Genomic DNA, 134025 nt, shown 5'->3' on the forward strand with positions numbered 1-134025 from the left:
GTTACAGTGTCACACCCTCCCTCACTTTCTTCCCTCATAGCTTCCAGAAAGCCTTGGGGCACAGTGTGAATCGCAGGTCAGCGTCAGGCCCTAGGAGAGGGGGCGTGAGCCAGGAGAGGTCGGTGGGCGTGGCCCGAGTTTCGCCCCGCCCCCTGCTGGAGAGCAGGGGCGGGGAAGCGGGTCCACCCACGCTCCTCCCAGTTGGCCAGATAGGCCCCGCCTCCCAATCTAAGTGGCAGGCGGAGGGGGCGGTGCTGGGCGGCAGGCAGAGGCGTACCGCCTACTGTCTCGCCCACCGCGTTCTTCCTAGCTAGAGGCGTGGCCTGTTGGGCCCAGAGGCAGGCTGAGGCGTGGCCTTCTGTGCCTGCCCCGCCCCGTCCCTCCCGCCGAAGAAGGACGGAGAGGGCAGCCCGGCAGCCAGTCGGTTCCCGCGTGTCGTGCAACTCCGTGGCCTCGCACCCCCACGACTCCGCAGAATGGCCGTCAAGAAGATTGCCATCTTCGGCGCCACGGGCAGGACCGGGCTCACCACCCTGGCGCAGGCGGTGCAAGCAGGCATGAGCTGGGGTGGGCGGGGGATGTCACGGGGTGCACATGCAGCGCATTAGGAAAGGGCCTCCTGGGACCCGGGGGAGGCTGGTTGGGCCATCAGTACTTTGGTTTGTGACCTAGGGGCAAAGCAGGTGGCGACTGGGACAGAAGTGGGGGACGCTGTGAGATCCAATTTTATGTGAGTCCAAGGACTAGGAATTGGTCCTGGGAGGCAAGGGGGACTCCAGTGACAGGTTTAAATACAGTGCTCTTATGAAACGTTGTTATTGTAGTTGTGGTGGTTGTTAGCGCACCCAGCGAGGGCTTACTCAACCAGGCAGCGGCTTGCCTCCCAGCACCTACTGCTCTTCATGTGCGGTGAGAACTAGTATTACCTCACTTGACAGAAAAGAAAACTGAGGCCCAGAGAGTGACTTGCCCGGTATCAGACAGCTGAAAGTGGTGGTGCTGGGATTTGAACCCAGCCTGTGCTCTTAACTGCCAAAAGTCCACCGGCTCCTGGCCTGGGAGGCAAGGCTGGAAGTCGAGAAGGCTGGGGGGCCTGTTGCTGTGAGCACCTAATGGAAAGAGGATAGCGGAGACATAGGTGAAGGCTTGGGCGCTGGTCGTGGGAAGGTGGGTGAGAGCTGGAAATTCGCAATTGCCTCAAGAAAGGGGATAAGCATCCCGCATCCTCCCTGCCTCCACCATCCAGACTTCACCAACCCCCAGCGGGGCCTGGGACTTCCAGATATAGGACCCCACCCTTGCTGGCCTCAGTGACTCTGACGATATTGACTATCTGGGTGCCCCATAGGGGTGGAGGCTGCTAGGATCCCACTCTCTGATATCTCGTAGCCCAGCACACCCTCCGCAGACTCTGCCTGACAGTTCCTCATCAGGCCCACTGCTCACCCCTTCTCCAAGAAGACCTAGTGAGGATCTTGATTTGTGGGGAGGGGGGAAAGAAATTTGCGGATAAGCATTTCTGGGGGAGGAAGTAAGAGGGAGAAGTTGAGAGGTGCTGAGTCACCATGAGGATCTGGATTCCCATGTGACTACCTTACCCTTAATCCTGAATTCCACTGAATTGGGCTTGTCCACCCTGCTGGTCACAGTTGGGACTGCACTCCAGGGAATTGAGAGCTGAGGCCTAGGGGAGGCTCTGCCTTCTCCAGAGCCACAGCGAGCCCCTAAGCCTCACTCTCCCCATCAGAAAAAGAAGAGCTTGATTGAGCTGGGATTTTATTTACCTCAGTGATTCTGTAGGCTGGTACTCTGACCCTTACCACCTACATGGTCAAATGCCTTGTCATCTGTGTGCCTAGATAGCTGCAAAGTGGGAATAAAACTAGTAGCGCTTGCTCTGGGCTGCTTGCAATGAATAAATGAGATAATATATGGAAAATGCGCAGAATTGTGTCCAGTATATAGTTGGTGCTCAATAGGCCTTCTTTAGGCTAAGCAAACTCAGCCGTGTGATCCTGGCTTAGTTGTCTAAAATTGCCTCAATTTCTCCGTCTTCAAAATGGGTAGGGTTGTTGCAATCTAGTGCTTTTCAAACCGTGGGTGATAGTGAGTTTTGAAATATACTTAATTGGTCATAAAGGTGTCAGGGTGTATCACATGTTGAATCTTGGTTTTATGAACCTTCTTTCAGTTACATATGCATGGATTTGTGTATACCGGGTTAGGCTTTGAAATCCATTTTGTACTGAGGGTTGAGATCAAAAAAGCTTAAAAAAAGGGCATGATCTCTGCAACTTACTCTCAAATAGGAAAAAAATTATATATGTATAAATGTATTTATATACACATATATAATTATGTATGTTATATGTTATATATACACACACAGAGAAAGATAAAGCAAAAGCAAGCATGAGAATTGCGGTCTTGCAACTTTCCTAGATGTCTCAATTTTTTTCAAAATAAAAAATTAAGAGACAAATATAAAGTAAGGAATTTGTAAAAAAAAAAAAAACAAAAAAACAAAAAACAGAAGAAGTTTGGAAGTACTTTCCAAATGCTCTTTTTTCCAAAGGTAAAAATCTGTGAATTCTAAAACACTACTGTTTGGTATGGTCGCCTACTAGTCACATGTGGCTATTGAAATTTACATTTAAATGCGGATTGTGTTAAAACAAAATTTTGGAAAAAAGTACCATTCGTCTGTAGAAAGAGCTTAGCACAGCACTTGGCCTATAAGAGGTTCTCAATAAATGTCACTAATCAGCAAAAATAGAACACTAATGGGCACCCTTGTAGTGAGCCTGTGTCGAAGCTCTCACTCTCCAGGAGGACATTTTTCTCCCCCAGAATACCCAGAATTTACTAGGGTCCGTTTTAACCATTGGTAGTTAACCAGTGCCCACATTGGCCCCCTGGAAGCTCCCGCTGCTCCCTGATGTGTGAGAGTACAACACAGGTTTTGTGTCATTCCCTTAAGAAAGGTGGTCACACAGGATGGGGACACCGGGATTTATCGTTTTCACGCTAGAGAGGAGACTGGGGTCCAATCAGGGAAGGTGTTTCCTGTGGTTCCTCAGCCAGTAAGTGGCACAGCTGGAACCCAGGTCCATGGAGCAGTAAAGTCTGTGCTTTTGTGTTTATAAAACACCAGGGAGATGGTAGCAAATATGACAATGTCCCCGGACCCGCAGGGCCACTGATATACTCCAGGGCAGCGTAAGTAGAACTGTGACAGAGGACACCCAAGTAGCTGGGGGCCCGGGGAAGGGATAAAAGGTGCTCCTGGCAGAGGGTGCAGCACGTACAAAGGCCAGGGGTCAGGAAACGACATGATGCATTTGAGGAACTGAAAGAGGTGCAGTGGGTGAAGAGGGTAGTGGTTCCAGCACAGTCTGGAGGTGGAGAGGCCAGACCCCAAGGGACTGGAAGGCTGTCATGAGGAGCATAGACTTTATCTCAGGGCACTGAGGGGAGGGATATGAGCAGGAGGGTACTCCACTATAACTGTGGAAAGCTCTGTCTGGCTGCCACGTGGAATATGGATGGGAGGGGCTGAGACAGGGGCCAGGAGCCCAGGGAGGCCTAGACCAGGACAGGAAATAAGTCTTTTTTTTTTTTTTTTTAAGATTTTATCTATTTCTTTGATAGAGAGGGAGAGAGAGAGTGCAAACAGAGGAGCAGCAGAGGGAGAGGGAGAAGCAGGCTCCCCATAGAGCAGGGAGCCCGATGTGGGGCTTGATGCCAGGACCCTGGGATCATGACCTGAGCTGAAGGTAGACTCTTTTTTTTTTTTTTTTAAAGATCTTATTTATTTATTTGACAGAGAGAGAGAGAGAGAGAGCGAGAGCAGGAACACAAGCAGCGGGAGTGGGAGAGGGAGAAGCAGGCTTCCCGCCGAGCAGGGAGCCCGATGCGGGGCTCGATCCCAGGACCCTGGGATCATGACCTGAGCCGAAGGCAGACGCTTAACGACTGAGCCCCCCAGGCGCCCCTTAATGGTGTCCTTGAAGCACAAAGGTTTTTAATTTTGATGATGTCAGTGTGTCTATGTTTTCTTTTGTTGCTTGTGTTTTTCATATCATAGCTAGGAAACTATTGCCTAATCCAAAGTCACAAAGATTTATACCTATGTTTTTTTCTACGCTGTTTTATGGTTTTAGCTCTTACATTTAGGTCTTTGATCGTTTTTGAGTTAATTTTCATATATGGTGTGAGGTAGGGATCCAACTTCATTCTTTTTACAGATGGATATCCAGTTGCCCCAGCACCATTTGTTGAAAAGACTATTCTTTCCCCCCATTGAATTGTCCTGGCACACTTGCCAAAAATCAACTGACCACATTAAACCTTTAGATACATTATTTAAATCTACATTTAAATCTATTCAAAATAACAAATGGCATCATTCGTTAAGCACGGCCTTAGCAGCTGACAGCACAAGATATTGCAGGCTCATCTTGTCCTTTCTCTGCCCCAGGCTGGCAATCAGCCCTTTCTCGAAGGAGCTCGGGTTCACTTATCACAAGAATGATATTTAGAGGCTGTCTCAGTCAGCTCGGGTTGCTATAACAAAATACCATAGACTGGTGGCTTAAACAATGGATGCTTGTTTCTCATAGATCTGGAGACTAAGAAGTCCAAGATAAGGTATCAATAGATTTGGCCTCTGGTGAGGACCCTCTTCCTGGATTGCAGACAGCTGTCTTCTTGCTGTGCCCTCACCTGGTGGAAAGAGAGCTCTGGTCTCTTTCTCTTCTTCTTCTTCTTCTTTTTTTAATTTAATTAATTTATTTATTTGAGATAGAGGGGGTCGAAGGGGAGGGGCAGAGGGAGAAGGAGAGAGAGAGTCTCAAGTCGACTCCTTGCTGAGCATGGAGCCCAACTTGGGGCTCGATCCCACGACCCTGAGATCATGACCTGAGCTGAAGTCAAGAGTCAGATGCTTAACTGACCAAGCCACCTAGGTGTCCCTCTTCCTCTTCTTGTAAGGACACTAACCCCATCATGGGGCCCCCACCTTCATGACTCATCAAAACCTAATTACCTCCCAAAGGCCCCATCTCCAAATACCATCACATTGGAGGTTAGGGCTTTAGCATATGAATTTGATGGGGGGTGGTGATAAACATTTAGTCCATAGCAGAGACCACAATTAATAATTTTTTTATATCATCATTTGCATACACCCAAACATTAACATCCTTTGCCAGTGTTTAGAACAAAGCAAGAAATGTGTTGGTTGTGAACTTTAAAATGGATGTGTATGTGTGGGGACACAGACTCATTCAAAATTCTTTGGGAGGGGACATACCAAGATGATGTTCAAAATCTTTAATGCCCACTTAGACCGGGCCCAGCCCTTCAGAAGTAAGCCTGGGGGACCAATCCCAGCACTGGGCAACCTTTGGGCAGCTCATGTTTTCCTCTGTACCTCAGTTTCCTCCAAGACCATAGATGGGGGGCATAGGCCAGTGTGATGCCAGGCTTTAACCCTTTAGTTGCTGGAGAGTGGAGAAGTCTGAGGAGTGCGGGGGGGCGGGCGTTGGAGGCAGGTTGTTTATAAACTGGAATGAAGGTATTGCCCCACCACAGGGGACCTGGGGGTGGATTTGGGGGTTCGTGGCACCCTCTAGGACCCAGCCCCTGGAGCCTGGGGGTGCCAGCCCACAAGTCCACTGACCTGCCTCTCTGCCCTTCTTTGCCCACAGGTTATGAGGTGACAGTGCTGGTGCGGGACGCCTCCAGGCTGCCCCCAGAAGTGCCCAAGCCGGCCCACGTGGTAGTGGGTGACGTTCTGCGTGCGGCCGATGTAGACAAGACCGTGGCTGGGCAGGATGCCATCATTGTGCTGCTGGGCACCCGCAATGACCTCAGTACTGAGCCCCCCCTCTGCCCACGGCCCACCCCTGGGCCTCGGCCCCCAGCGCCACCCCCACCCCCAGCCCCACCCCTGCCACCCCAGCCACCACCGCCGCCTGCTAGTGACAGCCACTCTCTGTCCCCTCTAAGGTCCTACCACAGTTATGTCCGAGGGCGCCCGGAACATTGTGGCGGCCATGAAGGCCCATGGCGTGGACAAGGTCGTGGCCTGCACCTCGGGTGGGTGGCGGGGTCATAGGGATGGGGCTGAAGGGTGGGGGGTAGGTACTGGACCGGCAGCCAAGGGGCTTCTGCAAGGTGGCATTGGAGCCATCCCAAGTTCCTGTGCATTTATTGAGCACTAACTGTGTGCATGAACCTTGCTGGGTGATGCTGGGGACACAGTGGTGACCAGTACAGCCCTGGGCCCTGTACTCATGGGTCTCGTACATGGGAGGGAAGTGGTGAATAGACCCATCATTGCACAGTGATAGGCCAGAGTGGTCGGGGCCAAGACGGAGGGACACAGAGGGATCAGGGCCAGAACAGGAGAAGCCCCGAGGTGGCACCTGACCCAGTCTGAGAGAGGGGCAGGGAGAGCTTCCTGCAGGAAAGGACAGAGCCAGGCATACACAGACTAGGTCTCTACCCTCACAGAGCTCCCCATTTTCGAGGAGAGCCACATTAAACAACTGGTTGCCTCGAATAATCCAAAACACAGGGTACAGGGTTCATAACCGGAACCGTTAATGGGAACAGCATTTACTGAGCACTTACTGTGTGTTAGGCACCATCTGAGTGCCTTAGGATGAATGCCACTTAATCCTCACCAAGTTCTGAGTATTTATGCTCATAGCACACAGTAGGTGCTCAGTTAATAGTAGCTGTTCTTATGGAAGGCAATGGAGGCACAGGGAGGCCCACCAGCTGACCTGAGTTCACATGGCTCATGGCTGGTTTCCACCGCCTCCATGCCTTGCCTCTGGGTTCCATCCTCGCCAGGAAGGGAAGCGACCTGAGGGAGGGCAGAGGGACCAGCAGTTGTGAAGGCTCTGAGGTGGGAGCGTGGCTGGAGCAGAGTGTGTGAAAGGGAGTGTTGGGCGCTGCGGTCAGGGGGCTGATGGCGCCAGATGCGGTGGGGCCTCGTGGGCTCTGATGGGGACTCTGCTTTCACCCCGAGTGATACGGAGCCGCAGATGAGCTCTGACCCTCTGGGTGTGCACAGGCCCCATCTGGCTGCGTGTGGGGACAGAGGTGGGCAGACCAGGGAGGAGGCTGCTCCCACGGGCCAGGTAGGAGGTAACTGGACAGGAGCAGGTGGGGAGCGAAGTGGTCAGCCCTTGTGTGGCCGTCAGAAAGACAGGAGGCTGGGACAATTGGAAGGCCATGGAGAGCCCCTGTAGGGTTTTGTCCTGGCATAAGGCCAGCGGGCTGTGTGGCCTGGCCAGTCTGTCCTCAAGCTTTGGCTCACTGTGTCCTATGTCCCCCCCCACAGCCTTCCTTCTGTGGGACCCGACCAAGGTGCCCCCACGACTGCAGGATGTGACCAATGACCACATCCGGATGCACAAGGTGCTGCAGGAATCGGGCCTGAAGTACGTGGCCGTGATGCCACCACATATAGGTGAGTGGGGCTGGGACCTGGCGGCAGGGTCGCCACCAGCCTGCGCCCTCCTATCCACTGGGGAGATCTGCCAGGCCTTCCCTGGACAGTGTAAAATTGCAGACCTTCCCCTTACACTTTCTGTTCTCTCTCTTGCTTGATTTTATCTCCTTTCTTTTTTTTTTTTAAAGATTTTTTTTTTTATTTATTTGAGAGAGAGACCATGAGAGGAGGGAGGGTCAGAGGGAGAAGCAGACTCCCCGCTGAGCAGGGAGCCCGATGCGGGACTCGATCCCGGGACTCCGGGATCATGACCTGAGCCGAAGGCAGACGCTTAACCGACTGAGCCACCCAGGCGCCCGATTTTATCTCCTTTCTAACACCCTTCCGGCTATCTCTGTTGAACCAACCACCCCAAATTTAGAAATGTAAAACAACCATTATTATTATTATTATTATTATTATTATTAGTGAGTTCCTGGGGCTAGCCCATATTCAAGAGAAGGGGACTTACCTTTCACCACACACAGCATATCATTCCTTTCTTTTTTTTTTTTAAGATTTTATTTATTTATTTGACACAGAGAGAGATACAGCAAGAGAGGGAACACAAGCAGGGGGAGTGGGAGAGGGAGAAGCAGGCTTCCTGCTGAGCAGGAAACCCAATGCAGTACTTGATCCCAGGACCCAGGGACCATGACCTGAGCCAAAGGCAGCCACTTAACCAACTGAGCCACCCAGGTGCCCCGATTCCTTTCTTTATTTAGTGTGGGTTTCTATCAACTAGAATGTCAACTCCTTGAAGGCATGGATTTTGTCGTGTTTTGATCACAGCTGTGTTCCCAGTGCCCAGAACATGGCTGAGCATATAGTAAATGCTCAGTAAATATGAGCTAATGTTGGATGAACTAATCCAGGGGAACCACACTTCCCAGTGGCGTTGTGGAGAGGATCAGTAAAGTACACCTACGTCCTCTTCCTCTTCCAGGTCTAGAACCCTCCTTGTGAGACACACAGAGACAGACACAGGGAGACATTCATTCATTCATTCAACAAACGTCTCGCATACGGAGTGTGTGCCCTTATAGGCCCTCTCATGAGGCTCACATGTCTGGCAGGGAGACAAGGAAGCTGGATGCTCTTCCTGTTAGGTATGCTGCAGGGAATGGAGAAACTGTAAAGCACAGAGAAGGGAGTAACAGGGAGCCATTCATGGAGCACAGGCTCCCTAAAGGGATGGCTTTGTGCAACGAGGAAAGGAGGCAGATGAATGTCCATGGAAGAGAGGACTGGGATGAGGGAACAGCGGTGCAGAAGCCCAAAGGCCCAAAGGCCAGACAGTTGTATCTCCTTCATGTTTGCCTGCTCACTGAAAGAGCAGTTTGGTTTTTTTTAAGATTTTATTTATTTATTTGAGAGGAGAGAGAGAGAGAAAGAACATGAGTGGGGGCGTCGGGGTGGGGAATAGAGAGAGAGGGAGAAGCAGACTCCCCACTGAGCAGGGCACCAGACACAGGGCTCGATCCCAGCTCATGACCTGAGCTGAAGGCAGGTACTTAACCCACTGAGCCACTCAGTCACCCCTGCTTTGAGCAGTTCTACTTTGCCCTCTGCCTCCTGGGGCCCCTGACAGGAGGAGGCCTGCACACTTTCTAGAGGGTCAAATAAGGTTCAGTGTTTGGGTTCAGTTTAGGGCCCTATTGGGACCAGAATCCTAAGCTTTGAATCGGTGGCAGTGAGGCTGCGGGGTGGAGCTGGGTGAAAATCCCAGCCCCGGCACCGTGTGGACCTCAGGCCCACGGCCTCTGAGCCTTGGTTTTGTCATCTCTGAACAGAGCACATATTACAGAACATCTGTACATATCTTGACCTCCCGGGTTTGAAGTGAAGCCCGGAGACATCATGCCTAAAAATTATTTAACACAAAGTATCTTTCTCAAAAAAAAGGCAGGGGGGCCTGGTGGCTCAGTCAGGTATCTGCCTTCAGCTCAGGTCATGATCCCAGGGTCCTAGGATCAAGCCCTGTGTCGGGCTCCCTGCTCAGCGGAGAGTCTGTTTCTCCCTCTCCCTGTGCCCCTCTCTCTGCTCATGCTCTCTCTCTCTTCAAATAAGTAAATAAGATCTAAAAAAAACCCAAACAAAACACAGAGTACCTTTCTTCAGTTTCTTTTTTTCTTTTTCTTTTTTTGGTAGTATGAGTGTAAAAATTTAGAACCTGGAGATGGGGTTATGGTGGGTCCAGTCCGAGATGGGGGCCTGGAAGAGGGGCAGGTTTGGGACGGGGAAGGGGAAAAATGACCCCTTCCTAAACACCGTAAGCACCCTAGTTTATGAATATCCATAAACCATCTAGATTCAATTAACATCTTGCCGTTTGCTTTCTCTTTTATGCATACCTCTGATGTGTATATATGAATACATGTGTGGTATATATCTTTTTATAGTGTGTGTGTGCATATATATATTTATTATTATTTTTTATGATGTTATGTTAGTCACCATACAGTACATCATTAGTTTTTGATGTAGTGTTCCATGATTCATTGTTTGCGTATAATACCCAGTGCTCCATGCAGTACGTGCCCTCTTTAATACCCATCACCAGGCTAACCCATCCCCCCACTCCCCTTCCTTCTCCCCTCTAAAACCCTCAGTTTGTTTCTTGGAGTTCATAGTCTTTCATGGTTCATCTCTCCCTCCATTTTCCCTCCCTTCATTTTTCCCTTCCTTCTCCTAATGTCCACCACGCTATTCCTTATGTTCCACAAATAAGTGAAACCATATAATTGACTTTCTCTGCTTGACTTATTTCACTTAGTGTGTGTGTGTGTGTGTGTATATTTAAAATATTTTTCTGGCTGAACCATTTGAGAGTAAGGTGCAGACATCATCACACTCCACTCCTAGAACCTTGATAGGCATCTCCCAAGAAAAAAAATCTTTGGGAATGGCCCAGTGTCCCATTAATGCGCCAAGGGAATGGATGTTAACTCGATCACATCATTTAGTGTCTATTCCATATTCAATATTCAAATTTCTTGAATTGTCAAGAAATATTGGGGTGCCTGCCAGGCTCAGTTGGAAGAGCTGCAACTCTTGATCTCAGGGTTGTGGGTTCAAGTCCCACATTGGGTTACTTAAAAATAAAATCCTTAAAATATATATATATATATATATTTTTTTTCAATGTCCCCTCCCTACAAAATCAGGATCTGACCAAGGATCATGGGTTGTGTTTAGTTGCCATGTCACCTTGAATCTGGAACAATCCTCCATCTCTCTTCTTTAAAACGTCTCATAAAATTAACCATACCAGGTGTCTTTCTGAATATTTCATGTTCTGGATTTCTCTGCTTGTTTTCTCTCAGGCTCAGATTAAACATTGTTGGCAGGAATGCCACTTGGGTGAGGGTGTATGTTTCTTACTGTACATTATTCCAGGTTGCACCCTGGTCGGCTACATTCGATCCCTCAGTTAAGTTGGTCACTGTCAGAGATTTTTAATTATCATAATGCAGCCAACAGGTGCCCTCCTATTGGCCAAGTTATGCCTCCAGATGGAAGGACCCAGAGCAAATCTAGCCTTTGCCACTGGGAAGTCACCCTTTGCAACCCTGGGAAGTGACTTTCTCTCTTGCAGATTCAGTTTGCCCATGGGTAACACTGAGTTATTAATCGTTCCTAGCCTAGTCCCTGCTTTATTTCTCTCCCTATAACATATTGTCTATTTTACTCTCTTATTTGTTCTCCCAGGGAACATCTGCATGCAAAGGGCAGGGGGTTCCTGGCTGTTTTGTCCCTTGCTGGGTGCCCAGCACCTGACACCTAATAGGCCATCAGTAAGGATTTGTCGAATGAATGAAGTAAGGGGTATAGATTGGCATCCTTTGCATTTGTAAGGGTTTCATACATCATTGATTCTTATACCCTCTGGGCTGGGCACACCGTAAGCACCCTGGAGTGGTCACATGCTGTGGGAGGGGGAAGGGACATGGGCTTCACCCATCCCCTGTGTCCTTACCTTGCAGGAGACCAGCCGCTGACAGGGGCCTACACAGTGACCCTGGATGGACGAGGGCCCTCCAGGGTCATCTCCAAACATGACCTGGGCCACTTTATGCTGAGCTGCCTCACCACCGATAAGTACGACGGGCACAATACCTACCCCTCCCACCAGTACGACTAGAGACTAGGGGTCTGACCCTGTCCGGGAGGACAGCATTCTGGGAAATGGAGAACAGAGGAAAGGAGGAAATAAATCTTGAGCCAAGAGCTTCAAATTATTCTAGAAGACCCAACTCTGTGACTTCCTCTGTGTGGCTTTGTCTGGGTGGTTCAGGGTCTCTCTCTGCCTCTGTGGAAGGTTTTCATTCATGTCCTTGTCTGGCCCTGTGCTAGAGACCACCGGTGAGGACTGTGAGGACTATGAGGGGTGACCTTGGCTTCATAGATCTCACAGTCCAATGAGGAAGACACCCCGGCCCGTGAGAGTGACAACCCAGAGTGACTGTAGCTCTGAAGGAGGAAGCCCAGAGGGCTGACAGAATGACCTGACCCAGCTTGGAGAGCAAACAAGTCGGAGAGGAGGAGTGATCAGCCCCAAGAGGCTGTTACATGGAAGCTAAACTCTGCAGAATCATTGTAAAAAGCTTGAGCTTTATTCTGAAGTTGTGTGCAAGGGGCGGAGCAGGAGAGAAGCGGGGAGGGGGCACAGTCAGGTTTGTGTTTTATAAAGCTGCCCTTGGCTGCTGGGTGAATGTGGATCAGAGGCCTGCAAAAGCAGGCTCTGGAGCCCCAGGGTACCAAGACAGAGGCCTTAAGTGGGGCAAGAGAGTGGGTGTGAGCAGAATGGACAGTCCATGATGGGGGTGCGGGGGTGCGCAGGGAGAGGCATCCAGGAAGAAGCATAGAGCTAGAACCTGGAGATGGGGTTATGGTGGGGCCAGTCCGAGATGGGGGCCCTGGAAGAGGGGCGGGTTTGGGACGGGGAAGGGGAAGAATGACCCCTTCCTAATCATGTCCCTCTTTGATAATCTACTGTCCGCTGCCCATGTTCCCCAGAGACACCTTTCCCAGGTCTGGGTGAGCCACTCCTCTCTTCCTACTTCCAGCTTCCCTGACCTACCCACCCAACACCTTTAACTTTCCCCTCCCCCATCCAAAAAAAATCCATTCCCTTCCTATATTGCTTCTGCAAGCAGCAGGATGACTGGTGGCAAGTTCCAACCAATGAGAACTGGTCTGAAGAACTTTAACCTCCCTTCCCAGGGGTTGCCTGCAGAAATCTGCCTCCCCACTCCTCTTGGTGAAACTTGTGGGGGTGGGGCACTACTGATTCAGGCTTTCAGGGCACTGGCACTGTTGTTTTTGTTTTCCTGCCCTCTTTCTCTTTCTGTCATATTGGTCATTTACAAAACTTTTCACTGGGTACCTTCTTTGTGTCCAGCCATGTGCTAGGTGATGCTACGGACCAAGCCCTGGGTGACCAAGATAGCCTTGGTTGGTACCTGCCCTCTGAGGGCCCACAATCCCGACCTCGAGTGCACAGGGCCAGGATTGGGAGGCAAGGGCAGAGGCGTCAGGGCCAGCACGGGGAGAAGCCCAGGACACCATGGAATGGAGCCTCACCCGCTCTCGAGCTTCAAGGGAGGGATTCTGAGAGGAGGAAACTTTTGAGATGAGTTCTGGCGAGAGGCAGCCTGGGAACTGAAGGTGTATTTTCAGGATGAGGAAACCAGTTTAAAGATCCAGAGGCCCTTTATTGTCATTTTTGAGTACTTGCTACGGTACCTAAAACACTAGGGATAAGGCAGGGAAAAAGACAAGACAAAAATCTCAGCGTTTATGGTGGCGCGGGCACGTGAAGTCATTTTGGAAAAACTGTAAGTCAACCAGTGGGGCCGGATCACAGGGAGCCAGGAGTGTGCATCAGGCCAGACCGTGAAGGGCTTTGTGGCAAAAGGGGAGGAGCTGGGACTTTGTCCCCAGGACCTTGGCGACCGAGGAACGAGTTCCCAGCAGTGGAGATGCCATCCTGCCTGAGAGGAAGGCTAGGGCGCCGGGGGGAGGCGGGGTGCAGGAGAGACCACCACAGGGCGTGCAGAGAAGTCTTTAGGATTAAGAAGGGGCCCGGGGCACAGTGTGTGGGGGCAGGAAGACAGAAACCCGGCTGCGATCGCCCAGGCAACGTAGACCGCGCCGAACCATTGGCTGGTCTTCAGCTGCGTCATCCTCCGCCCCGCAGCGTCCGCCCTCGGAACCCCGGGGGCGCGGCCTCCGCGAGGGGCTCAGCCCCACCCGCCCGGAAAGCGGGGTGGGGAGGGGCGTGTTAAGCCCCTCCCGCTACGGGGTCCTCACCTGGTATAAAGGGATCGCAGAGAGCAATGCTGACGATTTTGGAGCGAGGACAGTGGCTGAGTAGAAGGAAACGGTTCTGACGTCCTCGCCACCCTCCACCCTCGAGACGCGGCCCCGCCCCCGGACGAGTCGGAATCCTTTAAAAGGTCCGGGGTGTAAGGAAAGGGAGGGCGGGTCCGGCGTCTCCTGGCGACGGACCGGTGGCTCCACCCAGCCAATCCTCGCCCCGCAGCGGGCAGGACTCCAGCCAATCACGTCTCGCGCTTCGGCTCCGGGGCGGAGCTAGGTGGGCCGGAGGCCAAACCGAGAGGCCCTGGGGAGGTGAGCGAGGTTCCTACTCAGCGCTGGTGTGGGTCGTAAAGCTGCGGACGTTCCAGGACTTGGTCATTGCGAACCTGGCAGCGAAGGTGAGAGAGAGAGAGAGAGAGAGGCCACCCGGCTTGAGATTTGCCTTGGGTAAGGGGAGGTGGAGGCGCGCCCCCCGAGAGTTGTGGAGGCGGGGTCTGGGCGTGGGTAGAGGGTGCAAATAAGGGTGACTGATAGGATTGGTGGGCTTTGGGGACTGGAGACTGAATTCAAGATCCCGGACCGAAGGCGAAGTTGTTGGGGCAGGATCTCCAAGTGGACGGAGTTTGAAGCTGGGACATGGGGTGTTTGGAGAAGCGAGAGAACCAAGGAAGCAACTTCTGGGGCAGGAAATCTAAAGATTGGGACAATTCGCGTCTCCCGGGCGGGTTGAATTCGGGGCTCCAGTGTTCTGGAAAAGGTGTGAGGGCTTGGGGCTGGGATCCCGAGCATTTGGAAAAGCGAGAAAGCTACGTGCAAGGAATCTTGGTGAGGGAGACGCAGTGGAGGAGAGGAGGTGCTGGGGAGAGTCCCATGTTCAAGTCTTGGAGTCAGAGGGAGAGTTGGGAGGTGAAGTCGAAAGACGTTTGAAAGACGGGAGAATAGGGGAAAGTTGACGGGTGAGGGCTTCAAAATTAGTATCCCGAACAGAGTAGATCGGAGAGCATTTGTAGTTTTTGAGCCATGTGTTGGGGCCCGAGTCTCTGGACCCGACAGTAGTTTTGGGGAAGAATCTGGGGCCTTCTTGGTGTCCGAAGGACTGGGAGAAAGCAGTTTCAGGGCCGGAGTCTGGGGTGGGGGAGGGGCGTCCAGGCGTGGAGCTCAGACCCGCCGCCCTGGAGGCAGCGGAGGGCGGGGCTCGGCCCGCGCCGGGCAGCTGGAAGTCCGGGTTCCCTTCCCCCACCGGCCCCGGGCCCTGTGCGCATGCCCTGAGGGAGGGCGGGGGAGGTTGCGCCCTCTGGCGTGCGGAGCCCTCTGGGGATTGTAGTGCATGCTCAATTGGCCCACATTTCCCAGAAGCCCCTGGGCTAAGTTGTTGCCTGCCTGGATGCTGAATGGAGATCCATGGAGGGGGCGGAGCCTGGCAGGAGTTGAGTGTTCGCGAGTTTTCTTGTGAGGCACGCTTTGGGGAAAGCCGAAGGAGCGCCAGAGAGGAGGAGGGAGGCTCCTTCCCAGTTCTTGGGTGTGCTTCCAGTGCGTTAGGAAGAGGGCATGGAAAGAAATACACTCCCTGGGGCGCCTGGGAGGCTCAGTCGGTTAAGCGGCTGCCTTTGGCTCAGGTCATGATCCCGGGGTCCTGGGATGGAGCCCCACTTACAGCTCCGCACTCAGTGGGGAGCCTGCTTCTCCCACTCCCTCTGCTCCTCCCCTCCACTTGTGCTCTCTCTGAAATTTAAAAAAAATCTTAAAAAAAAAAGAAAAATAATCATCGCTGTGAAAGCAGAGTCTCTACAAATAGGTGTCCTAACAGGGCTCCAGGTGTCTCTAATATAATAGGCAGTCAATAGGTAAAAATATTGAATGAATAAATGACAATTAAATTCTTGTTCCTTAAGGTTAACTAGATGGGCCCCATGCGTATTTTACACGTGGGATCTTCTTGACAATATAGTAAGAAATTTTACAGTCCTCCCTTTACAGATGAGGAATCTGAGACCCAGAGAGGCAATGTCACATAACTTACAAAGATCAAACAGCTGAGCAGTGTCACAGCCAGAGTTCAAACCCAAGTTTCCCTGCCTCTAGCCCAGGTCCCCATACTCCACACCTGTCATATGTGACACTTTTGAAGAAATGAGTATTGTGTTTGAAGGAGGCAGATTCACTATTCAGGGCCACACAGGCAAGTAAGTGGGATGCGAACCCAGCTATGTTTCGGTCCAGATCTTGTTTTCCCCTCCTCAGCCCTGTGGGATTCATATTATGTCCTTTTTTTTTTTTTTTTAAAGTTTTTATTTATTTATTTGTCAGAGAGAGAGACAGAACACAAGCAGGGGGAGAGGCAGGCAGAGGGAGAAGCAGGCTCCCTGCTGAGCAAGGAGCCCGATGTGGGACTCGATCCCAGGACCCTGGGATCATGACCTGAGCCGAAGGCAGCCGCTTAACCAACTGAGCCACCCAGGCATCCCGCATATTATGTCCATTTTATAGATTTGGGATTTGAACTAGCCCCTCTGCGTCTGACTTGCCCCTCTTCTCTCTATAGGGCACCATGGTAGGAGGCTTGAAGAGGAAACACTCAGATTTGGAGGAGGAAGAGGAGGATGAGAAGTGGGACTGGGGTCCAGCAGGCCTGCGGAGCTACCAGCAAGCCCTGCTTCGAATCTCGTTAGACAAAGTCCAGCGAAGCCTGGGTCCCCGAGCACCGAGCCTACGCAGGCATGTCCTCATCCACAATACCCTCCAGCAGCTCCAGGCCGCCCTGTGCCTGACTCCAGCACCTGTCCTGCCCCCTGAGCCCCTCTTCCTGGGCGAGGAGGACTTCTCCCTGTCAGCCACCATCGGCTCTATTCTCAGGGAATTGGAGACGTCCATGGATGAGACAGAGCCCCCTCAGAATCCAGTGGCTCCCCCAGGACCCCAGAACGAAGGGCTGCCCCAGCCTGATCCAGTCTTCTTAGAAGCTCTGAGCTCCCGGTACCTGGGGGACTCGGGTCTGGATGACTTTTTTCTGGACATTGACACATCTGCAGTAGAGAAGGAGCCTGCACTTGCCCCACCGGAGCCCCCTCACAACCTCTTCTGTGCCCCAGGGTCCTGGGAGTGGAATGAACTCGATCACATTATGGAAATCATTTTGGGATCCTAAAACTTTGGGGGCTCTTTCCTCATCTCAGCCTCGGTGGGCTGGATCCCTGGATGCACCTGTTTGTGTGTGTGTGTGTGTGTGTATGTGTGTATGTGTGTTTTGGTGGGGTCTCTAAGCAATGACTGTGGCCTCCTTTCCTCCCATTTCAGGGTTCCACAACCGTCTTGCATGTGTGTGTGGTTACCACAGCCTTCTGTGAAGGTGGGTCTTCCTGAATTAATTTATCTGTTCCAAATGCCTTAACGTGACTCTGTTTCTGGGAGTCTGATTTCCCACTTCCCACATTTCTTCTGCCTTTCCCTCCAGTTCCTACTCCCCTTGTGACCACTGGGGCCTCAGGGAAGATAAAGCTGGGCCTGTCAGAGGATGACGGGGATGTGCTGCCTGGTTGCTATGGGAACTCAGACTTTGCCTCTTGCACCTCAAGGGAGCAGGAGGGGCTGGCCTCCTCCCCCAAGGTTGAACCCCACCTCTTTGGCAAGACCCCAGTCCCAGCAGTCTCCTGATTCATAACCAGGCCGGACCACGTGCAATAGGGTGGAAACCAAACTGCTCCATGCCGCATTATTTAAAAGAAAGGCGGGTTTTGTGGTGGGTCTTGTTCTTTGTTTTTTGCTTGTTTGTAATGACTTTTTTTTTTTTTTTTTTAATAAAAGTATTTTGGAAGGGATGGTGTTGCCTAAAGTTTCTAAATTTCAGTGGGTCACTGGGAGGGACCTGGTAAGTTCCCCACCTGTACCCCTTACCTGCCAAAGTGGGGGCAGGCGTATTATTAAACATAATAATTACTGAGTACTTGTTAAGAGTACTATTCTATCCACTTTGTTTGAATTAAGTCATTTAATCTTCATGATAATACAGAATTCTGTTAACAGGCTTTACATAGGAGGAACCTCAAGTTCAGAGGGGCCAAATCACTTGCTCCCCATCACACCGCAAGAAAAGCAAGGACCAGGGGACTCTTAAGTTGGCCTCCAGACACTAGTTCTTTTTTTTTTTTTAAGATTTTATTTGGCAGAGAGAGACAGCGAGAGAGGGAATACAAGCAGGGGGAGTGGGAGAGGGAGAAGCAGGCTTCCCGCTGAGCAGGGAGCCCGATGCAGGGCTGGATCCCACGCCCCTGGGATCATGACCTGAGCCGAAGGCAGACGCCTGCCCAATGACTGAGCCACCCAGGCGCCCCCAGACACTGGTTCTTAACTATTTGTGTTTTTGCTTCTTGGTAAACTTGGATCCCTAGCCACATGGGTGCACACAGGAGGGAGAAGCTGAGTCCCATGAATTACCAAAAGGATAGGTCACTCTTAGCACTTAAAATTGTATGCAAGGTATTGCTGAGGTCCAGAGGGGAAAGAAAATGCCCAAAGAGAGCATTAAGTGTAGATCTTTCTAGGGGCGCCTGGATGGCTCAGTCGGTTAAGCGTCTGCCCTCAGCTCAGGTCATGATCTTAGGGTCCTGGGATCGAACTGAGTAGGGCTCCCTGCTCAGCGGGGAGCCTACTTCTCCCTCTCCCTCTCCCACTCCCCGTTTGTGTGCTCTCTTGCTCTTTCTCTCAAAAAAAAAAAAACTATTTAAAAAAAGATCTTTCTAGAAAACTGTTGATCAGGCTTCAGTTACAGTGCTAAGGGTTTATTTAGGAGGTACAAGCCCAGGCTGGTGAGTGGAGAAAAGAGGGAGGCTGGGAAGGTGCAGTGTGACATGTTGCTGTACTGGCTAAGTCTGCAAAGACCTTTGAAGACTCAGCAGGTGAGTTTACACCGCATTAGGGACTTTTCTGGAAGGTCTGCAAAAAGGAACCACATCAGGGCGGAGTCCACAGGCCAGGAAAGGAGGGGGATTTTGCCTGTGCTTTCTGGCCCAAAGCCAAGATTCTTGCCCAGAGAGGGGCTTTGCATCTAAATCTGAAAGCAGTGGGGTAGCTGACCAATGGGTGCCAATCAGCATCGAGAAGAGATGGTCATGAGAACCTCGAGGCACATGTGTTTCACATCTCAATATAGATGCCCATTGGATCATATCTTACCCCTACTTAAAACTCTCAGTGACTTCTCATACCCAGAATAAAACCTGAACTTCACCAAGGCCTGTAAGACCTGGCAATCTTGCTCCTAACTTCACAACTGAATCTCCCACTCTTCCTCACCTCCAGTCACACTGGTCTCATTTCATCCCAAGCTCATTCACCCCAGGACCTTTGCACTTGTTAATGGCCCAGGGGACATTTCTCCTATAGCTTCACCAATGCAAATGTCCCCTTCTCAGAGTTGTCTTCCCTACCTTGCGTAGCTCAACACATCCAGGTGCACCATCCCCCCACCACACTCTATTTGATTTTCTTAGTAGCACCTATCCTATCTCAAGTTATTTATTACCTGTTTATGGTTAGCCTTCTGGTCTATTAGCAACTCTGAGAGGGAGGGGTTTTGCTGGTCTTAGCCCAGCTCTATGCCCCAGTGCATAGAACTATGCTCAGTACAGGTGTGTGCTCAAAAACAATGTGGTTGGGTTTTTTTCTATTGTTGCAAAAATGAACTCCCGACCTTGCAACGGTCAACCCTCCCTCTTACCTCTCTGAATTAATCTTCCTCACGCTGCCCGCTCCCTGCCACTCTTATGCTCCAGCTATACCATTCTCTACAGTTCTTCAAACACACCAGCATGTCCCAACCTCAGCCCTCCGGTAGTACCTACCTCACCGAGCGACTGTGTAAACCACGAAAAGGAGGACCCGATGTACCCTAGGGATTCCAATAATTGCTTACATTTATTGAGTGCCTACTGTGGGCCTGGTGCTCTTCCAGGCACGGGAATAAAATAGCTCCTGTTCTCACACAGCTTAGTTGGGGAAGGCTGAAATACATAGAAAAATGAGTGAAATATGCAGTCTGTTAGGAGGTGATAAATGCTGGAGAGAAAAAGAAAGCAAGAAAGTGGCTGGGGTATTGTTATTTCAATGGGATGGCCAGAGAAGGCCTCACTGACAAGGTGACATTTGAGTAAAAACCTGAAGGAGGTGAGAAGTGAGTCATGTCAGGCCCGGGGGGGGGGGGGGGGGGGACGACGATCCTGGCAGAGGTAACAGCTAGTGCAAAGGCCCTGAGGTCAGAGCATGAGTGGAGTGCATGAGTGGAGTGCGGGACCCTGAAGAGGTCAGTGTAGCTGCAGCAGAGTGTACAAGAAGAGAGCATCCTTGGACATGAAGTGAAAGACTGAGCTTTATCGAATGAGATGGAAGCCATGGAAGGCTGCTGAGCAGAGCAGGGATGAGACCTGACTCACCTTTTAAGAGGCCCTCTTTGCCTTACAGATAACTGAGTAAAAAGGAATCGTGTAGCTTGCTAGTACCACCGTGAGGGCAGTATGAGGAGCACCCCCACTTTCCGGATAAACAAACTGCGGCTCAGAGAGGCCCAGCTCCTGCCTGATTAAAGAACTGATGAGAGAAATACAAAGGCTCGCCCGCAGAGGGACCGGGTCTGAGGGCAGAGTCCACCTTCCCCAAACTGCCCTCCTCCGGCCCGCGGTGGGGGGATGGGGCGCGGCCGCCGCGGGGCGGGGCCGGCGGGGCAGGCCCCTCCCACCTGCCCACTCCCCCACCCCGAGTGGGCGGGGCGGCGGAATACCCCGGAGGCGGCGGCGGCTGGAGCCGGCCCGGCGCCTGCTCCCTCCCCAGAGGCCGGGTGGGGCGGCCGGCTGGGGGCGGGGCGCTCCCCTCCCTCTCCCCTCCCCCTCCCCCTCGGGCGGAGGCTCCTCCCCAGGCCTGCCCTACCCGGTGGCTTGTTTCTGGTTTCATTTCCCAAGGCCTGGTCTCTCTCCCTCTCCCTTCCCCCAGCCCTTTGAATTCCTGGCTCCTGCTCTTTCTGGTCTCAGCTCCAGGGTCACCTCCTCAAGGACGCTCTCCTGGACCACCCTGGCACAGGCCTCTCTATTATCCCGTCCTATTTTGTTTTCTTCAAGGCACTGAACAGAGGCCGAAATTATCTTCCTCGTTTATTCATCTTCCAGGGTCTCATCCCATTCGGAATAAAACATAGCGTTCCGTAGAGGGCTCTAAACGGCCTGAAAGCTTCTCCGACCCCCCCCCCCCCCCCCCCCAAGCTACACTGGCCTCGCTGCCTGGCAGACTCCTTCCTCAGGGCCTTTGCATTGGCCCTTCCCCTCTGGCTGGAGCATTCTTCTCCCAGAACCTTACTACCTCTCTCATTTCATCGGGTCTACTCGGAACTTCCTACCAGCTCCAGTACCCTATCTACACTGCAGGCCCTTTCATTCCTCTCCTCCTGCTCTGCTTTATTCTTTTCCTTTTCACTTGTCACCTTCTAAGACACTAAATTATTTCTTTATTATTTTAAGTGTATTGTCCACCGCCCTCACATCAGGGATTTTTGTCTATAGTTTTACTGCCTATCATCAATGCCTACAACAGTGCCTGGATGTTTTTATTGTCAGACTTCCATGGATGTTTTTATTGTCAGACTTCTTTTCTCTGTTTACCCCCTCCCCTGATCCATGAAAAGAGAGACCGTATGAGGGTATGAGGCTTATCCAGTGCTGTTCCCCTAGTGTCTACAACGGTGCCCATAATATAGTAGGTGCTCAATAAATACAGGTTGACCAAGCTCTTGAGATTCCTCTGAGCTCTCCAGCATGTGATCTGGAGCAAGCCACTTGGAGACTCAGAGCCTCCTTTTTTTCCCCCAGTCCATAAGGATAGGTTGTAGGGGAAATTATGTGAATTTGCCTGGCAGGGGCCGGTTCTAATTAGCATTTTACCCTCTTTTTATTATGGAAAAAAATTTAAGCATATAGAAAAGATGGGGGGAAAATGTATTTTGAGTGCCTGTATACCCTCCCACCTAGATTTAATTGTTAATATTTTGTTTCCTTTATCTACATATGTATATATGCATTTTTTTTTTTTTTGCTGAACCATTGGAAAGTAGATTATAGATATATATTTTTTAAGATTTTATTTATTTATTTGACAGAGAGACAGCGAGAGAGGGAACACAAGCAGGGGGATTGGGAGAGGGAGAAGCAGGCTTCTGGCTGAGCAGGGAGCCCGATGCGGGGCTTGATCCCAGGACCCTGGGACCATGACCTGAGCTGAAGGCAGACGCTTAACAACAGAGCCACCCAGGCGCCCCAGATTGTAGATATCTTAACATTCTATCCCTAATGGCTCAGCAGGCATTTCTTTTTTGTTTTTCAAGATTTTATTATTTATTTATTTGAGAGAGAGAGCATGAGCTGCGGGAGAGGCAGAGGCAGAAACAGGCTTCCCCACTGAGCAGGAAGCCCAGTGCGGGCTGGATCCCAGGACCCCGAGATCATGACCTGAGCTGAAGGCAGATGCTTAACTGACTGAGCCACGCAGGCGCGCCCCCCCCAGGATATCTTTTGTAGCTGTACCCCCCTCCCCAAATCAGGATTCAGTGAGGGTTCATATGCTTAATTGGTTGTAATAACGAAATTATATAGTAACTTTCATTCCAGAAAGTTCTCCACCATCAGCCCCACCAATCCCTTTTTCTGTTTTCTCAAAATTGAATTTTTTTTTTTAATTTATTTGAGCCAGAGAGAATGAGAGAGAGAGAGAGAGCACATGAGAGGGGGGAGGGTCAGAGGGAGAAGCAGGCTCCCTGCCGAGCAGGGAGCCTGATGCGGGACTCGATCCAGGGACTCCAGGATCACGACCTGAGCCAAAGGCAGTCGTTTAACCAACTGAGGACCCACACTTCCAAACCACTTAACCAACCAAATTCAAAATTGAATTTTTGGGACCCACACTTAACCAACCAAATTCAAAATTGAATTTTTGATGGAACAGTCCAGTTGTGCTTACAGATGTCCCACATTCTGTATTTGTCTGATTGTGTTCGTTTAATTTGTTCCTCTCTGTTTCCTGTAAGCTGAATGTTAGGTATAGAGGCTTCATGAGATTCCGTTTATGAAATTTAACAGGGAGGCTCCACAGGGAATGTTGTGTACTTCCTAATGCATCATATCGGGTGGCACCCAATGTCGGGGTGCCCCACGATTGTGGATGCAGAGTTTCTTTACATGGTTAAGGTGGTGAGCACCACATCTCCACACCATAAAAGGATATTTCCCCCTTGGCAGTTAGCAAGTAACCTGTGGGGGAATGTGCTGGAGCCTGCCAAGATCCTGTTAACCTTTCACCCTAAGGTTTGAACATCCATTGATAATTGCTGCCTGAATCAACTAGTATAGTTAGCATTTTCTGGAGCTTAATTTTTAGGCCAGAGCTTTGCTCATAATAGTTCTTCCCACAACTCCAGAAAAGCTAGCAAATGAGCTACTTGGAGAAGCTAAGCCCCATTGTCAGTTTCTCAGACAAGTGTTAAACTCTTGTCTACCTACACCCGACCCCATGTGTCCCGCCTTAAACTAAGCGCGTGTGCTGTAACCACACGGCTATTACCACCAACAAAAGAACATGTTGTGCACCATTCTGAGCATTTTGTGCAATTACTTTTTTTTCTTTTTTCTTTTAGATCTTATTTTTAAGTAATCTCTACACACAACGAGGGGCTTGAACTCACAACTCGGATATCAAGAGTCGCAGGCTCCTCCGACTGAGCCAGCCTGGCGGCACTGTGCGATTATCCTTTTTAATCCTCAAAATAATCTCATTTTAAAAAGGTGAGGAAACTGAGACCCTAGGGGATTAAAACACTGGCCCCAAATCGCACAGCTACTTAGGGAATGGAGACCAGGACGCGACGCCAATGGCTCCACTCCTACCCCGCCCGCTCCTCCTCCCCCTCCTGTAACCACCATTGAGTCCAACTGCCCCGCATTTGGTCAGTATGCTGTAGTGCTCTCACAGACGCCACCTTATTTTAATTTTCCTAACTCTCAAGAGGTAGGCAAGAAGATACCCATTTAAGAGACTTCGTGTGGCTCAGAAAAGTCCAAGCATTTTTCCCAGATCGCACATCGATCTTGGGAATGGTCAGAATTTGAACCCATGCCTATCTGGCTTCGAATGCAGACCCCTGTTAGGGTTGGGTCTGTAAGGAGCTTAACTGCTGGCTTTTGGCAAGTGTCTGGGCAGGTATGAGGGGCCCGCACCTTGAGAAGCAAGAAACCCCTCCCCGCCACTGTCCCGCAGCGAAAACAGCCAACCCACCTGTCCCCGTCCCCTCACGCAGTCGCCGGGCATGCGCCGTGAAGCCACCCTCCCCCGCTCCGAACATTCCCCTTACAGGCTCCGCCCATCACCGTCCAAGGCCAATCCCCGGGTGGAGGGCGGGGCCACTACGGGAGGGGGCGGTAGTTAAGGGGAGTCAGGAGCCTGGAGTCGTGCGCCGGAGTCAGAACTGCGTCTCCCGACCCAGGCGCCGGTCGTTGAAGGAGAGCGAGCGAGCGAGCGATGCTTCCGTCGCCGTTTCCTGATTGGCTGCGCGTGGATCCCTCTTCGTTCTGATTGGCAGCGGGTAAGCTAGGTATGTAAATGAAGTGAAGGGGCCTGAGGAGAGAAGGGAAACCCGCGGTGGGGTCGTTTGGCAGGTTCGATCCCCGGGTCCGACCGGTGAGCGCAGGGGCTGCCCGGGATCGAGATGCGCGGGCTCCTAAGTGCCGCCCGGCCGGGCTGGGTGAATCACGCCGCAGCCCGGGAAGGGGGCGGAGGCGCCGGCTCTCTGGCTCCGGCTGCGTGACTCACCCGCCCCCGCCGCCGCCGCTTCGGGAGGAGCCGCTTCCACTGCCTGCCGGAAGCGAGCACGGGCCGAGAGGGCAAAACAGCCCTCCGGGGATCCCGGCCCGCACGGCCCCGGGGGGCAGGCAGGAGCGACAGCCAGGGCATGGGGCAGTGTCGAGGGTCCCGGGGTCCGAGGAGCCGGATCCCCGGGGAAAGCCGTCCTGGTGCCGCTAGGGGGCGCCGGGACCGGGGGGCGGAGTTCGGGTGGGGGCTGAATTCCTGCGGTTCTGGACTCCCTGGTCTTCAGGGAAGGAGGCGAGGACCCTTTTGAGTAGTGTGAGGGGTCACTCTTAAGGTCCTGTTGGGCAAGGGCCCGGGGACTGGATCCTGCAAGCTTCCAGACTCAAAAAAGCAAGTTAGGCATGGAGTCCAGAACTCCAGGAGCTCCTACCCCGGGGGAAGTGTGGGTCCTCAAAGTTCTCTCAGTGACCCCCGGTGCCCGTCAGGATTTCCCGGCAAGCTCTATCTACTCTGCCTCCCAGATAAATCCTGAATCAACCAACTTCCTTCCAAGTCCACTGCCAACCACCTTCTACCCCAAGCCACCATCATCACCCTCCCCAGAGTGCAGTAGCCTCTGAATGGAGCTCAGGACCACGCTCTTCCTCGGTCTCCCTTCCTTACCCCCTCATCTTCCTCGAAGCAGCAGAGGGGGATCTTCTGGAAACCAAATCATTTCACAACGCCACTCTATTCCCTGCTCAGAATCCTTCAATGACACTCACAGTGCAATCCAAACTCCTTGCCCCTGCTTGCTCTCCAAATCCCATCCCCTCCCGCGTTGCTCTGTTGCGCCGACCACACTGGTGTTTGGGGTTTGTTTTTTCGTTTTTGGTTTTTTTTTTTTTTTTTTTTTCAGTTCAAGCTCATCTAGCCTCCAGGTCTTTCTTTGCCTTTGTTGTTCTTCTCTCTTCCCTGAATGCTTCCCTGGTTCTTCTGTGGCTGACTCCTTCTCCTGCTTGAGGGCTCAGCTCAAATGTCACCTCCTCACAGGAGCCTTCCCTGACCACTCCCCAGAACCTCTTAGTATCTTCCTAGCACCATCTGTACATTTCCTGTATTTATTTGTCTGATGGGTAGTAGACATTCAATAAATGTTAAACTATGTGAAACAGCTGCTTTCATGGGTTAAAAAAAAGGTTGAATATTGGGCATTTCACCTGGTTTGCTGAAGAAATACATAATAGCTATTAAGAGGACTTGTTAATCAGAAGAGTTACAGTGTTATAAGTGCTTTTTTGTACATTATCCCACTGATTCCATAAAACAACTCTATGAAGTAGATGACTATTATCATTCGTATCTTAAAGTTTCCCTAAGGGGGCGCCTGGGTGGCTCAGTCGTTAAGCGTCTGCCTTCGGCTCAGGTCATGATCCCAGAGTCCTGGGATCGAGTCCCACATCGGGCTCCCTGCTCCACGGGAAGTCTGCTTCTCCCTCTCCCATTCCCCCTGCTGTCTTCCCTCTCTCGCGTTCTCTCTGTCAAATAAATAAAATAAAATTAAAAAAAAAAGGGGGGGGCGCCTGGGTGGCTCAGTTGGTTAAGCGACTGCCTTCGGCTCAGGTCATGATCCTGGAGTCCCGGGATCAAGTCCCATGTCGGGCTCCCTGCTCAGCAGGGAGTCTGCCTCTCTCTCTGACCCTCCCCCTTCTCATGCTCTCTATCTCATTCTCTCTCTCAAATAAATAAATAAAACCTATAAAAAAAAAAAGTTTCCCTAAGAAAGCATAGGCTCAGGAAATTAAATGGTCTGCCCAAGATCCCACCAGACATCAGTTCTCAGAGCCAGGGTCTGAACTTCACGTTGACTTTCTATAACCGAATGACTCCTCCCTCCCTGCAGATGATGCTGAGCAAAGGTCTGAAGCGCAAGCGGGAGGAGGAGCAGGAGAAGGAAAGCCTGGCAGTGGATGCCTGGTGGCTGGATCCCAGCCTCCCAGCAGTGGCACAGGCCCCCCCGGCCGCGGCCTCCAGTTCCCTCTTTGACCTTTCGGTGCTCAAGCTCCACCACAGCCTGCGGCAGAGCGAGCCGGACCTGCGGCACCTGGTTCTGGTAGTGAACACGCTGCGGCGCATCCAGGCGTCCATGGCGCCCGAACCGACCCTGCCACCTGTGCCCAGCCCACCTGCGGCCCCTTGTGTGGCTGAGAGCCTGCTGGCCAGCTCCGACGCCGCCCTCTCGGCCTCCATGGCCAGCCTGCTGGAGGACCTCAGCCATATCGAGGGCCTGAGCCAGGCCCCCCAGCCCTTGGTGGATGAGGGGCCCCTAGGCCGCCCCACGGGGGGATCCCCCCCCAACCTGGGTGCCTTGGACCTGCTGGGCCCAGCCACTGGCTGTCTGCTGGACAATGAGCTTGAGGGCCTGTTTGAGGACATAGACACCTCTATGTATGACAGTGAACTTTGGGCACCAGCCTCCGAGGGCCTCAAACCTGGCCCTGAGGATGGGCCTGGCAAGGAGGAGGCTCTGGAGCTCGATGAGGCCGAACTGGACTACCTCCTGGACGTGTTGGTGGGCACACAGGCCCTGGAGCGGCCGCCGGGTCCGGGGCGCTGACCCCCACAGCGGGGATGATGGTCTGGTGTCCAAACTGAGCCTGGTGGCTGGACCAACTCTCCTTGGAAAGACACAGCTGGCTTCCCTAGAACAGAGAGAGGGGCTTTGGAGAGACAGAATCCAGTCCTGAGCCACTCCACCTCCGTCCTCTTGTCTAGGACTCATGAGGGGAATCTGGGATTGGCCCTGGGGATGGGAGGATAGGGCCTGGTGGCTGGAAGGTGATTAGGACCAGGCCCTGTGCTGGACTGAATCCCCAGGGGTTGGATCCTGGGAGACTCTTTCCCCTGATGTGGGAAGAGACCGCACCATTTTATGGAAATTAAAACCAGTCCTGGGAAATGTCAAGTCTGTGTGCTTTGTCTCTGGGCTAAGGCAAGGGTGACCTAATAACCTCCAACATTTAGTGAGCGGGGCCTGGGCACCTGGCACAGTGCTGAGCACTTAGGAAGTGTGTTAACTCTTCCCATCCCCCAAACAACATGGGTATGATTACTATCCCCACTTGACAGCCCAGAAACCTTGAGGAAGTGGGTTTCAGACTATGAACTTCACTGCTTTAAATTGGTCTGATAAGCAGACCAGTTAGCTCTGGTAACTGGCCCTCCAGAAAACCCCCAGAACGTACTCAGCCAGGTTGCCCTGGTGTGCCCAGTGTGTACATAATGGTGGTGGTGGTGGAGCCCCAGGTCGCTTGAAATCATGTCCTTGTGCCTGGAGTCTACCTGTGTATCTTGGGGCTGGGGATAGGGGGCAAAAGGGAGCTTTCAGAATGAGCCAGAAAGAAGAGCCCAAAGCTGGAGGCTGGATGGAGCCTCTCCAAAGAGCATGGAGAGCCAGCTCTCCAGGGGAAAGACAAGGAGACTCCAGCAAGTTAAAAAAAAAAAAAAAAAAAAATCCACTCGGTCTCAAATCTGTCTTCGGGCAGGGGATAGGGCAACTTGGAGGGGGACTCTGAAAGAAAGCCACCGGGTTTAGTGGCTTGACCGCAAGGCAGGCGGTCCTGCTTTCCTTCTAGAAGAAGCCCAGGACCCTGGCGAGCCGGCGAGCCGGGGTCACCTGCCCGACTGCCTGTGTGATCGCGCTGGCCCGAGCGCCGGGTGTCTGCGCCGCCCCCGCGGTCCAGCCGCATTCCTGGCCGGGCTGGGAGGGGCCGCACACTCAGAGGCCTGGCACGGGACCCAGGCGGCGTCCTTCCTGGCGGCCGTGGGGGCAGGGCAGCGCCCCGGGTGCGGGCGGGGGGAGGGGCACGGTGAAAGCTGCGGGGGGCGGGGGCGGAGGCGGCGGGGGGGGAGGGGACAGGGAGGAGCGGAGGGCCGGACGGTGAACTGCGGGGCCAGCTGGGCCTCGAAGGGGGAAGACGCCGGCGAGAGGACACCAAAATCGTTGGGCCCCGGGGCCTCCCCTCCGGCCGGAAGCTCTAGGGAGGCTGAAACTGGGGTGGAACTGGGGGAGGCGGGCAGCTTCGGCGGCCCCTTGGGCCGGGAAGGGGCGGGCAGAGTGGAGCTTCCTGGAGGAGGAGAGGAAGTCTTGCCCATTTCTGGAAGTGGATGAGGCGGCCCAGGGAGGGGGAGTGGAAATGGCCCAAAGCGAGCTGGTGCGGTGGCTGAGGGTCTTCCGGGTGCCCGACTCCAACACCTGGGGACTCCAGCTCCTGGGCACTGGGACTCAGACTCAGTTTTGACCCGAACCCAGACCTTGGGAGTTTGGGTGTTGGGCTCAGCAATGCCCCCTGGTGCTCAGTCTGGGGGTCTGAGATGCCACTGCCTTAGGTTCCCTTGAGGTCTGTCGTGTGGTCAAGAAGGCCCCCCAGTGTAAGGTCAGCAATGCCCTCTGTTTACAACACTCTAGGAGCCTGTTTCTGACGTCTCTGGGGCCAAATTGGGGGATAATCTGTGATACATGCTGGTGCAGACAGGCTACCCATCTGTCAACGATGCTCCCATCTGCCCTTGTTCCTGCTTGGCCAGCGATGCCCCCTCTCCCCAGAGCCTCTGCAGACAGTTGTACAGGTTGTGCACTGCACATAAACTCCATAATTAAGGGGCTACCATGCATGTTTCAGGCACCATTCATTTACATATTTACTACAACAGTTTCCCAGCAGATGGAGGTCAAGCGCCTTGGGCAAGGGGCAAGCCTTTTGCATAAAAGCACCATATGGGCTAGATCAGCGCTAGTCCCTTCCCTCTGGCACCCTCAGGTTTATGAGCAGCTCATGCCTGAGGACCCACCCCACCCTCCCCAAGTCTGAGCCCCAGATGATTGTGCAGGCTCCCTGGCTCTCGTGTGCCCCTCCGCCCTCAGGCTCAACCCCAAGAGGCCACACTACCTCAGCCAGCAGATTCCAGAGCCCACACCATTCCTAGCTGAGCCACCAGCCCTGGCACTGCTTTTTACAGAGCCTCTGTGTGCTCCCAGCAGGACACTCCCCAGGCGAGCTCCCCTCCAGGGGCATTCACGGGGACACCCCATGACTCACCCACCTCTCCCCCTGGACACCTGGGAGAGCTGTCCTTGCTGTCCTTCTCCTCCCTCCCTCCCTTCATTCAGCGAAGATTTATGAATAACTACTGCGTGCCTGGCCCGATGTAAAAGGCGAACCTGACCACGTCTCTCCTCGGCTCCAAGCCCTCAGAATCTATCTCAGTCCTCTGAGATCTGAACTCTGCCCCTTCCAAGGCTCGCCTTCCAACACTGTCCCATTCACGCATTGAATGAACATTTACGGAGCGCCTACAATCCCAGTGCGGAAATCATTTTGGCAATGATTATTGACCCAATGAGCCTTTGAGCAGAGGTGGTGCTTCACCCGCCTTTGAACCTCTGCTTTGCCATTCTGTGTGACCCTAGGCAAGGCACTTCACTTCTCTGGGCCTCGGGGAGCTCATCTGTAAACTGGAACAGCAACAGTGCCCACCTCCAAGGGCTGTGGTTCTGGGGGAAGGGGGGTGTTCTAAGCAGAGGGAAGAGCATAAGCAAGAGCTAGGACAAGAGGGACTTTACAACGTTTTCAGGGATCTGGAAGCTCTGGGTTTGGCTGGAAAGAGGGAGGAGCAGTGAGGCAAGTGATGAGGCTGGAAGGGTCTGCGGGGGGGCCAGCGCACAAGGGGCCCCGGGGGAGGGACTTTACTGCTAAGGCACGAGGGAGTCACGAAGTGCAGGGATCCCTCTGGCTGCCACGTGGATGAGGTGGGAGCCCTGAGGGGAGGCTGGGAAGGGACACCACGCCCGTGGCAGGGTGGTTGGGAGGACAGGGAGAGGCGCTTGGCAAGCCAAGAGGACAGGCTCTGGGATTGATGAGCCTCAATGGGGCAGGGGCCTAGGACGAGGCCCAGGGCTCTAACCTGGGGGAGGGGGGGAACAGCGGGGCTGCCCTGGGATGGTGACTAGGGGGACAAGCAGGCCTGGGGTTGGTGCTGAAGCCAGAGAGGAACACAGGGGGTGAGAGGGGCTCCAGGGGGACAACCAGGAGAAGGCATCCGGATTGCTGGGCCCGTGGGTCTGGAGCTTGGTAGGGAGGTTAGGAGGCAGGAGCAGGTAGAGAGGATGGGACGGAGGGAGGGAGATATTGGCTGCGCCGCTGGGGACCCGGCTGCCACTTGGCTCCAAGTGGGTGGGAGAGGGTGGTCCCTGAGGACAAGCTTCCACCTCTTTCCCCGGCCCCACAGGATGTCCTGTGTTTACTGAGGTGAACTTGGCCGGAACCAGAACACTGGTACCACCCCTAAACTCAACTGCCCATGGCCACACCCCCTCGGGAGAGGGAAAGCCGGAGACACAGAGAGAGCGACAGAGAAAGGGAGAGGCAGACACACGGAGAGAGAGACAGAGACAAGGAATGAGGACAGAGACAAGGAGAGGAACACGGGACACGGTAGAGAGACACAGACACACAGACAGACACACACCCTTCGTGACAAAACAGCAAACTAGGAAAAGAAGCTTCCTTCACCCGCTGAAGGGCAACCACAAAATGCAGCTGACATAGCAAAAGGCTGAATGCTTGTTCCCAATCTCTGGGGCCTGCGTTCAAGGGTATCTGCGCTCTGAGAGGCAGAGAGAGACCGAAGAGTGCATAACAGCCTCCCTTGTCTGGCTGACCCCGAGCAGAGAGGATTTTCTTCCTGACTCTAGCCTGGCCTGTAGTCAGACTTTCCACCCTCGACTCTTTTTTTTTTTTTTTAAATATTTTATTTATTTGACAGAGAGAGACACAGCGAGAGAGGGAACACAAGCAGGGGGAGTGGGATAGGGAGAAGCAGGCTTCCCGCGGAGCAGGGAGCCCGATGCGGGGCTCGATCCCAGGACCCTGGGATCATGACGTGAGCCGAAGGCAGATGCTTAACGACTGAGCCACCCAGGCGCCCCTCCACCCTCGACTCTTAAAACTCCACTGACTCTGGGGGCGCCTGGGTGGCTCAGTTGGTTAAGTGACTGCCTTCGGCTCAGGTCATGATCCCGGAGTCCCGGGATCGAGTCCCGCATCGGACTCCGTGCTGAGCAGGGAGTCTGCTTCTCCCTCTGATCCTCCCCCTTCTCATGCTCTCTCTCTCTGTCTCATTCTCTCTCAAAAAAAAAAAAAAAACCAAAAAACAAAAAAACCAAACTCCACTGACTCTGTCCCTCCTGAAGGCACAAGGCACACAAGGCCCTTAGGACAAAGTCTCAGCCCCTCTTCGCAGGCGCTGCTGACCACGGGCCTCCCCTCAGTTTCCCCTCACTCCTTCACGTTCACTGATTTCTCAAAGGGGTCACGGGCACAAACCATTCCCTGGCCTTGAAACCCACTCTCATTGATCCACCACCTGCCCTGCAGCCTTGCATGAATGCCTATGTATCCTTCAGGTGCCGGCTCAAATGTCACTTCCTCCAGGAAGCCCTCCCTGTCCTTTCTGATGGTCCCAGAGTGCCAGGCCCCTCTTGTAGACCTAGATCTGTCCCTCATACTGCTTAACTCACTGTGAATTATGCACTCCTTTCACTGAGCACTTCTTGAATGTCTGCCCCCATACCCCACCCCCCAACTGTGAGCCTTGTGAGGCCACGGTCATGGTCACTGCCGTGACACAGCACAGGGGTGGATACAGAAGAGGTGTCTGCGAATAGCTGCTGAATAAATGTATAAATGAGGAGGAGATATGAGGAAATGGCATGTTTAGCCCTGCGGACCCAGCCATGAGCACGGACTCAGTTCTCAACTTCTAGAAATTTCACATGTGCTGAGCTCCCTCTGGATTCAGGTCCTCTGCATGGGCTTTTCCCTCTGCCCATAAAACTGTTCTCCGTCCTCTCTTGCCTGGTTCCTGTGGGTCACTCAAGTCTCAGTTCACATGTCTCCTCCTCCAGCAAGCCTTCCCTGACCTCCCGTGCTAGGCTGGAGCAGGCACCTTTCCTGGGCTCCCCCATCAAGGCCCTGACTTTTCTGCCTGCGACTCTCTCATCACAATCCTGGCCGTTCTGGGTCTATCTCCCTGTTGGACTGTGAACTCTGTGAAAGCAGGCCCAGGCTATCTAAGTCACACTGTGTCCTCGGCACCATCCAGCATAGGGTTGGACACCAGACCAGATGCTCACGGACTGCTGACATTGGATAAAGACCGTTCCCTTTCTCCCCTCTGGTACTTTGCCTGCATTTGTCCTTTTCCCTGGAAACCCCTTCCTACACTTTTTTTTTTACCTGGCTCCCTCCTTCTCAACCAACCAGTTTGACTTCAGATGTCGGGTCTTCCAGAAATCTTTCCCTGAGCCTGCCCCTGCCCCCGGTAAATTTAGGTCTGTTGGTGTTGCCGATGCCCAGCAAAGAGGCTGCCGCCCAGGGCTTGTGTTTGTTGAGTGAATAAACGAACACACGAATGGTTGAATGAATCAATGAGACAGAGAGAGTGCGCTGGGGTGAGGGTCTCCTCAGGCCCATCAGCCGCCCTGATCACTCTGTTCCTTCTACCCTTCCCAGAAGAAGGATTCTGGTGGAGTCCTGGCCACACCCCAACCCTTGGCGGCTGCCAGGCCTGGAAAGCATTTCCCAGAGCTCAGCACATTCCTGCCTTCCCTGGCGGCTGAGAGTGGGCAGGGGGCATTTTGGAGAGAAGGGGGGAGGCCCCTAGCATTCTGGGATCCTGCCAACCTGCTCCTGGTCCCCTACGCCCTCGGGAGTAGGCCCCAAACTCTCGGTGTGGGGTGGGGTACAGGCCCACCGAGGGGCCAGGGGGCTGGTGTGAGGAGCGAGTTTGACAACTGAGGTGAAGGCCTGATGGCCGTGTCTAGCTGGACAATGGGAAAGAAGCTGCTGACGTGCGCTTTGGGGGTAATCCCGGGTTTCATCCCAGCCCTGGCCCCAGGCCGGGGCTCAGAGAGCCGGGAGCATCGGAACCAGCGGGCCGGGTGGGCGCCAGGGGCATGTGGGGGTACTTGTGCTCTCTGTGCCGCCCCCCGGGGTCTGGTGAGTCAGGGCAGGCTGGGGTTGGGGGCCAGGGGATCAGGGTGAGGCCTGGTGGTCTTGCTTTGGGAGTTGGGCAGGTCTGGGTTCAAAGCCTGTTGCTACCAATGACTTGCGGTGGGTGACCTTGGGTGTCACCATCTCTGAGCCTCCTTGTGTGTTATATGAAGAGGACAGAAGAGAGTTGCAGGGTCTCCAGGGCCCAGCAGAAGTGGGGTTGGACCCCAGCTCCACCACTTCCTGGTCGTGTAGCTAAATACCGGGTGTAATGTGCTCACCTTGCACCCTGGATTCTGGGAGCAGAGCTTAGGGTGCCCAGCACAGTACTTAGCACATGATAGGTGTCCCGCCAACAGGGAAACTCCATTAAACAGAGAAGTGGGGTTCCTCTGTGCCCAGTCTCACTCAGACCCAAAGCCCTCCTCCCCATGACCAGTGTAGCCAGCCCCCTAATTTCTGTGAATAATGCAAAACACTTATAAGTGGCACTCACTTGATGCCAGGCTTTTAGCCTCTTTTAACTCATCTCATCTTTCTGACAACCCCAGGAGGTGGGCACGTTTATTATCCCTGTTTTAGAGATGAAGAAAATGAGGCTCAGAAAGATGCTGTCATTCATCCAGCAGGTGACTGGGCTGGGATTTGAATCCAAAATGACCGAAAAGAGGCGGCGGAAGGAGTTTATTTTAGGGGCCCCAGGAGCCAGCGGGGCCCGTGCCTGGGTCTGGAAGCCAGGAAATAATGCTAGTCGGGTGCTTAGCCTCCAAGTGGTGGCAGCAATGTGCAGGTCCCTGGACCGAGGCTCCCGGTGGAGGTCTCAGCCCAGGCAAGGGCAGCGGCTGTCCCTTCCGTCTTACGGCTCCCCACCCCCTTTGCCGGTGGATGTAGCTGGGAGAGGGGGATGTTTGTTTCCCCACCACCCACTCCCTGGTGATGTCATGCCTCGGCAGCCAATGGCTGGGGGTCTCCCCCCCTCCTCCCCCTCCCCATTCCTTTTCCCCCCCAAGCCTGGGGCTGGGGCTGAGCAGATGACCGGGAGCTCTCGAGGTGTCTGGAGGCCTAGTGGTAAGAGATCAGCCGGTCTTACCCGATCCTTGGCCAGGCTGAGAAACCGTGGGAATGAGACCCAGGGTCCTGGGAGGCGCTGGGAGGTGCTGGGAGGATCCCTGGGGGCTCAGGAGGCAGTGTGGTATAGGAGTTAAAGGCACAGACTTCGGAGCCAGACCCTGGGTTCAAATCCCAAGGTTCCCCTCTTTCTGGTTATGCAGTCTTGGGCAGGATACTGCACCCTTTGTCCCTCTGCTTTCCCATCTGTGAAATGGGCTGATGGGGGCCACCTCACAGGGCTGGTACGAGAGTAGATGAGTTGCTGCTTCCGAAGAGCTGGGGCAGGATGCCTAGGCTGGGGCAAGCTTTTTGGTGCTTGGGATAGGGATCTGGGGAGGCAGGACTGAGCTTGGTGGTAGGAGGCCAGTGCCTGAGCTGGATTTTGTCCCTCACCCAGAGCTCCCCTTGGGTAAGAGAGAAAGTGGGGCCACCGGTGAGCAAAAGCTGGATATGAGACACTTTGAGATGTAGAGCCCCCCCTCCAATCGCTGTCACTTGAGACTATCATGCATTACTTGAGCGCTTACTATATACTGGGACTATTCTAAGCACCTGCTGTTATTTTGTGAATCCTCAAAGCCACTCATCGCTGGCTCCGATGTCCCTGAGAGGTGAAATACCTCGCCCAGGTGTTCAAACCTGAGAGGTGCTGGAGCAGGGACGGACTGAGGCCGCTGGGAGGCCACTGCCGGAGTGCCTCCCCCTAGACAGGTCTAGGTGCCCAGACGAGTTGGGTCCACTCCTCATTCCCACTGCTGAGAGCACCCGATCGCTGGCAGTTGGGGAAGCTGAAGCTCTAGACGGGGAGAGATCCTAAATGGGATTGGCACCAGCCATGGGGAGAAGAGGGTGCCAACTGGAGGATTCTTCCAGCAGGCCCAGCTCAGCTGAAGGGCCCAGGGCCCAAATGACAGGCCCTCACCCCAACCTGCTCTGAAGGGCATCAGTGGCATCTTAATGGGAATCTCAGGCGAACCTTCCTCAGGGAGGTATTGTGAGGATGTAATGAGACAAGGTAGGCCAGGATCTTTGCACATAGGAAGTGCTCAAGAAATGGGGACTCGGAAAATTCTGGAAGCTGAGGAATGTACCAGGGCAGTGCCACAAGAACCACTCAAGAATGGCTGTTGGCATCTGGAGGGTCCTGCCTGGCCTTCAGTCACCAGGGGAACCCCTTTAGAAGATCTTCCTCTAACACAGCCAGGGACCCCCAGGAACTTTCCCCCACTTCCCCCCTCCAACCCACCCCACCTAGTGGGATGGGCAGAGCTGGGAACAGAGAGTGCCCGGGCCGTAGGGGGGGGGCTTCCTTCCGAAGCCACCCCCACCCCACCCCAGGAGCTGGGTATGTGGTTCAGGAAGGGCACAGATGGGCTAAATATAACCTGGGCTGGGCGGCTGCCCTGGGCAGGGATGAGGGAGGAGGGCACTGTCTCTTGCTCCTGCCCTGGCTAAGCTTCCTGTGCCAGCCTCTGGGTGTGACCCTCACCGCCCTGGCCTGAAACAGGGAGCTGGCAGACTAGGAGAGCCTCCCCTCCATCTCCACTACCCCTGCAAGTACCAGGCTCTCCCACCTCCAGCTCAGGATGCTGCGTGGTGTCAGCGACTCAGTTTTTCGGATCTGGGTTCAAGTGCCGACTCTGTCACTGTGATAGCTTAACCCTCATTTATTCACCATAAAATGGGGTACTGAGGCCACATCTATAAAGTGCCTGTCCAGCCCAGGGATGCCTGTTTGGGGCATCCCCAATCCCCACCTCCCTTCCCAGCCCATCCCCTGCCCTGGTTGTTTTGCTGCTTGGGGATCCCGCAGAGCTCAGAGCCACGAATGCAAGTTCAGGTCCAGAGTTGGGGTCAAGGGCAGGGGCTTGGCTGGGTGACCCCAGACAGGTCACTTCCCCTCTCTGAGCCTCAGTTTCCAAACCTAAAACAGCCACCACATTCAGGGCGATTCAGAGACCCATGGGGGCCGGCACTGGGGCCAGTTTGGAGGAAATGCCACAGATGTGGGAGCCCACCTGACCTGGAGCAGCTGAGGGCTCAGAGGGGAGGCTGGCGAAAGCCACAGAAACCAGGACTCCTAGGAGGGCCAGAGAGGAGCCCCCTGCTACTGTGGGGTCCCTGGCAGTGGAGTGGGTACAGCTGGACCATTGAGGGTCCCTGTGTCCTCTATCCTGGCCAGTGGTGGGCTATGAAGGGCCATTGTGCGGCTGGGGGTGGGTGGGCAGGGGCGGAATGTGACTGGGCACAGCAGATGGGCCATTGTTTGAGGGAATGTGCCGCGTGAGGTCTGACCTTTCCCTGTAGAGTGGGGGTTGGCGGGTTGGCATGCCAGGTGGGGGCAGGGAGGACAAGGCCAGAGTCGGCTGGGGGTGGGGGGCTGGAGAGACGGTATCCATTCCCTTTTCCCCAGAAGGGCCTGTTGGGGAGGCTGCCTGGGAATCCCAGTTCTGCCTCCTTCTCACTGGGCTGTGTGACTTTATGCGAGGTTCTTGGCCTCTCTGAGGGGCTATGGGTTTTCTGCAGAGAGGAGGCGGAGCACAGGACTGACGAATAACCCCTCAGTAACCATTAGTTATCATCTTCCGTAGAAGAGTCTGGAACTCTCAGATGAGTTCAAGTCCTGGCTCAGCCCCTCGTGACCATTTGTGGCTGCTCTTCTCCCAGCCTCAGGTGTCTTCTCTATAATGGGCTCAGTAACTTCTCTATTATGGGCTCGATAACTGTATTGACCTCACAAGAGTGTTCTGAGGTTTATGGGCAATGAATGACCCCTGTGGGACATTTGTCACAAGATCAGGACCACAGGAAGTTCTTAGTAATAATAATAGGGCTTCTGAAGCCCCTCCATGTACCCAGCATTTTGTATTTACTCACTTATTTGACGCGGTAGGTGCTTTCCTTCTCCCCATTTAACAGATGAGGAAGCTGAGGCCGAGAGAGGTGAGGTGATTGGCCCACAGGGAGGACATGGGAGTGGTTAGGATTGTTTTATAGTGAATTTGGCTCTCTCCGTCGACCCAGGTGGTTGGCGCAGGGCCTCTGCTGTCAGGCAGTCCTAGGAGTCAGCTCTGGCTTTACTTTACTGTTTGTTGTCCAATAAAGGTCTTCTCGGCCTCAATTTGCCCCGCTGCACTATGGGGATAGGAAACTGACAGAGCGCAGGAAGGGTCAGGCCCTCAGGAAGCAGTGGATGGGGTTAGCTGATGGTAATGCTCACGTTCTTCTTAGAGCCCCGGACCCAGGAGGCCCAAGGAGCTGGAGGTGACCCTGAGGTGAGCATTGGCCGGGGCCACGTGCCCCTCCCCGCCCCTCCCGCCCCTCCCTGGCCTGCTTGGAACCTCATGCCCTGGTCTCTTCTTGGCAGGCAGCAAGACCCCAGAGGAAGGGCGTGAGCCCCGCAGACGGCTGTGCGGTACCCCAGGCTGGGCTCCTGTTAGGAGGGGGTGCCCGTGCCCAGGCAGCGGTGAGAGGACAGGGGTGGAGGGCCCTTCTCCCCTTCTGATACCCATCTTGGCCTCTCCCCTCCACGCCCGGCCTCCTCCTCGCATCCTCTCCTGGCCTCAAGCCTCCCTCCCGGTCCCCCACAGGCTCACAGACAGCGGCTCCATGCAGAACTGAAGCTGGTTCTGCAGCAGAAGGGAGAGAGGACGCAGGAGCCTGGGGCCCGGGTGACTCCCAGCAGCGCCATGGAGGCCAGGAGCCGGAGCGCTGAGGTGAGCAGCCCACATGCTCTGCAAGGGGAACTTGGGGAGGCCCGGGTGGGGGACACAGACTGAGGCAGCAAGAAGACACTTCCTGGTTTCTCCGTGCCTCAGTCTCCCCATCTGTGAAATGGAAATAGCAACAGCGCTTATTTCATAGGTCACCGGGAGGAAAAGAATTTTAACATAGGGAACGTGCTTAGCACAGTGCCTGGTACAGACTAAGAGTCAAAGCGGCAAATTCACTGGGGGCATAGTGGAGTTATATTAATAACAAGCTAAAGAAAATCAGGCAGAAACCTTTCATTGGAAGAGGTAGGATGGTATGGGGGTTAAATACCTGAGCTTTGAGCCCATGGGCTTAAATGCCAACCCTACCACTTCAACTGCACAGCTCCAAACAGGGGACCTGACCTCTCAAACCCTGTTTTCCCATTGGTGAAATGGGACAAGGGTCACTGGTACGGAGCTAGAGGACCCACACAGACTGCTTCCTACCGGATGCTAGGCACAGAGCGGGTCCACTTTTCCGGGAGCCGAGCGGAGGCTGAGGGGTGGCAGGCAGGGGGTAAAGTGCAAGGAGGTCACTGCTTCCAGGTAGGCCTATGGGCTCTGAGGTCACAGACTGGGGGTTTAGGCCCAGCTGCTTAACTCTGCTGTGTGGCGTTAGGCAAATCACTCTGCTTCTCTTTGCCTTTGCATCTTCCTTTGTGTCTGTCCAAGCTGTGGGGAGGATGAAATGAGATGCTGTACATAAAATCCTTAGCCCAGGGTCTCAGGGTGGTGGTGATGGTCCTGCTGTTTCCTGCTGCCCCTACCACAACTGTTCTCACCTCTTCTCACCATGCTCCTCCCAGCCCTCTAGTCCCAGGGCCACTGCGGGCCTAGACCTGCTTCCCTAACCCTCTCCAAGACCTGGCTCAACTCCAGTCTATGTCAGCCCTGATGCCCTGCCCATTACAGCATCCTCTCGGATCCCTGTTGCTTCAGGTCTCAGCTCACAGGCACTCCTTCCGGTACACCCATGTCCCCCAACTTTACAGTAGGGAAATGGGCCCAGAGAGGGCAAAGTTCTCCCCCCAGAGACACACAGCAGATTGCGTTCCTAGACGGTTGTGGAACTGAGGTCTCTCACGGCCTTTTCTAAGCCCCGGATGTGAATCCCGGAGGGCGCTGCTGGGCCAGGGCAGCACCATTTACAGTAAATACCAGGAATGCCACGTCTGCTGGTCCACCACTCGTTACCCACGCACCCCCTTCACTGGATTCCCTCTCCCAAAGGCGTTGTGCAGGTTTTGGGTTCCCAGAGTCCACAATAGGGCACAGTCTCACACACGTTCAAGCCTCCAAAGAGCCCCGTCTCACCCTCACCCCTCCATCCTGCACCACTTAAAGGTCCAGCCCCTTCCTCGGAATCCCATCCTCACTCCACCCCTTGTTCGGCTGTTTATTAAGGCCGTTTCCCATACCTCAAACCCACCCTTAGAATACGTGTCCCTGGCTTACCTCCACGTATTACTCTCTAGCCACACCCCTCTCAGATTTTTGGCCCCTCCTCCGTGGCCTGAGCTCTATACGCGAGAGCGGTCGGATCCCACGCCACACCCCTAGCCCCGCCCCTCACTCACGACTCCGGTTCCCTCTGGCCTCGCTACCCCGCCCCTCCTCTACAACCCCGCCCCTCGCCCCGCCCCTTCGACGGCGGCCCCGGGGCTCCTGCCGGCCCAAGAGTGGACGGAACCGTTGAGCCGGGCAGCGGGTGCGAGAGAGCAGGCGGCCCTCGCGCTTCTTTAAAGGGAAGATGCCGGAGTGGGTGGGCCCGCACGGCCGGCCTGAGCCGCGCTCGGGGGGGGGCGTGTAACTGGAGGACCCGTTTAAGAGCCGCTTTTAAGCGCGATGCCGGGCTCTGGGCGAGGTCCGGCCCTAGCGCCCCATGGCGGCCTCTCGCTGCCCTCCGCAGGAGCTGAGGCGGGCGGAGTTGGTGGAGATCATCGTGGAGACCGAGGCGCAGACCGGGGTCAGCGGCATCAACGTAGCAGGCGGCGGCAAGGAGGGAATCTTTGTCCGTGCGCTTCGAGAGGATTCGCCCGCGGCCAGGAGCCTCAGCCTGCAGGAAGGTGGGCGGGGCGGAAGCACGGGGCGGGGCCTTTCCGAGGCGGCAGGGTTAGGAACCGCCCCCGTCCCGGGCGTGGCCAGCCCCCAGGAGGCGGGGAGAATGGCTTGGGGCGGGGCTTTGTGTGTCGGCCTTGCAGTGGCTCAGTGCGGGCTCTGGAGGTTCATTGTGTCGGTTTGACTCCCAGATCTGCAGTTTACTAGCTTGTGATCTTCTGTGCCTTGGTTTATTCATCTCGAAAATGGGAATAATCTTAGTACGCACCTCGCAGGGTTATTACGTGGATTAAATGAGTCAGTATTTGAAAACACTTGGTGCATAGCTAAGTGACACGCAGTAAGCACTATTTAAGCACTAGTTATTATTTTTGTTGTTGGGGCTGGAGAAAAGAGGTGGAGTTAACTTGGAGGGGGTATGGAGGGGAGCTTTAGGAAGTAAGGGATATTTTAGGTGACATGGATGAGGCCGATGTGATTTATTCATGCAACAACTATTTACTAAGTGCCTTCTATTTTCAGATATTATTCTAGGTGTTTGGGCTACTGCAGTGAACAAAACAGACAACACTCTCTGCACTTATGGAGCTTACCTTCTAGTAGGAAGAGAGAGATTTGAGCAAAATATGTAAAATACATAGTAAATTAGAAGGCATTGTGTGCTATGCGTGCCTGTAGGACAGTTGTATTTTTAAATATGGTGAGCCAGGAAGGGAGGAAAGGCCTAGTGGAGGGCAGGGAGTGAGCTATAGGGCCATCTGGAAGAGCATTCCATGCAGAGAGAACAGCCAGTGCAAATGCCCCAAGGTTGGGGTGTGCCTAACTTGATGAAGAGCAAGGGAGCCAGTGTGGATGCAGTAGAGTTAGAGAGGAAGAGAGGAAGAGATGAGGCCCGAGGGGTAAGGAAAGGGCAGTTTTCAGAGGGCTTTATAGGCCATGGTGAGGATTTTGACTTTTAATCTGGGAGCGTTGTGAGTGAGTGGAGGGGGCACATGAATTGGCTGTGTTGGACAGCATGCTGTATTAGCAGTACACTGAACTGAAAGGGCCAGGGTGGGGAGCAGGGAGGCTACTCCGGGGGTCCCTGGCTGGCTCAGTCAGTAGAGCATGAGACTCTTGACCTCGGGGTCGTGAGTTTGAGCCCCATGTTCGGTGTAGAGATTGGGGTTTTATTATTATTATTATTATTTTAAAAATTTATTTGAGAGAGAGTGAGAACTAGCAGGGGTGGGGGGAGGAGGGGAGGAAGAGGGAGAAGCAGACACCCCACTGAGCAGGGAGCCCAACTCAGGGCTTGATGCCAGGACCCTGGGATCATGACCTGAGCCAAAGGCAGATGCTTAACCAACTGAGCCACCCAGGTGTCCCGAGATCACTTTAAATAAATAAATATATATATATTTTTTATATATATACACATTATATATAATGTGTATATATATATACACACACATAGAGGCTACTCTGATTATCCAGGTAAGAGGTGGTGATGCTCAGGACCAAAACAGTGTTAATGGACATGAAGAGAAAGGTTTGGATACTGGATATATTTTGAAGGAGGAGTCTTCAGGACTGGATATGGGGAGCGATGAAAAGAGAAGGGTCAAGGATGTGTCCAGGGATTCTTGACCTGAGGATGGAGTTGTTGGTTCCACAAATGGGCAACGCTGGGGCTGGAGCTTGTTTGGAGTAAGACCAGGAGTACAGTTTGGATCTGTCAAGTGAGGGGTATCTGTTGGAGGCCAAGGTGAAGGTGTGGAGGGCTAAATGGATATATGAGTCTAGAATGGCTGGGAGAGTGCTAGGCTGGAGAGATACACTTGGGAGTTGTCAGCCCATTTATGGTCTTTTTTTATTATTATTATTATGTTATGTTAGTCACCATACAATACATCATTAGTTTTTGATGTAGTGATCCACGATTCATTGTTTTTGTATGACACCCAGTGCTCCATGCAGTACGTGCCCTCCTTAATACCCATCACCGGGCTAACCCATCCCTCCACACACACCCCCAATTTATGGTCTTTAAACCGTAATCTGGATGAGCTTCCTTAGAGGGTGAGTGTAGCATGGAGATGAGAAGGGGTCCAAGGCCTGAACTCTGGGACAGTGTGTCATTAAGAGATCCAGGAGATGGGGAGGCTGAGAAGAAACCTCCAGGAGGTTCTAGAGGTTGTGTGGCATCCTGGAAGCCAAGCCAGACAAGTGGATGAAGGAGAGAGAGTGACGTTAGGTCAAAGGCTATGAGGTCCCCTCAGGTGAAGTCTGGGACTTGATCATTGGACTTAGCTACACAGAGGTATGGGACCTTGAGAGAAGCCATTCAAGGTTCTGGAAAGGGGTGTCAGAAGTGTGATTGGAGAAGTGGAGGTAAGGCAGCTAGACAACTCAATGCATTTGCCGTTAAGGTGAACAGAAAAATGGATCAGGAGCTCTAGGAGTGAGGTCAAGACAGCTTTTCCTATGGGACAAATAAGGGTACGTGTATGCTGATGGGAATAACATAGGAGAGGGACAAATTGGTGATGTGGGGAGAGAGGGGAGAACTGCTACAGGATGTCCCCTGAGAAGGCAGTGGAAAGGCTGACCTGAGGTAGAAGTGGGCACGGTTCATTCTTAGGAATAGGTGAAGAGTAGAGTAAATAGCCACAGGAGCAGGGGGGTGAGTAATGGCGTGGGAGTTTCTGGAAGTTCTGATTCTGTCCTCTCAGTAAAGGAAACAAAATCAGTGTCTAAAATGTGAGAATGGTGGGTGCCTGAGTGGCTCAGTCGGTAAGTGTCTGCCTTGGGCTCAGGTCATGATCCCAAGGTCTTGGGATTGAGCCTGAGTCGGGCTCCCTGCGAATAAAATCTTTAAAAATAAAATAAAATAAAATGTGAGAATGGGGAAGGGAAGTGGAAAGGCAATGGGCGTGGCTTGAATGGGTGTGGCTTTGCTCAGCCGGGGCGGGGCTAAGGCCATGGGGTGGGGCTTCACCCTAGGGTATCTGGACCTCAAACTGGGAGGAACTTTGCTTCTCAAGTCTGTGCTGGGGGTGGGGGCAGGGGAATAGGAGGGGCCTTAGTTTGGGGCGGGGCCTCTCTGAGCTCGCTCCAGGGAAGTGGGTGGAACCAGGCCTGGGTGGAGCCAGGAGATGCCCACGCCCTGCCCACCTCCGCCTTGCCTGCAGGAGACCAGCTGCTCAGCGCCCGTGTGTTCTTCGAGAACTTCAAGTACGAGGACGCGCTACGCCTGCTGCAATGTGCCGAGCCTTACAAGGTCTCCTTCTGCCTGAAGCGCACTGTGCCCACTGGGGACCTGGCGCTGCGGCCTGGCACCGTGGCTGGCTACGAGATCAAGGGCCCACGGGCCAAGGTGGCCAAGCTGGTACGCGTGCTTAGCCCGGCCCCGGCTCTGGACTGCCCCAGCGATCCAGTCTCTCCGCCGTGAGCCCTACTCCTCCACACCGTGGGCCAGCCTTGCCCTCTGTCTTGTCACTAACCCATCGCTAATCCCACCCTCTACCTCCTATTCTCCACCCCTAAACTCCTTCCTGGGGAGGGGGACCCACCCATCTCAGACCAGGGCCTTTACCCACTTTGGAGAGGCATCAGCTCTAGGCTTGCCAGTGGTCCTGAACCAGGGGACTCCAAACCAGGAAGGCCAGGTTCAAGCCTGAGTGCTGCTCACTTAACTGCTGAGCGACCCTGGGCAAGTTTCTTTCCCTTTCTGGGCCTCAGTTTCCCCATCTCTAGAATGAAGGTATTGGGGGAAATCCTGGATGAGGACCTAGAAGTCTTGGGTCCTAGTTCCTACACTCCTGTTGACTCATTATCAGATTCTAAATGAATGTCTTTGCCCTACAGGGGCAGTCATCTTGAAATGACAGGAAGGAAGTGGGGCTGGTGTTTCTGGGGACAAGATGCTTCATCCAACACATCCCCAGCCTGGCACAATGCCAGATGGGTTCCCCCTGTCTTCCCCGAGCCTCCCACTGTCCCACCGCCTCCCGCATCTCTCCTCTCTCCCCAGAACATCCAGAGTCTGTCCCCTGTGAAGAAGAAGAAGATGGTGGTGCCTGGGGCCCTGGGGGCCCCTGCAGACCTGGCCCCTGTTGACGTCGAATTCTCCTTTCCCAAGTTCTCCCGTCTGCGTCGGGGCCTCAAAGCCGAGGCTGCCAAGGGTCCCGTCCCAGCTGCCCCAACCCGCCGGCGCCTCCAGCTGCCTCGGCTGCGCGTCCGAGAAGTGGCGGAAGAGGCCCAGGCGGCCCGGCAGGCTGTTGCTGTTCCTTCCCCAAGGAAAGCCAAAGTGGAGGCCGAGGTGGCAGCAGGAGCCCGTTTCACAGCCCCCCAGGTGGAGCTGGTTGGGCCCCGGCTGCCAGGTGCCGAGGTGGGTGTCCCCCAGGTCTCCGCCCCCAAGGGGCTGGGAGAGGTGGCCCTCCACCTGCCAACCCGTGGACTAGGAGCCCCCGCTGCACCTGCTGTGGAGCCCGCGGCCCTAGGGATCCAGGTCCCCCAAGTGGAGCTGCCCACCTTGCCCTCGCTACCCACTCTGCCCACACTTCCCTGCCTGGAGACCCGGGAAGGGGCTGCGGCAGTGACGGTGCCCACCCTGGATGTGGTGGCACCTGTCGTAGGGGTGGACCTGGCCTTGCCGGGTGTGGGGGTGGAGGCCCGAGGAGAGGCACCTGAGGTGGCCCTGAAGATGCCCCGCCTCAGTTTCCCCCGCTTTGGGGCTCGAGCAAAGGAAGTCGCTGAGGCCAAGGTGGCCAAGGGCAGCCCTGAGGCCAGGGTGAAGGGGCCTAGACTTCGGATGCCCACCTTCGGGCTTTCGCTCCTGGAACCCCGGTCGGCTGTCGCCGAAGCTGCTGTTGAGAGCAAGCTAAAGCTGCCCACCATCAAGATGCCCTTTGGCCTTGGGGTCTCGGCCCCTGAGGTCAGGATGCCCAAGGGGCCTGAGGTGAAGCTCCCGAAGGCTCCTGAGGTGAAGCTCCCGAAGGCTCCTGAGGTGAAGCTCCCGAAGGCTCCTGAGGTGAAGCTCCCGAAGGTGCCGGAGGCAGCCCTTCCGGACGTGCAACTCCCAGAGGTGGGACTCCCCAAAGTGTCAGAGATGAAGCTCCCGAAGGTACCAGAGATGGCCGTGCCGGAGGTGCGGCTCCCCGAAGTGCAGCTGCCGAAAGTCCCCGAGATGAAGCTCCCAAAGGTGCCCGAGATGGCCGTGCCTGACGTGCAGCTCCCCGATGTGCAGCTCCCCAAAGTCCCCGAGATGAAGCTCCCCGAGGTGAAGCTCCCGAAAGTGCCCGAGATGGCCGTGCCCGACGTGCATCTCCCCGAAGTGCAGCTCCCCAAAGTCCCCGAGATGAAGCTCCCGAAGATGCCCGAGATGGCCGTGCCCGATGTGCGGCTCCCCGAGGTGCAGCTGCCGAAGGTCTCGGAGATGAAGCTCCCCAAGGTGCCCGAGATGGCCGTGCCCGACGTCCACCTCCCCGAGGTGCAGCTGCCGAAGGTCTCAGAGATGAAAGTCCCTGACATGAAGCTCCCCGAGATGAAACTGCCGGAGATAAAACTCCCCAAGGTGCCCGAGATGGCTGTGCCCGACGTCCACCTCCCAGAGGTGCAGCTGCCGAAGGTGTCGGAGATGCGGCTGCCGGAAATGCAGGTGCCCAAGGTCCCAGAGGTGCATCTTCCGAAGGCGCCCGAGGTGAAGCTGCCCAAGGCTCCAGAGGTGCAGCTAAAAGCAGAGCGGGCAGAGGGGATGGAATTTGGCTTCAAGATGCCCAAGATGACCATGCCTAAGCTAGGGAGGGCAGAGTCCCCATCGCGAGGCAAGCCAGGCGAGGCAGGGGCTGAGGTCTCCGGGAAGCTGGTGACACTTCCCTGTCTGCAGCCGGAGGTGGGTCCCGAGGCTCGTGTGGGTGTCCCCTCTCTCACACTGCCCTCCGTGGAGCTAGACCTGCCACGGGCCCTCAGCCTGGAGGGGCAGGTCCCAGCAGCCGAAGTGGGCAAGGTGGAGCGGGCAGAGGGCCGTGGGGCGGCCGCAGGGGTCGGGGAAGCGGCCTTCCGGATGCCCTCTGTTGAGATCGTCACTCCGCAGCTGCCCATGGTGGAAGTCGAGGAAGGGCGGCTAGAGGTGATGGAGATGAAAGTCAAGCCCTCCTCCAAGTTCTCCCTGCCCAAGTTTGGACTCTCGGGGCCCAAAGTGGCCAAGGCAGAGGCTGAGGGGGCCGGGCGAGTCACCAAGCTGAAGGTGTCCAAGTTCGCCATCTCACTGCCCAAGGCCCGAGCGGGGACTGAAGCTGAGTCCAAAGGGGCAGGGGAGGCAGGCCTGCTGCCCGCCCTCGATCTGTCCATCCCACAGCTCAGCCTGGATGCCCATCTGCCCACAGGCAAGGTGGAGGTGGCGGGGGCTGATGTCAAGGTCAAGGGGCCCAGGTTTGGCCTGCCCAAGTTTGGGGTCAGAGGCCGGGACGCTGAGGCGGGAGAACTAGCGCCAGGGGTGGCCGAGCTGGAGGGCAAGGGCTGGGGTTGGGATGGGAAGGTGAAGATCCCCAAGCTGAAGATGCCCTCCTTTGGGCTGGCTCGAGGGAAGGAAGCTGAAATCCAGGGTGGGCGTGTCAGCCCGGGAGAAAAGCCAGAGTCCGTGGCTGGGCAGCTTAAGATCCCTGAGGTGGAGCTGGTCACGCTGGGGGCCCAGGAGGAAGGGAGGGCTGAGGGGGCGGTGGCTGTCAGTGGGGTACAGCTATCAGGCCCGCAAGTGTCCGTGACCAGGCCGGCAGGCACTGAGGGCCAGGAGGGGGCGCTGAGGATGCCCCAGGGCATCTCCCTGCCCCAGGTAGAGCTGCCTGGCTTCGGGGAGGCCGGCCTGGGCACCACCGCTGGGCAGCAGGTCAAGGGTGCAGCCCCGTCAGCGGAGGGCACAGCAGGCTACAGGGTCCAGGTGCCTCAGGTGACCTTGTCTCTGCCTGGAGCCCAGGTGGCAGGTGGCGAGCTGTTGGTAGGTGAGGGCGTCTTCAAGATGCCCGCTGTGTCAGTGCCCCAGCTTGAGCTGGACGTGGGGCTGGGCCGAGAGGCGCAGGTGGGGGAGGCAGCCACAGGCGAGGGTGGCTTGCGGCTGAAGATGCCCACGCTGGGGGCCAGAGCTGAGGCCAGGGAAGGGGGGCCCGGAGACCAGTCCCCGGGGGCCGAGCGCACCTTCCACCTCTCACTGCCCGACGTGGAGCTCTCGCCACCCGCCGTGGGCAGCCATGCTGAGTACCAGGTGGCCGAGGGCGATGGGGAGGCCGGACACAAGCTCAAGATGCGGCTGCCCCGGTTTGGCCTGGTTCGGGCCAAGGAGGGCTTTGAGGAGGGTGAGAAGACCAAGAGCCCCAAACTCAGGCTGCCCCGAGTGGGCTTCAGCCAGAGCGAGGCGGTCACTGGGGAAGGCTCCCCCAGCCCTGAGGAGGAGGAGGGCGGCGGGGACGGGGCCTCTGGGCGCCGAGGCAGAGTCCGGGTCCACTTGCCCCGCGTAGGCCTGGCCACCCCTTCCAAGGCCTCTCGGGGCCAGGAGGGCGAGGCAGCCCCCAAGTCTCCTGGTGGGGAGAAGTCGCCCAAGTTCCGCTTCCCCCGGGTGTCCCTAAGCCCCAAGGCCCGGAGTGGGAGCGGGGACCAGGAAGAGGGTGGATTCCGGGTCCGGCTGCCCAGCGTGGGGTTTTCGGAGACAGGGGCTCCGGGCCCTGCCAGGATGGAGGGGGCTCAGGCTGCAGTTGTCTGAAGCCCCAGGGCAGAGGGAGAGTCCCCTCCCATCTTCCCATCCCCGCCTCCTCTTTGTTTTGTGTGTGAGATAACTAGCACTAACCCTCAGAGGGCCGGGAGGTGGGTGACAGACAGGGACGGGGCCAGGGAGGCCTCATGTCCGGCTCCCTGGCAGGAGTACCTGTATCTTGCCAAGCCATGTGAATAAAATAATCCAGAGGTAGCCTTGTGTTGGGTTTCGTTGGGGGGGGGGCGGTACAGGGGAGGGTGGAGAGGGTGCAGGGAAAGAAGTCCCCAAGGAGGGGGACTACTTACTTGAGCCTGAGGAGAGCCTGTGTTGAGGGGAGACACCAGGCCACCCCAGGTCTGAAGAGAGTCAGGGAAGATTCGCAGTGGGCCGGGGGGAACGGGGCCTGCCCTAGCCATTCAGAATTCCCCAGGGCCTCTGAGCGAGACCCCTGTGCTGAGACCTCTCTGCCTGTCCTGGGGGAACCCCTCCCACCAGGACCTCCCTGGGGGTCCCTGAGAGAGCAGAACAATTGCTACCCATCTGCCCTCTGCTGGCCATCTTCTCATCGACAAGAGCACCTCCACATCCTGGGGATCGCTTTCCTGTCTGGCTGGTTTGACTGCCCCGGCTGCCCCGGCCCCACCCAGGAAGGCCCCTGCTGGTCCGCTCTCCAGGCTCTAGGGTTCAGAGCCTCCACCCCAGGTCCCTGGCTGCCTCTTAGGACTAGGTCCCAGGGTCCTCAGCTCCTGTCAGGGCTGGGCCTCGGCTCCCAGGGCCCCAGCCCCACACAGGACCTAAGCCCCCACCAAGGAGCTCCAGACTCCCACACGTCTCTCTGCAGTGCCCCAGGCTGGGCCAAGAAGACATTCTGTCCAGTCCTGAGTGTCCCCCCAACGTCCCCATATCTGCCCATCCACTGTCCTCACATCCCACCATGCCCTGGAGTTGTCCCACACCCCTGACTTACTCCAGCACCTTCTCCGTTAAAGCTGGCCTCCCTCGGGTCACCTCCGGGGCGCATGGTTTCTCTTCATTTCCACCAAATATGGCAGGAATGATTTATACCTATGGCGCACACCCTTTGCCCAGCACCCCCCCCAACATTTGGGGTTTCCCTCCCACCACAGCTGACCTGTCAGTGTCCATAGTGATCTCTCTGTGGCCACGCTGAGCGCTTCCCCTGGCTCCCTTGTCCTGACTTCTCGGGGTCCCTTCCTCCTTCCTGAACTCTCTCTTCTCTCTCTTCCCCACTCCTTCTCTCTCTCCTCTTGCCCCTTGGGCCCTCAGGACTCCTCCCAGGCCTTCATCCTTCCCCACATCCCCCCCAGGCCAGGTCACCCTCCCTATGGTCCACATGGGAATCTAGTGTCCCCTGTGTGCCTCCCCTGGACGTGGCAGTGGTTCAGAGCTTGGGTCTAGAGCCAGAATGCTTGGGGTCAAAGCGTGTCGCTGGCACCCAGCTGGGTGCCCTTAGGCGTTTTTTTGTGTGTGTGTCTTGATTTTCTCTTCCATAAAATGGAGCTATTAAAATGTATGTGTAGGGATCGGATAAGTCTTCTAAAGCACTCAAGACGTGTCTAAAGGTTTCAGTGTTCAATCTCCTAATCTGACATCAGCATTTTCTCCCCTAAAGTGCTCCTTATCCACGTCCCTGTCCCAGGGACCATCCCTGAGCCCTGGTCCTTGTTCTGGATGGTTCCTTTCTTCCCCCCCCACAACCTGTCAGTCCCACAGCCTGGCCTCCTGGCCGCCTGTCTCATACACCAGCCTCCTCCCCTGCACACCAACCTCCCTCCCCTGGGCCCCGCTCCAGGTTCTGGGCCTCCACTCTTGTCCCCGCCACTCTTATTCACACGGTAGCTTTCTGACACTTAAATCTGACCCTGTCCTCCCTTGCTCAGAGCCCTTCTGTGGCTCCCCACTGCCCTCAGATAAATGGGTCCAGACTCCTTAGCCTGGCATTCAAGACCTTTTACCACCTGGTCCTGCTTCAGCGGCACCTCCCTCCCCCATGGCAGCCACAGGCAGGGGCGGGTGTTTGCTGAACACGGGGACACACACACACACAGACGCACGCACGCACACACGCATCTCCCAAGCTCTTCACCTCTGCTTAGGAATGTCCCAGTCCTCCATGCCAGAGGTCCAGGATTGGACTTCCTTCTCAGTTGACCCTTCACCTGGGTCCAGCCCCTCCGGGCTTCCGCCACTGGGGTGGGGGAGGGGGCTCGACCTGCCACCCCACCCCCCATTCCAGCCTGGGGCTCAGGTCTCCGACAACAGAACCAGAGCCACTCAGCAACGCTGGAACCCACTCGGGGGGGCCTGGGGCCCCTCGTCCCAAGCCAGGAGGGCTTTGGGGGAGGGGTGTGGCCCCTGGCAGACTGGCAGTGTGGCCCAGGGGGCTGGGGGGCGCCAGGGAGGTGGGGGCGAACCTCGAAGCGGGAGGCACGAGTGCGGTTCTCCTTCCCTCGCTGGGGGGGCCTTGGAGCCGGTGGCGGGCGGGAAGCCTTCGAAGGCAGAGCCTGCGGGGCGGGGGTGGTGGCAGGGCCGCGTCCAGTGGCAGGGGCACCATGGCCACCATCCAGTCGGAGACCGACTGCTATGACATCATCGAGGTGCTGGGCAAGGGCACCTTCGGGGAGGTGGCCAAGGGCTGGCGGCGAAGCACGGGCGAGATGGTGGCCATCAAGATCCTCAAGAACGACGCCTACCGCAACCGCATCATCAAGAACGAGCTGAAGCTACTGCGCTGCATGAGGGGTCTGGACCCAGAGGAGGCCCACGTCATCCGCTTCCTCGAGTTCTTCCACGACGCCCTCAAGTTCTACCTGGTCTTCGAGCTGCTGGAGCAAAACCTTTTCGAATTCCAGAAGGAGAACAACTTCGCACCCCTCCCTGCCCGCCACATCCGCACGGTCACCCTGCAGGTGCTCAGAGCCCTGGCCCGGCTCAAGGAGCTGGCCATCATCCATGCTGATCTCAAGCCCGAGAACATCATGCTGGTGGACCAGACCCGCTGCCCCTTCAGGGTCAAGGTGAGTGGGGCGGCCCTGGCGTGGCGGCATCCCTGGTTCTTGTCTTCTCCCAGCTTCCCCCAGCCCTGGACACTCTCCTGTCGCTAAGGTCTCCCTTGTTCCACCTCCCAGCCTTGAGGTCTCCCCTTCCCTGCCCATGATGCCTCTCCCCACATTCTGGCCCTAAAAGCCTGCCCATCTGCCTGTCCCGATTCTGACATTCTCTGTCCTGGACCTGAGACCTCCCCCTCCTTCTCCAATTCATAGTTCAGCTCCTCTGGCCCAGTTCTGTCTATGTGGGGCTGACATTCTAGTGGGGGAAACAGAGTCGCCAAGATAAATGAGTCAAATGTGGTATGTGAGTGAGAAGGAGAAAACATAAAGCAGGGAGGAGGAGCATGTGGGGTGTTGATTGGTGGTGGTAGTAGTGAGTGAAATTGTAGACACGTCGGTCAGGGAGACCTCACTGAGAAGGTGACATTTGAGGAAAGTCCCAAAGGAAGGAGGTTGCCATGTAGACATTGGGGGAAAAGCATCTGGGTAGAAGGAACTGTTAGTGCAAAGGCCCTGAGGTAGGAGTAATCTGAGTATATATGTTTGCGAAGCAGCCAGGAGGCCAGGGTGGCTGAAGCAGAGTGAGAAAAGGAAGGACATGGGATCAGGGAGGTGATGGGGCTGGGAGACACACAGGGCCTCATGGGCCACAATGAGGATGGGTTTTATTCTGTGTAAGATGGGGCCACAAGAGGCTTCTGAGCAAAGAGGGGTTGTGATCTGGCTCAGGTGTTCCCAGGGTCTCTCTGGCTGCATGAAGGCAATAGCCTGCTAGGGGCAGGATCAGGAGGGCAGTGAGGGGTGTCTGCTCTGCTCCAGGTGGGAGGCCTGGGTGTGGGGGTGGAGTCGGGTAGTGGGAGGAAGGGACATGGTGCGTTCTAGGTAGGTTTGGAGCTACTGACAACAGGATTTGCTGACTGATCTTATGTGAGGTGTAAGAAAGCACTTGATTGGAGATGAGAGCCTGATGGCCCGAGCGACTAGAAGGATGGAAGCGCCATTCTTCGTTACAGACAGTTTGTTCATTAACAAAGATTTACTGGGACGCTTGGGTGGCTCAGATGGTTAAGCGTCTGCCTTTGGCTCAGGTCATGATCTCCAAGTCCTGGGATCGAGCCCCATGTCGGGCTCCTGGCTCAGCGGGGAGTCTGCTTCTCCCTCTCCCTCTGCCTCTCCCCCTGCCTGTGCTCTCTCTCTCTCTCTCTCAAATGGATAAATAAAATCTTTAAACAAAAAACAAACACTTACTGAAGACCCACTCTGGACCTGACCCTGTGCTGGGCACACAGAAGCACCTCCCATACATGTCACAAGTCCCTGGGCCCCCTATCCCAGCCCTGGACCCCTGCCTGTGACCCCCAGTCCCAGACCTGGCCCTTTCACCCTGGACCCCTACCTCTGCCCCCAAATCCCAGACCTGGCCCCTCTGCTCTGGCCCCCTGCCTATGTCCCCCATCCCAGGCCTGGCCCCTTCACTCAGGACCCCTCCTCCCTCTGTCCCACAATCCCAGACCTGGCCCCTCTGTCCATTTCTGGGATTGTCACTGTCTGGTGAAGGGTCTGAACTAGGAGCAGGCAGGGCTATGAAGTCAAGGCCTGGTCAGTTTTGGTCACCACTGTGTCCTTGGCATCTCCCAGCACAGTGCTGAGGCGGGGTCAATGCTAAATGAATTCAGAGTCACAGGGAGATAGGCAGGCAGGAAAAGGCAGATCATTTTGCCCTAAGAGATGGAAGGACAGAGCACCAAGGAAGGAGAGACTCCCACAAACACAGCAGGGGACAGACAGGACAGATCCACAACATCTGGCCGGCGTTGGCCCGCTCCTGTGTCTGTGGAATGAATGAATGACTGGATCCCGTGAACACTGAGTGCCCCAGGTCTCTCACGCTCTGAGATTCAGGCCTCAGCCGTCCGCACTCAAGAGTGCAGGTTAATAACCCTTCCATCGTACCACCTTCTGCAAATAGAAGGTGAGGGATGGCTGAATGAAAAGCAGAGAAACTCAGAGGGGGAAACTGAGGCAGGGATCAAGATAGAGTCTTGGAGATTCAGAGTGAAAGTGGCACAGGGTGCCTCCCAGCTGCATTGGGAAAGATTTTCAACCGTCCCGGGCGCTAGAGCAGTGGGTATTCATCGAGCCCCATCCTGGTCCTGTTGGAGCAGGGCAGGGGGGTGCTGTGAGGGGTGTCCAAGGTACCTAATGATGAAGACAGAACAGGGCGGGCTTCAGGAAGGTGTCTTCCTAGCAGGTGACTCAGGGATGGAGACGGAGAGAGACACAGAGAGATGAGAGACACAACAAACAGCAAAGCAATGAAGAGGCAAAGAAAGAACGAGACAGATATGAAAAAAGAGGCAGAAGGAAGCAGAATGGCAGGGACATAAAAGCCCATTCATTCATTCATTCATTCACTCATTCCTGACTGAGCCCCTAACTGTGTGCCGGGCATTGTTCTAGGCGGCTAGGGATGAGCAGTGAACAGACAAAATCCCTACCCTGATGGGATTGCATCCTAGCTGGGTAGATAGATGATGAACTTGACTAAAAAGGTAAAATATATAGGATGTGAAATGGTGTTAAGAGTTCTGGAGAGGGGCGCCTGGGTGGCTCAGTCATTAAGTGTCTGCCTTCGGCTCAGGTCATGATCCCGGGGTCCTGGGATCGAGCCCCGCATCGGGCTCCCTGCTCGGCCGGGCGCCTGCTTCTCCCTCTCCCACTCCGCCTGCTTGTGTTCCCTCTCTAGCTCTCTCTCTCTCTCTCTGTCAAATAAATAAAATAAAAAAATCTTTAAAAAAAAAAAAAGAGTTCTGGAGAAAAGCAGGGAGCCAGGAAGGGGGATAGGAACGGTGGGGGAGGCTGTTTTTCATAGGATGGCCAGGGGAGGTCCCCTCCACTGAAAAGGTGACATTTGAGACCTGAGATGAGGGAGTTGTGTGGACATCTGGGGGAAGAGCATGCCAGGCAGAGGGAACGGCCAGTGCAAAGGCCCTGAGCTGGAAATGCGTCTGGCTTGTTCAAGGGACAGTGAGACACCTGTGAGAGGGAAAGCAGGAGGTGCTGAAGGCAGAGAGGTGATGGGGCAGATTACTCGAGCCTTGGGGGCCACAGTGAGGACGTTGGCTTTTATCACAAGATGCCTCGGGAGGTGTGCATGATGAGCAGACTGGGGTGCAGAGGGGAGGAGCAGGGAGACCAGCAAGGAGGCCCCTCCATCAGCCTCGGTGGAAGATGATGGAGGACGGGGCGGTGTGGGGGGAGCCGAGGCTGGGACGTAGAGGGGGCCGAGTCTGGATCTATTCAGAAGGTGGAGCCGACAACCTTTGCTGATGGGCGAGGTGTGGCATGAAAGACAAAGAGAGGGATCCTAACCCTCACAGGCATAAGTCCTAGTGGAACGAAACAGAGACAAACACACAAAACCAGAGACAAAGACGGGCGAAGACAGGCACATAAACAAGAGATAAAGACTCTCAGACACAGCGACAGTCAGATAGCAGGTGCAGAGAGACACAGGCGAGAGCCACAGGGGAGACCTAGATTGGTTGTCCCTGTCCCCTGCCCTGCCCACCTGCCTCCCCACCCCCCCACAGGTAATTGACTTTGGCTCAGCCAGCATTTTCAGCGAGGTGCGCTATGTCAAGGAGCCATACATTCAGTCGCGCTTCTACCGGGCCCCCGAGATTCTGCTGGGGCTGCCCTTCTGCGAGAAGGTGGACGTGTGGTCACTGGGCTGTGTCATGGCCGAGCTGCATCTGGGCTGGCCCCTCTACCCGGGCAACAACGAGTACGACCAGGTGCGCTACATCTGTGAGACCCAGGGCTTGCCCAAGCCCCACCTGCTGCACGCCGCCCGCAAGGCCCACCACTTCTTCAAGCGCAACCCCCACCCCGATGCTGGCAACCCCTGGCAGCTCAAGTCCTCGGCCGACTACCTGGCTGAGACCAAGGTAGGGGAGGGCAGGGGATGTGGGGGCTGCTACATCGACAAAACAATCTGGGCTAGACCTCAGAGAGGACGGGAAGTTTGAGGGTCAGCTCAAATCACAGCAAGTCACAGCAAGAGAGATGTGGGTGAGACCCCGGGTGGCACTGGAAGTACATGGCGGCTCCTCTTGAGTTTCATGGCGAGGGCTCGGCAAGCTCGTGTAGCAAGCAAGCTGGGAGGCCTTGCGGGCTGGGCTTGGGGGTGGAGGCTCCGGGAGCAAGAGGGATCTGGATTTGACTCCAAGGGGGACTAGAGGTTGGGGGCAGCTCCTCTGCTAGCGGCTGGTAGGGGCTGGAGCCGTGGCTCTGGGGAGGCCCGGAGGTCTGGGGGAGGAGTGAAACTTGGCTCAGTGAGACTCTGGGTGAGATGGCAGGAGGACCAAAGAACCCAACCTGGTATGTTTCCTGCAGCAGTAGGAGGGCTCTGGGGCAGACCAGAGGGGCTCTCCCCGCAGCAAGAGAGCTCCAAGTCAGATTATGGGCAGAACTGCAAGTCGAGGTTCAGGTGTGTGGACTTCATGGCAACAAGAGAGCCCTGGACCAGACCGGAGGGCAGACTGGAAGCCGGGGGCGGAGGGAGTAGGTCATGCGTGGGCCCCGCTGCAGGAGCACCCAAGGCCCAAGGCCCGGACTCGATGTCAACCCCGGGCCCCCCCTGTGTCCCACCAGGTGCGCCCCCTGGAGCGCCGCAAGTACATGCTCAAGTCACTGGACCAGATCGAGACGGTGAACGGTGGCGGGGCGGCCAGTCGGCTGCCCTTCGCGGACCGCGAGGCGCTGGCGGAGCACGCCGACCTCAAGAGCATGGTCGAGCTGATCAAGCGCATGCTGACGTGGGAGTCGCATGAGCGCATCAGCCCCAGCGCTGCCCTGCGCCACCCCTTCGTGTCCATGCAGCAGCTGCGCAGCGCCCACGAGACTACCCGCTATTACCAGCTCTCCCTGCGGGGCTGCCGCCTCTCGCTGCAGGTGGAGGGCAAGCCGCCCACGCCGGTGGCAGCTGCGGCGGAAGACGGGCCCCCCTACCACCGTCTGGCTGAGGAGGAGGCGGCTGTGGGCATGGGCAGCGTGGTGGGCAGCGGGCCCTTCTTCTGCGAGAAGGCGCCGGGCGTGCAAAGGGCCATTGATCAGCTGGACGACCTGAGCCTACAGGAGGTGGGGCGGGGGCTGTGGGGCGAGAGCCGAGCCGACGTGGTTCCTGACATGCTGGCTCCTCTCAAGGCCGCCGCCGCGGGCCGCCGTGTGCCCGACTCGGGCCCCGAGCCCATCCTGGCCTTCTATGGCAGCCGCCTGGCAGGCCGCCACAAGGCCCGCAAGCCACCCGCAGGCTCCAAGTCGGACTCCAACTTCAGCAACCTCATCCGGCTGAGCCAGGCCTCCCCTGAGGATGATGGATCGTGCCGGGGCAGCGGCTGGGCAGAAGGAGAGCGCCTCGGGGCCTCCGCAGAGCTGCCCACCCTCCCGCAGCGGGATGGGGATGGACCAGACATCAAGGATATGACCATGGATGCTGATGTAAGCCCGGTGGGCTGGCCAGGGTGCGGGTGGTTCTGGGATCAGGGCCTCCCTGAGCTCCAGGATGGGGGGGTACAGTGAACCAGGCCTGGCGCCCCCCCCCATCTGCATTGCCTGCAGCTGGCTCAGGGTTCAACACATACTAGTCCACTCTCAGGATGTGACGAGGCTCAGCAAACACTAACCCACGTTCAGGATATGATTAGGATTTGATACGGCTCAGGGTACACTAACCTGTATTCAGGATGTAACATTCAGCACACGCTAACCCACCCTTTTACAAGGTGATAAGGCTCAGCACACACTGATCACTTCAGGATGTAAGGCTCAGCACACACTAACCCATATTCAGGATATAAGGCTCAGCACACACTAACCTACTCTTAATGATGTGATGAGGCTCAGCATATACTAATCCACCTTCAGGCGGTATAGAAACTCAGAACACCTTAATCCACCTACAGGAAGTGATAAAGGCCCAGCACTCAGTACAAGGCCTTAGCAGGTGCTCACCCATCCTCAGGAAGAAGTGACAAAGCCTCAGAGACACTAATAGTCCCTCAGAGCACATTAAGGTCTCCGCACACACTGTTTGAACCCCCAAGTTGCGATGAGGGTTCAGGACCTATAAAATCACCCTCAGGAAGTGACAAGGGTTCAGTTGGGACTGGAGAGAGTCCAGGAGGGGCTGGCCAGGGGCTCCTTGGCTGATGGTCCTTTCTTCTCCTCCCCAACAGAGGCTGGGCCCTGAGCTCTTCGACCCCAGCAGCTGCCCTGGGGAGTGGCTGAGTGAGCCAGACTGGACCCTGGAGGGTGTCAGGGGGCCACGGGCTCAGGGGCTCCCACCCCGCCACGCTCACCCGCACGGCCCGCCCCGGGCCACCAGCTTTCTGCAGCACGTCGGTGGGCACCATTGATGGTGACCCCACCCCTGCCCCTCACTGGGGGCTGCACTAGCTGGGCTGGTCTCCCTTCCTCAGAAGCCATTTCCTGAACCCACAAATTATTCTTACAGAAAGATAGTTATCCAGAAATTCCCCATTACCCTCGCCCATGGTGCATGCCAGCACAGAACGCCCCGAATGTAGGAGGGCCTTGGGGTCTGGCTTGTGGGCCCCCTCCCCGGGGGGGGGGCAAAGGGACACAGGAAGGGGGCTGCCCCCACTGGCCCTGAGCATGCCCTCGGCCCTGCTGCCTCTGCCTATTTCAATAAAGAACTGTTGAGCAGCTCTGCTTGAGGCCTGGACTGGAGCTGGGGTGGGGTTCAGTTTGGCGCCTGGGACCCTGATCTCTGATGCGGCTGCGCTCAGCTGGTCCCTGCCAGGGACAGGCTGACCCATCCCCTAAGTATGCTAAGTGCTTGGCACGCGAGAATCCGCCCTTGGAACATTCCCCATGTTCAGCAGGTGCCAAGGCGAGCTTGCCATATGCCAAGGTCTCATCTGTAGACCTGCCCTTGCCACGCGTATGGGCTTGGCATGCCCTCCTCACCCACGCTCGGGTCATGGTTAAGTGCAAATTCCCTTGGCAGGCATAAACTCACGCTCGGTGCACACTCGGGTGTTTGGACATGCGAGGCCAGCCTTGGGAGCCGGTGATGGTTCGGAGCGTGCCCGTCTGGGAACATGCTCGATGTATAGCACATACTACCTATGCTGACTACGTGAGGCTCCGCTCACGCCAGGCCCTGTGGTCACGCTCTGCACGCTCAGCACATACTCGCTCACGAGCACTCACGCCAGCACGAGCCAAATCCACGCTAAGGGCATAGCACAGGCTGTGGGCTCCGGACAGGGGTCAACGCGCCGAGGGCTCTGCAAACGCTGTGTCGCCGAGAGAGGAGCGTGTCAGCTGTGCCCGACCCCGACGCCCCACTGCACATCAGACAGACAGACACAAGCCGTACAGACAAGTGATTTACTTCTTATTATAACCTGGAGCCCTCTTTGCCCTGGAAAGGGGGGTGGGCCAGGGGGCCGGGCCCAGCATGCACCCCCGTTTCTTCGGGGGCTGATCCCTCCCCCCAGCTGGGCTGGGTCCCGGGGCCACAGCATCAGGCCGGCAGGGATGGAGACAGAGGTGGGTAGAGCAGGGGCGAGCCAGTGAGCCACGATGGGGCACACAGAAGCGGGGGGCACGGGGACGGGGGCCGGGACCCAGGATGTCCGGGTCCCCGGGGGGCCTCGTGGGCCTCGGCCCGGCTGCCGGACCAGGGCCTCACAGCAGGCGACAGGCGTTGCCCACGCTGTCGGCTGAGGTGTCAAGGTCATGGCTGTAAGGGGAGTCCCAGTCCCTCAGGAAAACGGCCTCCAGCTGGCTCCTCAGGCCACCCCGCCCATTCTGCGTCACCAGCAGTGAGGTGCCCGCTGTCTCCGTGAAGTAGCTGCCAGACCAGTTGGAGGTTCCTGAGGGGGTGGGGGTCGGGGGGTCAGAGAGTCAGAGCCCAGAGCTGTGCTCGGCTTCTCCTCCTGTCCCCCTGGTGGTGCTCGGGACACTCACCAATGTAAGTGGCCCGTTCGGTCACCATGTACTTATTGTGGTTGACGCGGGCGTATGGGATCCGGGCCTGGCTCTCATCCGCGGGGACCACAAAGAGTTTCTGCGGGGGAGGGGAGAATGGGAAGGGGCGTGAGCTGCAGGGTGGGGGTGGAGAAGCCCCAGGGTCCGGGCTGGGGAGGGGAACCAGGTCTGCGGGACTGGGGACTCAGCTGCTTCCCCTGGACCCACAGGAGCCAGAACGGGGCCCAGCGGAGGGGGTACCAGTAACACCGGCTGAAAGGGGAGACCCAGTTGCCTCACTTGTCATTCCTTCTTGTATGGCTCCTACTCATCCCATAGGTCTCGCCTCAGATGTCTCCTTTTCCAGGAAGTCCTCCTTGACCACTGACCCCCCCACCCCCCCGCAAGCTGGGGCAGAGGCTTCCTCTGGGTCCCCCTATCCTGGCCATGAGGCCTCCTCCATCTGGGCCCTGCCCGCTCTGCCCTTGCCCCACCATCCTGGCCCGACTCAGGGTCTCCCCATCATGGCAGGGCCCTGTCCCTCGGAGTCAGCCCCGTCAGGTGACAGGTGAGCTCCATGAGGACTGTGCCTTCGGCATCGCCCTGCACTGGGGCTGAGCGGCGGGTATGGGGTGGGTGCTTACCACCTGGATATCGGAGTGGGTGTGGTTGTCACGCAGGGCAGCCAGGGAGAGCAGGAAGGCCCGCATGGACGGCTCAGAGTGTCCCCAGCAGCTGATCAGCAGGCGCACCTTGACGCCCCGCTCATAGGCAGCCCGCCGCAGCCCGTCGTCAATGGCAGGCCAGAACCTTGGGGTTCGGGGACGGGGGTGCACGATTCGGAGGGCGGCTTTACCTATGGCCTGACCCTGAGCTTCGAGGCACCCTTAAACCCCAAGACCGCCCTATCTCTGGCTTCCATTCCTGCCCCCAAGCCCCTCATCCTGTCTCCAGCCCATATACCCTGCTCCCTAACTCGGGAAATCCCACGTCCCACACCCCAGGCCTCCGGCCTCCGGTCCCCTGCCCCAGTCCCACCCCCAGGATTCCCATCCTTTTCTCTGTCCCCACTTCCTCTGTCTCGAGTGTTTAGACCCCCTCTCCCTGTCTCCTCTACCTCTCCCTGGGGCTTCCCGCCATCTGTCCCTTTGCCTTGTCCCCTTGCCTGCTTTCTGGCCTCGTCACTCCCTCTCCCACTCATGGTGGGTCCCTGACCCGAGCCCTGTCCATGAGGCAGCCATACCTGCGCGGGTGGGAGAACTCCATGGTGGGCAGGTAGTTCATGACCGCGACGTAGATGAAACTCCGGGCATTATCCACCACGTTGAGCAGGGCCTTCAGATCCGGGGTGCGGCCACTGGGACACAGTGGTGGGGGTGCACTCTGGGGGGTGAGGGGACAGTCAAGACACGTGCCCTGCCAAGGGTGCCGTCACCACAGACCCCATGTACGGAGAGTCTGTCTCAAGTCAGGTCCTGTGGGTTGTGCTGAATCCTACAGCCTCCAGGAAGGGGAAGGTAATTGCCATGTCCGTTTTATAGGCGAGGAAGCTGAGGCTCAGAGAGGGTGAGTGACTTGCCTAAGGTCACACAGCTGACAAATGGAGCCAGGATTGTGCATCCAGGCTGTTTGGTTCCAGAATGTACGCTCTAACACAGGGGTTCTGGACATAAGGGTCCTGGTCCAGCAATGGCAGCATCACCTGGAGCTTGTTAGATTTGCAAATTCTTGGGCTCCATTGCACAGGGCCTACTGAACCAGGTGCCGGGGTAGGGCTCAGGGATCTGGGTTTTAACCAGCCCTCCCCGTGCTTCTGATGCATGCTCAGGTTTAAGCACCTCTCCTGTGATCACCTGTGTCCCCAACTTCCTCACAGCCCACCTGAATGGCACTCCTTCGACACCAGGCCCTTTACCCTCCATCCTCGTGACAGAGGAGCAAACTCAAGCTCTGAAGGGGAAGTGGCCATGGGGAACCCTTAAGCTCCTGTGCGAAACCACTGAAGCGAAGCACCCCAATGAGTCATGCGTCCCTGCATCCATGCCTTTCTGGGGCCCTCCACAATGACTCCGGGCTTGGCCAGGTGACTCGCTTGGGGGGGGGACAGAAGGGAACCCAGGTTGGCCACCCCTAGCGGGGGCAATATCAAGAGCTGCAAACAGCAGCGCCTTGTCTACAGGGCAAGAGAACTTTCCACGGTGATGGAAACGTTCTATAGCTGCACTGTTCAACATGGCAGCCGTTTGCTCCCTGGGCCTACCGAGCACCTGCAATGTGGGTCAGTGCAATTCACGAACTGAACTTGTAGCGATATTTAATTTTAACTGACTTAAAATGAAAAGAGCCGAATGCAGCTACAGCAGGCAGCGCAGGGCTCCACTAGGGGCTTAGCGTGCATAAACCCCAGCCGGACTCCCCCATTAGCCGTAAAGGTTGCTGATCCTTATAGCCACTGTGGAGAGGAAACCCAAACCTGGGGAGGTTGGGACATAGCCCCAGCCCCAGACCAAGCAGAGTGAGTGGGGGTGAGTGGTCGGACCCTCCCCCGACCCCAACACCGGGCAGGGCTGGACAGAGACTGTGAGTGACCCGGCCCCTCCTCCCTAAGACTCACCGCCAGGTAAGCTAGAGCAGGAGTTCCATTGAGGCAGATCTCCATGGGTGTCTCCTGGTTGTAGCGGGTGTCATAGGGCCGGGGCCAGGTGGCCGGGATGGAGCTGCCCGCCTGGCCCAGGTACCAGTAGGCCTCGAAGATCTTGGTCAGGTCCCGAGCTAGGCAGCTGCAGTTGTACATGACCACTCCCAGCTCCTTGACCTGTGGGAGGGCGGTGCTGAGCCTTGGGGTGGTGGCCTGGCGCCCATGGGTGACACGGACACCCACGGCCCCCCTCCCCGCTTCCTGTCCCTGGCCCCTCAGTCTCCCATCCCCCCACCCCCTGCCACCACCACCGGAACTGAAGTCCCGGGATGGGCGTGAACTTGACTCGAGGCTAAAATCTGGCCAAGTTTTGGTAAAAATCATTTGGTTTTTCCAAAGAGCCAGGTTTCCTGAACCTTTGCGGAAGCTATTGCTTCTACCCTCCACAGAACAAGCTCCTACTCATTCTTAGGTCTCGGCTGACAGCCTCCTCCTCCAGGAAGCCTCTCTTGACTGCCCCGACTGTGTTAGGCATTCCTCTGGGCTTTCATGGTCCCTTGGCTTTTCCTCATTTCTCTCTCTGGTGACACTGCACCAGGAAGACAGGTACTGGGGATGTCTCAGCCATGGCTGTGACTTCAGCATCTCCTCACAAGAGTTGGTAAGATTAGGGGCTTGGGAAGTATTTGTTGAGTCAATAAATGATCACTGCCTAAGCTGTCCCTTCTTTCCTGTCTTGTGCTAAACCTGGCGAATCCTTCAGGTGTCATGTGAATTGTCACCTCCTTTGGAAGACCTTCCCTGATACTCTGGCCTGGGTCCCCCATCCTGACCCTCTGGGCTGCCACTGCCCGGTGACCAGCCTGTCACCGCACCAGACTGGTGGTTCCCAGGGATCCATCGCTTACCACCACGTTCCCAGCAGCACCCAGGACAGGCCTGGGCTTAGAGCAGGCACTCAAAGAACTGAACAATGAAGGGCCAATCGGTGGACAGGGCCTTGAATGCCCTGCAGAGGGGCTGGCAGCTGTCATCAGGGATCAGAGCAAACCCCGGGCTTCCATGAGCAGGGGGGAGGCAGTGAGGGCTGGATTTGGGGGATGCACCCCAAAGAGATGCAAGTCGCCGTATTCCCATAGAAACAGCTGAGTCATCAGGGCACCGAAGCCCACAGCCACCAGGATGAGGACCAGCAGGACCCAACGGGCTTTCTGTGGGTGGGGGGGGAAGGAGGCAGCAATGAGCCAGCCCATGCTAGAGGTAGGAATGAAGCCACTGCAGAGACCAAGACTCTGGGACTGAAGAGGGGTGCAGTTGGAGGCTGGGGGCCCCGGGGGTTAGGGAGCCGCCGGGGAGGGCGGGTGGGCAGGGTGCAGGCAGACCTGGGTCAGGGAGCGCCAGTCCATGTTGGCACTGCCGATATAGAAGTGGGTCTGGTCCACCACCCAGAACTTGGTATGCAGGACGCCATGGGTCAGCTTCTGCATATCCACCATGCGCACCTGGGCACCTGTAACAAACAGCTCGTCAGGAGCCGATGCAGGCAGCCCTGGGCCCAGCCCACTCCCAGCCGCCCCCCTAGCTCACCACTCTGCAGCAGCGCCTGCAGGTCAGCCTGTGGCTGGGGCCCGTTGGGCTTGCTCACAGTAATGCGGACCTTCACACCTTGAGGTGCCAGGGTCTGCAGCTGCCGGAGGACCTCCTCACCCTGCAGAGAGGGGACAGCCTCTGAGGGGCTGGGCAGGCCAGCTCTCCAACCCCAGGCAGCCCCGCCCCGCAAAAACAGGCTCTTTTCCTATTGGGTCTCAATTTACGATCAGGAGGAAACAGGTTTTCCATCCGCCTGCACACCAAGGGATGGCTTTATAGGCTATTAAAACCTTTCATCTGTTTTAATTACTGGGGCTCTGGGCCCCACCAGGGCCTCCCTGCCACTCCTGTCCTGCCAGGAACCTTCCCAAGATCCTGCCTTGGAAGCATCAATGCCTGGCACTGCAGGGGCCTCCGAGCACCTTGCAGGATGCTGGGGCCATGGCACAGGCCGGGGGTCCAGGAAGGTATGGCCGAGGCTTGATGAGGCCAATAACGGCCAAGGATTCCCTGTCTCCTACTGTGAGCCGGGCCCCCTAAGCCCCTTCACATCTGAACTCACCGATTTCTCACCACTCTCATGGATGAGGCAGGGCTGAGTATAATCCCCGAGGTGCAGAGGAGAAAACCGGGCACTGGAGAACTCAGGGGTGACATGGGATTTGAACCCACATCACCTGCCGCCTATGGCGGTGCTTTGTGCTTTGAGCCGCTCCAGTGGGAGCCAGCAGGGAGTGGGTGCTCATATCATTTTTAACTTCCGTAACTATTTTTTTTTCAGGCGATGCTCGAGGAGCCCCACAATTTTACTAAATGTTAAGCCCACTTCTGACAAAAAGGCAGCAGGGGGAGGAAAAAAGAAGGGACAAATTCAGTGTGTTTTGCAAGGAAGGGGCTATCCACCCAGGCTATTCCTTTTTCTGCATCTTGAAGTTTTCCGTTTTTTAAGAGCGTGCCTGCACACCATGACAAGGATATAAGGCGGACACTTCGACAAAGCTGACCATGTCAGATGCTGAGCTGACATCTGCATGGATGGGCCTGTTTTCTTCTCAGAAGGGCGCCTGCTATGTATTGGCCCCATTCCACAGATCAGGAAACTGAGGGCTGAGGTGACCTGCCCAAGGTCACACAGCAGAGCAGCGGCAGGCTGGCTCGAGGCTGGGCTGTTACTCACCCTGCTCCCTCCATTTCTTTGGGTGACAGGGTTTTGGGGCAGCTTGTGGGCGAGCACATCTGTCAGCCTAATCCCCCATAAGCAAACCCACACCCTGACATTCAGAGGCCTCCAGATGACTGTGACAAACGCCCCCAGTCCAGAGGGCCATGTGAAGACAGTGCTTTCAATCACCTGTGTCCCACCTGCTGTGTGACATGTGCCCACCCATCTCCCGGGTTGCAGGGGATCCCCCCTCACCACCCTACCCCCACCCCCCAGGCCCCCCCACCCCTCCTGCTGACAGCCAGGGCCCAGGTTGCCAGGTACCTGCTGGGCAGAGGGTTCCTGAGTGTGGGTGTCATTGTTGGTGAGGGTCCAGTAGAAGGAGGCGATGTCCAGAGTGCTGTGGGCACCGGCGAGCAGGCCCAGCCAGGCCTGGCTGGTGGAGGGGTTGCCCGTGGAGGCATTGGGGAAGTCCAGACCCTCAGGAATGCTCTCCACCAGCACTGCTCTGGGGGGGCGAGGGGGGTGGTATCAGCCACAGTGGGCCAGAGACAACCGGCTGGAATGTGAGTGCTCACCTGTCTGCCCACAGAGGATGGAAGATGATGTATCTGTGTGTGGCCGTATTCACGATTCTCTGTGTGTCTGTTCGTTTGTCTGTCTAGACGTGCAGAAGGAAGACTGTGTATGTAGATTTCTGTGTGTGTGTGCATTTGTGTGTCCACAAATGTCATGGACGATGCTGTGTGTCTCTGTGTGACTATCTGTTGACAGATCTGGACAGAGAATGATGCTGTGGCTGTCATGGGAACAGTGTTGGGGGAAGGGGTTGGGGATGGAGGGAAGACCCTGTGGTGATGCACTTGGGTGGTGGCAGTGGGTGTGGCTCAGGGCTCCTCTCCCCACCCTCTGAGGACCCCCTCCTCCTCCTTAACTTACTCGCAGGGGTCATAGCAGGGGGCTGGGCGCTGGTTGGGCCCAAAGAGATGCAAGTCGCCATATTCCCATAGAAACAGCTGAGTCATCAGGGCACCGAAGCCCACAACCGCCAGGATGAGGACCAGCAGGACCCAACGGGCTTTCTGTGGAGGGGAGGAGGCGGCGATGAGCCAGCCCATGGCGGGCAGCCCAGCCCATGATGGAGACAGGCTGAGGGTGGTTGTGGACTCCTACCTTCTCTGCAGCCTTCCAAGCCTCGATCTCATTCATGGGCAGCTCACTGGCAGGCTCCTCCGCAGGCACCTTCAGCTGGGGGATGGGGATGGTAGAGGGGGTGAAAGGGCAGCTTGGCGGGGGCGTCTACTGGGCGTCCACTGCACCCAGCCCCATCCCACTGGGCCCCAGATCCACCTACCTCCTGGTACATCAGTTTAGGCTTCATCTTGCCAGACAGCCAGGGGATATGCCGAGCCCAGGTGGGAAAGTGGGTGTGTCAGGGTCTCCAAACTGTGGGGAACAAAAGCTGGCACTGTGGGGGTGCTCTGGGCCTTAGGGGAACATCATGGAAAGCAGATTAGTCTTGGGCTCACGGGATCCATTGGGTCTCCTTGTCCCCAATCACGGGGGCCACTGGCATGGGGCCAGTCACCCCAAAAGGAGGAAGCTGACCGCTGGTCAGCAGGGATTTCGAAATCCCTTAAGGTCTAACGTCTAGCTTTCTTCCCATCAGTCTATAATGCCCACCCTGCCGCCCTGAGCGCCCACTCTGCACCCCCCCCCCGATCGCCCACACTGCTCCTCATTAATGCTCACGCTGCTCCCCATTAGCGTCTTCCCTTCTCCGAGCTCTAATTTAGACATTCCCCAAAAGACAACTCTGGATGGGGTCAGCAGAGCCCCAAATCTTTGCCTGGCTTTTCGCAAGCCGGAGACCACCCAGGGAGCATTTTCCAGGTGGCTCTTCTGCCATCACCCTCAGGTACCCACCAGACAGCTCAAGCTGGGAGCGCAGGACTATCGGGGCCTCACCGCCAGTCCCTAGCCCATCCCCCTAGCCATCCTCCTCCACCTTACCCCGGGGGGGACTCGGCCTTACTCCGCAGGCGGCAGCTGCTACCTCCGCGGGGCCCCAGCTACTGCCCCAACAGGCTGAGCAGGGGCGGGAGCGAGGAGGGGGCGGGACCAGGCTGGGCTCCGCCCACTGCAGCGGGGAGTCTGCGCAGTGCGCAGGCCGCCCCGGCTCACCGCAAGGAGAAGGGGGGCCGGGGTCCCCCAGTTACGGTCCCGCCAACCTAGCGGGGGTGGATAGAGTACATGGCTGGGGGATGGGCTTTGCCACCCCCCCAACCCCCCAGAGCTGCAGTGTGGGATAGGAAGGCCGCGGGTAAAGAGAAAGAGGAACCCCACATCTTTCTTGTCTACAAACCTTGAGAATTTTTGTACCATGGGCATGTATTACCTAGTCAAAAATAAATAAACAAAATTAATTGTTAAAAAACGTATAAAATAAATGTCAACTCTACTCAAAAAAAATTTTTTAAAAAAAGCCTTATAAAATAAAACGGAGAGATCAAGGTTGAATGATATGATTTCTAGGTGTAGCGAATAAAATCAGAAGACAACCCAAGCTACGGGGTGGGGGGGGGGGAGAGCGGGGTGGCGGAAGGAGACGGTGGGTTTTCTGCTGGAGTCTGTTTGGATAACAGTATTTGATTTCTTTAAAAAAGCCAACTGATATTTTGATAGGGATTTTTAAAAATTTGGTTTCTCAAGTCCAGGCTCTGGCTGGAAGGATAAACAAGATTTCCCATTTCCCATCTCGTATCTCCCAAGTAGGATTTAAGACCACCGCTGGAGAAACGAATTGAAGAACCCTTCTCCGCCCACCTCTCCCGGTGAAAAAGGGGCAGCACGCTCTCCCCTGCATCCACGCAGGAAGTCAACGGTTAATTGCAGAAAAGGCTTATCACGGAGAGAAGCAACAGCGTCAGAAGTGGTTGCCTCGAGAGTGGGATTTGGGGTGGGTGAGGACTGCTTTTTTTGCACGCCTATTTTTTTATAAAAATTGTGCAATATAAGCGACTTACAGAAAAGTAGAGGAAAAAAACCATCTCTGCAGGTTAAGGAATAATTATTAAGCCAACACAGGTGTTGCCGCGTCCCACGGGCATGCGCAGCATTACTGTGATTTTTAAAAAAGAAGGGAGAAAAAAAGAAAATTCCAAGAGGGAGCTGGGTTCTCCCCTCACCGGAAGATCCAGCCTAGATCTGAAAGGATAATTTGGAAACCCCTTCCCCCGCAAGGTCCGATCCCAGATTGGCAAGGGCAGAGCAGAGCTAGATTCCCTCCTCTTATTGTAGAGGGACAAACGAGGATGGGCCAAATGGATCCAGCAAGAAATGGCAACAGATCAAGGTTATTTGATATTCCAGAGGTCATCAGGAAAAGCAGAAGATAACAGTCTTAGAGGTGGCTGACCGCAGGGTTGCCAGGTGGGGGAGGGGAGGCATGGGGCAGGAAACATTTGCCTTTCATTGACCTGCGAACACCTTGGTGAGAAATGTTTTAAGAATATGGGGTTGGGGGGCGCCTGGCTGGATCAGTCGGTAGAGCATGCGACTCTTGGTCTCCCGGGTCGTGGGTCTGATCCCCACTAGAGATTACTTAAAAACAAACAAAAACCTGGGGTTGGAACTGCAGGTGATGTAAAATTAGGGAAGATAAAATGAGCAAAAACAAAACTGAGGGAGAGGTAGGGCACGGATGCCCACGAATACACCACAAATAGGAAGAAGATAGAGGGAGTTCATTCAAATTGTTAGCGACCTTTTGCCTTCCAACTTGTATGGCGATTACAGGTCTAATAACAATAGGTTTAATTTTAACTTATGTTATTTTTTTTTATCAAAATACCCCTAAGGTGTTTAAAAAGAAAACCAGTGCTGGATAAGTGGTTTAGACTGGACTAGCTTGCAAGGCAGTCAATACCTTGGATTCCAGAGCCAGATGCCTGATTTGAATATGAGCCTCAGCCCTTATATGACCGTTTGACCTTGAGAAATGACAACGATTCTGTGCCTTAGTTTTCCTGTCTGTAAGATGGGCATGGTGACAATAGTACCATGTTAATTTTACACATACTTAGTATCTGTGTACCAGGTATTGTTTTAGGCACTGCAAATACTGCTGTGAATAAAACAGACACCAGGGAAGACAAAAAAGGAGATAGTAAGTAAATTATATGTTAGAGGGTAATAAATGCCATAGAGAAGCAGGGCAGGGGAAGGGGTGGGGTTGGGATTGTTTGCAATTTTAAATAAGGTCTAGGGGCGCTTGGGTGGCTCAGTTGGTTAAGAGTCTGCCTTAGGCTCAGGTCATGATCCCAGGGTCCTGGGATCCAGCCCCATGTCAGGCTCCCTGCTCAGCGGGGAGTCTACTTCTCCCTCTCCCTCTGCTCCCCGCACCCCCGCTTGTGTTCTCTCTCAAATGAATAAATTTAAAAAAATCTTTAATAAAAAATAATTAAGGAGGTCTGGGAGAGCCTCCCTGAGAAGGGGATACCTGAGAAAAAAACTTCAAGGACGGGGGAGGGAGCTACATGGACTTCTTAGGGAGTGTTTCTAGCAGACGGAACAGCCAGTGCAAAGGCCCTGAGGCTGGAATGTGCCTGATTTGGGTAGGGAAGAGTAAGGAGGCCAGTGTGTCTGTAGTGGGGTAGGCAGTGGGGAAGAGAGAGAGATGAGTCAGAGAGGTGACAGGACCAGATTGTGCAGGGCTGCCTGGACTGTGGTGAGGAGGACAGGGCCATGGGCATGTTCTGAGCAGAGGAGAGACATGATCTGCCTGCCTTGGGTGTTGCAGTCAGTTGAATGGTGGCCTCCAAAAAGATACGTCCAACATGGCCATAATCTCCGGAACTTGTGAACGTGACCTTAATTGGAAAAAGGGTCTTTGTAGATGTAATTAAATTAAGGGTTTTGAGATGGTATCATCCTGGATTATCTGGGTGGGCACAAAATCCAATGACAAGTGTCTCTAAGAGACAGAAGAGAAGATACAGAGAAGACCACGTGACCAGGGAGGCGGGGATTCCCCAGAGCCTCAGGAAGGGGCATGGCCCTGCGAACACCTTGATTTTGGACATCTGGCCTCCAGAACAGGGAGAATAATTTTCGGTTGTCTTAAGCCACCCTGTTCATGGTGATTTGTTATAGCAGCCAAAGGGAACTAATATAGGTATTTGCAGACTCCCTCTGGCTGCGTGTGTATGTGTGTGTGTGTGTGTGTGCGCGCGCGAGACAGCCAAGGGTTTTGGTCTGAGGAAGGACAGAAGCCCCAATAGCTGAGCTGCGGAAGTCTGAGGAGGAGCAAATTTGGGAGAAGGCTGAAGGAAATTAAATGAATGAATGAATGAATGAATAAACTGTGTGTGTATTTTGAACATATAAAATTTGAGAATTGAACTAAAGGAATTAATATCAAGTATATAGAATGGACACGCAAGAGGTTCTCAATAAATGTGATTGTGTCTAGGATTCTGACAGCCAAAAAAAAAAAAAAGAAAAAAGAAAAAAAAAAAAGGCTCCCTTTCCCCCCTTCCCCAGCCACCCCCAAGGCAAGATGCTTGCTTTCCATTGTAGGCCTTTACTTTTTTTTTTTTTTTAATGCACATAGGACTTCTTTGGAAATGAAATTATGAGGCCCCGGCTCCTAGCTGGGGTGGCCCTTCCTCCACATCAGTCTCCAGAAAAAGACTATGGCCTCAGTTGGAGAAGTATCCAGCATCCCCGTCCCCAGGTCCCTGGGGGGCGCAGGGCAGGGTGAAATTGAAGATGGGCATGGGCAGCTGGACTGACAGAGCCAGGATAACAGGTGTTGGCATTTCCCTCAGCTCAGCTCCTGCATTCCCAGTAGCCTAGAACCCCCATGGAGCTCCAGGGCAATGCCCAGGCTGGTCCTTATGCTCTGCTTCTTTGGTCATGGGATGCATCTCTGCCAGCAAGTGTGCCCCTCCCAGCCTGGAGGATATCCCCGGCCCCTTGGCTTATGCCCTGCCTGCCTTGGGGTGTGATACCACAGCCCACAGAAAAGGAGGAAGCAAAACCCACTGGGTTTCTGAGACACGTGCTGGGTCACAGTTTCCTGAACACCCCACCCTTGGGTGGGGGGCGGGAGATTTGATCCTTCCTTCATAGCCGGGCTTTAGATTGCAGAACCCAGGATTCAAATCCCACCTGTCACTCTTACTGAGTGACCTCAGGCATGGGGCTTTCTCTTAGCCCTGCTGGCCTATCTACAGAATGGGGATCATCTCATACTCAGCTGGGGGGAGGGCGGAGGCTGGGGGATCTCTGAATGGTTTAAGGGGGTGGATCTCGGGAGTCCCACCACCTTGGGTTCAGATCTCAGCCATGTGTTAGAGAGGCTCCCTTCTCTGAGCCTTACTTTCATCCTCAGACCAATGGGAGGATGAACGTATCAACCTTATATTTGCTAGGAAGAGTCAATGAAGCCATCATGGCAGACAGGCAGACTAGCAAAGCCCCAAAACAATCTTGCTGGTGAGATCTGTGTGTCCCTTACTTATGTGTCCCTTAAAAAGCTAAGTTTGTGTTTGGTTTCTTTCTCTACTCCTGGGTGCCCAGCACATCATAACCACTCCATAAATGTTTGTTGAAAACAGAAGAAATGGAGCAGTAGAATGGGAATCTTGGAGAAAAGACCTTCATAGAGGTCTCTCTAGACCTAGTGACATTTGTTTTATACACAATGATAACCGGCATGTGCTCTAAGCCCAGAGCAGATGGGTAAGTGCATATTATGGCCTTTCGGCCTGAGAGTAAAGTTCAAGGTCAATTTAAGGTTGATTCAAGCCATCCGAGAGAGCTGCAGAACTACCACAGTCTGTACCAGACTATACCACAGGAAACACTTATGAACCTAGGGACCTTTCATATGGTTCAAAACAGAAATGTGTTTAAAAGGAGCTGATTTTCACTTGATTGTGCAGACCCTTTTGGACTGAACAATCAGTTGTCTGAGCTCAAGTCTACAGAAAACAGAACAGAGCACTGGTTTTGTAAACTTTCTTTGTTGGTTTGGTTTTTAGCAGTAGAAACTTTATTTCAAAGGACCCCTAGAAGGTGCCCTTCCTAGGGAGAGAAGATGCTGGGTCTGAAAAACAATTAAATAGATCAAAACAACAACAACAACAAAACCACATCATGATTGGTGAATATTTCTGACTTGGAACTCAAAAATCTAAGCTGTTTCATCCCTACTCAAAACCCCTCTGTGGCTCCCCACTGCCCTCAGGGCAAAGGGCAAACTTCTTACCATGTCCTCTAGGGCCCAAAGCTCTCTCCAGCTCTCTTCTCTTCCCTGAACTTCAACTTTGGAAGTCCCATGGCCTTCTAGATGCTTCTCCCCAGGGGTTCCCAAGCCCCTCACATCTACCATGTCCCCAACTGTCCTTAAAATCTCTCCCAAACCTGTTCCTCTCCTTGGTCCCTCCTTCAAGGACAGCTATCTTTTTTTTTTTTTTTTTTTTTAAGGACAGCTGTCTTATCCATCCCACAGGTCTCAGTCTGTGTGTCACCTCTTCCAGAAAGCCCTCCCTGATTGCCCTGAAGCCCTAGGCCTCATCCTGGACCCTCCACAACTTGTCCACTTGACCTCCTAAGGGTCTCTCCCACACACCCCTTTTTTTTCTCCCTTCCACAGCCTCAACTTGCCTTCTCCCACCTGGGTCCCCACTCCTGCCACCTCCCTTGGCTCCCAACCTCCACCCAACCCTTCTAGTCCCCCCTCCATCTGAGTCAAACTCAACCCTCTCCTGCTCAAAAACCTCTCTATGTCCCCCACCAGCCCCTGGTGTCTTCAGGACAAAGTCTCAGATCCTCAGTGTGGTTCCTAGAGCTCTGAATGATCTCCCCTTAATAACCTCTTCGGCTTACTGTCTCACCATCCTTTAGATCGCATCCATATTTAATATCTTTCGGTTCCTTGAACTGAAACCACACTTTTACCACCAAACACTCCCACAGATGCTGCCCTTGCCCAGCACACCTTTCTCTTCTCTTCATGTCGCTCATTCCTATCAGCTCCTGTGCCCCCTCCCCCAGGAAGCCCTTCCTGACTCCTGGGCTGGCCCAGAATCCCTGCTTTGGGTTCCAACAGTCCCTGGGCTTCTCCATCCCAGCCCTGACCCTTCTGCCTATGCTTCCCCAATCCCAGCCCTCTGGGCTGGCCCTGCCTGGTGATGAGGCTGTCTGTCCCACGGGACTGTGAAACCCATGAGGGCAGCGTGGGGCTGTCTCAGTCACTGCTATGTGCCCAGTACCACCCAGTATAGGGATGGTACATGGCGGGTGCTCAATTCATTCATCTGTTCATTTGACTAGTATTTGTTCAGTGACTACTTGCTGGTAAGGCCTGTGTAGACACTGGGAATACAGCACAAAACAGAAAAAACCAAAAATCCTAGTAAAGATGACATTCTCTTGTGGGTGACAATAGAGGAGTGAAACATAGAGTATGAGCTTTGGGGAAAAATAAAGTAGGGGAGGGGCAGAGCAGCATCACAATGGAAAATGGTTGATGTCTCAGCTCAAAAATACCACCACGCCCCCGCACATCTGGGGGCGAAGCATTGTTAGCCCCGTTTTTCAGATGAGGCAGGAGGGGTCAGGGAAATCTCTGCTCAGGTTGTACGGCGTCAGTTCGTCGGTATGGAATTCGAACCCAGAGCTCAGTTCTGTTCCGGGACACTATGATGTGGAACCAACTCATGAACATAAAATAAGGCAGAATGTCTTTTCCTTGTCCCGCCCCCTCCCCGGAAGAGGGCAGAGCTCCTTGTTTACTTAGCCAACAGCTGCTGGAAGCACTTTATGTATTTAATTTCTCACACTGGTCCTTTTCTTAGCCCCATATAACAGATAAGAAAACTAAAGACCCAGAGGGCAGCACGGGGCTGTCTCAGTCAAGTCATGGGCACAAAAGGACGCAGCTAGGAAATGGTGGAGCCAGGATCTGATCCCGAGCTGCCTCGGGGTCCCGGGTGTAGACAGCTGCCTGTCGTGTTATTTATCATCTGTAGATCTGTGGCTGCCTACTACCGCCCACCTCCCCCCCGCCCTGCCCCCAATAGCACCTGAACCCAGAGGTGGCATTGGCTTCTCAAAAACTCTCCCAGCATCTCCTCCTCCTCTCCCTCCCAGTCTTTGAGAGGGACGTCGGAAGCTTTCTCCAAATATAAAGGATATGTGAGTGCAGCTTTAAGAAGACAACTCTGGCTCTCCTTCCAACCAGGCTGCTCTTGCCAATCCATCCTTGGCAGAAGTTCTGGAGCTGCGGCTGCTGTCTCCTATCATATCAGATTAAGTCTCTCTTCTCCTCCAAATCCTCCCGTGGCTCCCGCCTCACTCATGGTAAAGCCCAAGTCTTCTCCATGGCCCATGAGTTCAGACGATCTGCCTCCTCCCTCCTCTGACCCCACCCCCACCCCCTCCTCCCTCATTGGCTTACTTGCTATTCCTGAAATATTCAATGCATGCCCCGACCTCAGGGCCCTTGCATTTGCTGTTCTCTCTGCCTAGAATGCCCTTCCCCATAGAGCCACGTCACTCTCTCCCCTCCTTCAGGTCTTTGTTCAAATGCACCATCTCAGAAAACCTTCCCTGATCACCTTATTTAAAACTGTAACCTTTACCATGTATTCCCACCCCTCTTCTGACACATCATTGAATCTACTTACCTGTTCGCTTGTTGTCTCTTACCCCTGCTAGAATGTAAACTCCATGAAGCCAGGGATCTCTGTTTTGTTCATTGCTGTGTCCCCCAAGCCTAGCACAGTGTTGGGCATGTAGAACATGCTTAGTAAATATTTGTTGAATGAGTGACTGTTTTTATTCCCATATTGCAGATGCAGCAACTGAGGCACAGGGACGTGAAGCCACCTCTCAAGGCCATGCAACTATTTAAGTACTAAGTGCTAGAACCAAGATTGGAACCAGGGTTCCAGCTCCCAGGCACACATTGCTAACCACTGTCCCACACTGCCTCTCTAAGGTAAGCTGAGTGAATAAGATACTTACCTCTCTACCCAAGCATTCAGGGTTGCTGAGGTTTGACTGAGGTGTGCTGGGACCTGCCTCATCTCTCTGTACCCCCGATTCTAGAAGTCAAGGGAATCTGGGTCTAAGCTAGCTAGTCCCCCCCAGCCCCCCACTACTCCTGGACTCCCGCTATAGCATCAGCTCAATGCTCCCATTTTGGGGGTGGGGGAACCACTCAATCCATCGAGGTAGAGATAGGGATTAAGTATTTACCCGAGCAAGGTTTGTGATGGCCGATGGGCCACCCCCTCAGGTGGGGTGACGTGGCAGAGATGAAAACATGGGAGACTGTGACGTGGGGTGGCGTGGGGTGGTTGCCGTGGCAGAGGGTATCATGATACAGGGAGTGTACCTGCGCCATGGGAATGAAGAGGGCAGCTGAGGGGAAGAGGGGGGGTAGTGACAATGAAGAGGTGATGAAGGTGACTGCAGACTGCATGAGCGTGAGGGTGACATGGTTAATAACATTATTAGCCCAAATCGCCACATCAAGCTGCACACATCACAAGAATAAACTCGCAGAATCCTCACAATCATCCTTGACATAGGTGTCCCTGTGTGTGGTTTACAGCTGAGGAAGCTGAGATTGCAAAGGTGTAATCAGGTGGTCAAGGTTACCCAGAGGTTTCATGGTAGAGCTGGGAGTCTGGTATACCCCAGGAAACGGGCTCTAGTAGCCCATACGGTGGTGAGTATGTGAGAGGTGACACGGGAAAATGAAGGAGACATGGACGGAAAAAAAACAACTGGAAGGCAGAGTGGCTCCTTATGGGGAAAACTAGGAGCATATAAGGCATGGACGGTGACTGTCAGGAGCAAAGGTGACACGGCAGGAACGGAGACATAGGACTTCATAAAGGAAAAATAGCAACAAAAGAGGGGCGCAGGCGACATAAGGCGCTGGCGGCGTAATGCGGAAAGGCTGCAATGTAGGGTGGCAACGGGGGCTTAGAACGCAAGCGAATTAAAGGGGTTGACAGCGACATAGGTAGGGTGATGGCGACAGAAGTGGAGTGGTGACCATTCAACCGGGATGCGACATAAATAAGGGGAGGGATGGCTACATAAAGGGACATTGGATGACATAAAGGGAGAAATGCATTACAGAGGGAAGGACAACACGAAAAGGGCAGCAGCGGCGCCGCGCCCCAGATCGCACAGTACCTGCACTCCACGTCTCCCACTCCCGGACCCAGCCCGGCACGCACCTTCCAGGCTGGAGCCCCGCCCGGCCACCCCCGCCGCACGCAGGCGCACTCCGGCAGGACTGCGGGACGACGGGGGCTAGGCATTTGCCTTTCTCATTGGCCGCGCTCCTCGCTAGCGCTGGGCGGAGGGAAGCGCCTGGAAGACAGAGGGAGGTCACGTGACAGTTGCGGCCGCACTCTCGCTGGTGGCGGTCCGGCGGGCCAGAGCGGCCGCGGGCTGGTGGACCCGGCTTCCGGTGGCGAAGGCGGTACTTCCGGGGAGGGCAGCCGGGCCGAGGGAGGAGGGTCTGACAGTTGGCGCTGCCGGGAGGGAGGGCGGGCAGCGCGTGTGGGCGCGGGCGCGGAGGGTCAGGTGAGGCGCGGGCCAGGGGGTGGTGGGACCGGGCAGGATGCGGAGGGGATGGATGGCGTCCTGGTTCTGGAATCAGTCTCGGCGTCGCTCTGCGGCCCGGACAAGCGACTTCTTTCTCTGAACCTCAGTTTCCTCCTCTGTAGAATGGGGGCCAGAATCTGACTGTAGCATCCTCCTTATGGCTTAGAGTGAGAGGTCTGCTCGTGCATGTCGGAGACCCTAGTTCAGCGCCTAGCACACTGCACACTTCGTTACTATACTGTTATTGTTAGTACTGTACCGATGATAATGTTTGCGCTTGGCATGGAAGGTCTGGGTGTGGGAGCGTGCAATTGGAGGCCCGCCGATTTCGGTTCAAGTCCCAGCCCAGCTTTTGGCAGTAGGCCTATGCCTGAACCTCTCTGGACCTCATTTTCCGAATCTATACAATGAGGGTTAGTAGTGCTATACCATAGGGTCGTTGTGAGGATGCTGATGAAATGTGCGTGTAAATCCCTTAGCATAAGGGCTTCGCACAGTATTGAGTAGGAGCTCAGTGTATTGGGACTATGATAATAATGATTCTGAGAGTTATTGCTGTAGCTGGGACTTTCAGGGAAGTAGAGGGTAGGAGGAAGCTCAGAGACAGCAATAGGAAAAACTCGGAATCTGGAATTGGGCAAATCGACATCCTGCCACTTCCTATTTGACCAATTTTGCCAGATCTCATAGATGTAGATTTTTCTTTTTAAAACCACTGATGCATTTTCCTCCAGTCAATTAATTTGAGCAGGAAATTTCGTATTGGCGTACTTATGGAAAACTAGCATTGCTGGCCACGAAAAGAAGGAAAACGTAACCTGAAATACAACAGAAGCCGAATAGTCTATTTAAATTGTAGACGGAAGCTGAAAGAGATTTGAAAAGGGAATATCACGGTCCCACGGGCACTGTCAAGTTATACTCTGTTCTTTGCTCACACTTTGCACGTGGCTGACATTAGGTCAGTGACTGTCCTACCCTTTCTCTACCTCACCGAAGTTTGATTTATTTAATGCATATGTACATAGCACTTATCACCTGCCCAGCATTGTTTTAAGGACTTGGTGTTTATGAACTCACTTCATCCCTCTAACCATTTTAAGAATAGATACCCCTATCATTCTTGTTTTCTATTTGAGGGAAGTGAGATCCAGAAAGGTTAAGGTTAACCCCTGGCCCCCAGGGGCGGGGTTTGGAAGTGGTAAAGTCAGGATGTAGATCCAAGCCTTTCAAGGGCTTAGCAAGGGAGTCTGATACATGGTAATTACTTGAGTTTTAGGAACCGTCATTTGCTATTATTATTAACATTCCAATTTTCACTGTTTAGAAAGTTAGCGCTGGAGACGGGCTTTTAATGGAGGAGAGAGGCAATTGAGTCCAGCAGGGGGACTTCTGCAGATGTAGGGAGAGGATACCAGTTCCCAAAGGCTTCTGGTAAGCATTAACTGACACCTCGCAAAGACTGACCACAGCGCCTGGCTTGTAGTAATCCCTCAGCCAGTGTTAATCATAGGCATTGGGCTGACTTGGATTCAAATCCTGGCCCTATAGTTCCTTGCTGTGTGACCTTGGACCTGCCGCTCTCATTTGTAACATGGGGATCATTTTAACTTTTTTCCCCCAGGTGGTTGTGAGGAGACACCGAGCTGTGTATACTCAGTGCCTGGCACGTAAACTTTGGACAAGAGTTACCGAATGGGCAGTGGATCAGGGAGAACTTGTTTTCGAATCCCAGTGAAGTCACTTGGTAGATGTGGCATTTGACAAATGACTGTACCTCGATGAGTCGGTTTTTTTTCATCGATCAAAATGGGGCTAATAATAGTCCTCCCTCATGAGGAGGTTGTGAGGTGTCAGCATGATGCCTGGCTCTGGTCCTGGGGCATAATCAGTGCTTGGTATGTGACATGTTGTCTTTCTGTCTGATATATTGAAGCCTCACCATGCCCTGCTCTTGGAGAGACGCTGGTGGCGTTGGCTTTGTCCAGTGGCAAAATCCAGAAGGCAAACTTAGGAGTCAAGTACGGGGGCAGAGTGATGTCTATGGTCCTGTTCATCAATAAGAGATGCAACAGCAGCATCAGAGAAGGTCAGGATGAACCCCAGTTGGAGGCAGAGGGGAGAGTCTCTGGAGGAGAGTCTCTGGGGACTTTGGGAAAGCTTCACAAAGTGGGTGACGGCCAAACAGAGTGAGGAGAGCTTGCCAGGAGGACAGGATAAGAAAGCATTTCAGGCACATGTGAGCGTGGGAAAACCGGGAGGCAGGCAAAGCCCTAGTCGGAGGAAAGGCTAAGACAGGAGGCCTGGGAGGTAAGAATAGCCAATGCTTCCAGACTCTTAGGGTGCATGGGCGCTGCCTCAGGTACTCTGAGCATAGAAGCTCATCTGGTGTTCTAGCCGTCCTCCAAGAGAAGTAACATCTATACCGTCCTTATTTCCAGATGGGGACACCAGGCCTGACTGGTGAAGTAACTTGCTGAGACCACGCAGCTAGGAAGTGTTAGAGCCAGATTTGAACCCCGTGGTCTGGTTCCAGAGTCCTTACTCTCATACCGTCTCTGTTGTACCAACAGAATGGGGGCAGGGAGGGGCATTTAGTGTGATGGTGAGCAGAAAGGGTCTTCTGCACCCCGTGGAGCAAGCAGAGGAAGGGTAAGGGAGAAGGATCAGAATTGGGGGCCAGGGGGTGCTTGGGTGGCTCTGTTGGTTAAGCGTCTGCTTTTGGCTCAGGTCATGATCTCAGGGTCCTGGGGCTCCTTGCTCAGTGGGGAGTCTGCTTGTCCCTCTGCCCCTCCCCCCACTCTCATGCTCTCTCTCAAATAAATAAAATCTTAAAAAAAAAAAAAAAATTGGGCCGGTGTGGGTAGAAGGGAGTATAGTGAAGGAAGAGGGCAGAGGGCTTGGAGCAGAGGGTAGGGCCAGAGAAGGATAGGAGGGCTGAGTGGGACAAGTGGTCCTGGAGGCAGATCACAGTGAATTATCAGGCAAGGAAGTTTTTCCCTTTAGTTTCCTTTTTTTTTTTTTTTTTTAGATTTTATTTATTTATTTGACAGAGAGCATAAGCAGGGGGAGCTGCAGCGGAGGGAGAGGGAGAAGCAGGCTCCCCGCTGAGCAGGGAGCCCAACTCGGGGCTCGATCCCAGGACCCTGGGACCGTGACCTGAGCCGAAGACAGAACCGACTGCGCCACCTAGGCGCCCAGTAATGTTCAGGGGAAAGTCCCCGTGGTGCTAATATGTCCTTAACAGCTTTCTGGCACCTGCTTGTCTTACCTAAGCGGACGTTGGTTTTCCATTTCTTGTCCTGATGTGGTGGCCCACCTCTCTGCCCTCAGCTCCACCCACTTGCCTCCCCCTGCCCCCTCGCCTCCACTTCCCGCAGTCATCCCGGCTCCGTGCCGTCTCGCACCCATGCCAGATGGGCGCTTGGCTCTGGACACTGGACTTGCTATACCTTCTCCTGGAATACTCTTCCTCTGTAAAACCAAAGGGCTCACTCCTCCACCTCCTTCGGGTCTCTGTCGCTTTAGAGGGGTCTCCCCTGTTCGCCCTATTTCGAATCACAACCCCTCCCTCCTTTGCCAGGCCCTCTCTGTTCTGCGTGACACCGAGGGCTTTCTGACTCACCGTATTGTGATCCGTTTTGCTTGTTTACTCTCTCGTCCCCCTTCCCCTGTCCCACCTAGATGCCACGCTCTGTATTTTTGTTCACCTCAGGATCTTTAGCTCCTAGAATAGTGCCTCGCACGTCGTAGGCTGTCGGTAAATAATTTGTGAATGGATGACTAATGGGTATTTATGGTTAAAGTCTTGAGCGGGGGGGGGGGGTCTTTTTTTTCTCTCCCTCTCTTATCCCAGCCAGAAACTTCTGAGGTGTGTGGGGATGGAGCTGTGGACATTTGCCGTCCCTGGGCCTTGTCCCAGGCAACCATGAGAGTTGTGGCAGCTCTGTCCCAGGCTGACTTCCTGCCAGGTGTTCAGGCTATTCCTGGGCTGTGAGCCCCCAGCCTGGGCAGTCTTCTCTGGCCGGCAGGCAGGCCTGACAGGCAGCAAAGGAGGGACAAACACTCACAGCCCGGCAGCGACTCATGGGCCCTCTGCCCTTGTTCTCTCTTCCAGGCTCCCGGGAGCAGCACCAGGGCCGGAGAGACAATGGTCTCAGTGACTATGGGTGAGTCTGTGGCCTTCTTCCTGGAGCTCCCCCTCCCCACTGCCCTTTCTGAGGTATGACCTTGGACGAGGTGGGGGAGGGAGGGCCAGGTCACTGGCAGGAACAGCTGTTGCCTGAGGACCTCGGAGGCGGCGGGGCGGCGGCCTGCCCAGGGCCTGCCCGGGGCCTAGCCGCTCTGTATCTTGGCCTCCCGACGGCATAGTCTAGCATTTAAGAACTTGGTGATGTGGAGCCCAGCAGAGCCTCGGTTTTCTCACCTGTAAAATGGAGAAACTAGCAGTCCCCATGTCCTGGGATGCTGTAAGGGTTAAGGAGGTTATCGCATGTCAGACCTTGGGCAGGGTTCCCAACAAATGTTAGCCGTTAGGATTCTCATAAGCCTCATCACTATATTCTCTTTAGGCTCTGCACGGTGGGATTGCCAAAGCACAGAGGTTAGCGGGTAGCTTGTACGTCTTTTGAGATTTGTGCGTATAGAGAAGTACATAGGACATCCTTGTGTGGTCATGAGAGCAATTAGAAGGCAAACGCTGGACTACATCCTTAATGATTCCATTTCTATAAAGCACAGAAAGAGGCAAAACCAATCCATGCTGTTTGGAAGGTACTGGATGCCCTCGAGAAACAGAGAGACGTCACTACATAGGGAATGTGGTGGGGGCAGGGGGGGTGCTTCTGGGATGTTGGGAATGGTCTATCTCTTGCTCTCGGTGTGGCTTCTTTTGCTCCACCTAATGGCTGGAAGTCCTCTCTGGCTGCGTGTAGCTGCAGTTCTTTCCTTTGAGCGGCTGTGTAGTATTTCCTGCGTGAGTGACCACCCTTGGTTTCTCTGCTTCTGGCTGTGGATCCTGCATTGCTTCTGGGCTGGGGCTGTTAACAGACCAGCTGCTGTGAATATTCCAGTGTGCGTCTCCTGCTGTGTACGGCAAGCCGTACCTCACTGAGTCCACGACGCACGTCGTGTGTCCCCTCTTACTCTTTCTGGAACAGGGGTGCTCCTGACCATTTACTTGGCAACATATTTTTCTCTTTAGTGAAATGATGGCAAGAACCCGATGTGGGGACGTTTGCAGTTCCTCGACTTTGTTTCAGGCTGCTAGCCACCCCCAAACGATGTGGCCCCTTTTCCCTCCTTAATAACAATGTAACTGAGATACGGTTCACATTTTACACGATTCCCCTATTTAAAAAGTGTACAGTTCAGTGGTTTTTATATTCTGTGTTCAGAGTTCTGCAACCATCAGCACAGTCAGTTTCAAAACCTTTTCATCACTCCCCCGAAAGCCCCCATACCCATTAACTAATAGTCACTCTATTTTCTTTTTTTTTTTTTAATTTTTTTTTTTAAAGGTTGTATTTATTTGACAGACAGAAAGACAGCCAGAGAGGGAACACAAGCAGGGGGAGTGGGAGAGGGAGAAGCAGGCTGCCCGCGGAGCAGGGAGCCCGATGCGGGGCTCGATCCCAGGACCCTGGGATCATGACCTGAGCCAAAGGCAGACGCTTAACGACTGAGCCACCCAGGCACCCCAATAGTCACTCTCTTTTCCCTGCCAGCCCCTGGCAACCACTAATCTGCTTTCTGTCTCTGTAGATCTCTATAGATGTTTACCTATTCTGGACATTTCGTATAAATGGGATCATTATGTGTTTTTTTTAATGGACAAGGTTGCCTGCTTTTGGCTAATAGAACCCAGGGCCCCATGCCTGGGCAGGTGGATAGTGTAAGGCAGAAAAAGGCCCCCTGTCCTCTGGGCTGGTGGCAGAAGTCCTGAGGGCACGAGCTCCTCACCTCCCCTCAAATCTTGGGGAGATAGGCCTGTGGCCAGGTGGGCAGAGGGGTGGCCCCTGGGCCTGTGCCCGAGCCCTGAAGTCACCTAGACCAGAGTCTCTTTCCCCACTCTGAGCCTCAGTGGTCTTGTAAGCAAAATGGGCATAGCAGTAGCAAATTTCTTGTTTTGATTGTTGGGTGTAGTGCTATTAAAGAAGAAAGTTTCCCCAGTGAAACCACGGCACACCATTGATTGCCAGGTGGCTCTTAGTTTCAGAGATATTAAAATGTGAAAAGAAAGTTCTTAGAATTAGTGATCTTATCTAACACCTGTTGGCCAGACCAGGGTCAGTTTGAAGGTCACACCCAAGAGGCTAAACAGAGAAGTTTAGAAAAAATAAGGCTTCATAGGTGGGTGTGTCCCTGCTCTTGGCCTTGGCAGTGGTAGTGGTGGCAGAATAAGAATAGCATAGCAGCAGCTGCTATGAGATGAGATTGTCCCCTGGGCCAGGTGTCACTTAAAGTCCTTTATGGGGACTCTCACCGAGTCTGCACAGTGATCCAAGGATGTAAGGATGTGGGCGTTATCACTGGAATGTGAGCTCAATGAGGGCAGGGACGTTGTCTTGTGTCCTGGAATCCCCAGTGCTTAGAACGGGACCTGGCCTGTGCCAGGTCCTCGGTAAATCCTCACTGAGTGTATTATCCCTAAATTTACAGAGGAGGAAACGGAGACCCCCAAGCTTTAACTTCCCATAGGCCCTTAGCCAGGAGGTGGCAGAGCCAGAATTTGAACCCAAGCACCAAAGCCTCTGCTTGCTGGTTCTGTGGTGAGGAGAGGGCTTGCTGACGCTCACAGGCCGGCTGTGTCCCTTCTTTCCGGTCCCCTGTGGATCCTGTCACCCTCGGGAGCTGGGCCTGCCAATGGGGACCAGGGTGGAGAACCCAGAGTCCCGGCTCCCTGAACTCGGGCACTGGCCAAGCGTGGGGATGATCATGGTGGCTCGCAGCCAGGGCAGAGCTGTGGGCAGAAGGGCCGTACAGAAGCACATGGGCTTCGTGTTCTCAGTCTCCTCAGGCCTCCTTTGTGGCCTCAGTCTCCTGGTTGGCAGAGTGAGGGAGTCCTAATGCTGCCGAGCTCCTCGCAGGGGTGTGGGCGGGCTGAGTTCCACAGTCCGCGTGAAGCGCTTGGCCAGAGCCTGGCGTGTGGTGAGCATTTAATTTGTGGGAGCCGTGGTTTTGCGGCTACTCTTCTCTGGAGAGAATAATGGGAATAATGAGCCCTGTCCATCCCCTAGCCACTTCCGAATGGATCCAGTTCTTTAAGGAAGCCGGCATTCCTCCGGGGCCTGCTGTCAATTACGCCGTGATGTTTGTGGATAATAGGTAAGGGGGCTGAGGGGACAGAGCGGGAACTTGGAGAGAGGAGGGGAGAGGTGGGGGGAGAAGGAAGCTGGCCGGCCCATCCATCCTGACCCACTGGTGGCCTCACTGGTGACCCTCCCCTGCAGGATCCAGAAGAGCATGCTGCTGGATCTCAACAAAGAGATCATGAATGAGCTGGGCGTGACTGTGGTGGGCGACATCATTGCCATCCTCAAGCATGCCAAGGTGGTGCACCGCCAGGTGGGTGCGCAGCCCAACCCCTTGGTCCCTGGGTTTAGGGTGCGGTGGAGGGACAGCAGCAGAGCCAACAGGAGGCTTGGAAGCAAAAGCGGGCAGACCTGAGTTCAAAGGCTGGTTGTACCATTTGCTGTGTGACATTGGGCGTGTTGCCTAACCTCTCTGAGCCTTTCTTTCTCCATTGGTAGAATGCAGCTAGGCCGATGTATCTTGCAAGGTGGTTGTAAGTATTGAGTTCAATAAAGCCCCAGTACAGTGCAAATAGTGGGGCCTCAGTAAAGGCTCTCTATTATCATTACTAGTTCTCATCTTCCTCAGGATAATCATCATTAGCAGGACTCTTCTCTGTCCCCAGGACAGGAACCCCCCCTGTGGGACTCAGTCAGTGACTTGGCCAACAGCATGGTTATTCCATTCTTGGCCCCTCCACTTACACTGACCTTAGACGAGTGATCTTTACCTCCCTGAGTCTCTCTGAAACAGGCTTTTCACACTCCACTCCTGTATCGGGGACTGTGGCCACCTACCAGATAGTGTATATGGCACCAAGCGCCAGACCTGGAACGAAGAGCTTGTTGACTCTTGATAGCAGACACTTACCAAGGCTTTCCCATAGCCTGCCAGGACCTGTCTCCATCCTTTACGCATTTTAACTCGTTTATGGCTCACTGCACTCGACTGAGAAGGAAGCTTGCCTCAGAGCTGTGCTCTCAGACTCTCACTTTACCGAACACTGGCTGCTTCGCCCACCCAGGGACAGGCCTTCGCCTGGCCATCATCCCATCCAGCCAGGACCCCACAGTGAGCGCTCTCTCAAGTCGGGGGCGTTCCCTGAGTTACCACAGAGCAGGTCACCGAGCCAAGCTATTTTTTTCCCCTTTAAACTTTTAAATTTGGGGCGCCTGGGTGGCTCAGTTGGTTAAGCGACTGCCTTCAGCTCAGGTCATGATCCTGGAGTCCCGGGATCGAGTCCCGCATCGGGCTCCCTGCTCGGCAGGGAGTCTGCTTCTCCCTCTGACCCTACCCCCTCTCATGTGCTCTCTCTCATTCTCTCTCAAATAAATAAATAAAATCTTTAAAAAAAAAAAACTTTTAAATTCGGGAACAACTTTAGGTTTACAGAAAAATTCCAACAACAGTACAGAAAGTGTCTTATCTCCCTCATCGAGCCTCCCCTCAGGCTAGCACCACACACAGCCATGGCGCGTTTGTCAAAACTAAGAAACGAACGGTAGCACGCTCCCACTAACTACACCACAGACTGCTTGGATTTTCTCAGTTCTTTCACCGATGTCTTCTTTCTCTTCCGCGAATACCACCTTGCAATTCACTTAAGTCTCCTTACGTCTCCTTGGCCTCTGTTAATTTGTGACAGCTCCGTAGTCTTGCCCGGTGCTTGATGACCTTGACGGTTTTGAGGAGTACTGGTCAGGTGTTTTGCAGAACGTTTCTCAGTTTGGGTCTTTCTGCTGCTTTCTCATGGTTGGGGGTGAAATGTTCTGCAATCTCTTCTCTAGCAGCTCGGGCTCTGATCCCTCCAGTGTTGCTCAGATTTCTGTTCCCGGACCTCGTGCCCTTGTCCCTCTGGTAACCCAGACACCTGTTTTTGTTGTTGTTGTTGTATTTTACAGGACATGTGCAAGGCTGCCACTGAGTCAGTGCCCTGCAACCCCAGCCCCATCCCAGGCGAGATCCGCCGCGGCGCCTCCAGCGGTGAGTCCCACCCACCGGGGGTCCCTTCCCTTTATTCATGGAGTTTAATTGTCAGGGGGACACATCTGGAGTCTGCAGGGGTGAAACAAAGCCATCTGAGGTTCTCTCAGCGGCCGATTTGCATTGGTGGCTGTTCTGTTCTATAAAGTTCTATAAAGCGAACACTGAATTAGCGAGTCCCGAGTCGCTGCTCGCGGAGGAAATACAAGGTTAGGTTCCTGTGAGCCTCTGGTTACAACATCTTTGTCAACTGCTCAGTGCAGACCCGACTTTATGTGTATTTCTGTTTAAAGACCTTTCATTTGTTATATGTTGTCGACGCATTAACATCAAGCTGGGGACCAGCAGCACTGTAACACGTGCCTGGACGAAGCTAATCTAACACATATGTTTTCTCCGTAAGGCACATCACTTGGGAGTACTAGAAAGCACCTTGTCACTATGCTTGGGGGCCATTTTAAACAGCAAAGTCACTAAGAAAAAGCACAAAAATGTAAAAACATGGCACGAAATAGACCGTGAGAAGCCTACTTGTTTACTTGTGTGAGAGCTGACCCAGGAAGGCAGAGCGTCACCTCGTTTGACTTCAGGGGGCGAGTGCATGTCAGGTGACTCAGGTCTTTCACCGTTCAGTGCCTGGCTGTGGATGACCACAAAAGGGCCACAAGTATTGGTTTTGGGGTTACAAATCAATGTTAGCGAAGAGGCAAATTTGCAAATAGGGAATCTGTGAATGGTGAGAACAGACTGTATTTATACATTTGTTTTTTTCAGCAGTGTGATACCTTTTTTAAGAAAAATAAACCTGGGGCGCCTGGGTGGCTCAGTTTGACAGAGAGAGACATAGCGAGAGAGGGAACACAAGCAGGGGGAGTGGGAGAGGGAGAAGCAGGCTTCCCGCCGAGCAGGGAGCCCGATGCGGGACTCGATCCCAGGACCCTGGGATCATGACTTGAGCTGAAGGCAGTCGCTTAACCTACTGAGCCACCCAGGCGCCCCAAATTGGGAGTTCTTTCCTGGGACAGTCTGCCTGAACTTACATATGGGAAAGGGTGCAATCATGAAAGTACAGCTGACTCACTTTCCACAGGCCAACAGCCGTGTAGCCAGCAGCATCCAAATCCAGGAACAGAAACCTGACCAGCATCACTGCCCCCCTCTCCAGGGCACCCATTACCCTGATTCCTCACAGCACAGGATGTCTATTTTTGTTAGTCTTTTTTGCTAGTCTGTCAAGTGTATATAACTGAAGTCAGATAGCATGTATTTTTTTATACCCTTCTGAAGGTCTTTGTTTAAAACAAATTTAAAGAAGTAAAACTAACAAAAATACTAGTGGAGAAAATAGGCAATTGGGAGGAATAGGGGAAACAGGCAAAGAGGGAAAGGGAGGAGGGAAGAATGTTCCAGAACAGCATTTTTGGTACACTCACTTGTATACACTTTATAACGTACGCTTTTGAATATGCGTGTCTGTATCTGTGTGTGTCTGACGTCTGACTACAGCTTAAATTCATTAGGGCAAAGACAGAGTTGTTCTCTTCCACCTAAATGGTGCTTACCTGTCGTGATGAAACATCATATCCCTTATCCCTTTCAAGCAAGACGTTTCCCTCTGGGTACACTGCAAGAGGCAGGGCCTCTCAACTGCTTACCTTCTATAGCAGACCATCCCAGTCATCCCAGGAGAGTCTGCACAGCTCGCCGGAAAGCCATCCCTATCCGGCTTCAGAGCTGTCTGAAGAAAAGTCTTGGGAAAATTGTGAAAGGGTATATACCGGTCATTACCAGGGGAGTGAGCAGGGCTGAAAACCGACCATTTTTTCCTGGTAGGGGGAAGGAGGAGGTCTGGTTGGGAAGGGCCAATCCCTGGACTTTGGAAGGCCCCAATTCTTCTTCTTTTTGTTTAATTTAAATTTAATTGGCCAATTTCTAGCACATCCATCAGTTTCAGATGTAGTGTTCAATAATTTATCAGTTTCATATACTACCCAGTGCTCATCACATCACATGAGGAAGGCTCCAGTTCTTGACCTGGGTGGTGGGTACGTGGGAGTTGACTTTCTGTTAAGTGGTCTGTGTGGGTTTGATGTATTTTTTCTGTATGCTATACTTATAATTTCAAAAACCAACCAAGCAACCTATAATTGCAATAGCACATCAAGGGTCAGTATGGGGGACTTCAGCAGGTTTTGAGAGAGAGCACATAGCAGAAAAAGGGAAGGCTTTTGGGGGGTGGGTAAGATGGAATACCAAAATCTAAAAGCCAGTGGGGGTGGGGGATCCCCGGGACTGTGGAGCGAGCTGTGGCAGCATGAAGCTCTTCCCCAAGAGCTTTTGAAACCCGGGCCCTAAAACCAGCTACACTGTGCCCGAGACGAGACCCATGTCCTTCCCACACTGGGGCTGGCCCTCCCGTCTGCGTGCTGTAGCTCCCCCCTGGTGCCCTGGGATCCCTCCTTCTGCTCTGCAGAAGACTGGAGCTGCCAGAGACGGCCCTCACTCCTGTCCCGCATCCCCAGAGGGACGTCACTGCATGTCTTCCCGTGGCCTCCCTGGAGACGGACTCACCATTGCTCAGGGGCCTGGCGGAGGGACCCCCTCCCGGAGTCCCCGCTTCCTCACCTGTAAAATTGGCCTGCAGTAGATCCTGTTCTGGTAGGGGTGTTGGGATTTTCCGTGAGAGTGTTCATTTTTGCCAGTGGATGTTTATGGAGGACCTGTGAAGCTCCAGAAACTGTTGCAGCCACTGGGGATACAGAAATAAACAGGCATTGTCTCCTGGTGGGGCCTGCATACTCACCAGAGAGCCCACCAGTAGATAAATCTGTGTCATTTAGTGTCAAGCAGTAACTAGGGTTGTGAGACAAAAGCAAGCCTAGCATAGGGTCAGGCCGGTGGAGGTTGATGGAGTGGTGCGGGAAGCTTTCTCTGAGGAGGTGCCATCGGAGAGGAGACCTGAGTGAAGAGCCAAGGCAAGCTGGTTGGTGCTCAGGGAACTGCATGCCTGGTCGAGGGAACAGCATGTGCTATGAAGAGGTGCTGGGTGGGGAAGATCCCCCAGACCAGCTTGGCTGAAGCGGAGCCGGGAGAGGAGCTTGGGTGAGGTGTGATGGGAACCAGGCTGATCTAGGGCCACAGGAAAGGCCCCCACGCAGCGAGGGGTGGGCTGGCTACTGGTTAGACTGGCCCGCCCCCAGGTATCCCCATCATGGCCGTGTAGACACAGCGTGACTCCAGCTGCCCCTTCCCCATTCAGTCCCAAGGCTTTCCTTCTCCGTCCTGGCCTCCATCCCCAGGCCCCTGGCACGATGACTCTCCCCTTTCCTCCCCGCAGCCGCCTCTCGAATGATCACCAACAGCCTGAACCGCGACTCCCCACCTGGCACTCCCCCCAGGCGGCCGGACACCAGCACCTCCAAGATCTCAGTCACTGTATCCAACAAGATGGCAGCGAAGAGTGCCAAGGCTGCTGGTGAGGGGACTTGGGTGGATGGCGGGAGGAGCTGGGAGTGAGGGTGGGTTGGCAGATGGTATTCGGAGGTCATGTTCCCAATGTAGCAGGGTGCTTTGAAGACCACAGGGTGTCCAAAGTGTTCAGGCTTGGTCAAGCCCCTGCACCTCTGTGGACCTTGCTTACCCAGGCTGTAGAATGGGGACAGCGGGAAGCCCTTGAGACGGTGTACCTAACGGTACAAGTGCATTGCGGTTCAATCGTTTTAGATTTTTTATCTATTTTTTTATTGTGGAAAGAAACACTTAACATTGACATTACTCTCTGCATAAAGTCTTAAGTGTTCAGTACAGTGCTGTGGACTGTAGGTGGCTCAGTCTCTTTTCCCAGATGCTCACCAGGGCCCATACTGGTGCCAGGCCCTGTGCTTGAGGCAGGGGTCAGAGGTCAGCCAGGAGGATCCTTCCAGACCTTCGACCTGATCCTCTCACCCTGGGCTAGGACTCTCCAGAGCGTCCCATTGTCCCGGTAGTAAAGTCATCTTCCCACATGTCCTTATAGGCTCCGTATAATGTGCATCCATCTCCTGCATCTCTTCCCCTGGCTCCCTCCCATGGGTCCCTTCCAGGCTCCTTCCCGTCGTGGGCCGTTGCCCTGATGTTCCTTTCTCCCAGCACACTCTTCCTCCAAAGACTTCTGTGCTTGGCCTTTGTTTTTCTTCCAGGTCTCAGCCTGAAAGCTGGGAATAGGACTCCGGCCTTTGGGCTTCCAAGCCCGCCTCCTGCTGCCTGCCCCACAGTCCTGCCTTTATTGGCCTCACCCCCACAGCAAAGATCTTGGCACAAGTGGAAACCGAGGCCCAGGGAAGGGCCCTGTCCACCTCCACCGCCCGTGCTCCCTTTCTGCCCTGTGTGTTTAGAAGCGCCTCCTCCCCGTCTTTGGCCTTTTTGATTTGTGTGTCATGAGCAAGAAAGTTAAAATTCATTTCTGAAGTATTAAAAGGACGGTGAGCCTGGGAGTGACCTGGCTCAGATGTGTTGAGGGGATGCTGTTTTTTTTTTTTTTTAATCTAAGTGAGGTATAATTTACTTATGTACGATGTACACATTGTAAGTATACAGTTTGATTAATTTAAAAAAATTGTTACACCCGTGAAACCACCACCTAGCTGGAGCTCTTGAACCTTTCCCTCTTTCTGAGGGGACTCTGGCTGGGCTGGGAGGTGAGCCTACGGGGGGCAGGGATGGAGCCACAGGGAGCCTTGCGAGGCCTGCCACCGAGTGGGGATTCTGAGCGCCATCAACAACCCTGTTGCACCTAGACCTCTGAATTTCTTGGTGATTCGGAGTCAGTGGTGGTTGGGAAGATGAGGGATTCTAGTCATTCAAACACATGGAAGTAAAGGGCACATTTGTGCCCTTCACTGGGCGTCCAGCCCCCAACTCAGGAGAACATTCCATCCCAGAAGATGCTCACTCCCCCCCTCCTCCCCAGCAGCCCTGGCCCGCCGGGAGGAGGAGAGCCTGGCTGTCCCCACCAAGCGGCGCCGGGTCACAGCCGAGATGGAGGGGAAGTACATTATCAACATGCCCAAAGGCACCACCCCCCGGACCCGCAAGATTCTGGAGCAGCAACAGGCGGCCAAAGGTATCGGCCCGGTAGGGGCGCCCTTGGGCGTAGAGGCTGCATTTCCCTTTGGTTGCATGGTGCGGGGTTGGTCACGCCTGCAGGCCCTGGCCGAGAAGCAGGCTCTACTGAGATCCAGGGGGCCTTGGACCAAGGGGACAGCGATGGTGGCCGTAGAGGAGGAGGACATGTCACCGCCTCCGCCCTGTCGTCCTGCAGTTAGTGTAGCAGGGTTCCTTAGTGCCTCGTCTGGCGCCTCTTCCCCGAGCGGTGGGGACTTGGACTCCGTGACTCCTTGCCTGTGACGTGGGGACCATGCCTGGCTGAGGGTGGGTGCCCAAAGCGTGGGAACCATCATTATGAGCCAGAGGAGCCTGGTTGAGGTTCAGTCCCTAGCTGGGGTACAGAGAGGGTCTTCCCCACAGTGTTCCCTTTAGAATATTGTACGTGTCCTCATGGAAAAACATTCATATGGTGCAGAAGAATATACAGTACCAACGGACTCTGTCCCCTCACTCCCATATCCTACGCCATCGTTAACCTACCCAGACCAGCATCTGTGAGCTTGCAAGCATGCATTTGTACATAGGCCCATATGAGTGTTTCTTAAAATCACAAATAGCACCGTCCTGTAGGTATTGTTCTAGAACTTTTTTTTTTTTAAGATTTTTTTGGAGGGGGAGAGAGAGAGAGCATGAGCAGAGGGTGGGGGGTGCAGGGAGAGGGAGAAGCAGACTCCCCAGTGAGCAGGGAGCCCGATGCGGGGCTTGATCCCAGGACCCTGGGATCATGACCTGAGCCAAAGGCAGATACTTAACTGACTGAGCCATTCAGGCACCCCATTCTAGAACTTTTGTATTGAGATCTTTTCACCTGGATTGTGGATCTGCTTTCACTCTTTTTATTTTTTATTATTTATTTATTTTAAAGATTTTATTTATTAGAGAGAAAGAGAGAGAGAACAGGCAGGGGAGGGGCAGAGGGAGAAGCAGGCCTCCCGCTGAGCAGGGAGCCCAACACTGGACTCGATTCCAGGACCCCGAGATCATGACCTGAGCCGAAGGCAGACGCTTCACCGACTGAGCCTCTTAGGCGCCCCATGCTTTCACTCTTTTTAATGGTCATTTTATATTTGCATCATATTTATATATCATAACTTAGTAAACATTCTATCAATGGCTATTTGGGTTGGGATTTAGGGAGAGGGCTCATCACTAGTCAGCAGGCTCTCAGAGCCCCATGACCCCAAAAAGAGTGAAGGGAACAAGTAGGGATTAAGAACCCTTTGCGCACACACACATTTCTTGAACTTGTACAGTCTCAAGGAGCCCAAGGGTCAGTTTCATCGGATCCTTCCCACATTTGGCACTAGCCAGAGACGTGTGGGTCAGTGTTAGCCAGGGTGTAGACACAGAGTCTGTGCCTGCCTGGACCACAGCTGCCTGGGCCTGGACTAGCCGTGTCTCCCCTCCCTTGTCTGCACGATGCATGATGCTCGGCCAGGCCTGGGCTCCGTGCGCTGCTCAGCAGGTGCTGGCTGAGGGCTCACTTCCCTCCCAGGTCTCCAGAGGACGTCTGTGTTTGACCGCCTCGGCGCCGAGACCAAGGCAGACACAACGACGGGGAATAAAGTGAGTTGGGAATGGGGAAACCGCCTGAGTTCTCTAATTTGTCTTCCTTGCAGGTGTCGGTCCCACATCCAGCCCCTCATGCTCCCTGCGCCGCCTCACCCGCCTTAACAGCCTCAGTTCCCTTCTTTGCACCTCGACCTCTCTCCTGATTTACAGCGCTTGGGGTCTGGCCAATTCCTGCCTGCTGCCCTCGGGCCGCTCCCACCTCCTTGTCCCAGACTGGCCTCGGCATCTTCCCCTAAAGGGACTCCTTTCCCAGGCCCTGTCTCAGGGATGCCCCAGTGCCCCCATTCCAGGCAGGCTCCAGTGATGGCTCCATCTGCCTTCCCTGCTCTGCCACCTCCCCCCATCTCCTGCCCCTCCCCCACAGCGGCAGTGTGTGCCCACCCACAGGACAGGCCACCTGCTCCCCATCAGACGCTGCTCACCGCGGTCAGGATAAGCGCCACCCTCCTTGCCTTGGCCTGCAGGGCCCAGGGACGGTGTGTGCTTAGGAGCACACGGCCTGAGTCCTGCCTAGTGTGAATCCAGCTTTGCCACTCCCTGGCCGCATGGCCTTGGCCATGTCACTTAAGCTCCTTGTACCTCAGTTTCCTTATCTGTCTAGGACCCATCTCGTCGGGTGGTTTTGAGGATTAAGTGAGATACACCTGCACAGTGCTGGGGGTGTCTGATGCATGGTAGGCACGCTTTGAATGTCACCTTTGATTAACTGCGCCGGAGCTCCCCGGCTGCGTTTCCTGCCTCTCCACCCCTTGCTCACCAGGGCTTATCTGACCTTTTTCTCACCTCCTATAATCTTATCATGAGCATGATAATCACACTCGGGATCATGTGGTTAGAAGATGCAGCCACGTAAAGAGCTTAGCATAAAGAGCTTAGCAGAGAGCGAGTGCTCCATACATATGATTCTTATTCCTGCCTTGGGGGCTTGGCCCTCGCCCTTTTCTCGGCTGACTGATCATTGAGGGCCTGGCTTACACATCAGCACCTGGGAGAAGGTGTCCTTGAACTCCCAGAGGAAGCTTCCCCGTCTCCTGCTCGCCAGCACTCCTGTCTCGCCAGCACTCCCGTCTCGTCCAGAGAATGCACCACTGTTGTAATTAGGGAGTTGTTTGTGTCATTTCCGCGGCCAGATCTGTCTCCCCCGCTGGACTGTGAGCCCCCTGAGGGCAGGGCCAGGGACAGTTGGGACTCAGGAGATGCCTGAGTGAATGACCAAATTTGTCTTTTGCCATGTTCCCCTGCAGACCTTTGCAAATGGTCTTCTGTGTGTGGCCCACCCTCTCCCCATCTTTATTAGACCTATGTGCCGGAACTTTCAGATCTCATCTCAGATGTCCCTTGTCCAGGGAGTCTCTCCTGAACTTCGGCCAAGGTCAGTGGCTCTCACCACTGGCTAGTGTGTCGCCGTGTCACTGATGGGTGTTCCTCCCAGTGAGGCCAGGCACAGTGAGGCAGCACTGCACGCATGTGTGTTGAATGACTAAATGACTCACTTGTCCCGTCTCTGACCCCTGCAGCCCACAGGAGTTTTCAGCCGCCTGGGGGCCACCCCAGAGATGGACGAGGATCTGGCTTGGGACAGCGACAATGACAGCAGCAGCTCTGTCCTGCAGTATGCCGGGGTTCTGAAGAAGCTGGGCCGGGGCCCAGCCAAGCCCAGTCCCCAGCCGGCACTGACTGTCAAAGCCAAGGCCACAAGCTCGGCCGCGACGGCTGCCACCCCGACATTGCGACGCCTGGCCCTTTCCTCACGCCCAGGGCTTGAGAGGAAGCCAGAGTCCCTGTCCAAAGTCAGCATCATCCAGAGACTGGGCAAGGCTGCCCTTGTGCCCGAGGCCCAGGACAGCCAGGTCACGAGCACCAAGAGTAAGTCCTTGGCCGAGGTCAAGGTCACCATTAAGAGGACTCTGGTGGGGCCCCGGGGGAGCAGCTCCAGCGAGGGCCTGGGTGCCCAGATGGACCATGCGGGCACAGTGAGCGTGTTCAAAAGACTGGGCCGCAGGACCTTCTAGCCTCTGGGCGGGGCGCGGGCCCCTCTCCAGGTTCCTGGCTCTGGCAGAGGCTCCCGTGAGGCCATGCCCAGTCCTCTGCTGGCTCCTGGATGACACTGCTTGTCTCCCTCAGGCATTCGAGCCGGCCCGAGCTTTCTGGGGGCTCACCCCAGTGTTCTGAGTCCGACATGGTCGCTGTGGCCTGGCCTTGCTGCTCTAGGACTTTCCTTTCTCACGTCCTTTGTTCTCTCCTCTTGGACTGTGGCCTTTGGCAGGACCCACTTTTCTACCTCTCCCAGAGCCAAGTGCTCTTTTCCCTCCTCCGTTCCCCCTCCTGCCCCTCGGCAGCATTTGCTGCCTCCGCCCCAGCTCCCCGGCCTCCCCAGTTCCCCCCAGAGTCCCCCCACCTTACCGACGTCCCGACTTCCCTTCGCCCCTCTGCCCCTTCCCCCTTCTGTCTCCCCCCCCACCCCCGCTCCTTTAACTTCTCTGTCTCTCCCTCTCTTCACACTGTTCATTTCTCTTCTGTTTTCTGTCCCCGTGGCAAGGCCCGACTGTGCGCTGCGTCCTGCCTGACCCTCCTGCACCTCCGGCCTCCCAGCGGCCCCCTCGTCGGCGGTGGCGTCGAGCCTGTAGAGACTGTTAGCCGCCCTCAAGCACGGGCTGGAGGGACCTCCCCTGACCCTGGGCTGCAGCGGGGGCACCTCTGTTTTCCTGCCCTGGGCACCTTTTCCTCTGAAAGCCCGTGGTGGGTGGTGGGCAAGGATCGCCGGGAAGGGAGGCCAGTACCAAGAGAGAAAGAGAAGAAAACAGCTGTTTTAATATATTTTTGTGACTTTCAAACTGTTTCCCTCCCCTCCTTCAGGGTGAGTCACAGGGTTGTTTTTCACACGAAGCACAGTGTAGGTGGGGGTGCCAACGAAGGGTTGGGCTCTGTCCGTGAAGGTCAAGGCTCCACGTGGGCCATGTCTTTGCTGCAGGGAGTAATGGTCACGGTCACCGTTCAGGTGGACTTCCTCTTCCCCTCACCCAGCTCCTCTTCCGCCACTGTGTCCTCCCCCTCCGTATAATTTACCTGTTTCTGCCACTCTGCCTGTTGGTGGCTTTCCAAGCTGCAGGCTCCCTTGTGAGGCAGCAGGTTCCTGTTGATCTGATCATACACCTGCTCGATGCTGCACAGCCCCTTACTCCGTGCCAGGCCTGTTCTAGGAGCTGGGGATCCGTTGGGAGCAAGGCAGACAAGCCCCTGCCTGCGTGGCTGACCTCTCTAGCCAGGCAGATGGCGGTAGGGGGATCATGCTGTCGAAAGAATGGGAGGGAGGAGCAGAAGTGGCCAGGGCCTCTTCCGATGTTGGGGGTAAGGAGGCCTTTCAGAGGAGGCAAGGTTAAGGGCTGAGCTGGGAACGGTCAGAAGCGGCTGTGTGAGGTGCAGGAGGAGAGAGGGTCCAGGCAGGGGACACAGCCAGGGCAAAGGTCTGAGGTCGGAGGAGCAAGGAACACAAAGGCCAGGGCAGGGGGGTGGGGGGGGGGGGGGGGGGGGGGGGGGGGGGCTGGCCAGGGAGGGAGGGGCCTGCCACAGAGCACCGGTTGGGGCAGGTGGGCAGGGACCAGATGACCTGGGGCTTTGTGACCCGAGGTGAGAAATCTGGACATCTTCCAGAAGCCCTGAGAAGTTTGGGAGGGTTTAAAGCTGGCAAGCGATGGTCTGAGTTGCCTTTTATGAAGATGGCTTTGGCCCCCGTGAGGGGATAAATTGTGGGGAGGGCAGGGGTGGAGGCAGGGTGGCAGCCGTGCAGGAGCCGGGGCAAGGAAGGAAGGTGGCGTGGGGCGAAGCATGGGGAGGAGGGAGGCGTGGGCAGCGCAGATGGATGGGAAGTTGGGGTGCAGGGGGCGGGGAGCAGGGATCACCTAGAGGAGGGGCCGGAGCATCTAGCTGGTGCTGTTTGTGGAGACTAAGAGGTTGGGGAGGGAGGAGGCGAGGGCAGGAGGGCACTGGGCTGCTGGGACTCAGAGGGGGTGGCACCTGGGCTGGGGACCCACAGCTTGGGGGAGCGCTCAGGGAACTCTGTTCAAAGCCGAGGGCCTGGTGATACCAGCTGGAGAGGAGCATAGAAGCAGGAGAGGACCCAGAAGGGAATTGGGGGCCGTTTTCTCATTTAGAGAACAGAACTGATGTGATTAGCAAGGAATGGGCTGCAGTTTGGGAGACCTAAGAGCAGGTGAGGATGAGATGAGACTTCATCCATTTTTTTTTTTTTTTAATGCGGTATAATATACATGAGTGACCATTTTAACCATCTGTAAGGGCCCTGTCCAGTGGCATTAAGTACATTCCTGTTGCTGTATAACCATCACCACCATCCGTCCCCAGACCTGTGTCATCTTCCTGAGCCGATTGTCTGTTTATTTGTGGGTTTTGAGTCCTGTCACGTCGGGGGGCTGCTGTGTGTTGGGCAGTGGGCCGAGCACGGGGCCCGGGGTGTGAAGGGCTGGGCGTCGCTGTGAGGGCTGGTGGTAGGGCCCAGGCGAGGCCCGCGGGGCACTGCGTGAGGTCAGGCCTCTGGAGGGCAGTGGACGTGGACAGTGGTGATTCCGGAGGCTGCCCCTTCGTGGTGGTGGTGCCCCAAGGAGGGGGCTCGCACGCCTCCGCACTTTCCTTACTGCTCTTCAACTCTGTGTTACTATATTTAAGAGCCCTGGGTAATTTCTTTTTTTTTTTTTTTAAAGATTTTATTTATTGAGAGAGAGAGAGAGAAACAGCATGACAGGGGAGAGGGTCAGAGGAGAAGCAGGCTCCCTGATGAGCCGGGAGCCCGATGTGGAACTCGATCCCAGGACTCTGGAATCATGACCCGACCTGAAGGCAGTCGCCCAACCAACTGGGCCACCCAGGCGCCCCCCTGGGTAGCTTCTTTATGTTTAATGATGTAAAAACACGAATAGTTCACTTAACCATGAAAGGCTCATCTGCGTGAGGGAAGTCAGGTCACTGTTGCTCTTTACGGACACCCAGAGGGGAGTGCAGTGCCCAAGGTGTCACCCCGCTGACCGGCAGCCTTGCCCCTTGACCCCTGCCCTGTGCTGTCTCGAATGCAGTTTAAAACAAGGACCTTTTGGAAAGACGAGGGTGGGGTCCTAGGTTAGGAGTTTTGGATTTTCTAGAGTTATCTACATGTACATGTTCCCCCCCCACCACCGCATCAACTTGCCGTAGGAAGCATTTACAGATTTGGGACGCTGCAGGCCTTGAGAGTCACGCCCCATCCTGCCACCGTCTGCTGGCTGGACCGGACCAGACACCTCCCGTGCCTCAGAATCCCTGCCATTTGATTTGGCGATGCCCCCACACCAACCTCCACATCTGTGACCCACAGCAGTGCGTTATTGTTCCTCTGGTTGTATTAAATATTTTTGAGCTATTATACATTCACATGGTTCAAAATGCAAAAGATACAAAAAGCTTTATGGGGAGAAGTTCCTTCCTGAGTCTCCTAGCCCCCCAGTCCCCTCCTCAGAGGCCACCAGTATCTCCAGTATCTCGAGGAACCCTTCCAGAGATGTGTTTATGGTGTGTGTGCTTTGCAGACAGACAGACAGTCAGACAGACAGACACACACACTCCTACAGGCATACAGACAGAGGAAGATAATAGTAACGCATATATAAGCACACACGTATATTTACTTAACCAGCCCTTTCTGGAAGGGAACTCAGGTTGCTTCCAGTCTCTGGCTATTACAAGCAGTACTTCAATGGATAGATAACCTTGTTGCATGTGGGGTCAGTTCAGAATTCCAATTATGTCACTTCAGTGCAAATACTGGTATTTGGTCAATAGCAAATCCGAACCAGGCTCTCCTCTGAGATCATTGGCATTTTCCAGATGATTCATTCATAACACTTGTCGCCCCATTCCAAAAGGGACTTCAGAGCCATTGGACTCTTGTAGCTGGAGACCCCCGGAGGGAGCAGGTTGGGGAATGCTGAGAGCTAACACCACATCTTTGTGCCAGGAAGTACTAAGGCTGTGAAGTCAGCAGACTTACCGAGTCCTCCGGGAAAGGGCAGCAGCATGAAGTTCAGGGGCTTCCTATTCTCATCCCATGAACAGATGTGAGCTGCAGGTACAGTGGGCCTAGGGCTCATGGTAAATCAGAGAGCCAGATCTGAGCCAGCCCCGGGGGGACGATTCTGTTTGGATGGTGATCTTGGGATGAGGCCACCTCCTCTGGTCGCTCACATCAGGGAACTTTGGGTGCTTGTGATAGGCAGCCCCACTGCCCCTCCCTCCAGTGTCTCAGCCTGGTGCCGTCCGGATGGGCCAGGCGTTGGGCTGTGACCACCTCGATCCCTCCTTTCCCTCCTTTGGGGATCTGAGCTGACTTAGTTTGGTGAGTCCTGCTTCTATACACCCGCCTCTGACGGTCTGATGTTCACCTACACTGAACTTTACCTGCTTTGTGAACGCCGGGTCCTCCGCAAACTTCAAAGCCTGAGCCAGCTGGCAAGTGGCAGGACTGGGTCTGATGCCAGGGCCAGGAGCCTCGCCTTTTTACATTTGTGTTTTAAGACTTTATTTTCTGGACTTCATTTTGTAGAACAATGTCAGGCCTACAGAAGTACACATAGGATAGAGCTCCCATATACCCCACATCCAGTTTCCCTTATTATTAGTATCTTACAGTATTGTGCTTCATTCATTACAACGAATGAACCAATGTTGATGTCGTGAATGTTAAAGCCCATCGTTATTCAGATTTCCTTAGCTTCTTCCTTAGTTTTAATATATTTTTCTGTTCCAGGAGCCCATGTTACATTTGTGTTGTCCAGCATTTGTGTAGACACATAGGGAGTTGTCATGCCTCCTTAGGCCCCTCTTGGTTGTGGGGTGATGGTCTTGACGGTTTTGAAGAATACTGGGCAATCTCTATTAGAGATTGTCCCTCCATTGGAATTTGCCTTTCTCGTTATTAGACCAGGGTTACGTGTTTTTCAGAGGAAGAGCTCAGAGGTAAAGTGGCATTTTAACCCGGCATGTCTAGGGTACGTACTCTCCACAGGATGGATCCCTGTTGATGCTAACCTTGATTACCTGGCTTGATTGCCTGCTGTTTGCCAGACTTCTCCACTGTCACGTTCCTCTCCCTTTCCGTACTGAACTCTTGGAACGGAAGTCAGTCACTCCTTTAAGCCCACACCTAAGGAGCACGGAGCTTATGTTTCACCTCCTTGAGGGCAAAGTCCCGGCATAAATTCTAAATAAATCTGGGAATTCTTCTGCAAGGGAGATGCGTCTCTTTTCTCTATTAACTTATTCAATCATTTTCTTTTCATCAGTAGGGACTCTTGGGTACTTATTTTATATTTTGGGTCATATCCAGTACTACTTGATTTATTTTGTTCACGTTATTCTAGCTTTGGCATTTGGGGACTCTTGCAGTTGGCTCCTGGGTCCTTTGACCGACTTCCATTATTGGGGGGTGGGTGTTTTTGTGTTTTTATTTTTAGGATTCTGTACTTTCTGGCACTGCAGATACTCCAGGCTCGTCTTGTATACTTCCTGCCCTGGTTCTAGAGCCCACCATTTCTCCAAGGAGCCCCAGCTTATTTTATTTAGAACGGTGACTGAGAATCGAAACCCAGATCTAGGCATGAGATGAGCTCGTTGCCACTGGGGCAACACCTCCTTTTTAAGAAATGCTATCTTAATATGGGACCCCAATATATATCAAGCATGTTCAAAATAGGAAAGCAAGAATGTATTAGTGTACATTTCAATGTTTATTTGGATCAATTCATGCAAACAGTAAAAAAATCAAAGGTACAGGGGGTGCCTGGGTGGCTCAGTCAGTTAAGCCACTGCCTTCGGCCTAGGTCATGATCCCAGGGTCCTGGGATCGAGCCCTGCATCGGGCTCCTTGCTCAGCAGGGAGCCTGCTTCTCCCTCTCTTCCCCACTCATGTTCTCTCTTGCTATCTCTCTCTCTCTCAAATAAATAAATAAATAAAATCTTAAAAAAAAAAAATCAAAGGTACAAAAGGCATATACATATACAATAAGACTGTTTTGTGCCCAGGGGATTGGCACAACATTTAAAGTCCCCAGTGTTGGGGAAGATTTGGAGTGATGGGAGTGTGGTACACTGCTTTAGGAGTGTCAGTTGGTAGCAACCGTTTTGGAAAATAATTTGGTAGGTTGTAGTGTAATTGAAGATGTGATACTCCCCAACCCGGCCATTACCATGCTGGAGAAACTTACACGTGCATACAGAGACATGTACATAAGAGTGTTCATAGGATCACTGTTTGTAATAGCATTAACTTGGAAGCAAACCCAGCTGTCCCTCAACTGGAGAATGGACGCAACAGGGCCTCGTTCCAATTATCTAATGCACAATGAATTGCCTCAAAACTTACTGGCTTAAATCAATAGTTATTACCTCTTGTACTTCTGGGGGTTGACTGGGCTCAGTTAGACTGTGTCACTTGGGGCTCTCTTGTGGTTGCAGTAAGGTATCGGCTGGGGCCAATGTCCTCTTGAATGCTTCCCCAGTCGTTCGGTGGTTAACCCTGCCACTTAGCTCAGACCTCAGCTTGGGCTATCAGCCAGAATGCCTACATATGGCTTCTGCACGTGGCCTGGGCTTCCTCACAACACAGTGGCTGGGTTCCAACAGCGAGCTGCTCAAGAGAGCCAGGGAAGACCATATTGCCTGTTCTAAGCTAGCATTGGAAGTCACGTTGCTTCACTTCTGCCTGGATTCGAGGGGACGGGACCATAGACCCTGCCTCTCAATGACAGAAATGTCAGTGTCTCCTGGGAAGAAGAGCGTGGGGGGATGAGAGATGGTTTTGTGGCCATCTGGGCAAATTACCCATCAATATCGGATGTACTGTATGGTGTACTGGATGCGATATATTGTACATCAATGAAATGAACTAGTGTCGCACGTATCAATATGAATAAAGCAAAAACATTTGAGTGCAAAAAGCAAATTGCAGACGAATACGTGTAGTTTTAAAATACGCAAACTATTTACTACTTAAATATTTATTAAGAATTTAATCACTTTACTATTTAAAATGTAGCAAATGTATGAAATGCATAGGAAAGATACACTCCAAATGTGGGGTAATGGTTCCCTCCAGGAGGGGGGTGGGATGTGATTGGAGAGGGCATGAAAAGATTCAACAGTCTAGGAATGGTGGGGGTGCCTGGCTGGCTCAGGCGGTGGGGCGCGCGACTCTTGATCATGGGGTGGTGAGTTTGAGCCCCACACTGGGTGCAGAAATTACTTAAAAATTAAAAACCTCCCAACAGCATAGGCATGGTTTTTAAAGCTGGGCAGTGGGCACACAGGTGTTCATTGTATTATTCTTTATGCTTTTTGGTATCTCTTAACAATTAAAAACAATTCTGGGACGCTTGGTTGGCTCAGTCGGTTAAGCGTCTGCCTTCAGCTCAGGTCATGATCCCAGGGTCCTGGGATTGAGTTCCGCATTGGGCTCCCTGCTCCGCGGGGAGCCTGCTTCTCCCTCTGCCTCTGCCTCTCTCTCTCTCTCTGTCTCTCATGAATAAATAAATAAAATCTTTAAAAAAAAAACAAAAACAATTCTAAAACAATTAAAAAACACATAGACACACAAACTTTATTGAGATAGAATTCACATATCCATTCACTCGTTTAAAGCACACAATTCAGTGGCTGTTAGTTATTCACAGAGTTGTGTATCTATCACTAGACTTTTAGGATTTTTTCGTTACCCCAGAAAGAAACCCCCTCCCCCTTAACCATCTTTCTTCAAGTCCTCCCATAGTCTGCCCCCCGCTCCAAGCCCTGGGCAACCACTAATCTGTCTCTATAGAATTTGCCTTTTCTAAACATTTCATATAAATGGAATCATACAGTGTGTGGCCTTCTGTGTCTGACTTCTTTCACTTAGCATGTTTCTGAGGTCCGTCCATGTGATGCCATAGATCTTCCATAGTACTTCATTTTTCCAAAATTGATGAATAATGTTGCAGTGTGTGGATTTTTCACATTTTGTTTGTCAAGGTGATGGACATGTTGGTTGTTGCTACTTTTTGGCCATTATGAATTAATACTGCTCTGAACACCCATGGACAGGTGTTTGTGTGGACATGTTTTCAGTTCTCCTGGGTCTGTACCTAGGAGTTGAGTTGTTGGGCTGTACGTCGATTTTATTTTAACCCTTTGAGGAACTGCTGGACTGTTTTCCAAAGTGGTTGCGCCACTTTACATTTCCACCAGTGGTGTACGGGGTTCTAATTTCTCCACATGCTCACCCCCACATTGTCTTTTTGATTGTGGCCATCCTAGTGGGTGTGAAATGATACCATTTTATTGTGGCTTTGATTCGCATTTCCCTGATGGCCAGTGATGTTAAATGCCTTTTAACGTGCTTATTGGAAAGAGCGTCCTTTTCAAGTAGCTGCATGGTGTCCCCTTGTGTGGATGCACCTTGAGATACTGAACCAATCTCTTACTGGGGAACCTAGTGGTTTCCAGGTCTTTCTATCACAGACAGGGCCTCTTGTGTCCACCACATTTTGCTTATGTGTGGACGTATGCATTGGGCAGATACCTAGGAGTTAGATTGCAGGGGCAAAGGGACTGTACCTATGTTTTACAAGTTTGAATTTATGTTACAAGTAAATATAGAGAATAATCAGATTTGTTTGAGGAATAGTATAATTTTTCCACCCAGGCTAATGGCTAGCAGGTTCATTCACCTCCGAATCAGCAGCCACTTGATTTCCCAATTTTATCTTGGCTAAATCTTGCATAATTCAAGACTGACTTTGGCATAGACTTGACTATCAAGTTGAGGCAGGGGTTCAGAGCACATAAACCTACCTTCATTGCTTCAAAGCTTTTCCCTAAAGCTGCCTTTTCTGGCCTCTCACACTGAGTGCAGTGCTTGTTCCTAAATGACCAGTATAGCGTATCGTGGCCATCGTTTGGCCTTCCTGATGGTCTGTTATGGTTAAAATGCATGAGCTCTGTAGCTGCGTGATCTTGGGCGGGTTACTCAGCCTCTCTGAGCTTGTTTCTTCTACAATAAGATGGGAGTAATGGTAGCATCCACCGCACAGGATGATTGTGAAGGGCTTCACAGTGCCTGGCACAGTGTTGTCATCTAATTTTATCTCTGAAATTGATGATTTTCAGCACCAACACTTAAAGAACTCTTTCATGACATTCTCATTGGCTACAAAAAGAGATTTTTGGGTAACTATTTATTATTTTTAAAAGATTTTATTTATTTATTTGACAGAGAGAGACACAGCAAGAGAGGGAACACAAGCAGGGGGAGTGGGAGAGGGAGAAGCAGGTTTCCTGATGTGGGGCTCAATTCCAGGACTGTAGGATCATGACCTGAGCCAAAGGCAGACGCTTAACGACTGAGCCACCCAGGCACCCCGGTAACTATTTATTTTAATATGACGGTAAGCTTCAGGCGCCTGGGTGGCTCAGTCGGTTAGGCTTCCCACTCTTGGTTTCAGCTCAGGTCATGATCTCAGGGTTGTGAGATTGAGCCCCATGTCAGGCTCTGCCCTGGGCATGGAGCCTGTTTGGGATTCTCTCTCTCTCTTTGCCCCCTCCCCCCCAGGTTGTGCACGCTCTCTCTCTCTCAAAAATAATATAATTGTAAACTTCTAGAAAAGTAGCAAGAATGGTACAAGGGGTTTCTCATGTCTGAGATCAAGACCTGAGCCAAAATCAGGAGTCTGATGCTCAACCAACTGAGCCACCCAGGCACCCCTGATTTCTGTATGTTATTTATCCAGATTTGCTAACTGTCTGCTCCATTTGTCTTATTGTTCCCTCTTCCCTGTCCCCTTCTCCATGAGCGCATGCGCGTGCACACACGCATATGCACACAATATACGTGTTTTGAACCATTTGAAAGTTCAGTTGAAGAACATCATGCCCCTTAACCTCATAATACTTCAGTGTGTACTTCCTGAAAACAAGAACACTCTCTTCCATAAGCACAGTGTAACTATCAAAACCTAGACATTTAACATACAGTATTCCTCTAAACACCAGTTCATCCTTCAATTTCGTCAACTGTCCCAATAATGTTCCTTATGGCCATCCCCCCCCCCCCCCGCCTCCCGGCTCACAGTCCAATTCTGGATCACGTGTTCCATTTAGGTGTCATGCCAGCTTCCTTACACTCAACGTTTAAGTAACAGCACAAAGTTCCCTCCACTGGCTCAGGGAAGGCTTGATGCCTGCAAGGCAGCCTGCGTTCCCCTGGAGATGGCCAGTTCATATTGCGCCATCTTGTGGCAACAGCAGGAATAGTTTATAAACCACTGAGCCGGGCAGCTGTGAAGGATTGAGAACCTAAAAAAAGTTAGGTGAAGGGCGCCTGGGTGGTTCAGTCGGTTAAGCGTCTGCCTTCGGCTCAGGTCATGATCCCAGGGTCCTGGGATCGAGCCCCGCATCGGGCTCCCTGCTCGCCGGGAGGCCTGCTTCTCCCTCTCCCTCTCCCCCTACTTGTGTTCCCTCTCTCGCTGTGTCTGTCTCTGTCAGATAAATAAATAAAATCTTTAAAAAAAAAATTAGGTAACATTCATATTATCTCAATTTTTCTTAATAATGTAGGAAACTCTGTTTTAAGTATTTCACTGTTTCAAATCCATATGCTTCAGCATAAAATGTGACTTTCTGTTTCTCAAATCTGGGCCCATACATGTAAAGTCCAGTGCTTTGTATAAAAGTGAGGACTTGGCCTGAGACATCTGTGGGAATGGATCTGGCCATCACAACATTCTGGCAACGTGGTATTTGGTAAGAGGCTTCTCCTCCTTGGGCCTATGTTTATTCCTGCAAAATAAACCTTACAGAGCCTTCTACCTGCAGAATCATTTAACGTCATGGGTATAGTTCCTAGCAATGTCCCTGAAATGTGGGAATTCACTAATAAATGTTCAGAGATTATTATTTGTTCAACTTTTTGAGAGTGGACAAATACAAACCTGAAGTAAAATTCACCCCCACCGCTTTTAAAAAAATATATTTTATTTATTTATTATTTGAGAGAGAGAGAGAGAGAGAGAGAGTGAGAGCATGCGCAGTGAGGAGGGGGGCAGAGGGAGAGGGAGAAGCAGACTCCCCACTGAGCAGGGAGCCTGATGCGAGGCTCCATCCCAGGACCCCGGAGATCATGACCTGAGCCAAAGGCAGACGCTTAACCAACTGAGCCACCTAGGCGGCCCTGAATGTGGTTTTGACTAAAAAGGTTAAAGCTACTAGGGCGAGGATCTCAGTTGGTTAAGCATCTGCCTTCAGCTCAGGTCATGATCTCAGGGTCCTGGAATCAAGCCCCACATCGGGCTCCCTGCTCAGGGAGGAGTCTGCTTCTTCCTCTGCCTCTCCCCACCGCTTGTGCTCTGTCTTTCTCAAATAAATAAAATCTTAAAAAAAAAACCCAAACAAACAAAACCACATTCAGTCAACAACTATTCATTGACCCGCAAGTCCTAACTGTGTGCCGGGCATTGTTCTAGTGGGTGGGAATACAGTGGTGCCCACCCAAGACAAGGTCTTCACCCTCATGGGCAAATTTATATTCTGGTTTGGGGGAAGACAGCTACAACATCAACAACAAAAATATTCTTTTTTTTTCTTTTTTTAACAAAAATATTCTTTAGCGTTAAGTGCTAGGTCAGGAATTCAAATGTTTTCAGAACTAGTAACAGTGTGGCTCTTTTGGATTTGGGGTGGGCAAGGAAAGACTCTAAGGACGTGAGATTTGAACTCAATTCTGAAAGACAAGAAAGAGCTTGTCATGCAAAGATCAGGATCAGGGAGGTAAATAGTCCAGGCAAAGGGAACAGCAAGTGAAACGGCCCCAGGGTGGAAACAAGCTTGTATTTTTGGGAGGGGCAGAGGTTAGTGTGTCCAGAACATGGTGGTCAAGGGCAAGAGGAGCTTGAGATAAAATTAGAAAGATAAGCAGGGGCAGCTCCCGTGAGGGCCCTGAAGGCTATGATGAGGCCTTTAGCTTTTATTCCACATGTGATGGGAAGCCATCTATGTATTCAGAGCAGATGGAAAGTGTTTGATCTTACCAAGAGTAGAAAAAGCTTCATCCCAAGGTCTGCCTACAAGAGTGTTAGCCTCTCGTGACCACGTCAATGTTTTGGGAATCTCCGATGTGTTAAAAAGTTGAATGTGCACGACGCATGGTGTCTTCCATGTACAATTTTTGAAACAGAAACATATTGTATAAAAAGGAAACTAGAACCAACATTTACAGAATCCCTGAAGCTCATCTGTACTTCTGTCGAACCCTTAAATTTACTCTAAAAGGATCTTCCCAAACAGTAGCATCTGGGTTGGGGCCTTAGTAAACTTCTGGCTGGGGAGTCAAAGATATTTCAACATTTCTGTGGAACATGGGAAACTCTCTTAAATAAAAACTTTTTTTTTTTTAAGTTCCAGACTTCTTTGAGGATCGGATCAATGCTATGGACTTTCTCCCCCTGAAAATGCTCTGCTTAGGATGAAGAAGGGGGTAAATCTGAGTCCTCCTGCTTGTATCTCCTGACTGCCCGGGTGGCAGAGAGGGTTCCTCCCCATGGCCAGCTTCACTACTGCCACAGACCCCCCCAGACCTTGTGCGGATGGAGTGGAAGCTCCCTGTTTGCAGCTACTAAGAGGTTCTTTTTTTTTTTTTTTAAGATTTTATTGATTCATTGGAGAGAGCGCACAAGCGGGGGGAGTGTGGCAGAGGGAGAAACAGGCTCCCCACTGAGCAGGGAGCCCATGTGGGGCTCGATCCCAGGACCCCGGGATCATGACCCAAGCCGAAGGCAGCCGCTTAACCCACTGAGCCATCCAGACGCCCCTAAGAGGTTCTTTTTTTTTTTTTTTTTTTTTTAAGATTTTATTTATTTACTTGACAGAGACAGCGAGAGAGGGAACACAAGCAGGGGGAGTGGGAGAGGGAGAAGCAGGCTTCCCGCTGAGCAGGGAGCCCGATGCAGGGCTCGATCCCAGGACCCTGGGATCATGACCTGAGCCAAAGGCAGACGCTTAACGACTGAGCCACTCAGGCGCCTGCCCCTAAGAGGTTCCTGATGGTTGGTCCATGCAACGTGTCCAGTCACCACTGGGAGCCCCATCTCTGACAAGGTTTGAAATATATTCTAGGGCCTGACTTCTGCTCCGTGGCGACAGAAGGGTATTTTGAGGAGATGCCCTCTCCGCCCATCAGGAAAGGATTCTTAATCATTCTTTCTGAATCAAGAGGCCCTTGGGCAACCTTCCGATGAGAAGCTACTGGCCCATCTCCGCAGAAGTGCGTGTGTAGTTCATCTTTACAGTTATAGGCAGGGCATTTGCAGAATTGATTAGAAGGTATAGAACAATTTGAGGTTTTAGGGAGTTTTCTCCTCAATCACCTTTGTTTTGGAAATTGAGGGACTGAGGCTCCCAAGTGATAATTAAGTGGTCTGCCTCGGGGCATTAACAGGGCTATGACTTCCCATTTTCCAGCAAGATATGAATTCAAAGCACAGACTCTTGTATCAGACGGCTTGGGTTCAAATCCTGTCTTACCCCTAATGTGTCCTGGGACCTCGAGCAAGCTCCTTAAGTACTGTTGTACCTGACCTCCAAGATGGTGTTGATGGCAACAGGATAGCCTTGGTGGAACTGTGTCAAGAACAGAATCTGGCCTGTAACAATTGCTAAGTCAATTCTATTGATACTGTTTTGCAATGAGAGAAGTGAAGTTATTTTGACACAGGAAAGGCAGGCCTATCTCCAAAGCCAGTGAGTGTTGTTCACCCTCAGGCTAGTGTTTTTTAAACTGCAAGGCATGACCCTTTAGTGGGTCAGAAAATCAGTTTAGCAGGGCCTCGAACAGCACTGGGGGGAAAAAAATCTGAGTGCATGATACATACCAGTAAATAGTATTTGATGACACTTTCATACAAGTATATATGTACATAGGTAAGTATACCTATGTGTGTACTAGGTCTTAGGTTGAAAGCCATTATCCTTGACCACTGGTGCCCCACAGAATTTATACACAAGCACACGGGAGGTTTCAGTGAGATCTCTATGTGTTGTAATCCATCCCGGGACGGGCAGATATTCCAGTTAACTCGGGAAGACTCGGAAATAGGGGAATGGGCGATGAACTGTTCAGCACAGAAGGGGGCAAAGAGGGTAGGCCACAGTGACATTGAGTCTAGATTAGAGCAGAAAGGACTAATTCTTGAAACAAATATTCCCCAAGAGCATATTCTGTGCCAAGACTTTTGCTGGGCAGTGTTAGCTACACAGTGACGATTGAGGCAGTCCTGGTCTTTTCCCTCGTGGGGCTCTGAGACAGACCTGTCACCAGACAGTAAGAGACTAAAATGATCAGGGCTTGGGTGGGGGAGGTATTGGCGGGTTATCAACACTGTGCTGGGGGAAGCCCATGAGTAAGGGATACAGAGCAGCAAGTTCCAAGCTGGAAACCCATTAGCTAAGGTCTAGTTCCAGTATTACCTTTACCTCTGAGGAAACTAAGGCCCACCTCTGAGCTGGATTGCCTGCGTCACTCTCACAGACTTACGTGGAATTAGGGTTCTTCAACTCCTAGCTAGGGCTTCTAGAAGTATGCCCTAACCAATGCATACCTGCCAAGCTCTGTGGAACACTGGAACCCAAATTCAGAAGGCAGCAAGCCCGACCCAACCTTTGAGAGAGAAGGACTGGGAGACAGATGCCTAGGACACTAGCTGACAAGTGGACCACGATCTCTGCAAAGCTCTTTCTTTTTTTTGTTTTGAAGATTTTATTTATTTATTTGACAGAGAGACACACAGCGAGAGAGGGGACACAAGCAGGGGGGGTGGGAGAGGGAGAAGCAGGCTTCCTGCAGAGCAGGGAGCCCGATGCGGGGCTGGATCCCAGGACTCTGGGATCATGACCTGAGCCCAAGGCGGACGCTAAACGACTGAGCCACCCAGGTGCCCCTGCAAAACTCTTTTCTTACAAGGCGATCTTAAAGCCTTTTTAGGACCAAGTTACCCTGTTAAAAAAAGTTATATCCCTATTTAATTGCACATATATGATAGGCAGGTAGGATTAATATTTTGGAGTCCCAGAGTGTCTAATTGCTATAAACTGCTCTATTTACATAAAAAAGTCCAATAGCCCAGTGACGCAACTCTGTTTCCATTTTGCAGATTTGGACACACAGGCACAGAAGACGGTGAAGTCTTCTGTCTACTATCACCAGCAAGGAAATGCAAAGCTGGGTTTGTGAGGCTTCAGAGCCTGTGCTCGCAGTGACGGGACACAGTGAAAAGACAACTCTCATAAACCCCGCTCCAGGGCTCTTTAAGAGCCTCGGAACCGAAGGGAAAGGCGAGATCACAGTAAAGCGAGATCAAAGCGTATGTAAATAAGGACCAGGGGCTGCCGGGAAGTACCACTGCGGCGAGCCTTTAGGGAAGGCGGGCGTCAGAGTCCTGCTGCGCCTGCGCAATCGTGTCTCTTCTTTCCGTCCGGCGCCTGCGCGTGGCACCTCGCTAGCCCACCTCGACCCAAACTTGCCTAAAGTACGCAGGCGTCCCGCTCTGAGTCAGCCTCTTGCCCTGCCTTCCGCCTGCGCTCTAGCGCTCTCCGAGTTCATCTCTCTCGCTCTTTTACGTCAGTTCCTGTTTGTGGCGGGAGAAGGCGGTATTTCCGGCCAGCGGGTGGGAGGGGGCGGTAAGCGGGGGCTGGGGGGAGGGGGCGGGGGGGGCCGCGCCGCGCGAGCCGTTGGGCCTGGCTCGGAGAAGGCGTTGCCGCTGCTGCTGCAGTTGCCGGCGCCAGGAAACACAAGGAGCGGGACCAAGCGCGGCGTGGCGATGGGCGGGAGTAGGGCCCCGCCGGAGAGGCTGGGCGGCCGCCGGTGACAGGTGAGTGCGCCAGCGCGTGTCCCCGGGCGCCTCCCCCAGCGATGGTCGCGTCCGGACCCCCCGCAGTGCGGCGTCGGGCCGTACCACCAGTGCCTGCCGGGCGGGGACCGCCGTCCTCGAGCCCCCCCTTCCGGGACTGAGTGGGGGCGGCTGCGCGGGGGCGGTCGGACTACGCCTGAGGGGCCGGGGGCGGGGGCGGCTGGCCGTACCACTGAGGCGGCGCGGGGGGGCACACCGAAGTGCGGGGACCGAACCACTGAGGAGCTGCGGACTGAACCAGTGGGATGGGAAGGGAGCCCGCCCGGTGTGCGAGAGCTGAGCCATGGCGGGGGGGGCGGGCGGAGGAGCGGCGCGCGCCTCACGACGTGTAGGGGTTGTACCTATTCGGGGCTGGGGGCGCTTTTCCTCTAGCGTGTTTAGGGCGGTGGGGGGCTGCTGCGGAGGGAGCTGTACCAAGTGCGGCCCGGGTAGCGCCGTGTGGGTTATACCATTGAGGTGCTGGGGGGGGCATCCTGAGAGCGTGGAGGAGCGCTGTATCAAAGGAGGAGGCTTGTGATGTTTATAATCGTTGAGGGACGCGCGGGGGTGAGGGGGGCAGGCCCCAGTGGGTGTTGAGGGGAGTATTTTGGGAGGGCGGTAATGCGGAGTGTTGAGGAAGGGCTTTGCCTCCCGAGTTTGGTGGGTGGGGCTTGGGGGTTTACACTGAGCCGGAGGAGGGAGGGTCGCTATTGAACTTCTTAATGACTTTGGGGGGGAACTGGATGGTCGCTGGGATTGCTGTCTTTCCCACAACCTTTTCATATTACTAAACCTCATTTTAAGGTGTGTGGGGCACTGCTGCGGCAAATTCTTTGTTTCTATGGGCAGGAGATGTCTTAGAAGCCTCTGTCTGAAGTTTTCGGCTCCATATTAGGGAGGGGAGGAGGTATTGAGCTTAGATTTGAGGAGCTGTGTCCCCTGGATCTGCTTGTTAAGACTTAGGAGGAAGGAGTGTTTAAAGGGATACCTCCCTGCCAAGGGAAGGTGGCTGGGGACTTCTAGATCCTTGGGATTCTGAAGACCCTCTTCCTCTCTGCTTAGGCTCAGCGAGAGGGAGTAATCAGGTTGGTCCTCCATGGTCTGCCTTTCAACCTTGTCCTCTCTTCCCAATTCAGCCCTGGCCAGACCTTGCTTGGCGGTGGGTGCAGAGGAGCCAGGCACCAGTACAGATCATGGCAGTCTCCATCCCAGTCATGAGGCTGTTTGTGACTCCCCGGTTAGCTGTCCTGCCTCCTGTCGTGTTTACGCTCCCCACCAGGCGATAACAGTTGGTCTCACCACTAGGCGACAATGAGGCTGAGAGCTGTTTTCCCAGCTGTTCCTCTCTGCACAGGCCAAGGGGACCTGGGTGGGGGTGCCCTGGCCCAACTCGAACCAGGGAGGAAGGTTTCTCTGGAGGACTTAGGGTAGCCAAAACCCCCACAGATCTAGTTTCTCAGTGTGGTCACTGGGTGAGTGCTTGGAGCCAGTGCCCGGGCTCCCTAGGCCAGCTCGTGACCTTGGCTTGCCCAGTAGCCTTTGCCCCGGGTCTGGAGTTCCCGGAGGGCTGGCTATAGTCCCTCATTGACCCAGCTAATGGGGGCTGGTGATGTGGTCAAAGGCTGGTCCACATCCTTGGCTTCCAAGCTGACCGGCTTCTCTGGTAGTGGTTCCTAGAGGTCCTTGAGTCTCTTCGAGACTGTGAGGCTCTAGAATTTTTCTCCACTAGGGGTTTGTTTCTCTGGTCTCTTTCTGCCAGCTTTTAGAGGGTTTGCCTGATGGGGTTAACAGCAGCAATAAAAATAATTGTGAGACTGATGGCTGACATTTATTGAGTGCGTTCTGTGTACCACACACTATTCAATGCTTCACATAGATTAACTTGCTGAATACATCCTAGAGCCGTAGGGACTGTTGAACGATCTCCGTGTTGGAAGGGGAAACTGAAGCACAGAGAGGCAGGTCATTTCCAGAGCTAGTGAACTGCTGGAGTTTATTGGCCCTCCACAGTAGGTCAGGCGTGTGGCACCCCTTTTACACACGTGAGCTCTTTTGTATCTCAAAAACGCACCTGCAGGATAGGTATGGTTATGCGTGTTTTTTTTTTTGTTTTTTTAAAGATTTAATTTATTTGACAGAGACATAGCGAGAGGGAACACAAGCGGGGGAGTGGGAGAGGGAGAAGCAGCCTTCCCGCTGAGCAGGGAGCCCGACACGGGGCTCGATCCCAGGACTCTGGGATCATGACCTGAGCCAAAGGCAGACGCTTAACGACTGAGCCACCCAGGCGCCCGGTTATGCCTGTTTTATAGACTCCTGTGAGCTAGTAGGAGTGTAGTGCCTATTTTACAGATGAGGAGACTGAGACTGTGAAGTGAAAGGGTTGGCCTGATGTGTCAGTCAGAAGTAGTAGAACCAAGACGTGAACTCCCGGCCCGGTTTGCCCTCAGTGAACCTCTTGTCTACAAGTACCTAGAACCGTGGGTTAGTTGCCCCCAGCAGTGGATATGGTATTTCTTTCCTTTTTGCAAAATGAGACATTGGGGCTCAGGGGAAAGAATTGCTTTGTCCTCGGTCTGTCAGACCCTAGGGGGCAGGCTGGGCTTTGAACCCAGGTCGGCTTGCCTCTAGTGTCGTGCGCTCCTTGTTCCCCAGGTCCCAAGCTCGAGTGGGTCTCTGGCACCTCAAAGGCCCTGCCCTGGCCCCTGTCAGCTGCACCCTTGGGCATTTCCTTCCCCTCATCCTCCGAGCCCAGGGCTGCTGTGAGCATCTCGGCAGCCAGTCTAGTAGTTCTGGGCTAGCTGGTGAAACTCCGTCCCTCCTCAGAGTTGAGCCAGGGTGTCTTTCGACCCGGTGCAGTATGCGTGCTGGGAGCCAGGAGAAAACAGGGGAGCCGTGCAGGGGGTGACATAGGGGAGCCGTGTTAGAGGTCGCTGCCCAAGGATGGGTTGGGCCTGCATGCAAGTTTTCTGGAGCTTTCATGTTCTGGCTGTGTGACCTTGGACCTCAGTGTTCACCTCTTGTGCAGTGGGCTCTGAACGGCACCCAACTCAGACTGTTGTGAGGACGAAATGGGTTCATCCATGAGAAGCTCCTAGGATGGTGGCTGGCACTGTGCAGGTGCTCAGTCGGCAGTCCTGAATACGTCCATCTTTCCCCATGCCCTCCCCTCAGTCGTCTCAACTGTCTTGATGTCCAGCTCCCCAGCTGGCCCAGCCAAGAATCTGGGAATCCCGTGTCCTGGTTTCTGACCTCTAAAGAGCTGCACCAAGGTGATTCAGAGCATGGGGTTCAAGTCCAGCCCTAGCACTCCCTGGCTGTGTGTCCTTGAGCAGGTTCCTCAATCTTTCTGAGCTTTCATTGTCTGTGTCAAGGGATGGTCATTCCCCCTCCCCCCACCCCCATACATAGTCGTGAAGGTTAAATGGGTTAATTGGTGGAAAGCATTCATAGCCTCACTAGCATAACAGTCTCCAGTAAACGTTTCCTGTTCTTGCTCTTTCAGAAGAGCGCCTGACAAACGGTGAGCCCTCAGGATATCTTAGCGATTGTAATTCTTATTATCTTGGAGGCCCTTCCCAGGCTGCAGAGCCTTGGCGGGTACCACCAGGAGGAGGGCCCAGCTGAAATTAGCATCTCTATTTTCCAGATGAGGAAACAGGTTTTGGAGGGTTGGGGCGGGGGTGGGGACATATAATCAAATAAAGGGTAGCAAGTGCAGCGCCCAGACCTCCTCATCCTCCCACACAGTTGCTGCCCAGAGCTCCTCCGAGGTAAAAATTCTAGCTCTTTTTCGGGTGTCAGGCTCTGCTACACTCCTCTGCTATATGTGCTTTTACTGAATCTCCACCACAGCCCCCGGGAGTGGCAGGAAGGGCCTTGACCCCAGTGAGAACAGCCCTTTTGAAGGCTGCGAGGCAGAAGGGTGGGCGCACAAGCTGGGTGAGGAGCAAAAGTGCTCATGGGAGTCAGGGGCCCAGCTGTGCAGAGCCACCTGGGCTGGGGTTGCGGGGGAGAGAAGTGTGCATTGGATCCCGAAGGCATTGCAGAGCCAAAGGGTTTCGTTTATCCACCAGCTTTTACTGAGCACCTGCTGCATGCCTGGTGTCGCTTTGGGTGCTAGGGATGCAGCGGTGCCCTCGACAGAGCCACTCCTTCCGTGGCATCGAGGGAGACAAACCATCAACCTGGCGAATAAGCAAGGGACAGGTTAGAGGAAGGTGCTAGGCAGGCAGTTAAAATCAGGTGTGACTGGGAGCTTCCGTAGTTGGGCTGTCAGGAAGGCCTCTTTGCTGATCCCCGATCGGATGGACCAGGTGAGTGAGGAGAAGGACCGGCCTTGGAGGGCGGTGGGGAAACCACAGGGTCAGAGTTGAAAGCTTGGTGAGGTGCAGGGACCTGCGGTATGGAGGAGGCCTGAGTGGCGGGGCAGGGTGAGTGAGGGGAGGCCGAGGCGGAGGGCAGGTGGGGGTCAGAGCCTTGCAGACTTCTCTGAGGAACAGCTTGGTCAGATTTTGAGCTTCAGAAAGTGCCTTTTGCCAGAAGAGGTTCTCAGGCTTCTGCCTGGGGCGGGGGGTAGATTTTCGAGCCGGTCAGGGAGTTTCACATGCCTCCCACTTCCCCCTTGAGTAGAATCACTGCCTTAGAAACGGCGAAGGCGTGATGGTCGCCTCCCTCCTCTGTGGTTTTCACACCGCATTCCCCAGGGCCCGGGGCTGTTCCGTTTAGGGACAGATGGGGGGAGGCTCAGTGAGGTGATTTGGGCCCACCCCTCCCCAACCCCGACAGCTGGGCTAATATCAAATAACAGTGCTGAACAACAGTAATACCTGATAAAACCTGTACTTGGCTGATTTGACCTTCCATGTCGCTTGTGTGCCTGAGGATCTGCCACATTCCCGGTTGCTGCTCTAGAACTTGGGATGACCAGGCTTTACGGGCCTATCTTCTAGTGGAGATAGGTGCCCAGCAAACGAATCTAGGAGAGGATATCAGTGTTGGGTCAGTGTTGGGAAGGCAAAGTGAATGGGGGTCAGAGAAAAGAGAGTGCGGATATTACTGTGTTTTAGGTGGGGTGATCAGGGAGGGCCTCCTGGAGGAGGTGACATGGCGGTAGGGATTCGAGTGCTGTGAAGGAGCCATGGGAGGACTTCAGTGAAGACCCCTTAGATCGGGGCGGACTCGGCTCTGATTCCCAGCTCGCAGAGGCCTGGAGAGCCTCAGTAACCAGTTCTGGGTCCCCAGCCCCGCAGTTTTGGGGATGGGCTCTGAATTTGGGCGGTGTGGCTCCAGAGTCTTCCGAGACCAGGTAATTGTGGGTGAGGGGCCCCACACTGAAGGCTTAGCGCAGTAAGCTGAGGCCAGGCTGTTGAATTTCCCAGGCTTGCCCTGGGCTGTCTTCCTGGAAGGAGTGGAGACTCAGAGCAAACCTCCTGGGGTCTCCGGAAATCCTTTGGGATGAGGGGATGGAAAGGAGTGTCTTTTGAAGTTATCTCCAGGCCTCTGGAGGACCCAGGGACACCCCTCCCTGGGCCTCTTCAACTTCCCAAGAGCTCTCAGTGGAAGGCTCCCAACCACCAGGCCTCTGGGCTGCACGGTGGGGTGGTTCCGTGGCAGGCTCTTCTGGACAACCAGCCAAGCAGCAAGAGGCCCAGCTAGGGGAGACAGCCCTGGGAGCAGGACCAGGAGGGAGGGAACAAGGGAGCGGGTGTGGGAGGGGCAGGGGTGGGGGGTGGGAGCTTGGGCCTGGCCCCCTTGGGGGCAGGACCCACCGCCAACTCAGCACCCGCCGTGGGGCCTGGCTGTACTGGGTGCCTGAAGCAGGGGACGGTAAGCCGGGGTTGGCTAAGGGGAGACTACATGTAGAGGTCCGTGCAGGAAGTTCCTCGAGCCCTGCCATTCTGCCCAGGAAGCTCGTCCACAGATGTTGTTTCTAAGGGTGAGGCCAGAAATCCAAGCCTGCCTTGGTTTGCCACCTTGTGGGCCCTTTCCAAATGGACTGGGGGGGGGGGCAGCTGCCACTCCCTTGCCCCCCTCCCTCCCCCCTCCCGGTCTGATTTCAAGGTCTTCATCGGGTGGGTCATTGCATAGTGGTCTGGGCTGACCTGGGTGTGCTCCCTGTTCCTAACTTCTCCCTTGGTTGCTCTGGAGCCCTGGGGGCCTCATATCATGTCTTTGAGGTGCATTTTGCTCTGCTGAAATGGGAACAACCCTGCCATGTGGGGCTGTCGGGAGGATTCAGGGATCTCGTGTGTTAAAGTGCCTGATACGGGGCCTCCTGGGAGGGTGCTTGGTAGATCCGTGCTGCTGCTGCAGGAGATGGTGAGCCTGGGTCAGGCTGGGCATCTGCGAGCGGACGGGGGCCCCTGGGCGCAGCCAGCCTGGGCTTGCTGGTTGGTGGAGCCGCTGTGTGTTTGGAGTCTTGGGAGGAGGTGGCAGGCCGATCAGCCGAGGTTCCTGCTGGGGTGGGCTCCTGACAGGAATATTAATCATACCCATCACCGCGCCCCTGTTCAGCCAGACTCGGCTCTGAGCAGCCTGTGTCTGTTAGCTTGGGCACAGCAGCCTGTGAGGTGGGTAACAGGCACCACCATTGGTGGTTAGGAAACTGAGGCACAGAAAGCTACGCAGACTGCTTTGTCGTTGTTGAGCGCTAACAGGGCGGCCTTTCCGTGCTGGGCCCGCTCCGGGGCCTGATGTGCCTGCTCTCACCAATCCTCAGCGTGACCCGGGAGCTCAGCGCAACTCTTCCTCCCATTTCATAGGTGAGCCTGCAAAGGCCCAGGCAGGTTACTGGATTTGCCCAAAGTCACAGTGTTGGTGACAGACAGGAAATTGGAAGCCAGCTGTATCTGGGGTTGAGTCTGCCTTTTTGAGACTGGCCCTTCTGCCTCCGATCAATGCCATGGCCACTGTTTCTGAGGTAATCGCTGCTGTTGCGGTTTTAAAGACTTTAAGTAATCTCTACACCCAACATGGGGCATGACCCCACAACCCCGAGATCAAGAGTCGCACGCTCCACCGACTGAGCCGGCCAGGCGCCCCTCACTACTGTGGTCCTAATGACTTTTTTGCTGTCTCCCCTCCTGGACAGAGCTGACATGAAGTAGGCCTCATTTGTTCTGGAAATGACTGGATTAGCTCCATTCGATCCCTGCTTGGGAGATGGGGTGCAGTGGCCTCTCTCCACCCCCCCACAGTGCCCACGGAGCCCTGGCCTTGGCCAGCCCCTTCCTTCCCTAGAGGCCAGGGGCCAGGGGTGAGAGTTGGGAGGTACTCCCCTATTCCTTCCCGTGGGGTCTGATTCCTGAATGGCTCTGGAGCCCGCCCTTGGCTATTTTTGGTCATTGTGTATTCCGTTCTTTGACCAGATAATTTATTGAGGACCTACTATGGGCCGTGTATAGTTGTGTCTGTCAGGGAGCGGCGCCCAGTCTGCTGGAGGAGGCGGAGAAGTAGCGTTTGTCCTGTGAGTGCTTGGTGCCACAGAGGAAGGGAACACCGATCTGGCTGGCTTTGGCAGGAGGGGGACTTGGGGAAGGCTCCTGAGGGGAGGCATTCAAGCCTTGACGTGAAAGCCCAAAGAAATGGGCCAGGCAGAGGTGCCGCACGCGTAAAGGCCCTGAAGGGATACACCTCAGTGTGGTGACCCCGAGTACACGCCACTGCAGCTGGGGGAGTGGGGTCAGTGCACAGGAGGGTGGCGGGTCCTGGGTCTGGCAGGCAAGTCTGTGCTTCTCAAACTGGTGTCCCAAGACCTAGAGGGGGGTTGGAGGGGTGGCAAGGGTTGAGCATGTGTTTTGGGGTAGTGTCTGCGACTTGTCTACTCTTTTTTAGCTGTGTGTTCTCATTTAGATATTTTCAACAAGTTAATATGGGCATGTCATGAATCATCTGGATGATTCCTTTTAACCAGCTAGTGACAGTATGAACATAGCTGCCACTTCCATAGCTCTGACTAACTCAGGCTCAGGCTGGCCCTTGACTTTGGAGTTTGCCTTTGTGTAACTGCTGCCTGTTTTCCCAAGTGCTGGCCTCATCCCCAGCTGTGCTTGAAGCATGTCTCATTGGGTCCTCATGACCCTGGATTGCCAAAAAAACAACCCCCCCAAAAACACCCCAAAAAACAAAACATCTTTTGAAATAATACAAACACATGCTCAGGTTGGCATTAAGATCCCGTTTTATAGATGAAGACACTGAGGTTTGGGGAAGCGACCTGTGCATCTTGGAAGGTAGCAGTCAGGATTTGACTTGACCAGCACTCTAGGTATGGATTTGGGCCTCTGAGCCCTGTTTCAGTTCCCTGGGCTGATGGGTCAGGGGTTGGGAGTGATGATACCACATGGGAGCTTCTCTGCAGCAGGCTGGGATGATCCAACCCCTTGGGCCTGTGAGCACATCCCCAGCCTTCACCTGCCCCCACCCCCCCTCCTGCCTTCAGCCCCCTGGTGCTTCATCAGAGAGGTTCTGTGGAGCTGCACCTCCCAATATGCTAGCTACTAGTTCTGTGTGGCTATTTTGAGTTTTAGTTAATTAAACTAAATTTTTACTTGTATTTAAGTTTTTTTGTTTTGTTTTTTTTTTAAAGATTTTATTTATTTGACAGAGAGAGACAGCGAGAATGGGAACACAAGCAGGGGGAGTAGGAGAGGGAGAAGCAGGCCTCCCACCGAGCAGGGAGCCTGATGCAGGGCTCGATCCCAGGACCCTGGGATCATGACCCGAGCTGAAGGCAGACGCTTAACGACTGAGCCACCCAAGTGCCCCACAAGTTTTTTACTTGCACTAGCCCCTATGCCTGCATTTCTACTACAGAAACTTCTGTTGGCTAGGTCAGTCATCTCCTGCACTCACCCGCTGTGTGATCTTGGGCATGTGATTTCTTCTCTCTGGGTCTCAGTTTCCTCTTCTGAAGAATGGGGTTAACAATAGCATCTACCTCCCAGGATTGCCATGAGGATTCATAGGAGTCCAGACCTGGCACATCATGAACACTCAGTAAATGTTATCCATGGGTAGGACCCAAGGTGCTTGCTCCTAAGTGCCCCAGGGATAAGATGGACACTCATGCCACCAGACCCTGCCTCAAAACTGCTGGCCAGGGAAGCAGGCAGATGATGATGTGGAGCAATGCCTGTGAGGGAAGAAGCCTTTAGCCAGACCGGAGGGGCCTTGCTCGTGTGCGCACGCGTGCATTTGTGTACAACAGGGGCAGCCCAGGTCTGCAAGCTGTCAGGGATGGTAAGGGAGGGCTGGCCCCAGTGCGAGAGGGGGCTCGGTCTCTTGGGAGTGAGGGCAGAAGGAGGTGGAAGACGCTCAGGGCTGGGACGGACATGATCCGGTTTCTTCTGCCAAGTCCTGGCTGCCCAGCATTGGGTACTCACTGCATCCTTCCTGTCCTCAGTTTCCCCATTGGGGGCCAGCAGGTGAGAGAGTCAGGCCAGTGCATCGGGCTTCTCTGGGGACAGCTGCAGGAGGCGGTTGTGATACAGTCTCTGCCTCACCGGGGCCAGGAACTCCGCATCCCGCTGCGCCCCAAGCCAGACTGTTCCCCATCTGTCCCTGAGAAACAGTCACAGCCCTTACAGCGGCCTCCCAGGCCTGCTCAGCCAGCCGCCCCCCCCCCCCAGTCTCACGTGCTTCCTTCCCCTCCACCCTCCTGGTCACACCTGGCCTTGGTGCTACTCTACCTGGGCCTGGGGTGCTCTCCCCCCTCTCCCCTGGCCCCAGTGGCTGCCTCATCTCTCAGGGAGAATTTCTGCTCACGTTTCACCATCTCAGTGAGCCCTTCTCTGATCACCCTGGATAAAACCAGAAACACTCTCCCCTTCCCACATACCTAGTCCCCCATGTGCTGCTTTTCTCCATAGCGTTTGTCAACTTCTGTTACAGCATGTAATTTGCTCTTCATTTAGCTTTGCTTTAAGGCTTGTCCACCCTCCCCCCTCCCCCCATAAACTCCCCTAGGGCAGGGAGCTCTGTTTTGGTCACTGCTGCCTCCCTGGTGACCAGAGCAGTTGCTGACACAGCCTGGGTGCCATATTTGTGGAATGAATGAAAGCAGGATTTTTGTTTCACCTTCACTTGACCCAACTCTGACCTCAAAGGTATGATTGGGGTTGCTACCCCTACCCTGAGTCTATGGAAGCTCTGGGCCTGGCCCTGTGGTGGGGACACAGTGGAGACCAGGACATTCCCATCCCTGCCTTGTGGAGCACCCCATCGAATGGGGGAGGCACCAATACCCAGACACTTGTCCAAGTGACTGAGCACATTCGAGGTAAGAGCCATGAGGGGGCAGGGACGCTGAGCTCTGAGGATCTGTGACTCATTGTGGGGCAAGGAGCACTCAGGGCAGTCTTCCCTGAGGAAATACGGATTTAGCAGGTGAAGATGGGTGAGCAGTGCCCCGGGTGGGGCGACTAGTATGTGCAAGGTCCTGGGTGTGTGTGTGTGTGTGTGTGTGTGTGTGAGAGAGAGAGAGAGAGAGAGAGAGAGAGGGAGGGAGGGAGGGGGAGAGAGCAAGGATTGTTCGAGGGACCGGGAGAAGGGAAGAGTGCCTGTGGGGATGGTGCTGCTGATCAAAGAGGCAGGAGGATAGGCAGGGGCCACTTCAGGTGGACCCCTGTCTCCATGAAGGCCTTGGATGTGATCCCCAAGCAGGGGAGGGACAGGGTCAGAGCTGTGTTCGGAGGGTCTCTGCCTGGCTGCAGCCTGGTGCACTCGGTGTGTTTGGAGCCCGTGGCCAGGACGACTCCGATATGGGACGTGATTTCCGTGGGGTGCTGTAAGGCCCTGGGTGGTGGGCTGAGGGGGAAGGGTGGGCGGGGGTGGCAAGGAAGAGAAGGAAATCTGCTCTGCTTACTCTTGTCCCAGTATCTCTTGCAGTCCACCTACGTCTTGAGCCTGCTCCTAGTCCTGTACCTGCTCCAAGTAGACCGATGGGGCAGCTGAGGGGACTGGGTGCCACTGAAGAGAAAAAAAGTGTCTTTAACGCGGCCTTCCCACCGAGGAGGTGGGATAGGTAAAAACTCTCATGTTACAGAAACGTGCGACGTGGGAAGCGAGGGTCCCCCCGCCTCCCCGCAGCGGAGGCACTAACACCTGCCGGGTGCCGAGCGGTTGGCTCGCTGGCAGAGTTTGAGGGACTTGGTGTGGATTAACTCTAGGCCCCACCGCAGGGAGTGCGTACCGCTCCGTCTCTGGTGTGTGGATGGGGAGACTGAGGGGAAGAGGGGAAGCCACGTGCCCGGGGTCCCACAGGAGGTGGCAGAGCCGAGGTGGAAGCGCATCTGGTTCCTGAGGCAGCCTTGACTCCTGCCCCCGTGGTCCTGCATCTCTTGGCACTTCTTCCACATGGGCCACGGTGAGACACGCACCTCCATGTGGCCTCTGGCCTAAGACGCTCTCCCCCGTGAGATCTGTTGTCAGTCGTCGATCGCGTGACTGCTTTCCTGAAGAGGCCGCTGTGGCTCACGTTTCCGCTTGGGCTGGCTCCAGCCACCCAAATGGAGGCCCCGTGCGGGCGCACGTCTGTGTGGCAGGAGGGGGATCAGGCGGGATGTTCCGTGGAGCTGAGCGCGCGCTCAGTGCCGATGGGCAGGTTGCCCGTGGAGGCTGCTTCCGTCCGAGGGCTGCGCGGCGGTGCCGGGGAGGGCCCCTCAGCCAGGGCGGGAAGCTTGAAGCCCACAAAGCTGGGGAGCAGGGCCCGGCTCCCGGTGTGCCGGACTCCAGAGGCCATGTGGCCGCTGGCCCCGCCGGCTCCACACTTCCTGGCCGAGGGGCTGGCAGTGGTCACTGCACATGGTGACACGGTTCTTCATTAGAAAGAGATTGTAAGGCCGCCTGGGTGGCTCAGTCGGTTAAGCGTCGGCCTTCGGCCCCGGTCATGGTCCCGGGGTCCTGGGATCGAGCCCTGCATCGGGCTCCCTGCTCGGCGGGGAGCCTGCTTCTCCCTCTCCCACTGCCGCTGCTTGTGTTCCCTCTCTCGCTGTGTCTCTGTCAAAATAAATTTAAAAAATCTTAAAAAAAAAAAAAAAAGATTGTAAAAGTGCCCGGGAGGGTTGAATTCCCCCGCGCAGAGCACTTGGGTGTGCCTGGCCTGTGGTAAATGAGACACGGGCACATGGGCATCCGCTCCCTCTTTTTGGTGCCGCCACATTAACCGTTGCTAGGGTGACAGAGCCCTGGGCCCGGCGTGTCGGTCACTTCCAGTCTTGCACGATTTCAGCAAGTGTACCCTCGGCACAGCGCTTCGCAGCTGGTGGGGTGGTGGGCTCTGCTCTGGGGTGCTCTGCCTGCAGGGGACATTTGGTAGCGTGTGAGGACTCTCTCTTTTTTTTTTTTTTTTTTTTTTTAAGGATTTTATTTATTTATCTTAGAGCAGAGGGAGGGAAAGGGACAAGCCAGCTCTGCGCCGAGCCCGGAGCCCCAGGAGCCCCAAGCGGGGCTCGATTCCACGACCCTGAGATCATGACCTGACCTGAGCTGAGATCAGGAGTGGCTGGCTCAGCCGACTGAGCCACCCAGGTGCCCCTGTGAGGACTTCCTTGATAGTCACAGCTCAGGGGAGGGTGTGCAGGTAGAGACCAGGGATGCTGGTAAAGCCTCCTCCTGTGTACACAGCAGCTTCTGCACCAAGAATTACCTGGTTCCAAGTAACACTCCTGCTGAGGCGGAGAAACCCCACCTTAGAACCTCTGTGCACAGGCAATGATCTGCAGGAGAAATTCTGACGGCGGGTTGCCACTTTTTTAGTACTGCTAAAGTGCGCTCACAAAGCACGGAACCAGTTCACATAGCTGGGGACGGCAAACAAGGGAGCTGCTTCCCTCAGCTCACCCCGCGCCTGTGTTTCCTCCCAGATTCCCGCAAGCAGGTGTTGCCTGTTGAAGGACAGGTTCCTGTTGTCTTTGCGTTTATCTCCTGAGCAAGTCCTCCTCAGGGAGCTATAGGGAAGGTGCAGATTAGAGGGCAGGTGGCAGAGGGCCCTGGGGGGTTGTAGCCCCAGGAAGGAGCCCCACCCTGCTGTCTCTAGCTCCAGGAGCTGCAGAGCCTCAGCCTCCCCTCCTGCCTCCCTTATGCCATCTGTGTCGTCTGGCATAGAAACGAGGTCAGGGAGGGGGGCCCAGAGGAAAAAAGGAGTTGACGAGTGGCAAGGAAAGGAACCTAAGTCACTCTGAGCCTGTTCTGGGCACAGGGCTTCACATTGCACATTCATTCCGCAAATAACTTTTTAAGTGCTCACTGTGTACCCAGCACCTTGCAAGGCTCAGAGGATCCAGCAGGGCCCAAGACAGGCCAGAGCCCCTGCTCTTACCGTGCTGACATTATAGTGGGGAGAGGTTAACAATAAGCTGATACACAGGTAAATACATAAAGTCACGACAGCGATGAAAAATGCTTACAGAGAAAAAGGATAAGGAGAGGTAGAGGTATGGAGAAAAATAAAGGGTTAGGGGAGGTAGGATGGGAGCTCCCTTTTGTCTGTTTAGGAAGACTTCTTGAAGAAAGTGGCATGTGAGCAGAGGCTGAAGAAAGCGGAATGGGGCCCCTCAGATACCTGCGAGCAGAGCATTCCGACCAAGGGGGCAGCAGGTGCAAAGGCCCTGAGGTAGGGATGTCCTGGTGTATTGGAGGAGCCACAGGACTAGGCACTGTTGAAATGGAGTGTATTTGGAGAAGTAAAGGGGGAACCATGCAGATCTCATAGGGTCCTGAGGGTCCTGTAAGGACTCTGGCTTTTACTCGGGGTAAGATGGGGACACCGGAGGGTTTGAGCACAGGAGGGATGGGCTCTGACTCGGTGGTCACAGGGTCCGAGCCCATAGAAAGGGTGAAGACCTAGTGCTAGAGCTCAGTGAGCCTTCACAACCCTCCCTCGCCCTCCCCGAGCAGCGGGAACCACACAACCCTAATTTTACAGATGTGGAAACAGGTTTGGAAGGACCCTTTCCAGGACCCAGTCCCTGCCCAGGACTGCCACCAGGACCTCCCCCCAGTGGCCCTGCATCGTCCTGTAAGTTGCCTCTCACAGATCTGACTCTGGCTCTGTGAGCTGAAGCTCCTGAAGGAGCTACAGTTTGGAAACCATTGAGCAGTAAGTAACACCCGTGAGTCAGATAGGTGGTAATACAAATGTCTTAAAGAAGTTTTAGAATAAGTTACTGTAGAGCGTTTGAGACTAACGGTGGAGTAAGTCAGTGACAGCCATGTACTCAGCAGCTCTTGAGACGGATAAAAGCTGGCCAAAGTGGTCAGAGCCTCCTTGGGGACCCCTGTCGAGTCTCCTGTCTCTGTCCCTGCTCACAGTGACCACCGAGAGCAGTGATCTTCATCCCTGTTCAGCTGTCTTCTGTGCAGAGCTAGACGTCCCCGCCCCTCCGTCCAGCCCACTCTCACGCCGTGGGGCCCGGAGTGTGTGCCTGCTCCCTCCTGGGGTGCGTGGTCCTTCTCCAGCAGGATAATTGTACGGAGGGAAGCTCTACACTCGACAGAGGGCAGGGTGTCACTTGCCTGTGGCCACACAGCCGGGAAGCCAGCAGAGCCTGGGGGTGAAATTCGGATCCTCTGGACCCTGGATGCCGCCTCCTTCCTCCTTCCTCATTGGTGACCCGACCTTCTTTAGGGGAAAATCCAGGCACGCCAGCCTTGGGAAGGGCAAACTCTGGAAGCCAGGAGGCCTGATTTTGGCTCCGCACATTCTCTGGACTCTCAAACCCAGGTTCTTTTTTTATAGTTACTTCTTTTGTCATACGACACAGAAAAATGGTATTAAACCTGTTTTGTGTGGTGCAGTATAACAAACGGCCACAGGACAGAGCCCGGTGTGACCACAACAGAACCCGGTCAGCTCCTGGAAACTCCTCCGCTGTTCCTAAAGCTACCCACTCCCCCGACTTTTGTGGATTTGTTTCCTTGACGTTCAGCATAGTTTTGTAAGTGAGGAAGGTACCCCTAAACATGTAGTGTTGTTGCCCGTTCCGAACTTACTGCTAATGGACCCACACTTGATGTGTTGTTGTGTGTGTGTCGTCTTTCATTTCTTTTGTGGTAACCTCCTTACGCTCTGTCCCTGTTGAATGTGTCCGTAGTGAGTGGAGGAATGTTCTGCTGTATGAATTTACCTCCATTTGTTTTCTCCATTCTCCTGTGGGTAGACATTTGGTCTGTTTCCAGTTCGGGGGTTACTGTGAGTATTGCTGCTGTGAACATTCCAGTATATGTCCCTTGGTAAACAAACACACTCCTTTCTGTCGGGTTGGGTTGTGGAATTGCTGGGTCATGGGGTGTGGGCACGTATTGAGTTTTAATTTTTACTGCCAAGCAGTTTTCCATAGTGGTTGAACCATTTTATACTTCCACCACTGTTCATCTGTATCTTTGTCAACACTTAGCACCGTCCGTTTTTAAAATTTCAGCCATCCTGGTGGATGGTAACTTGTATTTCCTCCTAAATAACGAGATTGTGTGCGTTCCTTGGTAGCGTGGGTGACTCTTGTGAAGTGGCCTTGCTCTTTTCTCCTTGTCTCCCAGGGGGCTCACCTCAAGCCTACAAGCTGCCGCCCGGGCCCAGGCCCTCGTCCGTCCGACTCGGGCCCGGACACTCAAGGAAGCAGCGCGTGGGGATGGGGCCGTGCAGGCCCCCCCTGCCGTGGGGTGTGCTGCCTCTGGGCCGGGGCGGCCAGGGCAGGCCCCTGCGTGCTGACACCTGGCTTCCAGAGGCTGTTCTGTCATCCCGCCTGGGCAGCCTCTGCCGGCAGCTCCCTGGGGAGCAGGCCATCCTCTTGGCATCGGTGCCTGGTATTTCATCACCCCAGGACTGCGTCATAGACACCTCAGCGAGGCGCCACCCTCAGCGGGAGGACGGGTCGGGATCCAGGCGGGGCGCAGGGGATCTTCCAGTTCCTCCCCCTGCCCTTGCCCAAGCTGCTGAAATGAGAATGTAGAAAGTGGCCCCGGGGTGCCGAGCAGTGGGGAGACCCGAGGTAAATGGCTTGCTTCCACTCTCCGAGCTTCTGCCTTCCCCTGGGCATGGTCACTGCCCCTCTGGTGGGGCGGTTGAGATCATTGAGGAGGGACCCCACGAGGGCACCGGCTCCCCACTTGCTCAAGGCCACCCGGCTGGTCCGCGAGCCACTGCCACTGTTGGCCATACCTGGCTGCTTTTGCTTCTCTCTGATCACGGCAGCTGCGTGTTTGAATGCTCACCCACGTGTTCACGTGTTCCCCAGGGTCCGGGCCAGGCAGTAGGCCGAGCCTCTGCACGCAGCGGGTGCTTCAGCGCTGCTGACTACCCCGAGACACGCAGAATCACGGAGGTGAAGTCGCCGGGCTGGGGATGGGAGGGGAACGTCGAGATTGGACGCCAGGCCCACCCGGTCCTGTCCTTCCATGGCCACCCTTCCTTGGGACTTGGGTTCTCCATACCGGTTCTTTGGAACTTGCGAACTGAGCTGGTACTAGGGGAAGCGTGGTGTTCGCCCCCATGTCGGGACAACGTCTCGAACTTCCCACCACCCCCTCACGCCAGGCCCTAACTGTTCTTCCTTCCCACTTCTCCTGGCTCCTTGGCCACACCAGCCCCTTGGCAGTTCTTCACGCTCTACAAGTACTTCCTGACTCAGAGGTTTGCACTTGCTCTTCCCCTGCCCGAAATCCTTTTCCCTACAGGGCAGCATGGCTCCCTCCCTCCTCACATGTCCCCCCTACCACACAGCTAACATAGCACCCCACATTCCCCGCCACCCTTTCTCCTGCTTGACTTTGCTTCTCAGTACCTCTTCACCACCTGACATTGTTACACGCATACTTGTGTGTTGTCTGCCGCCTCCACCAGGGTGAGAGCTTCATGAAGGCAGGGGCCGTGTCTTGTCTTCCTGATGATTCATCTCTGGTATCCCTCTGGTTGTCTGGAGCTTAGGACACGCTCAGAGGAGATTGGTGGCATGAGTAGACTCTGGAAATGTTTCCATGGCTCTGTCTGGTCCTGGGCTGGGGAGACTTGGGTTCTTTCATTATGTACTCAGCAGATATCCAGATGCTGTGCTGGTCCACTAGATTAGCACTTAATAGGTGTCGGAAGAATTGGCTGAGGAGGTGCGCAGAGAGTACCCAGGCAGCCTCTGAGGTCAGGAAGGCTTCCCGGAGGAGGCTGGTTCAGCTGAGACCTCCAGGAGGAGGGAGAACCCACAGAAGGTACAGGTACAGGGAATGGAGGCCAGAGGGATGGGCCTGAGAGACAGAAGCCTGGTTGGGGAGGGTGGGGGGCTGGAGACGGAGGTAGTACCAGGTATAATTATTGTCACGGTTATTAGGTTTTATAGAGAGCTTTCTAGGTGACCCTAAGCTCGTGGTGGAAAGGACTTTGTTCTGTGTCTGAGCACACTGGGGGGCCTGGGAAGGGTTTTTAACCTGGAGGAACGGGGCCAGATTTAGGTGGAGTCTAAGGGTTGAAAGCAGAGACTCAGAGCCCAGGGAGAAGGCCAGGGCAGTTGGGAGAGGCGTCAGGACGCGGGTGAATGGACAGTGGGGGCCGCTGGGCAGAGCAGGGGCAGGGGGCAGCTGGAGTGAAGGTCAGTAGAGGCTGGGTCCTAAAGGGCCTTGAATCCCAAGTGAGGGAGCTTGGCTCTTTCCTGAGGTCAGCGGGAAGCCACGAAAGGCCTTTTGAGTGGGGGAAGGATAGGGTTAGGTTTAAGGGGTCTGGCTGGTGAACGGGGACAGATTGGAGAGAGCAATAAGGGAGTGGGTGGGGAGTCTAGGGAGGGGGTGCGGGAGCCCTCGAGGGAGAGGACAGCACTGGACCTGAGCCAGTGAGCCAGGCCATCCCCAGGGCGGGAGGGGGGGCAGGGGGCAGGGGGCGGGGCAGGGGCAGAGACTGGTCACGTTAGAGGTGGAAGGCAGGCTGGTGGGATTGTCAGGCTCTCCCATCCTGGGTGGTCCGTCCGTTCATCCATCTGTGGAACGGGAGCCCCTCGGGGCTGGTCCCGCCTGCTGCAGGCGGGAGCCCCTGTGCTGCTTCTGGCCCTGCCTTTGCGGCTCAGTCCAGAACGTGATCTCTCACCCCACTGTTTACTTCCCTGTCACTGTCCGTCTTGTCTCTCCTTTCGCTTCCTCCCACTTACCTCCCTTCCCTGCCCGGGTCTGGGCGGCCTGCCACCGTCACATGCCAGGCAGTAGTGTGGCCGGCCCCCCAGCTCCCCTGGGCCATGAGAGAAAGCCGATGCCCGTGGTGTCCCTAGAGCCAGCTGCCACTTCTCTGGGGGCCGCTGTAGCTCCTGACCTGCTGTCCGCAAATAACCCCGGGCCGGGCAAGGCGAAAGGCGCCTTGGGCTCCGTGGCCCCTTTCCAGGCCTGTGGCTCTAGGTAGGGGCCCAGTGGGCGGCTGCCTCCCGCCCTCCTCCCTTCCACCCTGGGAACCTGAGACGAAGCAGCGGCCTCGGCGTCTGTCAGTCTGTCGGCTGCTGGTCCCTGAGGACGGAAGTGGAGGTCTTGGGGAAGGGACCAGGGCCTTGGTTGAGCCCCCGGGACCGGCTCCTAAGCCCCAGACAAGTGCATTCGCAGTAGGTTGCTGTCTTGTTCAAGATCCCGAGCGTCGGAAACTTGTCTTCCCTCAGTCATCTGGTGGGGGCAAAGAGGGGCTGAGGCTGAGGGAGTGACACAGGGTGGCTTGGCGCAGGGGTTTGGGGGCACTTGGTTTGCTGAGGGTGGTAGGTTGGAAGGAGGGGAGGGGGCGGAGAGAGTGTGCGAGCGCGCGTGTGTCCGTGTGTCGGGGTGGGGGGGGCGGCAGGCAGATGCTGGCGGCTCTGAGCAGTCCCTCAGGTGCCCAGGGCTGTCTGATTCATCCCAGGTCACCGCAGTGTGGGGGCCTGGGAATGACCCGGGGTGGAGGCCACTCTGGGGTGAAGGTGGGTGGAGAGGCTGCCTCCGCTCAGCAAGGCCTGCCTAGGCCGGGGAGCTCTGTTCCCTCCAGAGTAAGGCTCCGAGGGCAGGGTCAGCCCCCCCCCTCCCGCCCCCAGTTGGAGTCCCTGAGGACGAGGCCACATCTTCCTCCTCGGACTGGGCCAAGTGGGCAGGGCTCCCTATCCCCACCGCCTCCACCCTGCGCAGAGCAGGCAGAGCGGCTGGAGGGGCCGGCCGGCCGGGCTGTCGTGAGGCCAGGGGCTGTGGTGAGTCCCCCTCGAGTTCTCATGAGCTCCTCTCTTGTCTTGCAGACTGTGCTCTGTCCACTGTGCCTCCTGCATGTCCTGCTGCCCTGAGCTGTTCTAAGCTAGGTGACAGCGTGTCAACGCTGCCACCATGAATGAGGTGTCTGTCATCAAAGAAGGCTGGCTCCACAAGCGTGGTAAGGGGCTGCTTTTGTCCACTGGATTGCGTCTCTCCCCTCCTGCCTTGGCTTTGCTCCTGGCACCTGGTGCCCAGGGAGGCAGAGGTACAGGGTCTTTGCAGCCCGAGGAGCCAGGGTGCTGAGCCCTACCCGCCTGCCCCAGGCCAGTAGCTCCTTAAAACCCGTTTCATGGACTTCTTCAGCAGCAGCCTGGGGATGCTCCTGGGCATCATCCGGCATGAGCTCCCGGGCCAGGTCTCGAGTCTGCCTCTGCATTCGTGGTCTCAGTCATAGCCCCATTTTATAGATGAAGAAACTGAGGCTCGGGGAGGGGAAGTCACTTAACTGAAGTAACACAGTGAGGCAATACTCAACATTCATTCATTCCGCAAATACTCAATGAGTATGTGTGGTGTGCCAGGCCGTCCGGGCTCCCAGGCTCCTGGGACGTGTGGTGCCCTCATGGAGTTCACATTCTAGTGGGGGCTGGGGACAGCGAACAGAGAAGCAGACATACGATGTCAGGTGGTGAGGAGTGCCGTTGTGAGCAGTAGGGACTCTAAGGACGAGCCTCTCTGAGGAGGGGACAGTGATGGAGGCCCCGGGGGGAGAGGGGAGGCGAGGAGGTGAGCCACACACAGAGCTGGGCAAGGCTGTCCCAGGGAATGGGACAGCAGGGATGAAGGCGGGAGCGCGCCTGGTTGAGTTGGCCAGGCTGGCTGGAGCGGAGAGAGCGAGGGCAAGCCGGATGTGGCATCCAACCGTGCTGGGCCCTGGAGGCCACGGGAAGGACCTTGGCTTTAATTAACCCTTCAGGCGGTGGCTTTAATTAACCCTTCAGGCGGCCTGAGCCCAGGGCGCCGGGAGCTAGGGCATGGCCTTGTCTGCTTCTACGGGTGGGCAGCTGAGGCCTGGAGAAATGAAGTCATTGACAGTGAAGAGCCTAACAGCCTATTCTGTTAGAGCCCAGGCCTTCTGGCCCCAGAAGCGTGGTGCCCACCGGCTTGGCAGGGAGGGGCAGCTGTCCAGGCACTGCGGGGTGGAGGCCGACTGTCCCGGCTTCCGTGGACCTTCTCCTAGGGTGGGAGGGGGCGAAGCCTGGTGGTAGCCGCGCTCCGTATGCGTCCATTCAGTCAGTAGACGCGGACTGAGCAGCTACTATGGTCCAGGTGCTGGCGACTCGGCAGTGAACCAGATAGGCGGAAGTCCCCTTCTCACGTTGGCGCCTTACATTTAGTGGGGAGGGTGGGCGGCACCCAAGGGGACCGGTGCGAGCAGTGGTGGTAAGGGGCATGGAGAAAAATCAAGCAACGCGAGAAGGGATGTGGGAGGAAGCAGGGGGAGCTGTCATAAACAGGTGGTTAGGGAGGGCTCACTGAGAAGGGGCATTTGATAACAACCTGCAGGAGTGCAAGGAGTGAGCCCCATGGCTAACTGGGGCAGGAGAGTGCCTGTGAAGGGGCCAGCCATGAGTCCGGAGGGGGAGTGGGCTGGACGTGTTTGAAGAGACAAGGAGGCTGATGTGGGGCCCGCCTGGTGGGAACCAGGAGAAGTGCCCACCCATCGTGCCCTGTCCTGGTCTGCAGACACAGAGCAGTGATGAGGGATGGAGGTGATCCCCAGGGCCAGGCCTCCGCCATCAGACTGGGCAGGGGAAACCTGTTTCCCACTGCCTTTGCAGGCAGGGGTGGTATTTGAGGCACCTTGACCCTACCTGCTCAGGGTGGGCTGTGAGTTGTGAGTTTGGGGCTGTCGGTGGAGCTTTCTGAGCTTTGGCAGATGTCACAGTTCTAACCCTGGCTCTGCTACTTCCTTTTGGTGACTCTGAGCAAGCTCTGTTGCCTCTCTGAGCCTTGGTTTCACATCTGTAAAATGGGTTAACAGTGTAGGCCTGTGACCTCAGTTCTCCGAGGGCAGGGATTTTATCTGGCCATTTACTATGGTATCCCCAGGGCCTAGGAAAGTTTCTGGCATGCAGTAGGTGCTCAATAACTGATTGCTGACTGAATGATTGGGATTGTGTGGGCGTGCTATGCGGGTGCTAGGGTGTTGCCGGGGTCTCAGCTCCTGAGTGTCCCCAGGCCAGCGGCTTGCTGGGCTGGGCTGTGAGGAGCTCTGGAGGCGGCCAGAGAGCTGTTGCTGGGGCGGGAGCTTGGGTCTGGTTTAGGGCCGCTGACGGCATTAAATGGGTCTCAGCCCCTCTTACGCCTTCAGCACCTCCATTCATGCTGCAGGGACCCCGATGGGCTGCTGGGATGGCCTAGCCAGGACATACCCACCTTGGGTTTGCACCGTATACACCCAGAAGCACGGTGCTCCCGGGCCTCCCGTTGCCCGCCATTCTTTTTTTTTTTTTTTTTTAAAGTAAGCTCTAGGCCCAATGTGGGGCTTAAACTCACGAGCCCGAGATCAAGAGTCGTATGCTCTACTGACAGAGCCAGCCAAGCGCCCTCCCGTGGCCCACCATTCTGAGCAGAGGTGGGCAAGGGCAGGTGGGCACCACTGGCATCTCACCCCACCTCTGGTGGTTAAAAGTAGTAGAGCCCCAGTTGACCATGTGCCTGTTCGGTGCCAGGCACAGGGCTCTGCTCTAGGCGAGCCCAGTTTTGTTGCGTTCCCCATAGCTACCCTGGGAGGCGGGCTCCATCTTAGAGGCAAGGAAGCTGAGGCTCGGCGGGAAGACTGATTTACCCCAAGATTCAGCGAAGACTTACCCTCTGCCTCCTGAACCAGCTCTCTCAAGGCCTGGCCTACAGGCTGCCTCTTGCTAAGCAGGGTCTGCTCAAGGAACAGGCCAAGCAAGAGCACAGCTCTTGGAGTCCCTCATGCCCTGTGCTGGTCCCCTTCCTGACATGGCCTCAGCACACCCTCTGCCGGTCCCCACCAGGCCAGCCCCCGTCTGCCAGTTTTGAGGCAGGCAGTGTAGTGGTCAGGAGTGGGGGGCTCTGGATGGAGCAAACCTGAGTTCGGATCCCACCTCTCCAGTTAACCCCCGTGAGCCTCGGGCAAGTAATGGAGCCTCTGGGCTTCAGTGTTCTTGTCTGTAAAATGGGATTGTTGTGAGGATGTTTTTCCTTTCCTCCTAGGTTTCCTTTTTTTTTTTTTTTTCATTTTTCCTTATTACCAACATATAAACCACCACAGGTGAGTGCCTGGATCATAAACTCACTCTAAAACCAACATCCAGATCAAGATGTAGAACAAGACAGTCCCCAGAAGACCTCTGCCCTTCCCAAACAGGAACACTTTCCTAACTGATAGTAGCCTTAGGTGTGTGTTTCTGGGTTGGTTTGTTTTGCTCTTAAAAATGGAGGGAGGGGCGCCTGGGTGGCTCAGTTGGTTAAGCAACTGCCTTTGGCTCAGGTCATGATCCTGGAGTCCCGGGATCGAGTCCCGCATCAGGCTCCCTGCTCGGCAGGGAGTCTGCTTCTCCCTCTGACCCTCCCCGCTCTCATGTGCTCTGTCTCTCTCATTCTCTGTCTCAAATAAATAAATAAAATCTTCAAAAAAAAAAAAAAATGGAGGTAAAATTGGGGCTCCTGGATGGCTCAGTTGGTTAAGCGGCTGCCTTCAGCTCAGGTCATGATCCCAGGGTCCTGGGATCGAGCCCTGCATCGGGCTCCCTGCTCAGCGGAGAGCCTGCTTCTCCCTCTCTCTGCCTACCACTCTGCCTATTTGTACTCTCTCTCTCTCTGTCAAATAAATAAATAAATAAATAAAATATTAAAAAAAAAAAAGGGAGGTAAAATTGGGGCCACCTGGGTGGCTCAGTCGGTTAGGCATCTGCTTTCAGCTCAGGTCATGATCCCAGGGTCCTGGGATCGAGCCCCACATCGGGCTCCCTGCTCAGCAGGGAGTCTGCTTATCCCTCTGTGTTCTCTCTCTTGCTGTCTCAAATAAGTAAAATCTTTAAAATAAGTAAACAAAATCTTTAAAATAAATAAATAAAATGGAGGTAAAATGGGGGCACCTGGGTGACTCAGTTAGGGGTCTGCCTTCAGCTCAGGTCATGATCCCAGGGTCCTGGGATCAAGCCCTATGGCAGGCTCCCTGCTCAGCGGGAAGTCTGCTTCTCCCTCTCCCTTTGCCACCCTCCCAGCTCGTGCTCATTCTATCTCAAATAAATAAAACTTAAAAAAAAAATTAAAATGGAGGTAAAAGTTGCATAACACGAAATTTACCATTTTAAAGTGTGCAATTCAATAGCCTTTAGTACATTCACAGTGTGGCGTAACCACCACCTCTGTCTAGTTCCAAAACAGTTTCATCGCCCTAAAAGAAACCCCATACTTATTAAGCAGTCACTC

General features: G+C 54.5%; 8 protein-coding genes across 30 annotated transcripts in view; 7 read left to right on the forward strand and 1 right to left on the reverse strand.

Annotated features, from left to right (window-relative positions):
* Positions 1-371: 371 nt before the first annotated feature.
* Positions 372-11763, forward strand: BLVRB (biliverdin reductase B). Its single transcript, XM_035023336.1, has 5 exons — positions 372-555; positions 5712-5876; positions 6013-6102; positions 7358-7486; positions 11494-11763. The coding sequence occupies exons 1-5, from the start codon at positions 477-479 to the stop codon at positions 11649-11651; spliced, it is 621 nt and encodes a 206-aa protein (XP_034879227.1). The 5' UTR covers positions 372-476; the 3' UTR covers positions 11652-11763.
* A 156-nt stretch (positions 11764-11919) lies between these two features.
* Positions 11920-17362, forward strand: SERTAD3 (SERTA domain containing 3). Of its 4 annotated transcripts, none has more exons than XM_035023331.1 (2): positions 11920-12106; positions 16374-17362. In XM_035023331.1, the coding sequence occupies exons 1-2, from the start codon at positions 12080-12082 to the stop codon at positions 16974-16976; spliced, it is 630 nt and encodes a 209-aa protein (XP_034879222.1). In that variant the 5' UTR covers positions 11920-12079; the 3' UTR covers positions 16977-17362. The 4 variants fall into 4 exon arrangements, with proteins under 4 accessions (XP_034879222.1, XP_034879224.1, XP_034879223.1 ...); XM_035023333.1 differs by lacking the exon at positions 11920-12106 and adding an exon at positions 13695-14278; XM_035023332.1 differs by lacking the exon at positions 11920-12106 and adding an exon at positions 13725-14229.
* A 6940-nt stretch (positions 17363-24302) lies between these two features.
* On the forward strand, positions 24303-27608 carry SERTAD1 (SERTA domain containing 1). 2 transcript variants are annotated; one of them, XM_035023337.1, is made up of 2 exons: positions 24303-24449; positions 26547-27608. In XM_035023337.1, exon 2 carries the CDS (start codon positions 26547-26549, stop codon positions 27258-27260), a length of 714 nt encoding a protein of 237 aa, XP_034879228.1. In that variant the 5' UTR covers positions 24303-24449; the 3' UTR covers positions 27261-27608. The 2 variants fall into 2 exon arrangements, with proteins under 2 accessions (XP_034879228.1, XP_034879229.1); XM_035023338.1 differs by having other exon boundaries at positions 24303-24440.
* A 12616-nt stretch (positions 27609-40224) lies between these two features.
* PRX (periaxin) lies at positions 40225-48555 on the forward strand. Its single transcript, XM_035023339.1, has 3 exons — positions 40225-40627; positions 43793-43989; positions 44635-48555. The coding sequence occupies exons 1-3, from the start codon at positions 40444-40446 to the stop codon at positions 48352-48354; spliced, it is 4101 nt and encodes a 1366-aa protein (XP_034879230.1). The 5' UTR covers positions 40225-40443; the 3' UTR covers positions 48355-48555.
* Positions 48556-50917: 2362 nt separating this feature from the next.
* HIPK4 (homeodomain interacting protein kinase 4) lies at positions 50918-57836 on the forward strand. The gene is made up of 4 exons (XM_035023868.1): positions 50918-51383; positions 55010-55366; positions 56073-56918; positions 57656-57836. The coding sequence occupies exons 1-4, from the start codon at positions 50919-50921 to the stop codon at positions 57833-57835; spliced, it is 1848 nt and encodes a 615-aa protein (XP_034879759.1). The 5' UTR covers position 50918; the 3' UTR covers position 57836.
* Positions 57837-58821: 985 nt separating this feature from the next.
* On the reverse strand, positions 58822-76128 carry PLD3 (phospholipase D family member 3). Of its 5 annotated transcripts, none has more exons than XM_035023340.1 (13): positions 76031-76125; positions 67173-67205; positions 66162-66253; positions 65981-66055; positions 65747-65889; positions 65132-65315; positions 63643-63763; positions 63438-63565; positions 62032-62232; positions 60661-60800; positions 60062-60227; positions 59418-59517; positions 58822-59323 (listed from the first exon to the last, which is right to left on the reverse strand). In XM_035023340.1, the coding sequence occupies exons 3-13, from the start codon at positions 66186-66188 to the stop codon at positions 59136-59138; spliced, it is 1473 nt and encodes a 490-aa protein (XP_034879231.1). In that variant the 5' UTR covers positions 66189-66253; positions 67173-67205; positions 76031-76125; the 3' UTR covers positions 58822-59135. The 5 variants fall into 5 exon arrangements, with proteins under 5 accessions (XP_034879231.1, XP_034879233.1, XP_034879232.1 ...); XM_035023342.1 differs by having other exon boundaries at positions 66162-66294; positions 76031-76124; XM_035023341.1 differs by lacking the exon at positions 67173-67205 and having other exon boundaries at positions 76031-76128.
* Positions 76129-76350: 222 nt separating this feature from the next.
* Positions 76351-95935, forward strand: CUNH19orf47 (chromosome unknown C19orf47 homolog). 7 transcript variants are annotated; one of them, XM_035023346.1, is made up of 9 exons: positions 76351-76426; positions 80565-80616; positions 83686-83773; positions 83899-84013; positions 85642-85723; positions 89061-89198; positions 90672-90824; positions 92364-92434; positions 93958-94893. In XM_035023346.1, the coding sequence occupies exons 2-9, from the start codon at positions 80598-80600 to the stop codon at positions 94450-94452; spliced, it is 1161 nt and encodes a 386-aa protein (XP_034879237.1). In that variant the 5' UTR covers positions 76351-76426; positions 80565-80597; the 3' UTR covers positions 94453-94893. The 7 variants fall into 7 exon arrangements, with proteins under 7 accessions (XP_034879237.1, XP_034879239.1, XP_034879238.1 ...); XM_035023348.1 differs by lacking the exon at positions 76351-76426 and adding an exon at positions 77791-77881; XM_035023347.1 differs by lacking the exon at positions 76351-76426 and adding an exon at positions 78391-78536.
* A 14258-nt stretch (positions 95936-110193) lies between these two features.
* Positions 110194-134025, forward strand: part of AKT2 (AKT serine/threonine kinase 2) — a 49895-nt gene continuing 26063 nt past the window's right edge. For 3 of the 9 annotated variants that reach the window (XR_004682541.1, XR_004682540.1, XM_035023354.1), the window contains exon 1: positions 129491-129736. Coding sequence is in view for 5 of the 9 variants with exons in the window: in XM_035023354.1 (XP_034879245.1) it covers positions 129691-129736 (46 nt within the window). In the remaining 4 variants the exon portion in view is untranslated. Of the gene's footprint in view, positions 110374-126356; positions 126381-128818; positions 129016-129464; positions 129737-134025 lie in introns of those variants that run through there. The other 6 variants (XM_035023355.1, XM_035023358.1, XM_035023357.1 and 3 more) reach the window with 6 other exon arrangements.

This window comes from Mirounga leonina, unplaced genomic scaffold (genome assembly GCF_011800145.1).
Source record: "Mirounga leonina isolate KUSES-001 unplaced genomic scaffold, KU_Mleo_1.0 Mir_177, whole genome shotgun sequence".
Lineage (NCBI taxonomy): Eukaryota > Metazoa > Chordata > Mammalia > Carnivora > Phocidae > Mirounga > Mirounga leonina.

What these genes read in the sequence shown, in the direction of transcription:
- SERTAD3 (XM_035023331.1), top strand. Translation starts at nt 12,080, where the DNA reads ATGGAAGCTAAACTCTGCAGAATCATT. An exon ending in CTAAACTCTGCAGAATCATT is followed by an intron (nt 12,107 to 16,373) that starts GTAAAAAGCTTG and finishes TTCTCTCTATAG; the next exon opens with GGCACCATGGTAGGAGGCTT.
- PRX (XM_035023339.1), top strand. Translation starts at nt 40,444, where the DNA reads ATGGCGGCCTCTCGCTGCCCTCCGCAGGAGCTGAGGCGGGCGGAGTTG. An exon ending in GAGCCTCAGCCTGCAGGAAG is followed by an intron (nt 40,628 to 43,792) that starts GTGGGCGGGGCG and finishes CCTTGCCTGCAG; the next exon opens with GAGACCAGCTGCTCAGCGCC. An exon ending in GGGCCAAGGTGGCCAAGCTG is followed by an intron (nt 43,990 to 44,634) that starts GTACGCGTGCTT and finishes CTCTCTCCCCAG; the next exon opens with AACATCCAGAGTCTGTCCCC.
- CUNH19orf47 (XM_035023346.1), top strand. An exon ending in GTGATGTTTGTGGATAATAG is followed by an intron (nt 83,774 to 83,898) that starts GTAAGGGGGCTG and finishes CCTCCCCTGCAG; the next exon opens with GATCCAGAAGAGCATGCTGC. An exon ending in GCAGCAACAGGCGGCCAAAG is followed by an intron (nt 90,825 to 92,363) that starts GTATCGGCCCGG and finishes CTTCCCTCCCAG; the next exon opens with GTCTCCAGAGGACGTCTGTG.
- PLD3 (XM_035023341.1), bottom strand. Translation starts at nt 66,188, where the DNA reads ATGAAGCCTAAACTGATGTACCAGGAG. An exon ending in AGGAACCCTCTGCCCAGCAG is followed by an intron (nt 63,764 to 65,131) that starts GTACCTGGCAAC and finishes CCCTCTCTGCAG; the next exon opens with GGTGAGGAGGTCCTCCGGCA. An exon ending in ACTGGCGCTCCCTGACCCAG is followed by an intron (nt 62,233 to 63,437) that starts GTCTGCCTGCAC and finishes GCCCTCCCACAG; the next exon opens with GTCAAGGAGCTGGGAGTGGT.
- HIPK4 (XM_035023868.1), top strand. Translation starts at nt 50,919, where the DNA reads ATGGCCACCATCCAGTCGGAGACCGACTGCTATGACATCATCGAGGTG. An exon ending in ACTACCTGGCTGAGACCAAG is followed by an intron (nt 55,367 to 56,072) that starts GTAGGGGAGGGC and finishes GTGTCCCACCAG; the next exon opens with GTGCGCCCCCTGGAGCGCCG. An exon ending in ATATGACCATGGATGCTGAT is followed by an intron (nt 56,919 to 57,655) that starts GTAAGCCCGGTG and finishes CCTCCCCAACAG; the next exon opens with AGGCTGGGCCCTGAGCTCTT.
- SERTAD1 (XM_035023337.1), top strand. Translation starts at nt 26,547, where the DNA reads ATGATGCTGAGCAAAGGTCTGAAGCGCAAGCGGGAGGAGGAGCAGGAG.
- BLVRB (XM_035023336.1), top strand. Translation starts at nt 477, where the DNA reads ATGGCCGTCAAGAAGATTGCCATCTTCGGCGCCACGGGCAGGACCGGG. An exon ending in GGGCACCCGCAATGACCTCA is followed by an intron (nt 5,877 to 6,012) that starts GTACTGAGCCCC and finishes GTCCCCTCTAAG; the next exon opens with GTCCTACCACAGTTATGTCC. An exon ending in GGTCGTGGCCTGCACCTCGG is followed by an intron (nt 6,103 to 7,357) that starts GTGGGTGGCGGG and finishes CCCCCCCCACAG; the next exon opens with CCTTCCTTCTGTGGGACCCG.